Genomic DNA, 144179 nt, shown 5'->3' with positions numbered 1-144179 from the left:
AGAACACTAAAAGGGTAATAAATGTTCATTATGAAGCCACCTAGGATAATTTAAAAGCTGAAGTGAAGAGGAAGATGGTAGGGCAATATCCTAAAGGTTACTATTAGTCAATCAATCTTCAAACATTAATTAAGCACTTACTGTGTTACAAGCATTATATGTTAGGTTATAGGGGAAAAACACAAAGACAGAAGTAATAGTCCTTATCTTCTAGGAGATTTTAGTCTAACCAGTAGATACTATATATGCAAAATAAATACAGTGTTGATTTTATGGGGAACGGTATTAGCAACTGGGGGAATTAGGAATGACTTCCTGCAAGAAGCAGCATTTGACCTAAGCCTTAAAGATGGGACCCCTATCCCCAAACTCATTGGTAGGGAGACTCTTTATTAGTGGAGAGGAAGGTCCTTTCCTGTGTGAGGGGCAGGACCAAGAATCAAGAGAGTTGATTCTTCTCAAGTCCCCTTTGGAACTCTCCAAAAAGAATCTCTTTTTAAAGATTTTTTTAGGGCAAATACTCTATGGAGACTCATCAGGCTTCAAATCTAGTGCTTTGGGTGCTTTTGGTTTCCAATTTTGAGAAGAAAGATGGAAAAGACCAACCCTACTTTAGATTACTGTAGGAAAGATATAAGAAGAGTCAGTATCACATCCCTATTTCCAACTTGCTATACTAGAGACTTCAGAGAGTTTCTTCTTGAGTGAGATTTTGAACTCTCTCTTGGTTGAACAGAATTATCTCATTCCCAATGGAAGAGCTCCTTTATTCGGAATTTTCCATTATATATTCTCCTAATATATACTTTCTCCGATTTCAGTTTTGTTAAGATTTGGATAAATAACCTTTGTGTGTTCATCATGGAATCTGGAGGGAAAGGGGTTGAGATATAAAATAGATATAAAATTTAAGATCCTCCCACCAAAAATAATAAACTATTAGAAGTTAGCTTGTACCTGATCCTATCCAGTAGACCAGTGATGGCAAACCTTTTAGAGACTAAGTGCCCAAACTGCCGCCCTCACACCCTGTGTGAGCCTCCCCCTTGCCCCAGAGAGGGGAGGGCTCTCCTATTGAGCTGCTGGGCAGAGGGGAAGGGACTTGAAAAATGTCTTCAGGTGTGCATAGAGCTGCACACATGCCAACATGGCCCCAGACTACTAATATTTAATGGAGCAAATAGATATATTTCTAGCCTGGTATCTCCACCTCTAAGGAGAGCAGAGTGGCCAAGTGTCTGGCTCCAAATTTCTTCTTCCCCTCTAGAGAGGAATAAAAGTTTTCCTTGAAGAAAGGTGGGGAAGAAGAAGCTAGAGATGTCTTTTCTGCCTCCTTTCCAGTCACATGATAAGCTTGTGCCACTCCCTCACTACAAAGAAAATTAGGGATTTTGAGAAACCAAGACAAAGAGGGAGTGCATTTTCAGGCATGGGGAATAACTAAGGCAAAGACAAAAATGAAATGTTGTATATGAGAAACGGTAAGACAGGCAGACAAAAGGCTCTGATTGATTGATTGATCTGGACAAAATAATATAATCAAGTGGAGTGAAAAATTAAAAGAAAGATTGGTGACTAAAACATGGAACTTTGCTTCAACATCAGAATATACTTCCTCAAACTTGGAATAACTCCTGGAACTTTGAATAAATCTTCTAGTACATGCCATCATGGGTCTCAACCACCCACCACTGTTCTCTGGAGAACTTTGTCCTTGTCCCTAACCCCCTCATGACAGATCTCCCCCATCCCCTTCCAGGACTGGGCCTGGAGTACAACAACCCTCTACACTACAACATACCCACTTTTCCAAAGGTTTTCGTGCCAAATGAAAACATGGTATTGTTATTGTCACAATGACAGTGAGAAAAGGGTCTGAGGGTCTTTCTGTGGGAAACAAGCAAAGAATTAGTTCCTCCTGCTGATTTTACATGTTGAGCACTAGAGAGTGTAAAGAGTGAATCAAACTCTCTTTGTCTATCAATCAGTGACTTTTAAGTTAATTAATCAAAAACTAAAGTACAGTAACTTACCAGTCACTAAGTTTGAGAGTTCACAAGTCACTTGCTATAGTGGGTGACAACTCCAGAGGCTACTGCCCTGCCCCCTGTGCAGAGCTAGGCAAATTAAAAGACTGCAATTGGTTCCTGTAAAGTGGGGAAGGGATAGGAAGTGACATGGAAAAAGGACTATAAAAAGTTCTGAACTTCCTGTCCAAAGGGCTTCTCCTTTGGAGTTCTTCTTTGTAGCCTCTGCTCCTTATATCTTCTCCTTTGGACTTCTTTGGAGGATGGCTCCTTGGGGTTTTTGGACTTTGACTTCAACTTGGAGCTTTGGGCCTTTTGACTGGAGTTTTCAGCTTTAGAACTTCTTGGAGTCCGGGGCTTTATTGTTGGGTTCACTACTGCCTCAGTGAGCTTAACTCACAAGGGTTTTTCTGCATTGGGATCTTGCCTGGATGTTGACTGGCTTGCTGGTGAGTGATTAGGATTCGCACGTAAAGATCAGAACTCTGTTGGGGAGTGAGCTTCATTTCACCAGATCAGCATTTAGGGTAGGCTAGACTGTCTCCTTATCTCTTTCTCTTCCACATTTCCCACTTTCTACTAATATTCCAATTAAACAAAATTGTTAATAGCTGCTTATAGTTTTCTGGCTTAAGGGATAATAATTGGTAACCACTTTTTATAACTCTCTTATTTAGTCAAAATCCCAATTTAAGCATTATAAGAGGAATGACCAGTCATTGGATAGTAAGGGATTTCTTCTCTTTGGAGGAAAACCAATTTTCAAGTTATGTCATTTGGAAGGATTATTATGAGGAAGGTATCTAGACTGATAGAAGGTTTATTAAAAGTAAATAAAGGGGGAGCAGCTACAGGCTCAATGGATTGAGAGACAGGCTTAGAGACAGGAGGTCCAGGATTAAAACCTGATTTCAGATACTTCCTAGCTGTGTGGCCCTGGGCAAATCATTTAACCTCCAATGCCTAGCCCTTACCTCTCTTCTGCCTTGGAACCAATACACAGTATTGATTCCAAGTTGGAAGGTAAGGGTTTAAAAAAATAATAAATGAATGAATTCAAAGAACACAGTAGAAGAGGTGGGAAGAAGAAAGGCTAAAGTAGTCAAGGTTGAGACCATGAGAATTAGAGAAAAACTTCTTCCTAGGAAGACTGTGGTTCTGAATGATTGGAAACATAAGAGGAGGAGGCTGTAATTTTCTGGTAGTAAGGCACAAGGAGAACTAAGTAGACAGAAGCTTAGAGGATAAATTGGACCCAAGATTCTAATTAGCATTTTGGCAGGATAATTCCTTTGTTGACAATCAGCCACTGCATATAGCTGTCATTTACATAGCTTTAAAGTGCTTTGCATTATCTTATTTGATCCTCACAACAACCCTAAGAGGTAAGTACTACAAATATTATTCATAGAATCATTAGAGCTGGAAGGAAGCCATCTTATTCAATCTTTTCAGTTTATAAATGAGGAAACTGAGACCCAGTGAGGTTACTTGATTTGTCCAAGTTCTCCCAAGTAATTAGTGTAGTAGGCAGTTTCTGAGTCTAGGTTTTCTGACTCAAGAACCAATGTTCTTGCCACAGGCTTCCATATAGAGAAGAAAATGGATTCAGAGGGGTGATCTCCCACAGCTAGCAAGATATCAGAGGCATGATTCTACCCTACGTCTCTACTAAATGCAAGTCTTAAATGAATGAATGAATGAATGAATGAATGAATGGAGGCTAGCTCTTTTTCTATTATAGTACTCTTCTAGACTGCTTAGGTGATCATAGAGAAGAAAAACAATCTTTTTCTCTGTCTCCCCGATCTTTCTCTCTGCAATCCTCCATGGCTTCAGTGATCACACCTATGCAGAAAACTTTCAAATCTGTAGATACAGGTAGAATCTCTCCCTTTAATTTTTTCAATGGCCTCCCAAATCTGTGACTTATATGTTCCATTGATGCCTAGAAAAATATGCCAGGAAAGGAATTAATCAATTCTTTTAAAGCTGTTGCTTACCCCAACATTCTTTATTTCTGTGGGTGGCTTGATGGCACAATAGATAAAGCAGTGGATTTGGAGTCAAGAAGATCTGAGTTTGAATTTCGCCTCTGACACCTACTAGTTGTGTGACCTTAGGCCAGCCCTTAACCTTTGTCTGCCTCAGTTTCCTCATCTGGAAAATGGAGATGATAATGGCATCCATTTCCCCGGGTTGTTGTGAAGATAAATGAGATATTTTAAAAGTGTTTTGTAAACCTTAAAGTGATATGTATATGTTAACTCTTATAATTACCCCTGATAACACCCAGGCTAGAAATCTCAGAGTTTGCTTTGGCTGGATGTGGCCAGCGAGGGAGAGAAAGGAGTCCATCAATTGTGGACACCTGTTGATTTTGATTGCACACTATGTCTTGTATTTGTGTCCTTTTCAAAGCTAGCACTAGCACTACCCTCTTTCACCTCTTTACTACCTTTTACTTGAACTATTGATTTTCCTTTTAAAAAGCTTTCCCTAAATCCAGGCTCTCCCCCTCTCTGATATATTTTTCACACAAATGCCAAATATAATTTTCTAAATACAAAGTCTGACCATAACATACCCTATCTGAAGAAGCATCAGAGAATTCCTAAGATCAAAAGGATAAGAGAGTAGTTGTTTAGCAAGTAATTTAAATACCTCCAGTTTAAGTAATTGACCAGTCAAGAAGTATTTATTAAGAATCTATTGTATGCCTATTCTGTCCCAAAGACAGAGAATACCAAAAAAAGGGGGGCAAAAGGTAGTTCTCGATCTCTAGGAGCTCATCATTTAATAGGGCAGGCACATGAAGACAAAAAAAAAGAAAAAACAAAATCCTATGAACAAATAAAATATATGCACAGAGGAAAAGAGATAATTTCAGAGAAAAGGCAGTAGTATTAAAGATCAGGAAAGGCTTCCTGGAGAAAGTGGGGTTTTAACTGAGCCTTGAGGGAAGCCAGGGAAGCCAGGAGATGAAGATGGAAAGGTAAAAAAATTCCAGGCCTGAGGAAAAGCCATGGGAAATGCCCAAAGTCTGGAGATGGAGGGTTTGGGGAGGAGAACAGGAAGGAAGCCAGCGTCCCTGAATGGAAGAGTAGGTAGGGATAGGGGAATGGGTAAGGGTCGGGGCTGAGTGCCCAGGTAAAGCGAGGATTGGAGAGCTGGGTGGAGGCTGGCTTGTGAAGGGCTTAGAACACCAGAGTATTTAATAATCCTTGATCCTGGAGGCAACTGGAAGCCAACGGAGTTGACTGCAGCTATCTGCAGGTGAAAGGGAAGGGGGGTAGGAGCGGAGTGACCCTGACCTGGTTAGATTTGTGCTTTAGAATCATCAATTTGGCAGCTGAGTGGAGGATGGATTAGAGCAGGCAGAGACTTGTGACTATTTCAATAGTACACTTCCGAGTTGAGTTCTAATCACTTTTTCATCCTTATTTCATTATTCTCCCCTTCCTCCTGAGCTCTCTGTTCCAGCCTGGCAGGTTTAATAGATGCTCCCAGTTTCCTCGGGCACTCTCACGCCCCCCACCCCCATCCTTCTCATCTCTTCCCTGGAAAAATCCCCATAAAGGTCTCTTTCACAAATATTCCTCTGATCCTTCCAACAGAAAGTAATCTCTCCTTCAATTTCCGAGAGCCCTCTGCAATGGGCACCGTCTCCCTTGTCCTTGTCCTTGGCTACATTTCCCATTACTCTTGCTAGCCTGGGGAAGCACAGTACCTTAGGAGTCAGAGGACCAGGATTCCAATCTTGGATCTGCTTCCTTTTTTTTTTCCCTTTAAAATAATATTGTTTTCTATTTCTTACCTCACCTTAGTATTCCATGTAGCCGTGCCTTTCCCCCGCCCCTAACTTGGCTCCGCTTCTTAAAACCAATAAGACCGTGGGTAAACGTGTAACCTTTCTGAGTCTCAGTTTCGTTCTCTGTAAAAGGAACGGTTTGGACTAGATGACCTCGAAGGTCCGGAGATAGTAAACTCCTAGAAGGCAAGTGAGGTCTGTGAATTTCTTGTACACAGTAAACAATTATTTTCTTTATCTGTAAATTGCACCAGACTAGATGATTTCTAAAGTCTGTTATAGGATTCATTCATTATTTGTTGCGTTGCCTTGAAGAAGACCTGGTCAGGGATGGCTTCCCTGTGGGCTACTAACTCCCCCTGCTGGTAAAGTCATCCTTAGGTGGTAAAATGGAATTCTGCAAAGAGGTGCTGAATAATTAGTAAACTAATCGCACAAGGAGGAGGTGGTGGAGAAGAGTTTGGTGGAAAACAAAGCTGAGCAGTTTATATTACTACACTAGGGTTTTTTTTTTCCATCTGTCTTTGTTTTTCTCATCTTACACCAACTGTGTTTCCTCACACAAACTTTTCCTTTTTCTCTTTTCCCTTTTTCTTTTGAACCTGAAAGTTGTTTTCACTGAATTTAAGCTCAGCAGGAGAAAAATCTTTGGGGAGTTCCCTTCATTTTTTCTTTTCTGCTTCTTCTCAAATAAACAGAACCTGTGATTTTGAAGATGGGAAGAAACTGAATGAGATAAAGAATTTCCTCCTACATTTTCTCTCCAAAGGGGACTTGTTCTAACAAAAACCAGAATTAAAGAATGAAAAGTAAATTGAGTTTCTTTTCTGCAAAGAGTTCTTTCAAATGTGGAAAGGACCAAGGAATTGAAACCAAAGAAGATATCTTCTCAATGGGTAAGGGAGGGGTAGAGGGAAGGAGAGAATTTAGATTTGAAAATTTAAAAACAGCATTAGTTGAATAATCGACTAGTCCATCTTTTCTGATGGTGTGGTGTTTGGGGGGTAACTGTGCCTAATGTTTATGGAAGAAATATTTCAGTGCTGTCTATTATAGAGGCAGCTAGATGGCTCAATAGATAGAGCTCTGGACCTGGAGTCAAGAAGATTTGAGTTCAAATATGGCTTTTTGACACTTCTTAGCTGTGCGTCTGAGCAAGTTATTACCTTAATCCACTGGAGAAAGAAATGGAAAACCACTCTAGTATCTTTGTCAAGAAAACCTCATGGATGAGGTCATTAAGAACTGGACACCAACTAGACAACAACAAAGTGTTTTATTATACTATTTAATTAAATTCCTTTGAACTTAAAAAAAAGAAGGGAAAACAATTTCAATTTCATCTTAATAGTAGTTGCAAGTAACCTTTTCATTTGGCTTAAACTGTAGGCAAATGCAACCTATTTCAATAAGGAAATTACTTTTGTTTTTACTGGGGAACATTTATCAAATAATCATAACAGATATTATTTTCACTAATCAAGTAAATTTAAAAAAAAAACAACTTAAACAAGCTTAACAATTTCAGAGTTCTGGGGGTGGAGCCAATATGGTGGAGTAATCCTCAGCAGCTCTGTGCCAACATGAGACTCCTCTCCAAAAAAGATTAAAATATCACCACAAAACAAATATAGGAGTGAAAGAACCAACAAGGAGACAAAGGGAAACAACTTTCAAGAAAAGAAAAACCTAAAAGGTAGACAGAGAAATACAACACCATTCTTACTGAAAACACTAGAAAGCATAAGAATAGAAAGGTCTTTCCTAAAAATAATAAACAGTATATATCTAAAACCATCAGCAAACATCATCTGCAATGGGGATAAACTAGAAGCCTTCCCAATAAGATCAGGAGTGAAACAAGGATGCCCATTATCACCTCTATTATTTAACATTGTACTAGAAACACTAGCAGTAGCAATTAGAGAAGAAAAAGAAATTGAAGGTATTAAAATTGGCAATGAGGAGACCAAGCTATCACTCTTTGCAGATGATATGATGGTCTACTTAAAGAATGCTAGAGAATCAACCAAAAAGCTAGTAGAAATAATCAACAACTTTAGCAAAGTTGCAGGATACAAAATAAGCCCACATAAGTCATCAGCATTTCTATAAATCTCCGACCCATTTCAGCAGCAAGAATTAGAAAGAGAAATTCCATTTAAAATCACCCTAGACAATATAAAATACTTAGGAATCTATCTGCCAAGACAAACACAGGAACTATATGAACACAACTACAAAACACTCTCCACACAATTAAAACTAGATCTAAACAATTGGAAAAACATTGATTGCTCATGGGTGGGATGAGCTAACATAATAAAAATGGCAATCCTACCCATTTTAATTTACTTATTTAGTGCCATACCCATTAAACTACCAAAAAATTTTTTTACTGAATGAAAAAAAAAAACATTAAGTTCATTTGGAAGAACAAAAGATCAAGGATATACAGGGAAATCATAAAAAAAAATGTAAAGGAAGGAGGACTTGCAGTCCCAGATCTCAAACTATACTATAAAGCAGTGATCATCAAAACAATTTGGTACTGGCTAAGAGACAGAAAGGAGGATCAGTAGACTAGACTTGGGGTAAATGACCTCAGCAAGACTGTTTCTGATAAGCCCAAAGATCCCAGTTTTGGGGACCAAAATCCACTATTTGATTAAAAACTGCTGGGAAAATTGGAAGACAGTATGAGAAAGATTAGGTTTGGATCAACATCTCACACCCTACACCAAGATAATCTCAGAATGGGTGAATGACCTGAATATAAAGAAGGAGACGATAAGCAAATTAGGTGAACACTGAATAGTATACTTGTCAGATCTTTGGGAAAGGAAAGACTTTAAAACCAAGCAAAAGCTAGAAAATCACAAAATGTTTACATTTTACATAATTATGATTATATGAAATTAAACAGTTTTTGTACAAACAAAACTAATACATCCAAAATTAGAAGGGAAGCAACAAATTGGGAAACAATCTTCATTACAAAAACCTCTGGCAAAGGTCTAATTACTTAAATTTATAAAGAGCTAAACCAGTTGTACAAAAAATGAAGCCATTCTCCAATCGATAAATGGGCAAAGGACATGAATAGGCAATTCAGTTAAAGAAATCAAAACTATTAATAAGCACATGAAAAAGTCCTCTAAATCTCTTATAATCAGAGAGATGCAAATCAAAACAACTCTGAGGTATCACCTCACACCTAGCAGACTGGCTAATATGACAGCAAAGGAAAGTAATGAATGCTAGAGGGGATGTGGCAAAGTTGGACATTAATGCATTGCTGGTGGAGTTGTGAATTGATCCAACCATTCTGGAGGGCAGTTTGGAACTATGCCCAAAGGGCGATAAAAGACTTGTCTGCCTTTTGACCCAGCCATAGAACTGCTAGGTTTGTACCCCAAAGAGATAATAAGGAAAAAGGTACAAGAATATTCATAGCTGCTCTCTTTGTGGTGGCAAAAAATTGGAAAATGAGGGGCTGCCCTTCAATTGGGGAATGGCTGAACAAATTGTGGTATAAGTTGGTGATGGAATACTATTGTGCTTAAAGGAATAATAAAGTGGAGGAATTCCATGGGGACTGGAACAACCTCCAGGAAGTGATGCAGAGTGAGAGGAGCAGAACCAGGAGAACATTGTACACAGAGACTGATACACTGTGGTACAATCGAATGTAATGGACTTCTCCATTAGTGGCAATGCAGTGACCCTGAACAACTTGGAGGGATCTATAATAAAAACCACTCTCCACATTCAGAGGAAACACTGTGGGAATAGAAACACCAAAGAAAAACAACTGCTTGAATACATGGATTGAAGGGATGTGGTTGGGGATGTAGACTCTAAATGAACATCCTAGTGCAAATATCAACAACATGGAAATAGGTTCTGAGCAAGGACACAAGTAATACCCAATGAAATTGCGCGTTGGCTGGGGAAAGGGTGAGTGGAGGGGAGGGAGGGAAATAATGTGATTATTGTAACCAAGGAATAATGTTCTAAATTGACTAAATAAACTAATTCAAATGGGGAAAAAAAGATAGACAGAGAACATCTGGGGTATGAAGATTAAATTTAACTCTCCCCTGATTGTGAAAATGAAATTAATTAACTCTCTCCTGATTGTGAAGATTAAATTTTACCCCCTGCCTATTTTTAGACTTAATCACCAAAAGTGTAAACATCCTACTTAAAAGTTTGATGGGTAGATCTGCCCATTTTTAGATTTAATCACCAAAGGTGTAAACATCCCATTCACACTTGGGTGGGGGAGGTCTGTGAAGTACATGTGCAATAGTTGGTGACGAATCAGAATTAAACTAACTGCCCCTGGGCAGTCTTAAAACAAAGCTTCAACTGTGATTGGTAGATGTAAAATTAGGGGAAGGCACAGGAAGTGACACAAAAGAAAGTGTCTTTAAAAGGGAGTAACAACTACTAAGTCAGTTGTACTTGGAGTGGAGGCTGAAGAATCTGCTGACTGGGCTTGAGACTGTTCCTGGGGAGATTGTCCTTAAGTTTCTTCCTTTGGACTGACATGTGGTGAGTGAAAAGCTGACTCTTAACTGCTGGATTTTTCTGAAGAGACTAGCCTCAGGAGAGACCTATCCTCTTGAGAAAGGCTCCCGGGATCCCCAGGTCCTCAGCTTTGCCAAGGCTGGTTGAAATTAACTCTCCCTGCCTGGATTGAGTCAGGGCCTGGGAGTAAATTACTTAGTGCTTAGGCTAGATATCTTACCCTATCTTCTCTCTGATTTCCTACTTCATTCTTTCCATATTGTGTAAATAAATTGTAAATAAATCTCTTTGGAATTAATATGAATCCCTGGCAACCCTATTCTTAAATAATCCAGTCCAACCTTTTTATATAAATAACTCCTTTTCCCCTTACAGGGGCACTGGGGTGAGAGGAGAGCAGACCCAGCAAGAAGCTGTAGCAAAGAGGGAAGAGCAAGCCAAGAGGGAGCCACATACCCCCACCCCACATCTGCTATCCAAGATTTGGGAACCTATACCCCAGCCAACATTCAAATCCTGAGACCCTGCATGAGCAAATAGAGGTACAAGCCAATCCATACCCCTTGAAATGTCAAACCTGTGGAGAAGTCTGGCACCCCAGCCCAGGGAATCCTAGTCTGGGCTTGAGACAAGGACTTAATTCACACTTTGGGGTGGATGGTAATATTAAGTACTGATCTTTTTGCCCAAAACTAAGGGTGGAGCTCCAAGACTGGACAATCAAGAGTATGCTTGATTGGATCAAGTACACAGTGAAACCAAAAACTTAAGACTAAGCCTGAAGCTAAAATTTGAAGAGCCCCTGACCTTATCAAGAGTAGAGTGAGATCAAAAGCTTACACTTAAGCCTGAGGCAAGTCTTTAAGTTATCAGCATCTCAAGGGTCAATTGAATCAGCAGGGGAGGGGGCTCTCAGAGCTCTCAGCCCTCAGACCATCACATCATCTCCCCAAGTCTACCTATAATTAGATTGGAAAAATGAGCAAACACCAAAAAAAGCTCCTAACTCTAATGAACTTTTATGGGGACAAGAGCAAAGTACAAACACAAGAGGGGACAGTGAAAGCAAAGGAAACCCACCCAAAGTCCAAAAGAAAAATATGGATTGGACACAGATTCTGGAAGAACTTAAAAAGGACTTCAAAAACCAATTAAGAGAGGCAGAGGAAAAGTAGGAAAGAAACTTAATAATTTCAACTTTATTTTCATATTGTTCCAAGTATCCATTTCAGTTGGCCTAAATGTATTTAAATTATTTTAAATTTATTTTAATTTAAATTAAATTTCAAGTTTCTTGGAAAATTTTGTATTTTTCCTGATGGACATTTGTTAAATAATCATAAAAGATATTGTTTTTACTCACCAAACTTAAAGAAACTAAAATTTAAAGGAACAACATTTTAATTAATACAACTTTTAAGATAGAAACTTTTTAAATGATATGAGATATAAAAGTTTTGCTATAATGATAATCAAGTATATATCAAGATAATTAATTTTCATAATCTTTATTATTAACCAGATAATCAGTTAACCCAATTGTCCTGAACAAATTAAGGTTTCTTCATTTTCCTGTCTAGAGATTAAGATGTAGCTCACCAAGTATTATGGATGTAAGGTTCTCAATCATCTAGTTGTAATTAACTAGCCAGTTCCTATTTTGGGAGAGTAAATATATAGGTTGGTAGTTGATATTTTCTTTAGGTGCCTTTTATTTTTTATTTTTTTAACATTATTTTATCTGGTCATTTCCAAACATTATTCATTAGAAACAAAGATAATTTTCTTCCACTCCCCCCCATTTAGGTGCCTTTTAGACATATTGATAAGATCTGAAATTTTGTTTTATTCACCCCATTCAAATACCTTACAAATTGCTCCTACTGCCTTCAGAAATATATTACCTCTAACAAGAATCTCCTTTACATATACTTGGTTGGGGGTATGCTGGTCAATGTTTAGTAACCAGCTTTCTGAAAAAGCAGGACCCACTTTTAAGTTTAACTTTCATTATTAGCATTTTCTCCCATCACAACAAAACAATCAACAAAACAATATCTCAAACTCTATCCCCAAGGTGTAAATGTTCACACTGGAAATTGAAAACTTTAAAATTAAGAGTCTAAGCTAGCTGCAGACCACCTTCATCCAATCTGGAGGCTTTTACCATCTGAGACTCTTCAGTAGGATTTCTAACTCCCCCATGAGCCTATCCAGGACTATAGTATTAGATGGTGGTGATTCCATTGGGAAAAAAACCATTTGCTAGAGTAATTTTAACAGATCATTTCCAGTTAGTTGTTAGAATGGGACACGATCAGATGGGTTCATTTCCTCCAAGTCGTCTCTTTTATTATCATATAAAATGAGCTCCTTCTGAAGCTGTCCCAGATGTATCCCCCCCAGTGGTAGCCTCTCTGGCTGTTTTTTTACTGTGTCTAAAGGTCCCCCCCAAGAGGTGCTCTTCAAGTCATTCCCTCCCCAAGATGGTGCTACTTACCTGGGGCACCACTTTACATCACCGGCTCTTACAGCTCTAGTAAAATGGGCACGTGAAATTTGTCAATAATCCAAACCACCATTTCACTGATGTTTCAGCCTCCTCTCTGAGGAGTAAAAATGCCAGATTTAAGTGTCATCTCCAGGACTTTCTCCTAACTACTCTGACAGAAGGGCTAATAAAAAGCAATGTATCTAGAAACATGGCAGAACGAGGAAAGACAGGATGGCCAATAACCTCTATCATTCACCAACTGAATAATCCCTGAAAAATCCAGAGTTGGCCATAAAAGCTTTAACTAAAATAGGTGTTTAACTGCTTGTAATTTATTTGAAATAAAATTAGGTGGTATTATCACTGGAGCCTGCAATTCTTTAGCTCAAAAACCAAACAGAATTATAGCTTTTCATTTTCTAATTATCTTTCATTTTTTAAGCTTGTATCTAGTCCATATCAGGCAATGAATCTCTCTTGACAATATGTAATTTTTCACAATTGGACCTGAGAAATGCCTTACTTTGTCAAGATCTAGAAGGCTTCAATTTTTGCCTCTCATTTTTAATTCTACTGTCAAAATAATATATTGGCAATATAAATTGGAATTTTGATCTATTCCTAACACCAGAAATAAATTGGATTCCATTGTATATGGCAGGTTGAGCATGATTCCAGGGATTTTAAGGTAATAAAATAATTTATGACCAAAAAAGATCACATTTTTACTTTGGAAAAATCTGTGTGAACACAAAAATTTATAATGATAATGTTTTATGATGATTTTCTTGGTCAGCTTGTTGATTAAAATAATAGTAATTTTACTTTACCCTAAGTCTTAGTTTAACTTGGGACTTTTTTGTACATAACTATATTTCAACATAATTAGTTTTCTTTGTAATTCTTTGTATTTTGTTTTAGACACAAAAACGATTCTGAGAAGTATCCGTAGGCTTGAACCAATGGGTTCAATAGGTTCATGACACAAAAAAAGGCCAGAAGAGACTAGGAAAGGAGCTTCAGTGCCATACTTTCTAAATCATTCTCCCACGGGAAAGAGGTTTCTGATCTTATCAAGTCCTACCCAAATTAATACCTATTTGTGGGTTTAAGTTTTCCAAAGGTTTACTCCCATTGGATTAGTCACCCAAATCGCACATGTACCTAATTGCATAAGAATCACCCCTTTGCTTCTTATTCCAAACACACATGTTGTTTTGTGTACATTGGCAATCTCTCAGATTTAGGTGCAAGCAATATTGGCCCAGTTTTCTTAATTTGCCTTCTACTTCTCTGTTTTCTCTCTCGTTACTTGGCCATGGGATGAGGAATATCATCATAATCTCAAATACCATTTAACTACCTTCCTGAATAGACAATTAAATTTAAAACTCCATTTTACTCCAAAAGACCCCAAACTTCATCAATATGTGTATATGTGTGTGTTTCCCCTCACACTAGATTTCTAGATCAAGTATCCATTTGGACTTTATCCTCTTCCAAAGTGTGAGATGTTGGTTCATGTCTACTCTGTGCCATACTGTTTTCCAGTTTCCTAGCAGTTTTGTCCCATACTGAGTTCTTTCCCCAAAGCTTAAATCTTTGGGTTTATCCAACACTTAAGTCGCTATGGACGTTGACTGCCAAGTGTTGATCACCTAATCTATTCCATGGATCTATTACTTTTTTCTTAGCCAGTATCAGATTTTTTGGTGATTAACACTTTATAGTATAGTTTGAGAGCTGGCACAACCAGACCCCCTTCTTCTGCATTGTTTCCCTCATTAATTCCCTTGATATTCATGGGAATTATTTTACATTATTCTTCTCTTCATGATCCGCCTGGCACAGGTAGCAATGGGAGCCCATGGGTTCCATTGCTGGTTTCTGGTGTCATTCCATGACGCTGTGTCCCGTAAACATGAGTTAATTGTGTTTATGAGTTCTTTTAAGCACTTTTCTGCCATATGCCACATACCAAGGGACCAGGGACATGCTCCTCTCTGTGCTTCTATCTCACTTATCCTTGGGGTGAGAGTGGCTATTGTGTCAGTGGTGTTAGGGAGCTGGAAGGGAGTAGCAAAGTAAGCATCCAAGGAATTTCCTTACCATTCATTCCCTGGGCCATCATCATGGCACAGTGGAAGAAATGTGGAGTTATTTTTAGACTTATACGACGTGGGTTTGAATTCTTTTTATGCTTCTGTGTGACTTTCCACGTGACTTCAGGCAAGTTGTCCGATTTCTCTGGGCCTCAATTTTCTTATCTGTAAAATAAAGGAATTTGAAGTAGATGACTCATAAGGTCCCTTCCAACCCTGATTCCATTATCTCTTAAGTGCCCACCAGCTCCATTTTCTAAGCTCCCTCCTGTTCCTTCTTTCATCGGCTCTGGCACCTTTTATTGTAGAAGATCATTCATGTCCCTTAGAAACTTGAAAGAATCAAATTACTTCTTTGCTCAATTAAATAGGCAGGCCTGGCAATTCTCTTTGTATGAGTCAGTTCTTATTGTGCTATTGAATTCAGTTGGCTCTGCTCTAGCTGGGATGGAGAAATCGTGCTAAAGGGGTTTGGGATAGGAGCAGAATTTGGAATTTCTACATTTGGGGCTCTAATTCTGGGATTTCAGAATCAGTTCAATTCTGGTTAATGAATGTGGGACCTTTTTACTTTCCCCCCTTAAATGTAATCTTCTCAATGATACCATGATCTTTCTTGAGTTTCTATGGGAGATTATATAGCCCCAGGGATCTCCTTTTCAGGAAACACATTTGTGTAATATAAATATTTTCTGATGGTTAGAATTTCTGGATGAGTTGAGCAGGTGTAGAAGATGTAGAAGAGGAGAGATGGAGACAGTGGGAGCAGAGTGGAGAAGGGAGAGACTTTGCTAATGAGCCGGAGGATGCTTCACCAGGAAGATTACCATAGTTGGAATGGAAGACGTTACCCATGGTGCCATTTCCCTGGAAAGAACTATTACTACTACTAAGTTTATAAAACCATTGGAAATGGGACCGGAAGGGAATTTAGAACCATCTAGCTCAGTTCCCCTCATTTTTCAGAGAAGGAATCTTAAGTCCAGAAATGAGAAGGGACTTGCCCAGGCTTACAATGGCAATAAGTTGAGTAAGCCAAAATTTAAACCCAGTCTGACTCCAAAATCCAGTGTTCCTTTCACTATACTACAATTATTATTTTTATGGGATGTGTGGGAGGACAGCTCATATTAATCTGATCTGAATATCTTACAATTACGTGATTTTTGTGGAGAAAGAAGTAGGCAACTCATGGAGAAAAAGAATAACTGATAATTTAAGTGTTGCATCGGCATCTGTGAAATAACAGAAGACCTAGAGGAAGATTCTTTAAGGAGGATTTATGGAATGACAAGGGCAAGAATTAAACCCCTGGAGGGAGCAGTCACATCCGTAAGATCATGAATCCACCCAAGAAACACATTATAACAGTGTGGATTGTGACCCAATACTTGGGTATCCCAAAAGTATTAGTGCATTTTTAATTCAAGTTTTAATAGCTTGAAACTGGACCAAGACTTCTAGGGCACCAAGTACATTACAAATAATCCTCTAGCTCTTTGGTAAGAATTCCTAGGGATGAGATTATATCCAGATTTCAATGGAGAAAAATGTTTAATGTTGTTCAGTGAAAGACCAAATCATAGAAATTAGAGCTGGAAGGGACCTCAGAGGTCATCTAATTTAACCTCCTTATTTTGCCAAAGAGGAAACACATTCAGTAGAGTTAATTGACTTGGGCCATCGTTAAATAGATAGTTGAAATAATGTGCCAGATCCTTGAAAAAGAAAAGATTTAATATTCCTATTCTATTTAAGAAGCAAGAAAACTTAGAATTGGCTTGGTCAAAGCTAAGAAGAACCCATGATGGGATTGGGAGATGATAGACAGATAGTCAAGCAAATTGCTAAAGACTGCCTCAGCTTGAATCAGGAAAACAATTCTAATTGTTGAGGTGTGATCAGGTAAACTAAATATATATATAGTTAAACCCCTTACTTTCCATCTTAGAATCAATACTATGTATTGATTCCAAGGCAGAAAAGTGGTAAAGGCTAGGCAATGGTGGTTAAGTGATTTGCCCAGGGTCACACAGCTGGAAAGTGTCTGAGGCGAGATTTGAACCCAGGAACTCTCATCTCTAGGACTCTCAATCCACTGGGCTACCCAGCTGTCCCCAGGTCAACTATATTGATACTCACTAGATCTTCACCATGATGCAGTCTTCACTTTGAAAAGCAAAAACAAAAAGCATGGATCTTTTTGTAGTTCAAAATTATATACATTTGCATGGAGTTTTCTCTTTTAATTTGCCTTCCTAGCATAACCAATAGTTGCATCTCAAGGGCATGGTGAAATCAGTATAAGATCATTAAATTTTTAAAATTTTAATAATGAATTTCCACATAAGTTTTCCAAAATGATCCATATGATCATCTCCCTCCCTTCTTTTCCCACTCCTGGAGCTGACAAGCAATTTAATCTGGGTTATACATGTATTATCATGCAAAACATATTTCCATATTATTCATTTTTATAAGTGAATAATCTTAGAGAACCAAAACTCTAAAACATAAACCCACATAAACAAGTGATAAATCATGTTTTCTTCTGCATTCCTACACTGACAGTTCTTTCTCTGGAGGTGGATAGCATTCTTTGTCATAAGTCTTCAGAACTGACAAGATCATTTTTGGTGAAATAAACATGGCAATAATGATAGTTGATATTTTTTGTTGTTCTTTAAGGTTTGCAAAGCACTTTTCATATGTGATCTCATTTGATAATTTCAAATACAGGAATACAGAAATAACTAAAACCCTTTAGATAAGAACCCCTCCACATTTATTCTCCAAAGTCTATTGTTTTGATTTCTTCCTTTGTCACAGACACTTGTCAGGGCTACTTTACTTATACATTTTTGGGTTTCTTTAAATTTTTTAAAAATCTGAACTTAAGAGTGGGAAGTTGGGTGGCTCAATGGATTGAGAGTCAGGCCTAGAGACAGAGGTCCTAGGTTCAAATCTGGCCTCAGACACTTCCCAGCTGTGTGACCCTGGGCAAGTCACTTGACCCCCATTGCCTAGCCCTTACCACTCTTCTGCCTTGGAGCCAATACACAGTATTGATTCCAAGACAGAAGGTGAGGGTTTTAGGAAAAAAAAATCTGAACTTAAGAAACACCAAAAACAAAAACAAAACCCATCAGCAAAAAACCCACCTACAAAATAAAACATAAAAAAGAGTTGTATATAAAACCATGAATTTCTATTCCATAGAGCTTGCTTTTCCTTTTAGTTATATACTGAATTCAACATATTATTTTCAAAGCTATCTTTCTTGTCTGATTTCTTGTAAATTTCCTTCTTTCTGTGCATTTCATATATTTCAGTTGGTCTCATCTTTTTTCCCCCTCCTTTGGTATCATCTGTTATTAACTTTCCTCTCCCACCCTCTCCACCCCCATCCCCAAATTAAAAAGGAAAAGAAGAAAAAGAGGGTAACAAAAAAGTAGAGTTAGATAAAGCAAATCCATATAGTCGTTGTCTAAGAAAATGTATATTTCCATATCTCCTCTGTAGGTAACATACTTCATTATCAATTCTGTAGGGCTGTGATTGGTCATTGCTTTGATGAGAGTTTTAAAAGTCTTTCAAAGTGGTTTCTTCTTTATAGTGTTTTTGTCCCATTTTGTTTTTCTGGTTTTGCTTCCTTTATTCTGAATCAGTTAATACTGCTCTTCCTAGGATTTTCTGAAACTGTCTCAAGTTGGTTTTTGGTTTCTATTTTATTCATATGCCATAATTTGTTTAATTATTCTCCAATTGATAAGCATTCTCTTAGTTTCTACTTCTTTGCTACAACAATAAGTGCTGCTATAATTATTTTGTACATATTGGACATTTTTCTAGATGTATTGTTGAATCAAAGGATATGTAGAGTTTAGCAAATTGGGGGGTATAGTTTCAAACTACTTTCCAGAAAGTTTGGAGCAATTCACAACTCTAAAAATAGTGCTTTGATATGCCTGTTCTTCAGGGGTGTACTGGTACATGTTTAAAAATTGGCTTTCAAAAATATATACAGTACTCATAAAATAGATTTAAGTTTAATTTGCATCATTAACATTTTCTCCATCACTTTTTAAAAGTCTAGATAAACAATGAAAGAATAAATCAAGCCCTAATTTGTAGACTGCTGATGTCTGCGATGTAAATGTTCACAATGAAAATTTGACAATCCTCACTTGGATCAGTTGGAACTGGTTCCTGTCCACCCTAATGGCCCCCTACATCTTTCTAATAATTGTCATTTTCCTTTTTTAAAATATTTTCCCATTTGATGAGTATAAAGTAGAACCTCATAGTTATTTTAGTTTGCATTTTTTGTTAGTAATTTGGAATATTTTTTCTTATGACTATTGCTAGCTTAGATTTCAAACTTTAAAAATGGCATTTATATATTTTTACTATTTATTAAAATGACTCTTGTTTATATATGCATATATACATATATATTTAAATCAATTCCTTATACTTCTTGGATATTAGATACTTGATCTCATTCAAATTCATTTTTATGTTTGTTAATTGTGTATTTCCCTTTATCATACCTTTTTTAGCATCTTGTTCTTCCTTCCTCAGTTTTATAAAGCACAAAGTAATGAAAGATGGAATGTGATCATCACCAATGGTTTACATTTAAATCAATCTGCTTCTCTTTCACTTTTTTCTTATCCCGAGTCCCATCACTGGTCCTTACTTTTTTCTTTTTGTCCCCTCCTTTTAATACCTTCTTTGGGATTCATTTTCCAAAGTTGAAGTTTGTATTTCATAGGAGTGTTTCCTTGCTCTTCTCTTCTCCCATCTTCTCTCTTCATTCTTTTACCTTTGTTTGCCTTGATTTTGATGTGTTTCTAAATAAAAATCTTTGTGTATGTGTTCAATCCTCTTTTGTTTAGTTCAAATAAGATTATGGTGCATTGGATGGCTACTCTCTCTATCCTTTCTTTCTTATTTGTATATAATTCTTCTCTAACACTTAAAAAAAAAAGTTCTAATTCATTCTCCTTCCTATCTTCCCTAGTGTATTATTAGTGTTTCTCCTCTTTTTCTTCCCACTGTTAAAACCATCAGAACAATATGCTCCTAGATCCTTGACTTATTTTAAGTACTTAGTACTTAAGGTCTTATTTTATTACATTCCCCAGCAAAACTCTTTGAAAATATTAAAGTTCTTGAGGAACATTTGTTTATTCCCCCCACCCCCATCAGAATACCAGCACTTCATCATCAAATGATCTTTCTGTTACTCAGAAAAATTTACCTTTCAAGGTCTTGACTCTTAAATTTACATTTAGAGAGTTTACTCATTTCTGATCTTTTCATCAGGAATACTTGAAAGTTCACGAATCTATTAAAGATCCATTTATTTTTCTCATGTAGAATTGAATTTAGCTTTGCAGAACAAGTTATTCTCGGTTATAAGGCAATATTTTATAGGTTGACAGATCTTGTGCAATACCATCTATAATTCCTTAGTACTTGAATTGTCTTTATAAATGCTCATAATATATTTTTTCTTTGACCTGGATACTCTGCATTTTGGCTGTGGCATTTCTTGGACTTCCCTTTTGATTTCATGAGGTGATCTGTGGATTCTATTTTCTCTTTGCCCTCTTATTCTGATAGATCTGGGCAATCTTCATCTATAACTTCTTGAAATAGGGGTGTGTGGTGGGGAATAATGGTTTTTAGGGAGTTTGATTATTCTTAACCTCTCTCTTAGACAGTTTTTCTGTTTTTTGACAGCAAATAGCTTAATTTTCCCCTCTACTTTTCAAATTGCTTGATTTTAATATTTCTCATCTCTTTGAATCATTGATTTTTCTTTTCTAGTTTTTAGGCAGATCATTATTTGGATCAGGTTTACCACTTTCAGTTCTATTTATTTTCCCTCCAATTATTTCCTTAAAAGCCCTCCCCCCTTTTAAAAATTATCCTGCTTTGTTTCATCCAAATATGCTTAAGATTTTATGCAAAAATATATTTCCCCCCCTTTAAGTTTCTGCCTCCATTGGTTATGTTACTCTCTTTTAGTTGGATTTTTGGATCTGTAATGATACTTCATAGTGGTCAGTGCCTTCTTTTTATAAATTAGTTTTAGTTTCTGAGATGGGGTTCTGTGCTAGGGCCATGGTTAACTCCCTACCATATTTTTGGGTTGGATGTGTGGCCAAACACTCTTGGTCTTAACATGGATCACCTGGGTTCCTGTGCTGATCTGAACCTCCCGGAGGATGTCTATACTAAAAAATGATGGGTTCTAGGTCCTCTTTGATCTTAGAGGCCCAGTGATGTATCTTTCAGACATCTTAGGACATATTTAGGGCATCTTAAGGCAGAGTGCTACCCAACTTGAAGCTCATAGGCCTGAGATGTCCTGAGTCAAACACTGCCATCACTTCTGGGTGTTTCCAAGGTCTTGGGAGTCCTCCACTCTTGCCAATTTTGGAGGCAAAGCCTTATACACTACAGGTGTCTCTGGCCCATTTCTGGTCAGACAAGGAGACTTCCATCTTGATTGTCTATTCTAGTGGCTCCCTCTTTCAGCTGTCCATGGGCTGCTGTCTGACTTTTTTGTGCAATTTTGGGATAGCTGAAAGCACTTGCTATAATTTCTCTTTGGATTTCTTGATCTTCATTCAGTCTGTTGCAATTTGTAGGTTTTGGCTATAGTGGATGTGTGGCAACTGGGCTGTCAACATTTATTTGGGCAACCATCTTAGCCAGAAATCTCATTCACATTATTTTTAAGGGACTTGAAATATGCTGATGTAAGCATACTTGCTAATGTCAAAAGACAAGTAACATAATTTTTTTTGTAGGCAAACACATTAAGATTGCCTTTAATTGATCGTTAACATGAAAACTTTTCCATTTAATATTTTACTTGTATTTGAAAGCTTAATTTTACTACTTGCTGGTGTGTGTATAGATTAATATTCATGTTTATAGGCTACTTATATTGATATTATATTTATTATATATTATATTATATTTATATTATACAGTGTCTATGGAATTAGGATCAACTGATCAGTTAGAAAACACAACCTCTCTAGTTAGAAAGCAAAGGCCATATGTCAAAATTAGAATCTGAAAGTTGCCTCAGGAATTCAGGTAAAGGAACATTTAAACCTTTGGTTTAGATTGGGAGGAATAGTCCTTTCCCACAGATCCCTTCATTTTACTTGGTTAAAAGACACTTTCACTTTCTGATTCACTATGGAGAAGCTAGATGTTCAACATGTCCTATAGGCATTTGCTTCTGCCCTGGTATTATCTTTTGGACAGGTTTGAAATCCCAAATCAAGGTGTGAATTCCCTAGGCAAAGTGTTCATTCTTCTGGTCTTTGGGACTTCTTAATTCAGCAACAGCGAGCCCTTTGTTGTGGCTGGGAATCAAAGGCAGAGCTGTAGAAGGAAGGATCATGGAGTTGACTTCTCAGGAATAATAGAGTTCATTTACCTGTGCTGGTTCTTTGATTTGGTCTTTAATAGAGAGGGAGACAGATTAAGAGCCCTTGCTTAGCCATTTTCAGTTGTGTCCAACTCTTCATTATCCCTTTTGGGGTTTTCTTGGCAAAGATATGGGAATAGTTTGCTATTTCTTTCTACATTGCATTTAACAGATGGGGAATAAACTGGAACACTTAACATCCATAAAAGAATGGAGTCTGAAAAGGCTAAAAAATTCACCTCCAGGCTCTTTAAGGTTCTTTCCTTTCCAGAGGATCATCATCCACCTCAATTCCTTTGGTCACACTTCTGGGGTTCCCCATACCTGCACTGGGCATAGTATGGATGAACCCCATATTGGATGTATTGAAGAGACTGGGCAGGTCAAAATGGCAAGGGGGTTTAGGGAGGTCTCTCCCATGAATCTCAGGATTACTCAAGCTAACAGAAAGCCATCCAATCAGTATACCCAGGTACTATATAGAACCACTGTGAAATGTTCTCTGGGATAATGAGCCATTTTAGATATACAAGAAACAGCATTTTCCCAATTTGGGTTTTGCCACTCAGTATCCTGCTTGGTTGTCTATTTTTAAAGTTTAGGACTTACCTTTTTTTTACAGCAAGATCAATAGCTGAGGAATTAGGTACTAATAGCTGGCTGAGGGATAGTTTAGAGTTAGTAGAAGGTGAAGGAGATTATCAGAAAAATTGAGGGTGCTCTTCACACTTCGTGGTTGCCAAAAATGTAAGGAATTAAATTTAGGGTTTGACTAATGTGAGGATTCTAAAATAATCTTGTGGTCACTGATTTAAAATATTATAGCCCAAGTAAAAATGACTTTTAATATATTTTATTTACAAAAAAGATGGAAAGAGTGAAAGTAGAGAAATACAAAAAGCGGGAAGAGAAGATGTGTACCCTATCACACTAAATATTGCTCTGGTGCTTGGCTCAGTCTGGCAGGGCTTGTTAACCCTTGACCAGAGGACTAGATTTCCACCCACACGGCCTCCTCCAAAACTAATCTCTCTCCATACACTAGACACTACTCACTCACCCAAGAGGCAGTCTAAGTCCCAAGTTACCTCCAAGAGGCAGGTCACCAGTTAAAGATGAATATAACCTCCTGAACACTATCTACAAAAGACTGCTGGCAGAAGACTCTCTAGCTGAAGAAAATCAGGACTGTTATAGTCTTGTGGGATACACTTCTCACCTCTGAAGGTGTTAATTCTTATTATAGGCCTCTGCAGGTGTAAACCTTTTTTATCATGGGATTCACACATTTCTGACTGATTGGGTTAAAAGAGTGAAGCTCTCTTTACTTAATGGTTAGCTAGGTACTAAGTAGGGGTACTAAAAGAGTTGCCTAAGTGTTTATTCAAAGGAGTCAAAGAGAATAAAGAATTCCCTTTTATAAGTTTTAACACAATATAGACAAAGAGATGAAAGAATTCCCTTTCCATACCTCTTTCCTATTATTTCCCTCTCCTTACTATCTCTTTTTTGTACTATATCTACTTTGATTAAATTAAATTGCTAAAGTTGCTAACAGACCCATAATTTAATTTTAATTATTATAGTGTCTGATGTCAGATTTGAACCCAGAAACTCCCCTCTCTAGCCCTGACTCTATCCACCCCTTGGAGAATCCCTCTATTTTCTTTCTTTTGATTGTCAGGTCAAAATTAGAGGGGATGGAGAATCAATCCATACTCAGCCTCAGAGGCTGCTTTAAGTGCACAATCATCTGCATCAAAGAAGACACTGTACTCTGAGAGCAAAGTAGAATCTAAGTAATCACAAAGGAAACATAAATCCAGAGACATCTCTATCCCAAATATTCTAATGGACTCTTTGTGCTTGACCTGTGGTAGAACCTTCTGAGCTTGTATTGGCCTGATTAGTCACAGTGGAACACACTGTACCTTGACCCCAACATCAATGGTCCTCTTTGAAAACAAAGGATGAACAATAACATTTATTTGGTCTCATTTCAAGTTCCTCCCCTTCTTCAGCTCATCCTCCATACAGAGGCCAAAGTGATGGCTCTAAAGCACTGTCCTGAACTAGTTATTTTCCTGCTTAATAAACTCCAGGGTCTGCCAGTACCTTTTAGGATGAAGTATGTATTTAGTCCTCTGTTTGGACTTTATAGCCCTTCACATCCTCGTTCTAGTCTACCTTTTCCATCTTATTATATATTTCTGCCTTTCATGGAGCTTTTGTTTTAGCCAGCCTGGTTTTCTTGTTGCTTCTTATGGTATGATAGCCCACAACTAGTCCAGGTCATAGCATAAACTATCTCCCTCACTAAGAATTCACTTCTTTGTTACTTATCTCTTAAAAGTCCCTAGTTCTTTTCAAAGCTCAAATGCTACCTCCTACTCAGTCCTTTTTCTCATTTTCTCTAGCTGCCAGTGTATCCCCACCTCCTCCCAAATTATCTTGCTTTTATTTTGTATAGGGACAAGAACTAGACCTGTATTGTTGTTGATACAGGGAACTCCCTCTACCAAAGTAGGTTGATATGTTGCCTCTGCAATTTATAGAATTTAAAATAGTTTAGAGGGCAGGGTGAGGGTGGGGGTGAGTGAAGGTTAGAGGACTTGATCAGGGTCCTACAGTCAAAATTATTCAGAGGCCAGATTTTTAATACAGCTATCCTTCCAGTATTCCATGCTGCCTTTCATTACCTATAAACTTGTTTGGGTACATGTTGTTTCCTTGATATGGGGTAAGTCATTTGAAGACAGGAATGATTTTATTTTTGTCTTTATATCCTCAGCACCTACCACAATTCCTGGAACATAGTAGATATTTAATACATGTTGTTTAAGTGCTTTCAGAGGAATACATAGCCCTGGTCCCTTTACAAAAGGAAGAAAGTAAACATTTAAGTGCCTACTATGTTTTAAGTGCTTTACAAATAATATCTCATTTGATCCTCATAATGAATATTTATTTATTATTTTTTATTAAGCACCTAGTATGATCCATGCCCTGTGCTAAGCAACAACTCTGGGAGGTAGATGCTATTATTATCCCCATTTTTACAGTTAAGGAAACTGAGGCAGGTGAATGCTAAGGAACTTGCCTAGGATCACATTGCTAGTGCCAGAGGCTTAATTTGAACTTTAACTTTTGAGAGTTTAGGCCCAATAATTTGTTCAATGTACCACCTGCCATTTTTTTGAGAGACACAAGACAAATTCTGATGATCTCTGGGAAATTTTGGGAGAGGATAAGATGCAAAGAAAGTTTATGAGAGATTCTCTCAGAGATGACTTTAGACCTATATGAAACTTGGATTTATTTCTAGTTTGTTCATATTGCCATGATTTATAATGATATAAAAGGCTCAATTCCATAGCAAAAATATCTTTGTGCTGTGGAGTTCATTATGTTAGAATTTTTATCTTCACTTCAGTATGCAGAGAAAACAGTGAAGTAGCCAAAGAAAACAGAACATTTTAAACTTTACAAAAATTTTTATATCTTGAATGAAAACTAGCTATTCTTTGTTATATAACAACAAAAACTTCCTATTCTTTTTCAGACCAAGGACCTCTTTTTAAATGTAAAACAAAACAAAAAGCTATGAAGATGCCTATAAGATAGTTGTCCTTAGCATCTCTTGATTGAGAAAATGCATGATTTCCAAAAATGACTATAAATTGGGTTAGCACTTTTAATTGTGTGCAAAACACATTATTCTTACATATTAATTGTATATTTTATTAGAGCTATTATTATTATAGAGATATTATTGTTATAGAGATATTATCTATCAAAACTACATTGCTTATTGCACAGAGATTCACAGATCCTTTGCTCAACAGTGGAAACTATATTCCAGAGAGTAGAATGCCTTTCACACACACATTATTTTCTTTCTTTCCTTCTCTCTCCTTTGCTCTTTCTCTTCCTTCTTTCCTTCGTTCTCTCTTTCTTCATCTATATGTCTATCTCTGTCCAACAGAATACTTTATTATATATGTACATATATATATTTGTTGAATTAAATTAAACTCTAGCTCTGCCACATCAGCTGAATGCCTTTGAACAAACCACTGAGCTTACTTGTCAGACTTATTTGTTACTTCCTCCAGCATACCATGGAATTCTCCAGAAGTCAGTCTAACAAAAAGCACAACTTTAAACAGTATGTATTTTCTTACTCAAACATTCTTCAAATGTCTCTTAAGTACAAACTTCACCAGAGCCTTTGTATATTTAAAAACTTAAAGTATTTACTATAGTAAAGATACTTCCAGATTCCCTAGAGGAGTGGGGGATTCGCTTAGGGGAAACAGTGGCATCCACTATCAAGCTCTTACTTCTGCTGTAGGCAAAAGTAAGCTGGAGATACTTGGTGAGAAGGTGCGGTAGAAATACAGAACCACTTCCCAAATGATCGTGAATACCACCCAGTTAGTATTAAACAGCTCGTGGCTAGTTGCAACGTCAGGGCTAGAATAAAATACGGCACTGTTGGGGGGAACAACAACAACGTTATCAACCTAAGTGCAAGGACTCTTTCCAAACATCCGAGAATCTGCTTTCGAGTCTCAGGATTTTTCATTCACTTTGCCGCTAATTTCTTATTTATCATCATCATCGCTGTTATTATTATTACAATCATTACTACTATCACTATTATGATGATTTAGGCACAACATGAATTTCTACATTGCTGCTTTACTACGTGCTTTTTTTTGCCCAAGCACCCCTGGAGTTCCAACGAAATCCTGGTTCTCTCCTGCCTGTGTAGTGTGTATACGACCATGTGATCTCTCATTTTCCCCTAAGTGCTGCAAAATTACAAGAGTAGGATACGCGTGCATGGCAGCTGCTTGGCAGAAGAAACACCGCGGCCGCCGCGCGTCTGCAAACTGACGACTATTTTCTCCGTGTACGGGGTTGCTTTTTCCCATCTTTCCTTCTCCGCCCCTTTATTCCCTCCTTCTCCTCCACTCCCGAGTCTTCGGGGCGGGTGCGGGAGGAGGGGAGAGGCCTGAGTGGAGGGAGGAGGGGCTCCTTGGGGAGCGGCGGGGAATTCCCCCTTCCACAGAACGTTCCCGATTGTTCACCATCATCACGTCAGCAGCAGGGGGTAATCCCCGGCTCCAGCTGCTTCTGACGTCACGGTGCGGAGCCACCGCCCCCCGCGCGCCCCTGCCTCGGGGTCCGCCTTCGAAGCTCCGCCCCCACACATCGAGCCCCGCCTTCTTTTCCACTTCCTCCAGTCACCCGCTGAGGAGGGAGGAGCCTCCCGGAGGCTTCGGTGTCGACGGTTGCTTAGGCCCGAACGTTCTCTTTCGAATCGGCTTTTTCCCGCTGCCCCGCCCACTTTGTTCCCTCCTTCGGCTCCTTCCACACCCTTTCTCCCACCTCCTCTTTCCTTCCTCGCCCCGCCCCCCCCTCTTTTTCCCCCTCCGCCTTCGCCACCACACTCGTTTCCTCCCTACATCGCCACCTTCCGCGATCTCGCGAGACTTGGCGCAGAACATTGCGGATCGGGCCGGCGCCATTTTGGGACTGAGTCTGGCTGTGGGGGGAGGGAAAAGCGGCAAAAGGGGATTATTCAAAGTACCGAAAACCTCCTCCCGGGACCGAGCGCAGCGACACCCCCGGGCCAGGGGCACCTCCGGTGGGTCGGAAGGTAACGGCCTCCTCCTCGCTCCGCGCCGGGTCCCCTGGGGAGGAGGGGGGGTGCCCGTCGGGGCTGAGGTTACGTGGGGGGGGTGGTGTCGGGAGCGGAGCTGGCAGCGGCAGCGGCGGGCGGGGAGGTGCGAGGTTGTCTGGCGAGGGAGGGGGAGGAGGGGAACCCGAGGGGGCGGGGGCGGCAGCGGTGGAGGCCCCTAATGGGATCGGCTCCCGGGTCCCGTTGGGGTTCCGCCGCCGCCTCCGGGGCGCTGGGCCAGTTTTGGGCAGGAGGGGGTTGGCGGGTCCGATGTTCTCCTCATTTGGGCCCCCTCTCCTTCGGCCTCCTGGCCCTTCCTGCTCCCGGCCCCGCGACGTCTGTGGTTTGGGTTCCCCTTCTTATTCTCTTCGCCTGGCCTGTCTTGCCCCCTCCCCAGACCCGGGCCAGGACCGTCTTTCCTCGTCCCATGGCGGGGGAGACGAGCTGCCCTTCCCTGGAGGGAGGTGGGGAAGGAGGGAGACACCAACCCTAGAGGCTGAGGAGAAGGGCTTCCCTTCCCCCAGCGCAGATGGAAGTCTTCTCTTTTCTGAGCTAATCCCAAGAAAGGAGAGAACTTACACCTTAGGCTTGGGAGGGGGAATTTTCTCCTTTGGGAAAAATTTCATTTCTTCCCCCTTCCCCCTAACCCGCAACATTTAAGCCCATCTTTCGTTTTCTACACACAGGTAAAAGAAATAATCCCCCCTTTTAAAATATTCCATTGAGGCTTATTATTTTTGTCCCTCCTCTAGTGTGTCGGACTTTGTAACAACTAGAGTTAACAACCACGGCATCAACACCTGTGTCTGCCTGCCTATAGGTCTATTTCCTTAGATAGTTTGAAGGGACAACAGTATTTAAAAAATAAGAACACTTGGACTTTCCGAGACGCCTCAGTTTTGATGTGAAAGAAGAGTACGGATGTGTGATTAAATGTATAAGGGAGAGTGCCCTCTCTAAAACGCTTTTCTTCCCCCTTAGAGTTAAGAGTTTTTATTTGTAAACACAGCATCTTCTACCATCCCTTTTTGTACAATGCAGTCACTTCTTTGTGTGCTATTTGTTTTTGATCTGCAATTTTTTGGTTTCTAGTTTCTTTTCAGCCCACTAGTCGTCCTTTGCTGGCTTTTATAGAGTTGTTTTTGAAACTTTTCACAGGTGATTAAAAGCACTGAGATATGAACTTTTTTTTTTCCTTTCTAGGTTTGTTATTTGTGTTTTAAAAATCCCTGGATATTTGGAGTGGCCATTATTTGGAATTATGATGACTGGATAATTCTGACCCAGAAGTTTATTAAAACTGGCAAGAAACAACTTGGAAGTGAATTGACAACAGTGAACAATTTCACTGCTCCACCACAAGAGTACAGGCACTTCTTCAGTATTTTGGTTCAGAACAAATTGTTTTAAGGGTTAAAGTAGTTCAGCTGGCAGAATTTTGCTGATTTTTTTTTTAGTTAATGTTCTTAAGCCAGAGCTGTAAGATATGTTTGATCTGTGTACTGAATAGTTTAAACAGTTTCAAATTACTGTTTAAACATTGCTGAAGTTTCATGGCAGATATTTTTACCTTTATTATAAATTTTAGGTATTTTGAAGTCCACCCTTTTCACTTTGCCATGGATCCTCTTTTCTAAATGAAGAGATAATAGAATCCAGAGGTTTTTTTCTTCTATCTTTTATTTAAGTGTAAATATATTTTCTAAAATGTTGCCCTTAACCAGCAATATGGTGGTATTGAGATAGCTGTTGTCTCTCTGTATATGCTGATGCTTAGGAATGCTCTTCACTTCAGATGTGAAATCTGCTTTTTGTTTTTTGCTTTTTGTGTTATAAAACGGATATTTCATCTGGAGTGGATGCTTATGACAGTGACATGTACACCAGATAATAAAGAAGAAAGGTTTCAGAAGATTATACAATCTTAAATCCAAGGCTAATTCTGGAAATAGCCATATGAATAATTTAAAACAAGAGGATGGGTAGCTGACTTGAAGTAACTCTATGTCAAATAGCCACAGGTCAGGTACCTTCAAGGAACTTGGATATTATTTCAAAGGATTCAAAATAAAAAACAAACTGGAAAGAGTGAAGATTCCAGTGAGAAAACTAACACCTTCCTGTGCAGTCCTGTTGGAATTTGTAAGTATTATGTAGTGTATAAACCAACATTGCTTTGAGTAAACTGATGAAAGTAAATTTTGTCTTGTGTTAGAAGGCTTTCAGTTTCTTACATTTTTGTGTGTTTTCAATTTCTAATACTATTCTCTAAACTGATAAAACTGCTGTCAATTTCAAGATTTATCTGCCCACCCCTACATCTGACAATTCCAAAGATTGAAGGAAATTTCTGTTAGAGTAGATAAATATTTATAAAAGGGAACTTTTGAGTTGTAAATGTTTTGGAGTTAAATCTATGTAGATAATGATTATTTTTTGGTTTTGTAAATGTTTTCCACCAGTCCACATCTGAAATTGTCTTTAGTTTATTCTACAGTGTGGGAAAATGGAAATACGGCTTCCAGTTATATTTTTGTTGCATTTTGAAACATAAGTCAGTGTCTTGACCTTTAACTTAAAATTAATCACTTAAGGTTAATTTTAACAAGTTTTAGCTTAATGAATCTAATAATTTAAACATGACTGATTTTTTGTTTTAGGGAATTAATATCTGTGAAACAGTTTATTTTAGAGGGATATTTTCATATAAATTTCTCTTGTATGTTTAGCTTAAGAACAAATAACATTACCTTAGAAACTAAGGACCAAACAATTTCCTTCAAAAGCTTGTATTAACTTTTAGAAAAGATGTGAGTAAATATACACAATGCATTGTTTTCTCCCAGAGTTCATGCTGACTTAACCTTTTAAACAATATTTTCCCTTTTTTTTAAAGTTGAAGTTTAGTTGTATAAAGAATAATCCTTTTGCAGGTAGAATGGGAAAATTCACAATACTTACATTTTTTATGATTGAATAGTATGAATGCATGTGCCCTACACTAAATCAGCTTCTGCCCTATAGAGAATTAATTAAATGATACCACAGGCCTGGCCATTTCTTGAAGCTTTAAAGAACTAATGTACAATTTTTTGGTAAAAAAACAATATTCTTGCCTCCAAGTCCATTATTTAATGGGCAGATTCTCATATCACTTAATTTTAGGTTAGGCTTATTTCATTATATTTCTTTCCTTCTAAAGGTAATTAAACAGTTTTGAAAACCTAATTCCTAATTAGGGAAGGTGTCTTCAGAAACCTAAATATTTTTTCTTACTTGTGTGTGTGTGTGTATTTCCTCAACCCCCCCATACCATTTGTGTTTTAGCTATTAAGGAGTTAAAAAAGAATTATTTTTAATTTCTTATCTTCAGAATACTAACATTTTTTCCTTCAGATCTTTTTCAAGAAAGACTATCTTTTTTTCAATAATTTTTATTGATAACTTTTTGATTTTGTTATTAGTCATTTCTAGATAGAATCCATTTCCTTCATCCTACCCTTGAGCTTTCCTTTAGTAAAGAAAATCATTTAAGCAAAACCAGCCCACTGAGGGACCTGAGTCTAGTTGTAAATGCCACAACCCACACTTGTAGTTCCTTACCTTTCCAAAGAAAGAGGGAGACTCATTAGAAACATGAATTTTCTTCCTTCTGCCAACATAGACTTAGATACTGTTTTCTTTTTAGAAATAATATTCTACCTCTTCAGGGTATTTGAGCTCTAATTTTTCTTATTTGTTAACTGAAGCGTGCTCTTTCCTTATCAAGCCAACAAATAAATTTCTGAATTATGAAGTATTCAGAATTAGATTTCTAGTGAGTTGCTGCCTATTGAATACTATCATTTAGTTAGTACACATTCATTTTCTGGTCTTTATTGTTTAACTTAGTTGGCTCTGGATGTATGCTGGACCTGGAGGCAGTAAGACTTGAGTTTTCTTTTGACCTCAACATTTATTAGCTATATGATCCGGACAAGTCATTTAACATTGTTATGTCAGTTTCCTTATTTGTAAAATGAGTTGGAAAAGGAAATGGCAAACTAATATCTCTGCCAAGAAAAACCCAAATAGGAAGAATCAGACAAAACTGAACATATTTAACAACAATATTGTTAGACTTATTTCCACTTCAAATGATCCAAATGATTTTAGGTAGGAAATTGGAATACTTCTGAATTAAAGACATTACAAAAGATACTTCAAAAGTGGTTTTTTAAAAAGTGATTTTTTGGAGTAGTTATTTTTGCTATTTCCATTGTTGGAGGTCTTCAAGCAAAAGCTGATGATCACTTGTTGGAGAATAATTTAAGAAGTGTTCTTGATCTGATATAGGTTGGATTATGTGGCTTTTGAAAAAGTTTTGACTAAAAATTTTAATTCATTTTAATTTTTAAATATTTTTCCATTTTTACGTGATTTGTTTTCTTTCTCTCTCCCCTCCCAGAGCCGACAAGCAATTCCACTGGGTTGTACAAATGTTAACACTTGACACCCATTTCCATATTATTCACATACTCATATATACACATGTGATAAAAGATGTCATCTGACTGAAATTTTGTTAGCCTCTTATTCCAGGGAAGAGAACTAGGAAAGAGCAGTCATGGAAAGGAATGATCAATCACTTATAAGGTGCTGAAAGGTCCAGGAAGAATGAAGACCACTAAAAGGGCATTGGATTTAGCCATTAAGAGGGCAGTGGCATCCTTTGAATTTCTGTAGAATGGTGGAGATCAGAAGCCATATTGCTAAGAATTAGAAAGTGAAAGTAGTAGATTTTGCTTATTAGGAGTTTAGCAGTAAAAGAGAGGAGAATAAAGATGATGAGAATTTGAGATTAGAAAATGATGGTCAAGTTTTTTTTCTCCCCTTAAAAATGGATTCAGGAGAGATATGTTTGTAGGCAGTCTGGGAAGGAACTAACAAGAAGAAGCTGAAATTTAATTTGCAAATGGGCTCCCTTCCCTTCCAATACTGGAACCAAGAATCTTTAGTTAGTTGGAGGGAGAGTTGAGGAGAGCTCATTGGAAAGCTTCTACTTAGGATTTAGAAGAATGAATTTAGTAAGATGAAATTTAGAGACAGATTTTAAATGTAGAATGGACTGCCTAAGGAGATATTGAATATTCTTCTTACTGGAAGTCTTACTTTGGAAATAACTTTCCCTATAGGTATGACTTGGACAAAAGATGTCCTCTTAATTCTGTTAGGTCTTTGATTCTTTTGTATATTTAGTAGTGGATGGTTGGTTAAGATTATTTTTAAGGTCAAGGTTTCACTAACTTTTTTCCCTCCCTGGATGGAAACATTTGCTAGTGAAGATGAGCATCTGTTTTGAAATTTAAGAATCTTAGCTGTCTGGGTCTCAGAGAAGATCATTGACTATCTGAAGGTTACTGAGCCTGTTTGTGTTGGAGGAAGACTTGAACCTAGGTTTTCTGATTCCAGTGAATAGCTGACCTCCCTGGAACTTTAGTCTTTGAATATTTGAGAACTTAAGCCATATCTCTTAAATTAATTATGATTGTGGATTTTTAAAAAATCTGCCTACAATCAACACTTTTTTTGATTTAGGATTAACACCTTGTGGTTCCATAAGCATTCCAGGCAAATTGCTGGTGGTTCACAAATACCTAAACTTTCTTACACCTCTTGAATTTTTTCTCCACATTTCTTTTTCTGTTTTTTTTCCCTTTGTCTGTAAGTCTAATGGTACTCCTGATTAGTATTGCTTATTAAATGGGTTGTTGATTCCTTTATTTACTCTGTGAATCATAGGATCACTGATCTAGAACTGAAAGGTGTCTTAGAGGTCAGGATAGTCTTTTGCCTTCATTTTACATATTAAATAGAAGAGAAGTGACTTGGTCAATGTCACACAGGAAGGTAAGCAGCAGATCCAGGATTAAACTCAGATCTTGTGATTATAGATTCAGTGTATTTTCATTGCTGTTACTTCAAACACCAAAAGAAGGAAAAGGGGAAATTTTATTCTTTATTTTGCTATTGGTTTGCAGCTGTTATTTGGGGAAGGGGACTGAAAACAAAGAGAAAAGTGAGGGATTTTTACTTTTTACAGAAGGAGGATTAAGTGTATGATTATTAGATTCATATTTTCTTTTTTGCCCTGGAGAACTGAAGTAAATTTTGGAAATTTTGCATCTGTAGGGCATAACATAAAACCAGAGGTGGTTAGGCATAAGTAAAGAATAAAAGAATTGAGGTATGCAGGAGGAGGAGATGGGAATGAGAACATGCTACATAAGTGAAAAAATATAACTAAAATGTAGTGGAATTACACATTGAAGCTTATCTGGTACCTTGGTGCCCTTGACTACAACTAGTTCTGTCTCAATTCAGTTACACTAACTTTAAGGCCTGTTGTGTAGAAGGTACTGGGGATACAAAGATGAAAAAAATGAGAGTCCTGATCCTCAAAGAGGTTACTGGAGAGAGTGAAGGGCATGCACACAGATAAGCATAATAATACAAAATAGAATTTAAGGAGATAAAGGTGAGAGAAAATTGAGATAGAGAAAAGTTGGGGGAATCAGGGAACAATATAACATGGAATAGGTTGGATTTGTAATCAATAGTATCTGGGTTTAAATTGGAAGGATTTGGAATAGACTAGCTTCAAAGATCCCTTCTGGATTTTTAAAAAAATATAACCCTTACCAAGGCAAAAGAGTGATAAGGACTAGGCAATGGAGGCCAAGTGACTTAACCATGGTCATACAACTAGGAAGTGTCTGAGGCCATATTTGAACCCAGGACCTCCCATCTCTTGGCCTGGCTCTCAATCCATTGAGCAACCACCTTCTCTAAAATTTTTATATGATCTTATGGTAAATGTATCCTTTTTCTTCTTTAACTGCTTAATGCTAGGCCCTAAAGGTAGGTCATCATATTATAGTGGGAAGACCAGAGACCTGGGTTTCATGAGATCTGTTCCAGACTTTTTCACAATTTAGCATTATGATGACATTAGGTGTGTGGATTAATCTTTTTTGTTCTTAGGGTTGACCTAAATAAAGCAGCTGTTGTTACCTTGAAAAAATGTCAACCCTTTTGGTCATTCTGATAAAAGTCAGGCACACTTCCCCCCCCCCCCCCCCAAAAGCATAAGTTTACAGAGTAAACCAAAAGCATTGAAAAATGTAATTTTTTCCCATCCAAGTTTGCAGACCTCATGAAATCTATCCAGAGGCTAATTGAGGGTACCTCAGGTTAGTGAACCTCAAGCCTAGAGGATCACTTTTAACTCTTGAAGATTCTTTCCAATCCAGATCTGGGCTTTTCTAAGCTTACTATAGTAATAAATGCTTAATAACAAGACATTAAAATCCCCTATGTGCCGTATGGGAAGGGCAGGCTAGACCTACCTTTTTGTTTTAAAGCCATGCTTCTCTCTGGCAATGTAACCTTTTTTTTTTTTTGGACTCAGGAAGGTCATTCTGCCTCCCCCATTTGTATATTGCTAAGCTTTTGTTATTTGCCCTTCTAACAAAGTTTCATATGGAATAGTCACTCTAGGTTCTTGGTGCCAAATCATCTTTCTGTTCTTAATAGCTTGGTTACATTTGGTTTCCTTTTCTTAAAGTTTTTACAATTTGTTTTCTAATCAGATTTTTCTTTGTGCAGGTTTCTCTGTTCATTTAAAAAGACTTTAGAAACATAATCTTAGCAAAAGTATAACTTTTTTCCAATCCCTGTTCAAATAACACTTTACCCGAGAGTCTGCATTTCCTTTGAAAAACTCAGAGCATACCAGTCCAAGCAGGTTTTCAGCCTGTCTCCCTAAGAACTACATTGATAGTAAATGAATGAATTCTGTACTCTGCCTTCCCCTCTCTAATGTCCACAAGTTTCATACTATAGGAATGTACTATTTTAATGAATGACTACAAAATGAATGAATTAATGATCATAACCTTTTGTGAAATATTTGATATGAGAAAAGTAATACTATTAAAAATCTCCATAAAGAAATTTGTTCTTTGTTATGAATTTGGAAAGGGCTACCTTTAATTTGTTCATCAGTGAAACTATTATTTTTAACTATAACTTAACCCTCTTGATGTCATTGAATAATGGTAACTTCAATATTATGTACTATTCATAGGATTTGAACTCATTCAACAATTTCTTACCTTTATGAGCACCTCATTGAATGTGGCAACTCTATGGAGAAGGTGGTTTGACCTTTGTAGAAGAATGTAACCTGAAGGTTTATTAATACAAAACAAATTACCCGTTAGGCAGTAGATACTACTTAAAGTGATTTTTCTCTATGTCATGTTGCCAGTGTTTCTTGAGAGCTTTGTAATTAATTGAGTGCTAGTCAGACTTCAACATCGTAACTATTTAGAAATGGCTGCAGAAGAATGAGAGAAAGGAAAGGAAACTATTTATTTATCATCTACTATGTGCTAGTCATTGTGCTAAGCATTTCACAAAGATTATCTCATTTGATCCTCACAACTTTTGTGAGATAGATGCTCTTCTAATTCCTAATCTACAGTTGAGAAAACCAAAGTAGACAGAGGTTATTATTGCCCAGGCTTACATGGCTATCAAGTGTCTGAGGCTTAATTTGAAATTAGGTCTTCCTGCCTCTAGGTGTGGTTTCTTTTTTTTTTGTCCTGGTACAGAGGGTAAAAAAGAGATATCTAACTAGGATTAGAGGCTTTTCTGCTTCATGAAAAATGAAAGGGCATGGACATTTTTCTCATTTACTAGTAGAAGAGAAGAAAAGAATTGAAGGGACCAAGTAGTGTAGCTAAACTCTGGTGAATGAGTCCTCTGATCTTACCTACATAATAAACTTTTTAAAAGTTCTATGGCTATTGCAATTTTCTTATTAGAATTTTATCCACACAACTACTAATCAGAGAACACTATCTCTAGTGTAAGGCATGTAAGAGTTTTTTTATTACAATTTGTGTTATCCTGAGTTACTGATTTTAAGCTTTAACAATTGAAACATTTTGGCCCCCCCCCCTTGTTTTCTTTAAAACTTTTATTAAAAAGAGGGTGAAGTAATGTTTCCATGGTAAACTTAAGCAGGAAAATAGTACAAAACATCACCTTGAACTGAAAGTTCTTCTTGAACATGTATCATCTTTGTAATATTCATGTGAAATGGAGTATTTATATTTGCAAGATATGGCATAGAAGGATTAAATCATGTATTTACATATATAAATATATCCTCTAGACATCAGTGGTGCCAAGTCTAGGAAGACCCAGATTAAGTGATTTTTCTGATCCTGTATACTATTTTAATTCTTGAAAATGTGCCTTATAGTACAGATTAGGAAAAAATCAGTAGCCTTTAAATCTATGTTCCTTAGGATCATAGCTCAAGACCTGGAAGTTTATATATAGATTGATATCTCTTCTCAAATAGTCACTGTTTGAGGAGGGGATTGTGGGAGACACAAAGGCAGGCAGGGATGAAAAAGAAGTGACTTAGTTTTTTTTTGGTATGCTCCATTGGTTTAAAAATTTTTAATGACTGAAAGAGACAACCAGAGGTAAGTAGTTTCATTTTTTTTCTTCTGCCTTTTACTTTAAATTTCAGTAAATTATCTGTTCAGATTTGTGGTCTAGCAGAAAGTACTGGATTTGGAGCAAGAGGATCTGAGTTGGAATTTACCTGGCTGTTAGTTACTACCTGTAGTAATAGGCAAATCATTTCTTTTTTTTGTCTTGCTTCAAAAATTCCCTTATTTTATAGAGGAGGAAGCTAAGACCAAAAAGAATTGACTTGGCCAAGCTCAAAGAAATTTTGATAGGAAATTAGCACAAATATTCTCTCTTTCTGAGAAATGAGGAAAATGAGATGTAAAGAGGATAACTTTCTTAAGGTCACATAGCTAGTAAATGGCAGCACAAGGATTTGTAAGACTTCAAAATTATTTCCACTATATTAGAATGTCTCTTTTGCTTTTTAAAAAACAATTATTTATTTTAAATAATAAATTTCCATGTAAGTTTTCTGAAGTTATATGATCCATATTATCTCCTTCCTTTCTTCTCTCCTCCCTCCTGGAGCTGAAGAGCAATTCTGTCTGGGTTATGCATGTATTATCATGCAAAACATTTCCATATTATTCGTTTTTGTAAGTGAATAATCTCATAAACCCCCACCCCCCCTCCAAATATGTACAAATAAACAAGTGATGAATCATGTTTTCATCTGCATTTCAACTCCAACAGTTCTTTCTCTGGAGGTGGATAGCATTCTTTTTCATATTTTCCTTAGAATTGTCCTGGATCATTGTATTGCTGTTAGCAGCAAATTCTGTCACATTTGATTGTTTCACATTATTGCAGTTACTGTGTATGGTGTTCTCTTGATTCTGCATCAGTTCATGTAGGTTTTTTTCCAGTTCTTTATGAAATCATCCTGTCATTCCTTATAGCATGATACTATTCCCTCACCATCATATACCACAATTTGTTCAGCAGTTTCCCAATTGAAGGACATCCTTTAGTTTCTAATTCTTTGGCACTATAAAAAGAGTAGCTATAAATATTTTTGTACAAACAGATCCTTTCCCTTTTTAAAAAATCTCTTTGGTGCAAACCCAATCTCTCCCATATTATCTTCCAATTTTCCCAGCAGTTTTTATCAAATAGTGGATTTTGGTCCAAAAGCTGGGATCTTTGAGCTTATCATAGACTGTCTTGCTGAGGTCACTTACCCCAAGTCTATTCCACTGATCCTCCTTTCTGTGTCTTAGCCAGTATCATGTTGTTTTGATGACCACTGCTTTATAGTATGGTTTGAGATCTGGTACTGCAAGGCCACCTTCCTTCACTTTTTTTTTTTAATTTCCCTGAATATCTTTGGTCTTTTTGTTCGTCCAAATGAACTTTGTTATGGTTTTTTTTCTAATTCAGTAAAAAAGTTTTTTGGTAGTTCAATGGGTATGGCACTAAATTAGTTTGGGTAGGATTGTCATTTTTATTATGTTAGCTCATCATACCCATGAGCAGTTCGTGTTTTTCCAATTGTTTAGATCTAGTTTTAATTGTGTGGAGAGTGTTTTGTAGGTGTGTTCATATAGATCCTGTGTTTGTCTCGGCAGATAGATTCCCAAGTATTTTATATTGTCTAGGGTGATTTTAAATGGAATTTCTCTTTCTAATTCTTGCTGCTGAGATGTGTTGTAAATAATAGAAATGCTGATGACTTATGTGGGTTTATTTTGTATCCTGTAACTTTGCTAAAGTTGTTGATTATTTCTACTAGCTTTTTGGTTGATTCTCTAGGTTTCTTTAAGTAGACCATCATGCCATCTGCAAAGAGTGATAGCTTGGTCTCCTCATTGCCTATTTTAATGCCTTCAATTTCTTTTTCTTCTCTTAATTGCTACTGCTAGTGTTTCTAGTACAGTGTTAAATAATAGAGGTGATAATGGGCATCCTTGTTTCACTCCTGATCTTATTGGAAAGGCTTCTAGTTTATCCCCATTGCAGATAATGTTTGCTGATACACCAAGATAAACTTAGAATGGGTGAATGACTTGAATATAAAGAAGGAAACTATAAGTAAATTATGTGAACATAGAATGGTATACATGTCAGATCTTTGGGAAAGAAAAGATTTTAAGACCAAGAAAGAACTAGAAAAAAAAATCACAAAATGTAAAATAAATACTTTTGATTGCATTAAATTAAAAAGGTTTTATACAAACAAAACCAATGCAACCAAAATTAGAAGGGAAGCAACAAATTGGGGAAAAAATCTTCATAACAAAAACCTCTGACAAAGTTCTAATTATTCATTTATAATGAGCTAAATCAATTGTACAAAAAAATCAAGCCATTCTTCAATTGATAAATGGGCAGGGGACACGAATAGGCAATTTTCAGATAAAGAAATAAAAACTATTAATAAGCATATGAAAACGTGTTCAAAATCTCTTATAATCAGAGAGATGCAAATCCAAACAACTCTGAGATATCACCTTACACCTAGTAGATTGACTAACATGACAGCAAAGGAAAGTAACGAATGCTGGAGGGGATGTGGCAAAGTTGGGACATTAATGCATTGCTAGTGGAGTTATGAACTGATCCAACCATTCTGGAGGGCAATTTGGAACTATGCCCAAAGGGCGACAAAAGAATACCTACCCTTTGATCCAGCCATAGCACTGCTGAGTTTGTACCCCAAAATAAGGAAAAAGACATGTACAAGAATATTCATAGCTGCTCTCTTTGTGGTGGCAAAAAATTGGAAAATGAGGGGATGCCCTTCCATTGGGGAATGGCTGAACAAATTGTGGTATATGTTAGTGATGGAATACTATTGTGCTCAAAGGAATAATGAAGTGGAGGAATTCCATGGGGACTGGAATGACCTCCAGGAATTGATGCAGAGTGAAAGGAGCAGAACCAGGAGAGCATTGTACACAGAGACTGATAACACTGTGGTATAGTCGGATGTAATGGACTTCTCCATTAGTGGCAATGCAGTGTTCCGGAACAACCCGGAGGAATCATGAGAAAGAACACTTATCCATATTCAGAGGAAACACTGTGGGAGTAAAAACACCAAAGAAAAACAACTGCTTGATTATATGGTTTGAGGGGGATGTGATTGGGGATATAGACTCTGTTAAATGAACATCCTAGTGTAAACACCAACAACATGGAAATGGGTTCTGATCAAGGACCAATGTAATACCCAGTGGAATTGCACGTTGGCTTTGGGAGGTGTTGGGGGAGGGGAGGGAGGAATTGAAAATGATTTTTGAAATTGACCAAATAAAAAAATAATGTTAAAAAAAAAGAAATTTGTTATAAAATTTTTTCCCAGTTTGTTGTTTCTCTTCTAATCTTGGTTACATTGGTTTTGTTTGTACAAAACCTTTTAAATTTAAAATAACCAAAATTATTCATTTAGCATCTTGTAATGTTCTCTCTTTTTTCATCATAAATTCTTCCCTTATCTGTAGATCTGATGGGTAAAAACAATCCTTATTCCTCTAATTTACTTATAATAACAGTATCTTTTAGGGTCTGGATCCTTTATAGACTTTAAAAATTCTGTTTTCCTGTGTTTATTGAACAAGAGGTAAAAATTCCACCATAATGCTCTCCGGAGAGTTCTCCACCCAAACCAAACTCTTCTAGGTTCTTGTGTCATCCTTTTATTTTTATTTTTTTGCTGGGGGTGGGGTAGGGGAAGCTTACAGGTGGATTTTTCTAGGTCATTTTAACTATGATGTAGAAATCCTGTATAACATTGGTTAGCCTATCTATAAAGGTGAATGGTAGTTGCCTTTCCATACCACTAGTGTTTTAAAGAGGTTCTGCTGTAATAAGGCAACCTCAAACTATCTTTATTCCCAAGCTGTAAGTATCAAATAGAAAAAAAATGAGACTCTGCTCTGTGCCTGGGGTCTTAGTTACACTGTTGCTGCTGCTGGGTTTTTAATTTCTTCTCTCATTATGCTATCTAGAACCTTCCTACCTGGGAACACTGTCCCCTGTGCAAGATCTTCTTTAGTTTGCCCTATGTCTTTTACCTGAAATTGGGTAGTGGGCAAAGAAAGCTGCCAGTTTGCAAACTATCATTGGGCTGGGTATGCATCTAGTAGTTCCTGGGGTTTACAACCTCTTCCTGAGCACTAAAGTGCTCTGCACATGTTCTAGTCTGACCCCAGTTCTCAATGTCCACAGATTTTCCTGCCTCTCTCTCTATGCCCAGCTGGGCTAGATAAACAACTCACTGACTTTCTAGATTTCCCTATCAAGATGTGTGCTGGTGCTTATTCTTGATCTATTTAGAGGAGTTTTGTGTAGGGGAACTTGTTGCACTGCTTTAAACTACTTTATCCTCTTGGCACCACTTCCTTCAAGAACCTCATATCACTTTTCAGTCTGATGGCAGTAGTTTTCTATTGGTTATTTTTTTTTTCTATTGCTCCAGTTTTCCCCCTTTCCCAGTCTATCTTTCACTTAGCTGTCAAATTAATATTCCCCAAACCTCATTACAGTACAAAAATTTTAGTGACTCCCTTTTGTTTCTAGGTTAAAATATTAATTCCTCAGCTTGGTGTATCTAAAAGCCTTTTGAAATCTGGTTCCAGAGAACCATTTGAGAATTACTTTTGCATTATTTCCCTTCATTCAATCTTCCAACCAAACTGGCTAATTGACTGCTGAGCTGGGCATTCTATCTGCTACATGCCTTTCCATAAGATCTCCCTCATGCCTGGAATAGATTCCTTCCTCATCTTTTCCTCTTAGAATTCTTATCTTCTTTGAAGATTCAATTTATATATCTCTTCAGGGGAGCCTTTTTGATTACCCTAGTTTTTTAGAATTCTCTTTTGTCAAGTTATCTTGTATTTATATTTCTGACACATTTTATCTCCTAGTAGAATGTAAATTTTTTTGAGGTCAGGGAACTATTTTGTCACTTTTTTTCTCTTTGTATCCTTAGAGTTTAGAACCTTACCTTTAACATTGTCATTTGCAAAATCTACCAACACATTAACTCGTCAACCAGATATGTAACACTTTGTACTTGTAGACTTTGAACTTTACAGAGAGGAGGAAAGAGAGGTGTTTGGCATGTCAGAGATCTCTTTTTAGTGCTGTTTTCATTTAGGGTGTGGCCATTCTCTTGGTTCTGTTGACTTTATTCTTTATCTGATAACTTGGACTCTGAATTTGTCCTCCTCTTTCATATTATTCAAGTATTCCTTAATCTATAGGTGTCCTCTTGCTTATAGGTTTTTAACACCACAAAAAAGTTCTGCTATGTATATTTTGTGGTCTTTCTTTTTGTCTTTGACCACCTGAGCAGTAGTGAGATTTTTGTAGCAAAGGGATTGAACAATTGAGTGATACTTCTTACAGAATTTCAGATCGTTTTCCAGTAAATTTGGATCATTTCACATTCACATTCACATATATCAACAATATATCCAGGTGCCTGAAATTTCATTTTTACCTCTGTCATTTTCCTGTGTGTGAGATGAAATCCCAGAATTGTTTTAATTCTCATTTCTCTTTGTGATATATAGAACATTTCCATGTAGTGGTCGTTAGTTTGCAATTCTTCCTTTGAAAGTTATATCCTGTGACCAATTATCTATTTAAGAATTACTTTTATATTTGTCATTTCTCTACAAACCTTGCATATCCTAGTTTTTTTCCCCCTTTTCCATCTTCCCCAATATCTTTTGTTATTCTAGCTATATTGATTAACCTTGCACATGCTTTTTAATGCTATATATTTGAAATGGTGTGTTTTATCTTTTATAATTCCCTCTCTCCATCTTTGATTTGGTTGAGAATTTCCCCCCACATTTTTGAAAACTCCCCTTTTTTAGTTTCCTTAAAGAACATTTAACCAACTCTAGTATTTGCAACATGTTTTGGATGTGACAGTCAATGCATACTTCTATTGATCTTTTTCCTTTATTTTTGACATTTAATGTTTTGAAGTTGGAATTGGAGAGAATTGGGTTTGGCAAGGATTTTATACTTGGCCATCCTCCTGGAAGTTATATGGCTCTCAATTATAGTTGGCATTTTCTTCCCTCAATTAGGGCATGTCTAAACAGGATATCCTATTGGTATATTGGCTTCAGGATGGCTAGGTGGTGGAAAAACTTGTCATGTGTTAAGATTAAAATCTCCAAACTGTGGCAGGTAAAAATTAGTTTCTCTGCTAGAAGCATTATATTTTATGAGGTTTATTAAGATTAAGAATTTAAGAAAGTACAAGTAAGAAAGCACGTGTGTAGGAGGGCTGAGAGGCCCATTCAATTTCACTTACATCATGAGAGATGTGTCTGCTTGGAAGCGTAAGGGGAAGTAGGAAGAGAGCTCAGTAGGCTTTTACAGTCAGTTAAATAGAAATTTTGATCTCACCCAGGTGGAAATCTCAGTGAGATTAGAGGGCATCTCAGGAACTAGAGCAAGGACTTATGGGGATTGAAGTCCCGGATTCAAATCTCCATTTTTACATTTCGCCATATGATCCTTGTTGGGAAAAAAATTTTTTCCCCAAAAGGATCATGAAAACATAATCAACTTAAGGATTACAATAATTTGAGGATAAGAGAAAAAAACAAAACCAATAATTGCTAGATGCAGTGACAAAAAGCCAGTTAGGGGGCAGTCCCCTTTGGCATGAAAGTATACATACAAATAAATGTTCAATCAACCACACCCAAAGTTAATTTTGATCTTCTTGTGCAGCTTGTGGTCTGGAGGCATCTTCATGGTGTCTTCTCCAAGCAGTTCAGTTTCTGGATTCAGAGAGGGTAACATGTTTCTTTACCTAAAATTCTTCTCAAAAAGAATTTAAACTTTGCAATTTAAAATAATATTTTTACATTTCCCCGTTAAAAGGGTGATTGAAAAATACAGGATCACTTAGGGATACATGGCTGAGTTATGAGGTATATGAATCAATTGGCAAGAGAAAATAAAAGGACATCAGAAAAATCCAAATAAAAAAGAAAATTACTGTATGAAAATAGACTATTAAAGTCTTATGTGTAAAAATTCTAAGTAAAGGAAAAATAAATCTATAACAGGTCCTTGAATCAGGGCCCAATTAAAATGATCTAAGCAATGAAGCATTCACCCAGTCAGTAGCCAGGACTACAGAAAGTTACCACACTATGAAAGATAGAAAAAGGGACCAGATTATAGGAGCCAAATAGGAACCAAGTTTGGGGATACTCTTCTGTATTTTCAGAGTGAGTGTGGACACAAGGAAGGCCTGTGTCTTAACAAATGTTACAATATCACAACCATGAGTCTTCATACTAGGTTCAAGTCCTTTGTATTGACTTGGAAGTGCATCAATCCATCCTGGATTGGTTTATCTTTGCCCTGGTGCAATGGCTCTTTTGTGTATATCTTGTCCTGGAATCATACAGAATTACTAAGTAAAGTCCCATAAATTTTTTTTAAACAATTAGTGGCATCATTTTTATAGTCTCAAGCTTTTGGGGGCATGCATTAGCAAATGTATTTTTTTTTAAATTATATTTTATTTAATCATTTCCAAGCATTATTCATTAAAGACATAGATCATTTTTTTTCCTTCCCCCACCCCCCATAGCCGACGCGTAAATCCACTGGGCATTACATGTTTTCTTGATTTGAACCCATTGCTATGTTGATAATATTTGCATTAGAGTGTTCGTTTAGAGTCTCTCCTCTGTCATGTCCCCTCAACCTCTGTATTCAGGCAGTTGCTTTTCCTCGGTGTTTCCACTCCCATAGTTTATCCTTTGCTTATGAATAGTGTTTTTTTTTTTTCTCCTAGATCCCTGCAAATTGTTCAGGGACATTACACCGCCACTAATGGAGAAATCCATTACGTTCGATTATACCACAGTGTATTAGTCTCTGTGTACAATGTTCTCCTGGTTCTGCTCCTCTCGCTCTGCATCACTTCCTGGAGGTTGTTCCAGTCTCCATGGAATTCCTCCACTTTATTATTCCTTTTAGCACAATAGTATTCCATCACCAACAGATACCACAATTTGTTCAGCCATTCCCCAATTGATGGGCATCCCCTCGTTTTCCAGTTTTTGGCCACCACAAAGAGCGCAGCTATGAATATTTTTGTACAAGTCTTTGTGTCCATTATCTCTTTGGGGTACAGACCCAGCAGTGCTATGGCTGGATCAAAGGGTAGATATTCTTTTGTCGCCCTTTGGGCATAGTTCCAAATTGCCCTCCAGAATGGTTGGATCAGTTCACAACTCCACCAGCAATGAATTAATGTCCCTACTTTGCCACATCCCCTCCAGCATTCATTACTAGCAAATGTATTTTAAACTTATATTACTGCAAAATCAAAAAAGTTAAAGAAAATTTTAATGCTGGTGACATATGCTTCAAATATAAAAGGAGAGAAAAAATACAAAAAAACCCTGAAATAGTATATTGCGAATGCAAGAAAAATATAATAAAAGAGTTGTAAAAATTCAAAAATGTAGCTCATAATCATTGACACACTGTGTCATCTAAGAATATAGAATGCAAGGCTTTCTCACCAAAAATGAGATCCGTTTCCTCTATATATCTGGCCATGATCCACTGTGAGTATGAGCAAATGAATGTTACAAGATTTTTTTTGTTTTTGTTTTTTTTTATAAAGAACAGTATTACAGTATGTAGATATCAGTATCCCCAAAATTCTCAATAGCCCAATTAAGTACAATAGCAAACAAACACACTATCATTTTTACACGAGTTGCTGTATGGCATTTTTAAAAGTCTATGAAACTGATGGATATTTGTCACAATTTTTACAAATGTAGCAAATCTTTCAACCTTGGCAAATATATTTTTTAAACAAAGTAAAACTCATTTTGGGTTTAGAACATCATCAAGAAATCTAGATATCATTCTGGTGGAAGTAAAGTAGTGAGCTGAAGAGTTATGAATGAGAGATGCTCCTTTTTTGGAGGCTTTTTAGGGGTACATGCCCTGGGATTAACTGCCCAACTTCCATTCACATTTTTAGAAATGCAGGAGTTGGGGGTTAAATTGTATTTCACTTTAGCTGTTAAAATGGGCCTTACCTCTTGTGTTAGGGGCAGGCAAAAATGACCAGAGATTAAGAAAATTCTAAAAATCATGTCTAAAAAACCCTTAAAATCAAATGAGATATTTAGCACAGTAAATTTTCCAAAGGTTGTTATAACAGTTTTTCTGATGGAGTCCATCTATCCTCTATGTGACTATTTACAAAGTCAAAATAGAAAAGCTGTTTTTTTATATTGGCTTACTCAATGTTTGTTTGTTCAGTATGGTTATAGGGGAAAAGCAATAGAATATAACGGTAGTTAAAACTCAGTACACTAAAATGAACAGTATAACAGAATAATATTGAATGCAGTAATGTATGAATTTAAAACCCAAAGTTAAATCTTAAACAAAGCAATCGGCAAAATGCAATAGAAAACAGAGATTTTTTATAAAACATGGAGTCTGAAAATGATGCCTCAAAAATATAACCTCCAGTCTCTTTAAAGTTCCTTGGGTTTTCATCCATTTAGATGCCTATTGCCGGAAGGCAGATTGGTAATGGTTAAGCTATGGGGTTTAAGCGACCAGCCCAGGGCCACACTGCCAGCAGGTGTCTGAGGTCAAATTCCAACCCAGGACCTCCCGTTTCTAGGCCTGGCTCTCAGTCCATTGAGTCGCTGAGTTTCCTCCCCATAGTAAGAGTGGATTTTAGGAATTTCAAAGTCGGCTAAAGAGTTGCAGGAAGCAGAATTTTTTCTCTGGATCACATGTGAGGTAAATGAAAACCAATATAGATAAAAGATATCCTTTTAAATAGCCCATGCTTGTAAGTTCCTGTTTGGAAAAGTCTCTTCCTTCTTTCCCTTTCTTTCTCCCCTCCTGTGATCCCCTGCCCCCAGTCCAGGTGGAGGCTAATCATAGCCTAAGGGAAAATTACCCCCTTTTTTTTTTTACCAGCTGATAGAAATGAATCTTGGGCCCATGAGTGGTCTGCTCTGAGGCTGGAGTTTGCTGGGGTTCACCAGGTGATCGAGATTTGGGTCCGGATGCTGGGATCAGGAGCTGAGCCGGAAGGGCTCAAAAAAGCCCGAAGCAGATGGCAGGCAGGCAGGGGAGGGATGGACAGGCCAGGCTGGGCCGGGAGCCGGTGAGCTATCTAATGGATCATGAGAGAGACGTCTGCTTGGAAGCTGAAGTAGGAAGAGACTCAGTAGGCTTTTACAGCCAGTTAAATAGAAATTTTGATCTCACCCAGGTGGAAATCTCAGTGAGATTAGAGGGCATCTCAGGAACTAGAGCAAGGACTTCTGGGGATTGAAGTCCCGGATTCAAATCTCCATTTTTACACATGTCCAGATCCATCCTCTCCCCTCACCTTAGCCTTTCAGCTCCATTTCTTCTGATGAGATGAAGGATTTTAAATCATGAAGGCCTTCTGTAACTAAGGACTTCTGAGCCATTTCTTCTAGGTCTTGTGCTCAATAGCTGAACTTGCTTTTATGGGTTGTTCCTTTAATGTCCTATTTTAAAGTGGGGGCTCTCTTTTTCTATTTGTATCTCCTGATCCCAACACATATATGCCTTTAAATGCTTTTGAATAGATTTATTATTCATTCTTAGCCTTCTAAAGGAATTTGTAGAGAATTGTTTAAGCCAAATCCCTTAGTTTATTAAAAACATTTTATACACACCATTTCATTACTTTAAGATATTTCTTGTGTAAAAAATTTTTTTTTGTAAGTGGATATAGATTACTTTAAGTCCTATTTGTGGGCTCTGTAGCAGGTGGATGTATATTGATTAGTTTCCTTTAAGGGCCAGTTCTACTTCTGTAGCAAGTTTATTATAGGATAAGTTGGTGTGCTTATAGTTTTTTGTACTACTTAGGTGAAGGCAGATATTTTGAGAGTGCTCATGACAAATTAAAAAATATAGCAGAAATAGTCATATTCAAATGAACTGAAATGTTCAAATGCCTTTTGTGTGCCTGGTGCTAGGAATACAAGGATGAAGGTGAAGCAGCACCTGCTTATAAGAAGCTTGCTTTTTAAAGGAGACAAGAACAATAAACATTTATAGAATAAATATAAAATTTTATATATATATGCACACACATAGTATTTAAGTACAGTGTATTTTAGAATGGTGAACACTGATGAGAATCAGAAGTAGTTTTGACTAAAGAAAGTACTTGAGTTGCATTTTAAGGGAATAGAGTGTCAGAGCTAAAGTGGGAAGGAAGTATATCTGGCTAGTAGATTTAATAAGCTATAAAAAGTTTTTGTTTTATCAAAGAAGCAGTAGGAAGTAACTATATAGAGTGGGAGAGTCACATGGTCACACTTTCCTTTTAAGGAAAATTGCTTTGGCTGTAGCTAGTAGAATGGAGTGGTAGGATTTGTGATAGGGACACCTTTGCAGTAATTTGGGAGGGAGGTTTTGAGGGCTTTGAACTAAGGTAGTAAACATCTTGAGTGGAGAGAAGGGGTTGTTGTGAGAGAAATTGAAATGGCAACTAATTAGATAATGTGGGGTGAGGAGTTGAGGATAGTACCAGTGTTAGGAACCTGGGAGACTGGAAGGAAGGTGGAGCTTTTGACAGAAGTAACTAGTTTGGAAGAGGGGAAGTGTTTAGGGTGAAATTTAATTCTGCTTTGGATATTGAGTTAATTTTTTTTTTGGACATTCAGTGTCAGTTGGTTCAGTAAAGATGATTGGTAATACAGAATTAAAGCCCAGAGTCGTGACTGGACCTAGATGTATGTACAGATCTGGAGAGTCATCTGTGTAGAGATGAGAATTTTATCCTTGGAAACTGATGAGGTATTGAATATAGTGGGTAAAGATAAAGAGGACCTAAGATTGAACCCTGGGAGTAGGAGTAGGAATTGTCAGACAGGCACAAAGTGTCCTAGGAGAGAGTAGTGTTGCAAAAACCCATGTAGGAAATTGTATCTTGGAGGAGAAGGGTGATCAGGAGTGTTAAATGCAGTGGGATGGGATGAGGAGAATGAGGACCAAGAAAAGAACATCAGACTTGGCAAATAAAGGTTGTTAGTAACTTGGAAGAGAGTAATTTTAGTTGAGCCAGGTAGGAAACCAGCAATGTAGTGAGAGAAGCCAGACAGCACTGAAGATAGCTTTTCAAAGAGTTTGGCTGAGAAAGAAGGGCCAGTCAGTATCAACATTTATTAACTATGTGCCTAGTACTTTGCTAAGTGCTGGGAATAAAAAAAGAGTCAAAAGATTTCTGCCCTCAAGTTCACAGACTGGTGGGGAAGATAAGCAAACATACTATTCCATATGTGGGAAATTAAGAGAGAAAAGACATTAAGAGTTAAGAGGGATTAGGAATGGTTTCCTGTAGAAGATTTTATTTGAGATCTAGAGGAAGCTAGTGAAGTCATTAGGCAAGAGTGAGGAGGGAGAATTCCAGGTGTGTGAAGTGAAAGTTCAAGGGGACCTGGAAATATCAAGGAAAACCACCTTCAAAATGGAATGAGTTTTATTGAGAGAGAGGTAGAGTAATATCTCACCCCATAAACCTGAGACAATTTCTCCCACATTTAGAGACTGACACAGAGACAGAGAAGGGGTGGGGGTGAGGGTCTGGTAAGAGAGGGTGAGGGTGAGGGAGAAGGATGGATGGATAGTGTGGCCATGCCTCTAGTCATTGACCAGAGGCAGGATGACCCCCTGATTTATAGAAAAACTCTTTTAATTTACCAGAAAATACAATAGATTTATTTTACCCATTTAAGCCTTTTTTCAAATTAACATTTTAAAGAAATGGTCTAGAGTTGGAGACAAAGGTTTTAATCCAGAAATAAAGAATAGGAATTTTATACAAAGAAAGAGTTCTGGGCTGGATTACTTGGGAGGGACTGACTGGAGGATCTTTCCAGCCTTAGGACTTGACCTCCTGGGAGAATCCTCCAATTCAGTTGCAAAGACTTCTCATACAAAAAGGGTATTTAAGATTTGATCTTTAGGTACTTCTGGGCCCAAGACAATACTGTCTGGGATGCCTCCCTAAGGCAGGTTCCCTGACAAACTCCAAAAGATCCAAAAGCTGTAAAGCCTTTGTCCTACTGGGAGAAGAATGGGGTGGGGTGGTAATCTTGTCTTGAAGGGAGATGGATGGGGGTGGGGGAAATCTTGTCTTGAAGAGAGATGGATTGGGGGTGGGGTGGGGAATCATCTTTTACTAACTTCTTGGATATATTAATAATTAATAACTTGAGAATAACACACTAATTTCTCACTCCATGCACAGGTATGGGGGATAGCCAGAGAGAGAGAGAGAGAGAGAGATAAAAGCTTAAAGGAATCATAGGATCTAGTGAAGTTTTTATGGATGAAGGAAACATTGTTTGAATTTGTTAGTAATGAACCCTTTGATAGGGGGATGTTGATTAGAGGTGGGAGAAATGTTTTAGAGTGCAACCTAGTAGAGAAAAATGGAGGGGAGAAAATAAAATGAATAAGTAGAAGTGATCTTTGGAAGAAGTACCACCTCTTTTGTCACAATGGCTGAGGAAAAGAAGGAAGAGTGACATGAAAAGATTTTTAGATGGAGAGGCAGTAGCCCAAATCAAATGACCTTCATTTTCTCAGTTATGTAAAGGCAGGGTCTACAACTGAAAAAGATAGGAAAGGGGGTAGTGATGGTTGGAGGCTTGAGAGAAAAGACGGTTTGAAATTTTTTGTGGGGAGATTTAGGTAGAGAATCATCTACGTAGACAAAGGACAGAATATTAGATAATGTAAAAGTATTACACTTTTTTAGTAAGAAATATTGAGCTAGTAAATATATTTTGAGAACATACGATTTAGTTTAATGTGAGTCCAAATAGAATAAATACAGTTTTTACTATTATTTATTATTAAATAATATTTAATATTTGTATTATTTTTCATTGACTTCCTTTTATAAAATTGGAGATACATTTCCTCAGAAAGAGTAAATATTTGTCAAGTTGACAGAGAAATTAATGTGTTGCTTCCCCTGTTGTATTAGCTGGGAGAACTTAAGAGTGTGATAGATTTAAGAATTGATAAGAGAAATTTTCATCTAGTTCTGATTATCAGGGTTCTGGTACTGAAGACAAGTGAGCATAAATGTTGAAAAAAGTTTTTTTTTTCCTTTCTGCTTATTGAGACCCATAATGATGCTAAAGAATAAGGCTGGATGATCTTTATAGTCTTCCTATAAGGACCCCAACATCATCCAGAGCCATTTTGTCCACGGGTCTTTTCACAGGTCATCAATCATATCCTGTCCTGAGACCTTCCACTGGTCAGGAGTCCCTGTCAGCAAGGTCTTGATCCATCTGCCATCCATCTGGCCATTTTAGCAGGGCTTTGGTCAACAATATGCTAGGATCCAAGAACTCAGTGATGGTGGCCCCTTAGGAAGGTGGGGTTTTAAAAGCAAGGGTCACTTGGGAATGGAGCTAATGATTCAGGGGTGTGAGGACTGTGCTAAAGCACAGGAGCTCATTTTAAGCATTACATACTTAGGAGAGGGGGGTAATGTTATTAGGGCAGCACAGCCTGAGATCCTTATAACAAATGGAACTACTACAGTATTCATCTCTTTAGTAGATCAAATACAATAATAAAATCTTTTGATACCTGAAAAGTATCACCTAATCCTTAGTGGGTTCATTAATACTAATCTCTATTAGTCTTATTCCTACAGTATTAACCAAGATAACTACTTGTGAATTTTAGAACTATTCCACCCTAATCAGACCATTCTTTAGAAGATGGGATTTAGCTATTTCCTGATCAGTAACAATAGAGATACTTGTAATAACAGAATCAGGTCTTGGGAAGTCCACATTTCCCCACCCTACTCAGTTTATGGGGTGCTCAGGGAGGAGTAGTATCTGGTATGGAGGGCTTGTCGTGCCCTCCTAGGGCAACTCTCCAACCTCTGACCCCCACCTGACACCCAGCTCTCCCTTGTGGCTCCCAGTAGCTACTAGCATGCAGCAGTGGCCACACCCCAGGAATGGCTTCGACAGGCCAGCTAAACCTTGTGAGGGTAGCCATCGGGTCGTCGCCGACCCCTGGTGAACTAGGGCTTTGCTCACCCAGCATGTGAAGACTGTTTCGGCCGAACAGATGGAAGAAACCAATAAGAAGGTTCAACGGCTGAGAGGGCAACGCAGCAAAGCACTGTGGAATGCTTAGGGCGTGTTGGAGCACAAAAGACAACATGGCCATCCAATGCAGCTGAGGAAGTCACCTGGTGTAACTTATTTTTTCCTGCCACTGGACCCAGGCTTCCAATGCCAAGAGAGTGGGACTGTCTCTGTGCATTGACTTTTCCACTTAAATCTCCTTCATGCACAAGTGTCTTTGTGCACACTCATCTACATCACAGATGAAAGTGCACAAAGACAATTGTCATCCTCCGTTACCGAGAGACTAACACTACTATTACTATAACACAAAGAAATAGCATTTCTTCAAATTTGGTGATGGTAAGATTTAGGTGGGAATCAATAGGTCTGAGGACAGCTACATGTCTACAATGGATTAGGAGCACTGGGCCTGAAGTGAGAAAGAACTGAATTCAAATCTGGCCTCAGACATTTATTAACTGTGTGACTCTGGGTAAGTCACTTAACCATTCCCTTTATCCATTGGAGAAGGAAATGACATTACTTTTAATATTTTTGTCACAAAAACCCCATAGTTCATGGGGTAATGAAAAGCAAGACACTGCTGAATGCCTGACCAACAATAATAGTAGATCTGGATTCCATTCCTAGCTTTAAAGTAACTAGCACATTTGTCCTAGATTTGACCTCTGGATTTCAATTCCCTCATCTGTAAAATGATAGGGTCAAATTAGATGGAATATGGAATTATCATCACTAAAATATATTTATTATGGTCTTTGATGCTTCTTCCTTCTTCCTCTCCCTACCAAGAAAGGAATGAAGACAATATTCTGACCCTGAATCATAAAGGTTTTATACATATGTGCCATCTAAATCTTTTGTTACTGCTCTGACAATTTAGGAGTTGATTACCTGGAACTGTCTCCTTTCTATTTAAGTTCATATAGTTTGCTTTCCTGAGCTGTTTACTAGCAAGAAAAATTTCCTTAGTTTGAATCTTTATACTACATTGTACAATAAAAGGAAAGCAAACATCTTAGTTGAAAAAAAAAATAACCTAACCCTGCTTGTAAAGGATTTTCAAAGTTTAATTATGTTTTAGTTGGGCCCAATTCTTAATGACCCCATTTGGAATTTATTTATTTATTTGTTTTTTTTTTTGCCAAAGATACTGTTGTGGTTTGCTATTTTGTTCTCCAGCACATTTTACAGATGAGGATCTTAGGCAAACAAGAGTAAGTGACTTGTTCAGAGTTGTATGGAGTGGAAATTGAGGAGACCTTAAAAATTCCAAAGTTCACCCTCTTTAACCAACATTAAACAATATGACCTGGGAAATCCATCATTTAAAATATAATACTTTATTGAGAGAGAGAAAAATGTGGGAGCACTGCTTCAAGTCAAGTCATTGAACGAAGACATTGAACCAAGACAACTACCCCCGAAGATTTAATGAGAAAGAAATGACCATGTCTGCCCCATACTAACCAGTCACTGACTTATAAACAAAATCATCCCAATACAAAATGTTCCTCCAGGTTTACAGAAACCCTTCCAACTTATAGGAAGATAAAATAGAATTAACATTCTAAGAGGTTGGGAACAATATTTTGCATAGGTATACAATGATTTTCATTGGACACCTTCCAGTAAATAAACATCTTCAAGAAATTGGAGAATAGCTTTATAGTGGGTACATTCAAACAAATTCATATTTGGGTTGGACACAAAAGTTTTAATCCAGAAATAAAGGGGGTTTCTTATCTAGGAAGGGCCTATGTGGGGATCTGCCCAGCCACCTGGGCTTGACTTTCTGGAAGAAGCTTCCAAGCCAAAAGGGTACTCAAGATTGGTCATTGAGTCAGTCTGGGACACCTGCCTCAGGTAAGTTCCCAGACAGACTCAAAAGACCCTACCCAGAACACTTAGAAATGAGTAGGAGTGGGGAGGGGTGCTATCTTTTTGACAATATTAATAACTATTAATAACTTGAGGATAAAACTAATTTCTCACTCCACACAGGGTCACATAGCTAAGTTAGTTTTGGAGGCCCAGAGGCCCATCTCTCTATCCACTGTGCCACTAGTTTCCCTTATTGTAAAAAATACATATCTTTGCATTGACAATTGTTTTTTGAACAGTAATTGCTTAAAATGTTTCTTTAATATTATGTAATAGCTAGTTTTGATTGTTTTATACTTGGTAAACTATTAAATGGTTTTTAAATAATGTTATGAACTCATATATTCAGTTTTATCTTTCCCTAAGTAATTGAGCATTTTCTGTACTTAATATTCTTAAATGATTTTGATATAAAATAGAATTTGGTACACGATGAATAATAACAAAAAGACTTTATAAAATGGATTCACTTATAAAGAAATATAGTTGTGTGGTCTGGAGACTAGACTAGATAGTGTGTTGGTGTGGAAAGAGTATTGAATTCGGTTAAGACGTGGGTTTGAATCCAAGTACTACTTGTGTGATATTGAGCAAGTTAAGTTACTTTTATATTTCTGGCCTCATTTTCCTCTCCTTTAAAAAGAGAGATTTGGGCTTGGCAGCATGGAAGCTAGAAACCACAAACTTGTAGCCTAGTAAGATCTGATGAGCCCCAAATTTTAGAACTAGCTGATAAACTGGAGACTCCAAAGCTTGTACTGGTACCCTGTAACCATGAGAATCCACCCTGAAGGGAATCTCAGGCTAGCAGTTTCAGACTGAATAATGAACCTTAAGGTAAAAGACTATCCCAGGTAGGCGGGACTAAGCAAAAACTGAATGCCTCTTTTTTCCTTAGGAGCTTCTCCCATTGTATCACATCCCTCTTCGAGGATCTTCAGCCTACTGCACTATGAAGGCACTTGGGGTTCATCAGATCTTACTAGGCTACAAGTTTGGGGTTATTACATATTGACAGGCTAGGTGAATTCTAAAATACCTAGTTCAAAATCTGATTCAATTGATTTTGTTGACAGCTGCTATTGTTGGACCACCCAAATTTCAGAAATTCCATGTCCAAAAATGCATTTGGATGTGTTTGTTGTTTGGTGAAAGGGTTTGATGTCTAAATAGATTTGTGACCTTGGGTAAGTCACTTAATTCCTTTAGGCTTTTGTTTCTTCATTAGTAAAAAGAGAGTTGAATTAGATGACCTTGAAGTTCCTGAACTGAGTCCATAATTTTTAGCTCAAGGCTATCGACAAAGACATTAATCTACCCAAATCTACATAGCATGTTACAATTATGTCTGATTATATCTCCTCAGTAAATTCCAGTGATTCTCTGTTACCTCTAATGGTCAAATATGAACTTTTCTGTTTGGTATACTTTTCAGATTCTAATCCCAAACTACTCTTCAACCTTTTTATATAGATCATAACTGTTTTGACATGATTGTCCTGGGCACTGTGCTAAATAAGCACTGAGGATAAACAGAAAGGAAAAAAACCAGTTCCTACTCTAAAGTTTACTTTCTAATGGAAAAGAAAAAAGGCAAATAGTCATATACATAGTTTACAAAGAGTAGATGAAAGGTAAACTTAGAACAGAGGAAGGCACAAGCAGCTGAATAGACTTGAGAATAGTGTCCTGTAGAAGGTGGCATTTGAACTGTCTTAAAGGAAGCCAGAAATTCTTGTAGGTATGGATGAGCTTTCAGAGCCAATGTAAAGGCATAAAAATGGGAAGTGGAGCATAATTTTGGTTCCCTACACCCTTACTTCTTGTGATAACCTTGTAAAAGTAATTTCTCTTGATTGAGAATATTTTACTACATGATAGCCATTATTTTTTAGATTTCTGGTTTTCTCTGGCAAAATCTTGGAGAGGTTTCTTCCTAAGTTTAATTTTCACATCAAAGATTCTGTGGAATCTCATGTACTTGGTGATGTTGTGGGGAATTGAATTGATATATGTTTTAAAATCTTAACATATTTCTAATTTAGCTGGTTAAGAGATTTTTGGGTTGAAATTCTGTTTACCTTGCTTATAACTTGTGTTTCCATTCTTTTCTATTTTTCCTTTTGTGGATGAATAATTCTTTGCAGTTGGAATTGGTTACCTGGTAGGTTGTTCCCCTTCTCCCACCCCTTTGCTTTTACTAGTTGTTTTCTAGTTGTGCTTTAGAATTTGAAGACAGTGCATCTGATTTTGATGTTTCTCTTTTGAGAACTGAATTAGATTGTAGTTCCTTAATTTTAATAGTTCTAGGAAATTCTTTTGATTAATGTCTTGAAAAATGATGGTTAGCTTATTTCTTTGTATTTTTCAGGTAATTTGATTATTTAAAGATTATCTCTTCAACTCTGACTTCAGGGTCTGTCATCTTTGCATATAATGTTTTAAGAATTTTTCTAGTTGAGCTGTCTTTTGGTGGGTTTCCATTCTACACATTTTATTATCCACTGAATTCTTTTTATTCAATTTTTTTTACTGCTTTCCCCCAAGTTTACTCCTTCTGCTTTCTTTTTCAGTATCAGAGAGCCTATTTTCCTTTTAAACTTTTCTCTTAACTTCCTTTATTAACACTTATTCTTCTGCTTGTTTTTGGAAAATTGTATATAATTAGAGGTTGGATTGAGGAGCTGGTCTGTCTTTTGGCTGTAACTTTTTGGAGCAGAGTTTCTTAACCTGAGGTCTGTTAACTTGTTTGGACAAATATTTTGATAATTGTTTTTCAGTATAAATGATTTGCTTTCTAGTTGTATTTCTTTTTTATGTTTAGAAACATGAGACCCCAAATGATGTGACCTATATATATAAACAGGCAATTTTCTGTGGAAGGAAGCAAAACTCAACAAACATGAAAAAGAAATGCTCTAAATCACTAATAATCAGAGAAACAGAATTTAAAACAACTCTGGGTTCTAGCTTATACTCATAAGATTGACAAAATATTCACAAGAGAGGAAAATAGCATTATGGAGGGAAAGGAGGGAAAGGGAATGAATTTTTTATTCAGTGTTTACTATGTACCCAGGCACATTTGGGTCTTACACTATATCTCAGAGAAAAGAAGAAAAGTACCCAAATGTACATAGAGACTTAAAGCAACTCTTTTTGCAATGGATGGGAAAGATCTAGAAACTGACAGAAATATTTATCAGTTGGGGACTGGCTACATACAAATTATGATATATGAATGTGATGGAATCTGTATAGATAGAATGTTTTCTTGTTTTGAAGTTGCTTTTACAATAAAAATAAAGGTCCAGTTCCTTTTAATTCTGTAATTGGGAACTTCTTGTTGAACTTTTTCCACTAATGTGAAATAGGCAACTTGGCTGTAATTTATTCATCTATATCACACCACAACTATATATTCTAGAAAATCCTAAAAAACGTTAAAGTAGAACCTCTGTTTTTAGTAGGTATTACCCAACCACCTGTATCAAAAACAGTTCGATTATGAGAGACCTTCTTTAACAAAACCATATTATCTCAATAGGATGCCAAAGAAATGGCTTCTTTATAATCTTTTTTTTTAATAGCAAAGCTGAATGTAGTGTATCTGTTGTGATGAAGAGAGATTCTATTTTACTTTTCAAGGAGTGTATGTAGTCTTAGAACATTGCCAGTAAATTCTAATTCCCTAATTACCAGTTGATTCCTTCTTTCACTTATAACTTCTATGAATGCAGTTTTAATAATAATAAGTAATATGTAAAAATGCTTTATACAGGCAATTATGCCATAACATGACATACATATTCTGAGCAATAAAAAACACAAAGCATGTAGGGGAAATGGGTTTAGGGATATAATGCTCATGGAAACAGTAAAAATGACAGCACTTTATACATATTAAATGGCTAAGAAATACATAAATGTTACAATAAATAGTGGCTGAAGCCACTGTAATAGTGGTCAAAGGTCATGGTGGAAGGCGGGGTGAGATGGAGGTGAGGGTGATGAAAACTAGGCCTTCTCCATAGCTTTTATTGCACTAGAAGATATGCAATAATTATGACATTTATCCTGACAAAAGAACCTGAAATTTGCTTGTGGAAGTGTCATATAGATTTCAGCTTGTGAATTGTGTAGTAGTTCTGTTTTCTGCCTTTCTGTTTCTTTCAGAAGAAGCAAACTCAAAAAATCTCATAGTTGAGTAGGAACAAATTTGAGTTACAGCAAAACCGAATACAAATTGCTTTTTCTTGCAATGGTACTGAGAATGTAGTCTCCATTGAACAATTGAGCGTGTTGTGATTTGTCTTTGCACTCAAACAATAGGTATAAAAGTCAGTCATTACCTACCACTTTGCTCATCTTTCTACCACACAAAGTTACCACTTCATGAGGTAGGAAATAGCCTCTTTACCAACCATTTATTCTATCTTATTGATTTACTCTTTACCAGATTATTTAATAATTATGTTATCTGTCTCAGAAATTAAAAGGAAGGCACAAATTGTTGTCTAGCATGATAATGGATGATTCTTTGGAATCAAGGACAATGTTAAATTATGTATAATCCTGTATTTAAGAATAATCCTTATCTTTAAGAAGTATTGTATTCAAATTGTTTTGGGAGTTCACATTGAGCATTCACTATGTGCAGACCACAACCTTTCTTTTTATGACTCTTGATTGTTTCTTAGAAATCCTCTAGAGGGGAGCATCAAATTAATGTTAGGAGAATTCTAGGTGGTGAATAAATAATGTGGCACATAAGCTTTTCAAACATTTATTTTCTTGTGTCATCTGCCCATTGTCTCTTCCATATTTCTGATATCTTTTACCCTTCCTGTATGCACATTTTGCTTTGTATAATATTCTGCCACCTAATATTTATTACCCATCCCTCTATTTCTCCATCTGCCTTGGGTCACTGAAAATTTGGTTCTCTAGAAATTATGGAAGTTAGCTATTTGCAGTTATATGATATTGTTAGTAGAACTTTGATAATTTCTTTAAACAATGCTCTGAGCTTCTGGCACCAGCATATTGTCTAGCTTTCATCTGTTTTTAAATAGATGTGCTCTTGGACCAGCTCTATAGGCCCTCCATTCACTTGCTTATGGTAGTATGGGCTTCCTTGGCTTTCTTCTTCTCTATGTAAAGATTTAGGTGAATTAAAAAAAAATTAGATTACTGATAAACTCAATATATAACATCAGTACAACTAATTTGACATAATTTTTAATGTTTAATTTCATTTTTCACAATTACCGGTCTTATCAGGATTTGCCATTTAGTTTTTCTATTAAATGGTTATAGTTTTAATGTGCATTCTGCTGTTCTGGTTATGTTTTTGTTGTTTTGCATTCATTCATAAAGATCTTTACAGATTTTGTTATACAGGAGATGTGGGTTTGATTCCAGATCATAACAATAAAGAAACTTTTTTTTAATTTTTCTAGTGCATATAAAAATTATATTTACATTATACTGTAATTTTTAAGGGTGCAATGGCATATTATGTCTAAAAAAGACCAAAGTACCTGCCTTAATTAAAAAATACTTAATTCTGTAATTTTTAAAGGCGCAATGGCATATTATGTCTAAAAAGTCCAAAGTACCTGCCTTAATTATAAATACTTTATGCTAACCATCATCTGTGACTTCAACAAGTTGTAATATTTTTGTTGTTGAAGAGTTTTTATCTATAACAACTACTGATGTATCTACTTTGATGTTTTGATGTTCTCTTGATTCTTTTTTCAGTAGTAGTAAAGTATGCTTTTTTCTCAATTCAGTATTAAGAATCTTCCTCAATGTCATCAAAATTGTGTTATCTATCTTGCAGTATTCTGTTTTAGCTATTTTCTCAGCTCTGGTTTTAAGTGTCCCCCCCCCCCCCCATCCCCCCATTGGAAACTGGGTGGAGGATAGATTGGAGAAGGCAGAAATGTGAGGCAGGGAGACTAGGAGGCATTTTAATAGATGAGACATGATGAAAGGCTGAACTACAACTGTGGAGTGAGGGCTATGAGTGTGTTGAATGGAATGGAAATGAGAGATGTAGAAATCAAATTAATATAATGTGACCACTGATTGGATGAGAGGGGGAAGAATAAAGTGAGGAGGAAGCAATGTCTAAGTTTGGGAGCCAGAATGACTCGAAGAATGGTGGTACATGTGACAAAAATGTTCAAAAGGGGGTAGATTTGGAGGGAAACCAAATTGATTCTGTTTTAGGCATTTAATTAGATGCTTATGGAATGATATTGTTGAGATAGCCATTTAAAAAATGTACAAGGTATTTTTGGTTGAAATTTATATCTGTGTGTATATGTATGATTGAGAATCATCTCTGTATATTAGATAATTGAACTGGTGGGAGGTGAACCAGAGAGGGTAGAGAGAAAAGCAGCGAGGACTTAGGGAATTGTAGAGCCTGCTCCTGTATCAGACTAGTCTTTTGTTAATTTAGATTCAAAATTGGAATGAAATGAGACACCCTTAAGATATGTCAGAACAGGGACAGAGTAGTCATCCAGGGAAAAAAATGTTGATTCAGCCAAATACAGATTTCCTGTCTTGTATCATGCTGGTAAGGCTAGTGTCTGAGACTTTGGGGAGTGAGTTCCTCATATATGGGTTCTTTTATACCCAACTGAACAAAAAATTTGAATCAATGGCCAGAGCTGAAGTCCTCTGAATTAGTCATATCTTAAACCTCTGAAATAAAACAAACAAAAAGATTTCATTGGGGAAGGGAGTGAGGTTAAGATACAGTTCCCACTACAGCAATGTAGGCACATACCACAGAGAGTAGGACATAGATGGTGATCTATGAACTTTCTCAGCAGTCAAGTTGGGAAACCAAGGTCATTGACTAGCCAGAGAGGAGAGACTATCCAGGAATAGAGATAGTCAGTCTTAAGGCAGAGGTAGGCAAAATAAGCTTAAGAATGGTTTCAGCTTTTTTAAAAAAAGTTTTAAATGTGAAATCATTCTTATCTATAAATTATACATAAGCAGGCCAGATTTGACTCCCAGGCAAAAAAGGATGGGTGTTGAGGGAAAAAGACCTTTGGATTTGCTAATAAAGAGATCATCAAATTAGTAGCTTTTGAGAGCCACTAATTTGATGATCTCTTTATTGGTCACTATCTGGCCATATTGAGACCCTGAAATAAGACTTTGATAAGGAAGAATATAATGTATTTTGAAAAATTTCCCTCAAAAAATATGGTTAAATATTCCGGACAAAACTGGAAGAGGTCCTTGGTACAGCCTAATCTTTTTATTTTATAGTTTTATTGTCTCTTGAGGGAAATTAATTTTCCCAACAAATTGAGGTTCAGGTCTCACCCAAAAGAAGTTGATTAAATAATGTTATTTTATGTTACTATTTGTTTTTAAATTATTATTTTCTTGTTGATAATGAGAAAAGATAATTAGGAGTAGCATAGTGGATAAAGTGCTGGAAAATTCTGGAAGATTTGAATCTGAATTCCTCCTTAGATACTTGACTAGCTGTGACACAACCTCTCCTTATTTCAGTTCTCTCTTCTGAAATAAAGGGATTAAACTAGGGGGTCTCTAAACTTCCTTTAAGCTCTAAATTGATGTTCCTTTGAGACCTGCTAGCATAGGAAGTAGCCTTGTATTTGAGAGGGAGGAAGTTAAGAAGCCTTGGATATAAACCATTTCTGCCACAAACTAGCTTTATGACCATGAACAAGTAACTTAATAGCTTACATTTAAATAGCTTTCCTTACAAGTATTTCAGTGAGGTAGCAGGTAGTGTAAGTATTGGTTCAGTTTACATATGAGAAGGCTTGGGGTCAGAGTATTTATGATTTGTCTGTGTTAACTGGGAAAAAACACAGAACTATTAAGTAGCCAGAAAAACCACTCTTAAGAAAAGGACTGCACACAGAGCTGTCTTCTACCCACGCAGAGTCTCAAGACCCTGGTTGCTTTGGTCACTGACCCCTGAGAGAGCCAACTGTGCTAGATTGACAACTTCAAAGAACAAAAGAATTTGGGGGACCTATATACCATTTAGGGGATTCTGGGGCAGAAGGAAATGGCAGTGTTCAAACTATTTTGACAGGATACCTTCAAGCTTGGGGAAAGGAATCATAGCTAGAGGCTAGGGTGTAAGGGAAAGGGCTATTTACAATGGATATTAAAAGGGTCTCATACTATGGGTTAGGCTACCTAAAACAGAAAGAGTACTTGGCATTTGTTTAGTCGCACTTAACTGGGGTTATAATTTACTTTAGGGTCTATTTAGTTCAGCCTGAATCTAGCTAAATCTGAAACTTCCCTTGGGGTGACCTGTCTGGGGAACTGGGAGGAACTTGAGGTCTTCGCTTACTAGCTAACCTTAATCTTGGGGTTCATCAGATTTTATTAGACTACAAATTTGGAGGCTTCTCGATTCCAAGTTGACCTGTAGGTTATAAAACTAGTCAAGGCTGAAATCAGGAGTCTTCTATAAAATGGAGAGGTTGAATGAAATCATCTGTTTAATGTATCCCAAATCTATTATCCTTAGCCCATAAAAAAGTTGGCACAAATACCCAACAGATAAGTATGAATTTACATGAAACAAATTGTAGCATTTTATTAGAATATTAAGTTGCAGTGAATGATTAAACAATGGAAGAATGCTAGGGTCCCCAGAGTCTTTAGGTCTTTAGTTCAAACCAAAACAAGTATGCCTGGCACTAGGATTTCTCCAAGGGCAGGGGTAAACCGAGGCATCAAAATTTCATGTTAACACCATTTACATTGTTTTAGTCATTGTGTATATATATTTTTTTCCAATGACTTCCTTAGAAAGTCATTGGATTTCCTGAATCAGAAGATGTAGTCATTTTAGTTATTTCTTTCTCACAGTTTAAATGTTTTCCAGAATGTTTGGACAACTCCAAAATGTATTAGTGCATCCATTTAACCCCATCAACATTGATTATTTCTGTTTTGTAATCTTTATCAATTTGCTGTTAACATCTATTCTTAAGGCCCCTCTTTTAATTATAAATTTCCTGGATGGTATACTTTATGCCACTTTATATTGATTTTTTTAAAAATGGCCCTTTCAGTCTCCTACAATTTTGATTACTTAAGAGATTGTGGTATTCCTTGATTCAGAGCTATACAGGATCATTGAGAATATACTGATGTTGAAGAATTTTTTATGTTAGACTTTGTGTTGGAATTATGGAAAGAATTTTACATTTTCCCAAATGTCATCTAGCCTGTCCTCTTTCTCCTATTCAATTCTGAGTCCAGCTCTTCTTTGTATAATGCCTGTAAAATATATACATTGGACATAAAATGATGTCTTGGATAAACAAATTAAAATCAAGCTGATGGCTCTTCCTCACATTTTAGTGAAGGATAGAGATAAGGATAGAGACTTGATCATTGATTTCATTGTTGGATCCTTCTAAGTGTTACTGCTCCCTCTACAGTTTGGTGCCTTTTTTACATTTTAGTGTAATATAGTATATTTGCTATTGTTTTCAGCGTCTTTTGATTGTAAAGAATGCAGAACATTCTTATTCTTATTAGCAGTACTGGTTACTGAAACTTTTGTGTTGTAGTTGCTACCATTTCAATAAGTTTTTCTTTGAAATATTCAAATTCCTCAGAAGGGAGACACTTAGATATGTAATACCTGGCTGCAAATATTCTAGTCTTTCTTTTGTGGTCTTTTTCTTCTTCCAAGAGAATTCCAGAAACAAATTATGAGATTTGAAAGTCAATATTGTGTTAGTTAGGACAACTAGGTGGTACAGTGGGTAGAATGCTGGCCTTGGGGTCCAGAAGATTTCTCTTCTGAATTCAAATTCAGGCACAACCTCAGGCCTCTAACCTCAAGTCCAAAGTTGGACTACCCTCAAGCACAACTGGCTTAGAGACCATAGGAAAAAGTCACTTCACTGTTTGCCTCAGTTTTCTCATCTATAAAATAAACTGGAGAAGGAAACGGGCAAGCTATTCTATTGTCTTTGCCAAGAATATCCCAAATTGGGATCATGAAGAGTTGGACATGACTGAACAACAGTAACATAGTACTGGAATGATTAACCAAAGCTTATTTGCCTTGCTCTTTCTGTAATAATACTTGATGTTCTGGATAACACCTAGTTCATAAATTGAGTCAATGATGGTAACACTGTCAGACATCATGAAAATAATATTAACTGGACACTACCTCTGTTCCAGGGCTTTGAGCTTGAGAATTGTGTAGCATTAATAATAAATTTTCATGATGTTTTTATTACAAATGGAAAAAAAAATAATATAGCAGAATGATTTTTTTTCTCTGTGACTTATAATTGACAACCATAGGTACATGTTGTGATACTAATGAAAGATTTAGGATTGCCTTTTATTTATTTTTTTAAATGAGATTTTTATGTGACCCGTTAGCATAAGAACAGAAATTAATAAGTCATGTATTTATTAAACACCAGCTATATGCCTGACACTGTAAATTTGTCTTTACTCTCCTTGAAACTGGTGAAACTAGTTTCATGAGCCTATTTAGGGTAGGTAAAGTATAGTAAAATAACTGAGATTAATTAAACTTATCATTATAAAGTTTTTGGGGTGAGACTCTGACATTATACCCTTTCAAATAGTTACACAACATTTTCTAGCATTATTGGGAGCTGATTAATTTCATTATAAATCTTAAACACTGAGCTTTCTAGTGTCTAATATTTAACAAACAATCATGTAAAACATAACTGCCCCATTTTGGAGATGCACAATGTTCGTTCTTTATTCTGGTCATAATGAAAGAACTTAGTATACTGGTATTTTCTTTCTGTCTGTGAATATATCTGTCTTTCTATCCATTCTTCCTGGACACATACATTTTTCCTCCTTGAACTCCAGGTTAGCCCATCTGAAATTTTATCAAGGGGACAGACTTGTTTTGCTTGGCTCTAGCAGAGACTGAGTGAGGAACAATGAAGTTGAAGTTTTGGAGAAAGGCAGATTTCCAGCTTCTGAACACATTGCAAAAAATAAGGTTGATTGTATTTTAATAGGAAACGATTTGTTACTGACATGGGAGCCATTCCTTGAACCACTGACTTGTTAAAGATTAAAATTAATAAAAGTCAGGAGAAAGAATAAAAATGAAAAAGAATGGAGGTGCAATTAAAACAATACTATCTGACTTAATTAAACAAGCTATTAATGCAAAGAGTGGTTTATGTATAGAGAAAAGGACATTGAAACAATTATAATAACTTCATTCAAAAGTTTTACTATTCTGTTACTTGGTCTTACTTCGACCAAATGTATCCATTATTGACTATAAAGAACTTGAGTTTCCCTCTCAATGATCGTTTAACGATTACTATGTTAATCACTATTCTGTTTATTTTTTTCTGAATTACTTTATAATTCTTTTCATGGTTTGCAATCTCATTACTGTTTCTTTACTGTACAAAAATTATATTCATATTCATAATTTAAAAAATCTATTTTGCAATCATTGGACGTTGTTTTCAGTTCTTTGCTGACTTGGTCTTGCTAACAAATATTTTAACATAATAAACTCCCCCTCTCCAATTCTGACTTCTTGAATTGAAGTATATGCTCATTAGTGGACATATACTTCATGCATCAGTGTGCCTCCCTTAATTAGCCCCTCTAACATTGACTACTCCCATCTTTTTCCATCTTTGCCGACTTCCTAAATGTTAGGAAAAACTTCAGTTGTTTTAATTTGCATTTTTTATGTTGTTAGTGAGTTGGGCATGTTTTATAGTTTGTTATTTTTCTTTGAGAACTGACTACATCTTTGACCAGTTACCTGTGGGGAAAGAAAGAAATGCCTATTTTCTATACTTGGATGGACAAACTTTAGAACTTAGCCATCATACATACCTTGTTATAACAATTTTTCCCCAGTTTGTTGCTTTTCTTCTAATTTTGCTTGCACTGGTTTTGTTTGTACAAAACCTTTTTAATTTGATACCAAAATCATTCATTTTACATTTTGTAATATTCTCTGTCTCTTGCTTGGTCTTAGATTCCTTCTTTTTCCACAGATCTGACAGGTATATTTTATGCTCACCTAATTTTGTTATGATTTCACTTTTTATATTTATTTATCCATTTTGAATTTATCTTGTATAGGGTGTGCATCACACAGATACCCTGAGCAAATATTGTAAATAGTGAGTTGGGCAGAGGATTGAATTGAATAGTTTGCTGAATTACTTTTGGGAAATTGTATAGATCTTTTAATTGACTCCCCTAGACTTCTTCCTGAAACCAGGGCCATCTTTTTAAAAATACCATTATTCACTCTTTTTTGTACTGTCCTATGACTAGAAGTCATGGAACAGTGAACTCTTCAAAGAATTGGTAAAAGGTTGCATCCAGAGAGCATTGGAAGTGTAAATGTAAATTAAGCCACAGCTCTAAAGAAGCAAGGGATTACTTAGAAGCAGAAGAGAAAGGACAAGAATCAAAGAAATAGATAAGTGATAAACAAGTGTGGAGAGTGTATGCTATCCTGCAGTTGTCCTTGTGGCGAATTTAGGAGAACACAGACTAGATAGGCAGAGATGGCTAGTTTGTGATCTGCACTATTCGAGTAATTATCCAGGTGAGGTGGAGTTCATTCTCTATGTGAATTTTGTTTGCCTTATTGGTAAGCTTTTTGAAGGCAGGGATCGTTTATTATATTGTTTTGTGTCCCTTATGAGGCTAGCAAAGTGTTAAAGTAAATGGGGTTTCAATAAATATTTTTTAGCTGCAAAATTTGGTATGATTCAAAAGTTTCTAGTTGATCTTGATTGTTTTATTTTATTAGTGGTTCCTGGTGTTTTAAAAAAAAGTATTGATTTTCTAGAATTTAAAAATAAATTAGTGTAAATTGATGGTTATGTTTGTGATGAAATCCTTTTTAGAATTCTGTTTAAAATTTATTGTTGCCTTTTGCATCAGTTAATTCATCTTTAATTCTTACTATTTCCTGTCCTCCAGTTCTTTCCTAAAAAGAAAAACATTTAAGCAAAGCTAAGTAGTCTAGCATTGTATACCACCACATTCTACATTTTCAGGCATGCATAATTCAATATAGAATTCTGGTATTTTAAAGGAAACAAGTCAATAAACATGTATTAGGTGCTTACTGTGTGCTAGGCACTATGGCAAGTTGTGAGCATACAAAAAAGGCAGAAGATGGTCTCTTATTAAGGAATTTACAGTTTAATGTGGAGGCAACATGAAAACCATTTTGTGCAGTTAAACCATATCCAAGATATCAATAGAGGCCACTAGAATTTAGAGGGATTGGGAAAGACTTCTGTAGAAGGTAGGATTTTAGCAGGGACTTGAAGGAAGCCAGGAGGTGGTATTTGAGGAGAGAGAGCACCCCAGATATAGGGGAAGCCAGTGAAAAAGCCCAGGAATCTTGAGATATGGAGTATGTTGTTTAAGGAATAACATGGAGGCCAAGGACTCTGGATAGTCTCTGAAAATGATGAAAATGTAGGAAGCTTGGAAAGCTGTATAAGGGGCAGGTTATAAAGGGCTTTGTATGCCAAACAGGATTTTATTTTTGATCCTGGGGCAATGAAGATCCCCTAGAAATGTGATGGTGAATCTATGGCACACGTCCCAATCTTGGCATGTAGAGATCTCTCTGTGGGCATGCATGCTGTTACTCACCAGAGTTAGTTACTAGAAAGGCAGAGGAATTCTAACGGAGCTGCTCCCTTCCCCTCTTCACTGGGCTGCTCCCTTCCTTTTTTCCTTCCCTTGTCTGGGGTAAGGGGAGGGGCACAACACTGCTCTATAAAAGGTTTGCTATTACTGCCTTACAATGTATGAGTAGAGGAGTGAGGTGGTCAGCCCTATGTTTTAGGAAGATCATTTTGATGGCTGAGTGGAGGATGGATTGAAGTGGAGAGAGACTTGTGACAGGGGAAGGCTAACTTAGTAGGCCATTGCTGTAGTGAAGGCAGAAGCTGATTAGGGGCACTCTAATGTCACAGTGGTACCAGTGTCAGAGGAGAGAAGGGAATTGTGTGTGAGAGATGGTAGGAAGGTAATGGGAACCCTGGAAGGCTTGAGTTCAGGTTCTACCTTTGATGTTTACTGTGTAGTCCTGAGCATGTCACTTAACCTTTTCAGTACTCCAGGTCTGTGAAATTAAACTTATAGAGGGATATCCCCTAAAATACATATTGACTTAGAAAACTACAAATTAACATTATCTATGTTTTATTGTATTTTTGTTAAACATTTCCCAAATACATTTTAATCCATTTTTGCTATGAATTTGACACCTGTTCTAGGCAACTCTGAGACTATTGGCAAAGAAAATGCCAATCTACTTTGGTAGGAGTTTTCTTGTGAAATCATAGACCCTACTATTTAGTGTAGTGTTCTTCAAGAACTGTTTTCACATGACAGAGAAACTAAAAAAATGGATGTTTTCTTGCTTAATGATGGGTGGTAAACAAGCCTGAGGCAGAGCAAGTATTAAAGTCCAGGGTGCCTGAATGTATTCTGTTTCTAAATTATGTTTATTCTTCCTGCAAAAAAACAAAACAAAACAAAACATTTTTATAAATTCCAATAAAGCCTTTATTTTAAACATTTAACTTTATGAAAATTTAACTCATGCTCTTTGCATCATATACATTTCCTAATGTGTATTCAAAGCCCAATAAAACATGTCCTTTTAAGCACACAAAAGAAAAAAATTTGTTCCTCAAAACCAGCCATACAAAGCAATTGCACTTGAGAGCTTGGGAGGTAGCTTGAGAGTGAATAGAATGTTGAACTTGGAATGTGGAAGATCTGGGTTCATGCTTCTTTATGATTATCATCTATGGGTAAGGCAGTCAATAAACATTTTAAGTGCCTACTATGTGTCAGAGTTCTTGTCAAATGACTTAAATTTTTTCAGGAAAATGAGGCAAGGTTCTCAGCTGAGAGTGAAGGGAGGAGGCATGAGAGATACGAGTTTGTTAGGCTTGTAGATTTCACCTTTGCCACATGCCCCTTTTCTTTCCTGATAAAATTGTCACAATTCTGTTATAGACTGTCATCACCTCACTCATGTACTATTTATTGCAAGTCTGCTGTTTGGTTACCCTGCCATTTCACCTCACTCCAGTTGCCAAAATGATTTTCTTAAAGTATAAGGTTGACCATATCACTCCTCTACATAAACTCCAGTGGGTCCTTTTCATCTTCAAGATAAAATAGAAAACATTCTTTTAGTAGTTATAATCTAGAATTCTCCTACCTTTTCAGTCTTCTTACACCATAGACCAGTGTTGATGAACCTTTTAGAGAATGTGTGCCTTGTTCAGCTCCCATTGGGCTGCTGGGTGAGGTGCTGGTCATGTGCAAAATGTCCTCAGCACAGATGAAAAGAGGGGGAGGGAAGTGGTCCAAGCATTCTGCTCGCCTCTAGCTCTGTTGCCTGTGAACTGCCCACCTTACCCCTATGCACTCCCATTGGGCTGCTAGGCAGAAGGGTAGGTGAGAAAATGTCATCATGCATGGTAGAGAAGGGAGAAGGGAGCAGTTCATCCTGAGTTCCTCTGCCTTTCTAGTAGTGGACTCTGGGGGTGGGGTGGGGTGGCATGTGTGCCAACAGAGAGCAACTCTTGAGTGCCATCTTTGGCACATATGACATATGTTTGCCATCACTACCTTAAACCTTTCACTTATTCTTTGATCCAGTAACACTGGTCTCTTTGTTCTTAAAACAAACCTCTTATCTTCCATGCCTATAATGCTTTCCCTCTTCATCTCTGTCTTCTGGCTTCCCTGGTTAATTTTAGGTTCTAATTAAAATTCCATTGTCTACAGGAAGCCTTTCACAAATCCCTCTTAATTTTAGTGCTTTCCTACTATTAATTATTTCCTGTTTATCATATATATCTATATCTATATATATATCTTGTTTGTAAATATTTGTTTGCTTGTCTCTCCCATTGGATTGTGAGGTCCCTGAGGACAGGACCCTCTTTGGTTTTTCTTTGAGTCCTCAGTATTTAGTTATTAGCTCAGTGCCTGGCACTGACTGACCCAAGAGCAGCTGTGGTGAATGAGATAGTAAGTTAATTTGAGAGGTGTAAAAGGAATTGCCTTGCTGCAGTGAGGGCGCTATTGAAGTTATGTGGCATAAATTTGTGGTGGACTCAGTTGGTATGGTTTTGTGGTTTTCTTTTATTTTAGCTCAGTGGATTGAGTATAGGAGTAAAGGAAACTCATGGCTGAAGCTTGGCAGGGCAAGATTGACAGGATAAAAGGGCAAGGGACTAGAGTACAATATAGAGCTGAACTTATTTATTACCAGGAACTCTAGGGAAAGGAGAGAACCCAGGGACTGGAAATCACAATGTATACAAAAAATACCATTGGGTTGTAAGGCTGAGGGAATGTTGAAATGACAACAAATTGTGTTCAGATAAGGTGGAAGTGATAAAATTTGTGAATGATGACAAGATCAAGGGGATGGCTTTTTTATGTGTGTGTGTGTGTTCTGGGTCATGTGAAATGAGTAATTTGAGGAACCATGAACTAGGAACTATGAGTGTTTGAGAGGGAATATCAATATGTATTTTGAAGTCCCCTAATGAACTAATAGAGACAAATAATGCCCACTTTGTAGGAAGTTGTGAGGCTTAGATGCGATTAATATGTGCTTAGCAAACTTTTAAAGTATTATAGAAATGTCAGTTGAGGTAAAGAATGGAAGACAGATATTGCAGTAAATAAGGAAGACCTAGATTTGAGTCTTGTATCTTTTGTCATCAGGCCCTTTCCCCTTTCTCCTGTTAGACTGGTATGGAAGATGGTGGTAAGAAAGAGTTTGAGGGGAGTTCCCCTTCCTCTAGCCTTCCTATTTTGCTTTTTTCCTTCTCTTACCCCTCCCCCAACAAACAAAACAAGCAAATGAACAACAGAACTCAACAACTGCCTCAAATATATCTAACTGCTACCTGCTTACAATATTTGGATGGTAGAAAGTCATCTGATATGACTACAAGACCATATAATTTGCTTTGTACTTGGGCCTCCAGTTCTTACTGTATATCTAGGGTCTGATAATCTCCCTCCTCTCCCCTTGTATTAGCCTGTCTATTTGCCCTTCATCTGATGGAATTCTATTTTATATGTTCTTTGAAGGGAACGTCTTGGAGAGTAGAAATTACCTAGATTGTTTTTCTGTTTGTATCCCCAGGACATGCTTTTTCATTCATTCAGTATATTATAGATTCATTTTTTAAGTTCATAATTTTCTTTAAATAGCAAACATGAGGCATAACTAAATAGCCAATTAATATTGCTACTAATAAAATTTTCAGATCATGGACACTTATTTTACATTACTTAATACATATCCTGATATTTCTGAAACACTTTAAAGAGCTGTGTTAAGTATGACTTGGTTAAAGTAGATGTAAAAGTCTAGTTTTGACTAAAACCTATGAATCTAAAGCATAATTTTTTCCCTTTTTAAATGGCAGGGGCTTGCCATGAGGTGTTGAAACCTTGTTTCACTGAGTCGGAGAGACTGGACCTAAATGGCGCAGCATGACTTTGCTCCAGCCTGGCTTAATTTTCCTACTCCACCATCGTCAACAAAGGTATTTTTTCCTTTAACTCTTCTTTAGACTTCTAAAAATGACTCCCAAAAGTTAGTGAAAAATATCATATGCAAAGCAATATAAATTTAATTTATTAGTTTCCTTGTTACAGTGTCATCTTTTTGGCTTTCCTAAACTATTTAGTCTTTGGAATCTAATTTCTACCACCAATAACCATAAACTTTGTAGATTTGCTTGTTTTAAGAGGTAAGTTTTTTTTTACAAAAATCAAGTTATTCAGGTCTTTAGAATGTCTTTGCAAAAGTATTTGAACCAAAATTGAAATACTGAAACACCTAGATTGTATGGACTGTTTTAGTTTTGTCTTTGTTTTCCTAGTGCCTAGCACAGTGTGGTATATGGTAGACATTTAATAAATATTTGTGTGTTGACTGAATGACTTAGTGCTGATTACAAGAGGATAAGAGTAGATCCTATCATGGATGATAGAATAGTATGGGGAGATACCCTAGACAGGCAGGCTGATCAGCAGGCTATTGGAGTGAGTGTGTGTGTGTTGTATGTAGGGAGTAAGAGTTCAGCTGAGTTTAGGATGTCTGTGAAGCATCTTTGAAAGTTGCTAAGATTGTTCAATGAAATAGTATAGAGGGAGGATGTAGAGAAGTCAAAGATTGAGAAAATGTCATTAGAATTTAGCAATTAAGAAATCACTGGTCACTGGAGAGAAGTCTCAGTTTTTAAATCTTAATATCATTACTTGAGAAATTTAAAAGGTTTAAAAAATGTGCTTCCATACTACCATCACTAAAATTTGACATTGTCTGTATGGTCTAGATCAGGGGTCCCCAAACTTTTTTCACAGGGGGGGCCAGTTCACTGTCTCTCAGACCATTGGAGGGCCGGACTATAAAAAATAAAACCTGAACAAATTTTTTTACCACTGTCTGGGATAGCGGATGCTGCAGCGCTGGCTGTGATGGGCCTCTCTGTCCCACCTTGCACAGGCCCATTGCCGCCACTGTAACCATTAAAATTTAGGGGAGATGGGGAGACTGAGGCAGGTAGAAATTAGTTTCTCTCTGCCAGAAGTATTATATTTTTTAGAGGTTTATTAAAGGTTAAAGATTAAAGAATATACAAGTAAGAAACATGTGCCTAGGCCAGAGGCCTAGACAAAATAACCTCACATCATGCAAGAGACCGCCTGCTCCAAAACGGAAGTCTAAAAAAAGCCAAGAGCGCCCCTCGAAAGCCTTTGAATCAGCTTAAATACCTTCTTGATCTCGGCCCAGGTGAGATTACAAGGCATTCTGGGGAAGTGGAGCAAAGGCTCATGGGGATTGTAGCCCTGTATTCGAGTCTATTTTTTACACCACCACTATACTGGGCAGCAGTATACACAGTGTGGAATCCCCTCCCCCAGATCACCACTCACCATACTGAAGTCTTCCTTTGTGCAGCCACATAATCCTTTCCCCAGTGCCTTGTTCTCCTTCAGTTACTCTCCGAACAAGGCGCCACACAAAGGATTATGTACGGGAAGTAGTGCTGTACATGAGTGACGCCGCCCTTTGCCATATACAATGCTCCTCTCACTGAACACCAATGAAAGAGGTGCCCCTTCTAAGTGTGGTGGGGGCCGGATAAGTGGCCTCAGGGGTCTGCAGTTTGGGGACCCCTGGTCTAAATTGTGGAGTAGATTTTCTCAGGGTGATCATTTTGTAATCACAAGAACCAAGTCTAACCTAATAGGCTATCTTCTACAGCTGGTGCTCTCCTCCTTTATAGCCGTTGTCATCAGTAATGTAGTGAAAACAGTAGAGAAAAATGTATAGGTCTAAGAGTGAGAGACCACAGAATAAATTATCTGTTCCACTCCTCCCCTTTAATTTCAATTTGAGAATTTACTCTGGATTATAGAATCCAATCAATACTCACTTCAGCCCATCATCTATTCCTTTTAGTTGCCTATATGACTTGGATACTAAATTCTTACCTAAAAAAATTTGAAAGCGATGATTATTTTCCCTTTTTGACTGCTTCCCTTATACTAGTTACTTTCTATTTGTGTAGAAGCTTTCAATTTCATGTCATTATCATGTCTAGATATTTTAAAATTAACTTTATTTCTTGTTTGATTAAGAATATTACATCTCTTATTCATTATTCTAAAGGAGGAGGTTGTATGATGTACATATTTTTTGATGATGAAAGATTTTTAATATTCAGATTGAGTTTCCATTTTGACCTTATTGTGGAATGTGATGTAGGGTTTTGATCTAACCCTACTTTTTCTGGAAGACTTCTTTTCAGTTTTCCAAGATAGGGAGTAATTTGTGTTTACCAGTTTATTAATCCCTGGGTTATTGAGTTCAATCCACTTTTAAATTTATTATTTCTCCATTGGCTAGTGTGAGATTTAAAATGGTTGAGTTCTTAAACTGTAGTGATTAAAATAGTTGGAAGATATAAATTGTGATAGATATAAGAGAGGGTAAGTAAATTTGACTGCAGAAATATGTTTCACTACAGTGTCTTGGGTTTTAAAATCAAATATAAGGTGGTTGCCAGGGAAATATTCCCAATTATTCAAATACCCAAGTCAATTGGGTTTTATAGAGATTTTAATTAACAATACAATGAGTAATCAAAGAAAGAGAGATAGAATAAGAAAAGAATAAGTATGAAGGGCCTCAAGCCAACATGGCCTAGACCTGAGTCTTAAAAGAGAAATCAGTCAGTTTTTTATAACTCACCATAAGATCTGTCTAAGTAAGGATTTCTAATGACACCAGGCCAGCAGCATCTCAGCTGCTTTCACCAGCTCCCTCCTCCATCTGAATGTTTCAGAATCAGTCTCCTCAGAATGAGTCTCTCCAATCTGAATGTTTCAGAATGACTTCCCAGCTCTTCCCTGAGCTCTTATTTTTAAGGGCAAAATCTCCTCTGTCACCTCCCCTAAGTCCTTACATCTACCAATCACTGTAGATGTTTCTAAAGGACCGCCCATTTTTAGTCCACACCTAAGAAGGTGTGGATTTTTGAGTAACTCACACCAGGAAAGCTCTGAGTAAGTTTTCCAGTTCTTTGTTCCTTGTAAATTCACAAGTTGCTTGACCTTTATAGGTACTTAGCTTAAGAAAAGTATGGGTTTTAGTACTTTTCATTGTTCAGAAAAGAGTTTACAACTTTATCTTCCCCTAGGGCAGACCCAAGTAGGTAAAGTAGAATTCTCACATTCCTGCTTTAAGTAGAGTTCACTGCCCAAATGGGGAATGGTCTTAATCCAATCTTATAAAGTAGGGTCTGGGAAATTTTGAGGTTTACACTAGCCTTTGTCACCTCTGTCTACAATTTGGGAAACATGCTTTTTCTTGAATAGTATCTAGGGAAGTATGGGCAAGGTTCACTTTTAATTTGTCTTATTACAGAAATACAAAACTTTGTGTATGCATCCATAGGCATATGTAAATAAAGACATCCTAGTCCAGTGATGGCAAACCTTTTAGAGTCAGTGCCCAAACTACAACCTTCATATTGCATGTGAATCCTCTGCCGTATCCCAGACAGGGGAGGGAGGAAGCTGCTTGGCAGAGGGGTAGGTCATGTGAGTAATGTCCTCAGGAGAGGGGGAGGGGATCAGCCCTCTCTGACATACATGTCCTAAGTTTGGCAAAATGGCCCTAGGCCAAACATGGTGACAGAGATGAGTAAGGTAACAGTGAAGACTTGATGAGGTGAGTTTTGAACAGCTTTGAAAGAAAGATAATACAAAGGTTGTCAAAGTAGATTTGGAGATATGTTAAACAAGAGGAAGGAGTAGTTTTTAGATTTAACTAGCAGTAGATACACTTGGTATCTATTCAGTTCTTTTATAGATCCTCATTTAACTTAGATGGCAGGCCTTGGTTTTAGGCATCTCCTGGTGCTTGTGCTTATTATTAGCCTACCATATATCACTTTTATTATCTGTTATTTGCAGTTATTTTCATTAGGAAAATAGTGCTAAAACTGAACATTTGTAGCAGTACATGATTTAGTCAATAATCAATAAACTTAAAAATTTCTATATTCCAGGCACTGTTCTTTTTAATCATTTAAAAAATTTTTCCATTTGAAAATATTTTTCATTTACAGAAATTCAGAAACAATTTTTGGCAATTGTTTTGATATTTTAAAATTCATAATTTCTTTCCCCACTCTTTTGAATAGTCATATAGTTATAAGTGTATTTTCATGTAATACATATTTCCATAAATTGTTTTCTTATCATGGTAGAAGACACATATCATATATAGTAAAAAATCTTATGAAGGAAATATAGTGGAAGATGGCATGCTTTGATCTGCAGTCAGATTCCAGCATTCCTTCTTTGACTATGGATAACATTTTCATCATGTGTCCCTTTTGGTTATCTTAGAGACTTGCTTTGCTGATAATGGTTTAGCCTTTCTCAGTTGATCATCATATAATTCTGTTATTGTTTACATTGTTCTCCTGGTTCTGCTTATTTCACTTTGCAGCAGTTTGTATAAGTCTTTCCAGGTTTTTCTGAATGTATTCTGTTCACTGTTTTTTTTTTGGTGCAATAATATTCCATTACAACCATATGCCACAATTTATTCATCCATTCCCCCCAAATCAAAGACAACACGATAGTTCCCAATTCTTTAACACTACAAGAAGACTTGCTAAAAATATTTTGGTATAGGTAGGCCCTTTCCCCTTATCTCTGATTTCTTTGGGATGCAGACCTCGTAGTGGTATTGGTGGGTCAAAGGGTATGCCCAGTTTTTGGCCTGGCCATTTGAACCTGATTCCATATTGCTCTCCATAATGGGTGTATCATACTTCTGTCAACAGTGTATTAGTGTTCCAATTTTTCCATATCTCCAACATTTATCATTTTCCTTTTTGGTCATGTTAACTAATCTAGTAGGTGTGGATAGTTTCTCAGAATTGTTTTAACTTGCATTTTTCTAATCAATAGTGATTTAGAGCAATTTCCCCCATGACTATGGATAGTTTTAATTCCTTCCTCTGAGAACTGCCATACACTGTTTTAATTTTTGGGATTATAAGTATTAAAAAAGATTAGAGAGTCCTTTACTCTCAAGTAACTTCCAATCTTATGGGAGAAGACAGGACTCAGAAGGAAACTGAAAAGGAAGGGAGATGAGACCTCAAATGTACCCAATGTGGAGTTATGGTGGGAGAAGTAAGAAATTCCAGAGTAGTGGACTTACTAAGCTGAGATGCCTCCTTAAATAGTGGTATTGGAATTCATTGCTCCACCCTTCAATCAGATTAAGATGGTATTGATGAGGTAGAGAACCAAGATTGATGAAAAGATGATGAGGTTTTTTTTAAGTAATGAGCTTCCTGGATCATGTTGACAGAGTTAGAGAAATCCTGAAGTAGTTCTGCTATGTGAGGTATGAGGAGAATTGTTTGTTGAAAGTACTGCACAACTTTCCAAATGCAATTTTGCTAATTTTCTACTTTCTATTCAACTTCTGGACCAATTCATTGTCTCTGTAGTATCTGTCAAGTTGCAAGTCAATTTGTGGGGAGAGTAAAGTGCTCTCCAAAATAATTACAAATATTTCTTGAGAAAAGGTTCAGAGCTAGGTGCATTTAATATACTACTAGGTATATTTGTAGAATCTTTCCATTAATTGGAAATCTCTCAGTTTTGGGTATATAGAATGTGATTCGTGGAACAGATTTCTGTTTCAAAGCCAAACCTTAGAGTATCGCACCAAAGATAGAAATCATGCTTTGATGCTTTGTTTGACTCCTAAATTCTACCTATGTTACCTTTATAGAACTGACATGGCTGATCACTTTTTGAGAAATTATTAACTTATAATCCTGATCTTCTGGAGGTTTATTTTTTTTTATAATTGTTTTTATTTTTTTAGTTTTTAAACATTATTTTATTTGGTCATTTTCATACATTATTCATTGGAAACAGAGATCATTTTCTTTTCCTCCTCTTCCCCCCCTACCGCCACCCCTCCTGTAGCTGACGCACGATTCCACTGGGTATCACATGTGTCCTCGATCCGAACTCATTTCCATGTTACTGATTTTAGCATTAGGGTGTTCATTTAGCGTCTCTCAATCATATCCCCTCAACCCCTGTAGTCAAGCAGTTGCTTTTCCTTGGTGTTTTTACTCCCACAGTTTGTCCTCTGCTTGAGGATAGTGTTTTTTCTCATAGATCCCTGCAGATTGTTCAGGGACATTGCATTGCCACTAATAGAGAAGTCCATTACCTTCGATTGTACCACAGTGCTTCTGGAGGTTTAAAGCAGAACCACATCCCTTTGCTAGTCTTAAGTTAATCACATAACCACCCACATTTTTTATAACTTAGTAGTACTAGGTTAGACTCTTTCAAGGCTATTGTCTACAGGTATACTTTCCTAATGAGAATTGTGTTTTCAGTGGCCTTTATATTCCTGAGTTTTCCAGAGGTAACTGGGAGGATCCACAAGATCATTGTCTTTTTACAAATTACACGATCCTAATTCTAGTAATTTAGAAATATTTTTTCAACTTATGTAATCACAATTTTTTTTCTGAAGCACATTTTTAATGCTAAGTTGACTTTTCTCATTTAACACTTCCAGTTTGCTCTTTGACACTGCCTACTTTTTAATGCTATCCTTGGAAATAATTACAAAGGCGAGCTTATAAAAAATAATCATATTTATATAGTGCATTCCATAACCAAATGCAAATGATTTTTTTTCCCTTCTGTCTCAGAGTCAATACTGTGTATTGGTATTAAGGCAGAAGAGTGGTAGGGGATAGGCAATGGAGGTTAAGTGACTTGCCCAGGGTCACAGAGCCAGGAAGTGTCCGAGACCTTATTTGAACCTAGGACCTTTTCTCTCTTAAGCCATTAGCCCACATAGCAAAAGAGGACCTTTTTTCCCCCAAAGAAAAATAGTTACCTTTAGATTATAAACTTTATGGACTATTTGATGCTCCCTGTTAGAATATTATGAATTAAAAACCCTTCTTGAGTACAACTATGTAATGGTTTTCTTTTTAAAGTTTTTTTTTTTTTGGTCACTTGCTAGGTTTGCTTTCTGTATATTTAACCTTTTGGAGGAAAAACAGGTCTTAAGACCTCACTTATCTTTTATTCTTACTTATGGCAATCTATTGTAATTTCTTTTCTTATGGCAAGGCAATCTGTTGTAATTTTTAAAAATAAAACACTATCCTAGTATTTGTAACATCCATAATTACCTGACTATGAAATAGATTATGTGAGGTGTATATTCTTGCTTTTGCCATAGTTATTTTGTTAATGTTATAAGAATGTATGCTATGCTGAGTGATAAACTCAGAACATAAATTTTTGTAATAATTTTTTATATAATAGGTATTCTTTGTACATTTGGTAGAAATAAGCCTAGTGGTAACTTGATCCAAAATAAGCTGATAGAAATTGATTTCATTCTGGCCCATCAGCTCTCTTAGTCATCTCATAAGAGATTTAACTTGGAAGTGGGTTAAAACTGACTGTAGATGGCAGAATGATTTTGTGTCTGTGTGTCTTTGTATTGTTTGTGATTCTTTATATGCTCTCATATCTAATAGTAACAATTGTGGGATGATCCATTTTATATTCATAGCATAGATAGGATAGGAGTTGAATATTATATGTATGTTCTGTTTATTTGGGGGAAAAATTGTATTTTTTTGGTTAAATTATGGAGAATTCTCTTTATTTTGTGAATTCCAACAATGAAAAATATCTTAATAGGAAATTAAGACAACCAGTTTAAAAAATACTGATTATAAGTTGTGCCAATATACAATTAGCTCCAAAAGGTAAAAAGATGAAGGCATAATATTTGTTTCTATAACTTTATTTAATGGAATATGTAAATGAATTTGAACCAGATCATGAAGTTCATAAGAATCTAGGTCAGTGAAGGCAGCAACTTTATAAGTGATCCATATAACAAATTTTTTTTTTTTTTGAGTACTCATTGGTGTACTCATTAAGTAATTTCTCCTTTTAAATTTTCAGTGAGAATAGGGGTTTTGAGGGTAAGGATGAATTAGTTCCAAATAATAAAAAACATAATTTCTGTGCCTTTAGACGACTTACTGGTACTAAAAGTTGCATTAATTTCAATTGATGTGACTTAAGGTCTTATCAGGAAATAATTTTTGAATGCTTCATACTCACCCTTAAGCTCTTTTTATATTTGAAATTATGGAAAAGTTGAAGTAGCCTGACACAAATGACTCGATTCACATTCAGCCTCTGACACATACTGACTATGTCAATTTTAATTCCTGGGCAAGTCACATGTAATTAATTGCTTAATGTTCTGGTATTATAGGCAACTAAGACTAAGTTTTAGAGAATATACTGGCCTGCATTGATAGGACATTTCTTCACTTGGAATTTTCCCCTCTACCAGTGAAGTCACGTCTCTAAGCTCTTTCCTTATCCCTTTGGAAAGATTATTAATAGGTGCCCAAATAATGGACAGTTTTTCTTTACAAGCTAAGGATGGGCTTTTGTGCTGTGTATTGAGAATAAATAAATTTACTTAGAGTTGATTTTTGGCCTTTTGCAACTTAGAATTAGGATATTCATTGTTTTTTCTACCACTAAATAAGCTATGTCAATATTATTAGTCACTACTTCTCAAATCTTTTTCTTCAGATATAAAGTTTGTAGGATAATGCTAGCTTATACTTGTAAGATTTTTTTTGAGTATATTAGATATGTACGTAGTACACTCTCAACTGTACTACATAAAGTAATAATCTGAATAATTACATATTCATTGCACTAATACTTTTAATATTAACAAACATGTTAATAATGAAAATTGAGATTATCATTTTAATATTGTTTGATGAACTTCCTGTTATAAAGATGTTATTAAGCTTTCACAAACTTTAAAACTTACCTGATTAAAATTTTTTTAATTTAAAAAAAGTTTTTAGATGAATTTTAATAAATTGTCTTTGTTGGGGCAGCTCTGTAGCATAGTGGGATAGAGAGCTAGGTCTGAAGTTGAGAGGACCTGGGTTCAAATGTGGTTTCAGACACTTCCTAGTTGTGTGACTCTTCTGTCCTAGAGTTGTTTCTAGGACACAAAGTAAGTTTTTGTTTTTTTGGTGAAAAGATGGGGTTTGTTCCATCTTTTTTGGGGGTGGAGGGAGCACTCTGGGAAGAATCCAAAGATGAAAATCTAAAAGGAGTCCAAACTAAAAACTTTTCCTACAGTATTTTTCTTTAGGTCTTCATTGTGATTCATTTCAGGTTTTTAGATGCATTATGTTGTGGTGGAAAGTACAGTGGATTTGGTAACAGACAACCACCACAGCTTTTAGTTTTGAGTTCTTGGTTTGCTGACTATTGGTTGTGAGTTTAGATACTTCATGAAGGAGGCAGGGTATAATGAGGGGGATGATTTTTCATATTCCTTATGCATAAGAGATACTAAAGTAATGTTTAATTTAACATGCATATCTTTAATAACAGGAAATTATGTTCTCTGGTAGGTAAGGTAGATTAGTAATAGAGAGAGAGGACTAGGGGTTCACTTTGTTGTATTGCAAAGGTATGGCCATGGTTGCTAGGTAGCAATAAGTATAAGGGAGGTTGCAAGGATTAAGAAACCAGGTCTATGTTGGGGTGATTTCTTAACTGGTCTCCCTATCTATCTTAAGTCTTTCCCTACTCCAAACCTTTCTCCCTGTAGCCTCCAAATTGATATTTCAAAGTGGCAAGAAAGGATAATTGTGAAGAGAATTTTGTAAATCTATGCACAAAACAGAAGTGTTTATGATCATATATTACTTTACATCTACTAAGTTGCCTGGTTCTACATGAATGTTTCTTGTGAATCTCTCCATCAGCTCTATTTCCAGCTGCTTGCAACCTTACTCTTTATTGATTTTCCCTGTCAGAAAAATTTAATTAATTAATTTGGAATATTTTTTCATGGATACATGATTCATGTTCTTTCCCTCCTCTCCTCCACCACCACTGCCCCCTCGCCCCCAGAGCCAACGAACAGTTCCACTGAGTTTTACATGTGTCATTGATCAAGACCTATTTCCATATTAATATTTGCACTAGAGTGATCATTTAGAGTCTACATCCCCAATCATATCCCGTCGAACCATGTGATCAAGCAGTTGTTTTTCCTTCTGTGTTTCTACTTCCACAGTTCTTCCTCTGAATGTGGATAGTGCTTTTTCTCATGAGTCCCTCAGAATTGTCCTGGATCACTGCCTTGCTGCTAGTAGAGAAGTCCATTACATTCAGTTGTGCCACAGTGTATCCGTTTCTGTGTATCATATTCTCCTGGTTCTGCTTCTTTCACTCTGCATCAATTCCTGGAGGTTGTTCCAGTTCATTATTCCTTTAAGCACATTAATGTTCCATCGCCAACACATACCACAATTTGTTCAGCCATTCCCCAATTGAAGGGCATCCCCTCATTTTCCATTTTTTTGCCACCACAAAGAGCGCAGCTATAAATATTTTTATACAGGTTTTTTTTTTCCTTATTACCTCTTTGAGATATAAACCCAGCAGTGGTATATAGCTTTACACTTTGTTCTTGTTGGGGTTCCAAATGAACTCTGTTGGTTACCAGCTCCAGAATATAACTTGGTTTTCTCAATCCAGTTTGCAACCATCTTTATGCTTACATCTCATCGTTTTATATTGCAAAATCCAAGTGCATTCTGGTTTTGCATTAAGTGAATCTAATATGAAAGTTCACATTTACATAAAATAGGTTGTTCCTTATTTGTTTTACTAAAGGCTTTCCCTTTGAATGTCAAGTTCTTACTGTAAGAATTAATATTCCTATCTAGTTACTACATTTTATAAAGTTTATTCCTACCCAGTTATTACATTTTATAAAGTTTATTAGAAAGGATAGACAATCATAGTTTAAAATCTTATCTTCTTCTAAGTAACCTGACCACCTGTGACCTATTCTTCATTACGTTCTCCCTCCTTACCTGCCTGTTCCCTCCCACAATTTGTCCAAAAAACCCAGTATATCCCACCTACTTTTCTTTTTTATTCATGTTCGGACGTTCACTGAAGTAAACTCTGGCACAAACCTAGCATGCAAAGAATCCTGATAGACAGGTCAGGAACCTAGGAGGGGGAGGGAATGAACTTCCCTGGCATATTACCTCACATTTGGCTATGAAAACTTTAAATAAGTGGTTTATTATCACATCAGTTATATAAAATGAAGTACAACTGTAAAATAAAATATTTTACCTACTTTACACTTGATTTTTGTTGATATCTTTTATGTTTGTCATCTTTCTCTGTGTGTGTACATACAAGTACGCCTGGAGGCATTTTCTCCTCTACTTCATTCTCCCAAATCATGTCTTGTAACAAAGAGTATTAAAGAAAAGAAGGCATGGGGGACTGGTGACAAGTAAGCAGTTTAGCAAACTAACCAACACATCTATCACACATGACATTATTAAGGGCTCTTAATTTGGAGTGGGGTTGGACTCCTTTGGCAGTCAGGTGAAACCTAGGAATCCCTTCAAAGAACATTTTTAAATGCATAAAGTATAGTGCGTAGGAGCACAAAGGGAACAAATTCTATCGAAATACACTTCTAAAAAAAAACAAAAAACAAATTGACAGACCTCAGGCAGACCCTGGCACATGCTTATAAATATAAAATATTCTCATACTCATATTTGCCCACTCCTTTGTAAAAGCTATAACAAAGTACATTTTCTTATTTCTTTATCCTGGGCTATAGTCATAATTCTGTATCATTTGGTTTAAACCTTTTTAAAAATAAATTTTTATTGATAGTTTCTTGTTTCTTACATCATCATTGTGTCCTATGTATCCCTCCCCTTCCCAGAGAATTATCCCTTATGACAAATAGTATTTTTTTCTTTTTTGGATTGAAAAAAGGGGGCGAGGAAGTCAGCACAACTAATTGATAAAATAAAAAAATCCCAAACCATGCTTGATGTCTTAATACTTATAGACATCTCATCCCTGCAAAGGGTGGAGGAGTTCCTCTTCATTTGAGTACCACTTTATCTTTATAATTTTGTTAGTTACTTTTGATTTTTTTTTTTTTTGGTGTAAACTTCAGAATTGCCTGGGATCATTTTTTTTCACAGTTGATCATAGTACAGTATTGTATCCCCCTGGCTCTGCATATTTCAGTCTTCATCAGTTCATGTAGATTTTTCCAGCTTTTTCTGAAATCATCCTGCTCATCATTTCTTATAGCACTATGGTATTCCATCACCAACATATACCACAGTTTGTTCAGAGATTACCCAATTGATGGTCATACCCATATTTTCCAATTCTCTGATACTGCTCTGAGTATCAGAGCATACTCTGAGCTGCTATGCATATTTTTGTACAAATAGACCCCCCCCCTTTTTTTTTCTTACAATATCTCTGGTATGCAGACCCAGTATTGGTATTGCAGGATCAAAGGGTATTCACAGTTTTATAGCTCTTTATAGCTCATATTGTTCTCTGGAATGATTAGATCAGTTCACAACTCCACTAACAATGCATTGAGATCATTTCTTATCCCAGATATATTTACTTGCCTGTGTAGGAGTTTTTGGTTTCAAGTTCCCACTTCTGCTGTAAACACGGTATTATCTTCCTTGAGTTACTTTTAATCATTTTTGTTTTTCAATTACCTTCTTCCCACTGGCCCTCTTTTCCCTTCACCCATTATCTTCTCTTTTTGTTTGATATGCCTGTTCTTTCATCCCCTTTGGCTGGTTCTTTTTCCTTAGTTTTTGGATTTAATTTTTTTGTGGCCCTTTGCAAAATGGATTTCTTCCCGTTATCTTTGTTTTTTTAATTTTTACTCTAGGCCATTCTTTCTCTGATTCATGACTCCTATAACTATTTGGTTTTTCAACTTTTCAAAGCTTCCAACGTATCATCTGTTCTCTAGGGTCTCCTCTCTAGGCTTTTTCTGCCACTGCCTTGTAGAGTGCACCCTACAGATTTCCCTTTTCCATTGTACCTCATTTCCAGAGCAATGCCTATTATTACTATTATTAAACATTTATATAGTTCTAATTTATGTTAGCTACTCTTCTAAACACTGTGCTAAGTGCTTTATTAGCACTTTTATTATCTCATTTGACTTCCTAACCCTGGGAGGTAGGTGATAAGAAAACTGAGGCAAACAGGTTAAATGATTGCCCAAGAGTGTCTAAAGCCAGTTGATGCAAAGATTTCTTTCTATTTGACAGTTTTCCCACTTATTCTAGCTGTATATAGATTTTGTTTACTCAAAAGTTTTTTTAATTATACATAATATTATTGTTACTGTATACTCTTAAAACTCATGTCCGTGATCCTTGCTATATTTTGTCTTCCTATATGTGTAACTATACATATGAACCTACATATGTGTACAAAGATTCTCTTGGTTTCTTTTACAATTAAGTAGAAAATTATTATTCATTTACTTTTAATGCATCAATACTCCACTACAGTAGTAGTAGTCGTCGTCGTCGTCATCGTCGTTGTCGTCTTTTGGTGACCAAGGATGACAAACAGTAGTTTGAGCAAAGCATAAAATAATTTGGGAGATTCTTTAATTACTTGATTGATTTAATCTCTTCCTACCTAGTATTACTTTCACTACTCCCTTTAAACATGTCCAAGTTATATATATTTATATATATGTATACTTATCTATACTTAAAAAACCTTTCCTAGACCCTATCATCTATATTTTTATTTTTCTTAGCCACACTCCTTGATGTATTTTTGTATTTGCAGTTCCTACTTTTTTCTCTTGTTCAGACCTTAACCTTTGTAACCTTGCTTCTAATCTGTCATGTTTACATCTGAAATCAGTCTTTCTAGTTTCCAGTAATTTTTTTTTAATTGCCAAAGCTGAGAGTTGGCCATTCTTCTTGACCTGTATATTTCCTGCATTTTGACACTTATTTTCCATCTTTTCCCTTGGTTCACCTAATAGTAAAACTGCTGCTCAGTCAGTTTTTGATGGTCCATCATCTACTTTGCACTCTTAAGAAGTTTCAAAGCTTTCTTCAGACTCTTTTTTTCCTTCATTTATATTCCCTTTCTGTACCTTCATTAACTCTCATGCATTTAACTATCATCTTTATGCATATGACTCCTAGATCTCTCCCCTGCTCCATCAGTTGCCTATGGACATTTCAAATATATATTCCAAAGACATTTAAAAAATTAAAAGTTAAAAAAAAATTTATTTTAATAACCCTTACTTTCTGGCTGAAGTTAAGGGCTAGGCAGTGGGGGTTAAATGACTTGCCTAGGGTCACACAGTTAGGAAGTATCTGAAGCCTGATTTGAACCTAGGAACTCCCTTCTCTGGGCCCAGCTCTCAGTTCACTGAACCACTCAGCTGCCCCTTCCAAAGACCTTTTAAATTTGGTATGTCTTAAATTGAACTCATTTTTCCTTCTAAATGAAAAATTCTTGGTGTTTTTGGTGTCATGAATCTGGTACTCTTGATGAAGGTTAATGACTCCTTGTAATAGTGTTTTAAAAAAATATGTGTGTGTGTGTGTATAAATAAAGGAAATGAATAATATCAAGATGAATTTGTCCATGAAAAAAGGTCATTACTGTCCTTCCCTCTTCCCAGTGTCCCATTTTCTTTTCACCACCATTCTTCCAGGTTCATGATCTTGGTGTCATTTGTTTTTGTTTTGTTTTGAAATTTTTATTTACTTCTTTAATTTAGATTTTTTTCCATGGTTACATGATTCATGTTCTCTCTTCCCATTCCACCCCCCTCCCATAGCCTACACACAATTCCACTGAGTTTTACATGTCATTGATCAAGACATTTCCATATTATTGATATTTGCACTAGAGTGATCCTTTAGAGTCTGCATCCCCAATCATATCCCCATCGAACCATATGATCAACCAGTTGTTTTTCTATCTCCCTTGTCGAAGCCTGCAGTACTTGCTTCTTATTACCTTAGCCTTATAGAGGCCCTTCATTTAACACCTGCTTTAAGCTTTTCCTGATCTCTCCAATTACTTGTGCTCTCCTTCTCAAATTACCTTTTCCTTAACTACTTTGTATATATTTGTAATCACTTATAATTTGTATACCTGTACACTTTGATTTACTTGTCTCACTCATTAGAATATAAATTCCTTACTAGTGGTAATTGTTTCATTCTTTGTATTTTGTATTTCCAGCTTCTTAATACTTGTATTTAAGTACTGAGCACGTAGTAGTAGTAGTAGTAGTAGTAGTCGTAGTCGTCGTAGTAGTCATAGTAGTCGTAGTAGTCGTCGTCGTCCTCCGAGGATGACAATTGTCTGTGCACTTTCATCTGTGATGTAGATGAGTGTGCACAAAGACACTTGTGCATGAAGATTTAAGTGGAAAAGCCGATGCACAGAAACAGTCCCACTCTCTCGGCGTTGGAAGCCTGGGTCCAGTGGCATGAAAAAATCGTTACACTTGGAGACTTCCTCAGCTGCATTGGATGGCCATGTTGTCTTTTGTGCTCCAACACGCCCTAAGCACTTCACAGTGCTTTGCTGCGTTGCCCTCTCAGCCGTTGAACCTTCTTAGTAGGGACCCTGTAATAGTAAATGTTTGTTTATTAACTGTAGGTTCTTTTATTCTTTGTTCAGACTTAATTGGAGTATCTCTTGAAGTAAAGGACTCTGTTTTTCAGCATAGTTTTTGTGCCATCTAGTCTTATTGAACCCCCTCTTCCCCAGCTCCCCAGAACAGGATTGCATTTCAAACCAAGGACCTAATGTACGGTGGGGTGGGAGTAAGAGGGTGGGAAGGCTGGGAGCTTAGAGGTCATCATTTTAAGGATCAGAACAATTTCCTCTAGTTTTTCATTTGGTAAATAGATGGTGGATCTGGGACTAAAATTCATATGCAAAATCACGTATTCTTTTTACTGGGTGCTATATTGCCTCTTTCTGACCCGAGACCTATCTTTTCTCTTATAGTTGGGGAATTAGTGCTCCTCTTTGGGGTAGGCATAGTGCTTTCCCTTTTTTCCTAGGGGATTATCAGAATAAAAATGGCCTCAGAAAAGAAAAAAAATGCTTTTCTGCCTTTTCAGAAGAATTGAATTTGAATACCACACTGGTGTTTGAACCCCTTCAAAGATGACCATTTCTTTCATCATAATTAATTGTCCAGTGAAACTTAATACATTGCTAATGTAAGAGGGAGAAAAGACAGGTAGTAGCTTTTGCAAAGGTCTGGAACAGGAAGAGATCATTTTCTGTCGTTGGTCTGACCAAGAAGAAGGTTACCTGACTTTTCTCCCTCTAACACTAACCATTACATTTTCTCTTCCTAACTCTCCACCACCTTTTTTGGAAAACTTGCCTGTACACTATAGGGAGGGTGAAGAAAGAAAAGTCTGACTTAAAATTTTTGTTTAAAGCCACCTCCTTTAATTGCTTGTATATCCATAAAAAAGTACATCTATTTTATTCCCTTTAGTTGCAGTCAGTCACCCAACTTTAAGGCAGAGAATTTATTTATGTTTAATCATACCCTTTAGTTTTTAAAAAATTGATAACCCTTCCCCCCTATTAACCACAAATCCCATTACATCTTCCTCTACTTATAAAGGGCCCTTTCTTCTAATAAAAGAATTAAAAAAACTCACCAGCATATCAAGGAAGTTTGACATTATTTTCAGTGATATACCTATGCCAAAAAGAGGTAGAAATTCTTTCTCAGCTTTTCTTTGGGGTCAAGCTTGGTCATTGATTACATTTTCACAGCTTTTGCTTTGCTTTATGTTCTCCATTTGTCTTGCAATACTTTTGTATGTTTTCCTGGTATTATTTGTTTCATATTGTATAATTTTCTATAATCTTTCCATCTTCCTTTGAAAGTAGTAATATTCAGTGTTTTTTTTTTTAAGCACAGTAATAGTTGGTAGGCATCTACTTCGTTTCAAGATATTTGATTCTACAAAAATTGGTCCTGTAAAAGTTAATGTATGTGACGTGAGGTTTTTCTTTTTGTTACTGATCTCCTTAGGGCATATGGTAAGTAGTGGAATCTTTGGGTCAAAGGTCACTTTTTTGAAAAATGATGCTACCCCTTTACTAGCCTCTTAATTGGCTAAGAGTTGTCTATTCATTTTACCTTCTGCAGTTCAAGTCAGAAGACTGATTCCTATTTTGTCTCTTGACACTTGTTAGTTGTTTGACAGTGGGTAGATCACTTAACCTTTCTGAGCCTTGGTTTTTTCATTTGTGATATGGGAGTGATAACACTTGTACTTCACAGAGTTTTAAAGAAAAGTGTTTTGTAAGCATATTATAGATGTAAGTAGTAGTATTTTTCTTCCACAAGTCTGTCCAGTGGGAATCGTTTACCAGGGGCAGCTGGGTAGCTCAGTGGATTGAAAGCCAGGCCTAGAGATGGGAGGTCCTACATTCAAATTTGGCCTCAGACACTTCCTAGCTGTGTGACCCTGGGCAAGTCACTTAACCCCCATTGCCTAGCCCTTACAACTCTGCCTTGGAATCAATACACAGTATTGTAATGGAATGTAAGGGTTAAAAAAAAAAGAAAAAAGAAATCCTCTACCTACATCTTGGCACTTCCTTTTCAATGATTTTCCTAATTTACAATTCTGATACTTCAAATTTCTTTTCAGAAGTTGTCAATATTTTCCCATTGCCTGAATCTTTAATAGACTTACATCAAAGTATACATGAATTCAGCTGTTTGAATGGCAGAAAAAAAATGAGAAAAACAATCATTTATATTCTGTTAAATTTTGTTACTGAGCCAGTTCCACTTGGTAAATATATGCCTCAGAGATGAGAATCTGCTACTCTCTCAGTTGGTCTCAGTTCCCCCATGGTGTAGGTATCACTGTGTACTGAATGTAATTCTAGAATTACAATTCTACAATTGCACATTTTACTTCCTTAGTCCTTGGTTTTTGGTCATCTGTGAAAGCTGAGTTGGATTCGACAAGTTGTTGAAATTCCTTCTAGGTATAGAGGTAACTATACCTATGTACTATATTCACATATAGTCTCACTCATTTTGCTGAAAGTATAAAATAGCTGAAACTAATAATTAAGTGGACAGCTTTAGAAGTTAACCTTCCTGTTATCCTGATCAGTTAAAGGTTCTTGCTATGTGTCTTCTTGAAAGAGTTATATGGTGGTGTCAACACCTTCTTACATGTGTGCAAGCACTTTTCCCCTCTGGTGCTTACCAGGATTAAAATAAAATAGATTAGTTAGAGAAGGAGAATATTGCCTCTGGGGAAACCAACCCCCCCTCCCCCCCATGGGATTGGGGGTCCTTGGTGGTGTGACCGAATGAAGAAGAGATGGGAGTCACTTAGTTTTCACCTGCAGTCAGGCCTGATTTTTTTATTTATAATCTCAAATGATTACACATCTATTTGGCACACAGCCTCATTTTCAACATACATGTTTCCTTATAGGTAATAAGTCATACATTAACTTTTAATTCAACATACATGTTTCCTTATAGGTAATAAGTCATACATTAACTTTTAACAAATCTTTGACATTCTAGAATTATCCTATATACTTTGATTCCATGGATTCTAATGACAAACACAAAGCTTAGAACATTTATGTTTTCTCATGGGGTAGACTTAACTAAAGGTCAGTTTCTCATTAACCCCTGAGGTACTAGACATGCAGTTAAGCTAAGAATGATTATTCATTACACTTATCAACTACATAATCAATCAGACTTCAAAAGATAAAATTAACACAACATTGTTGCCTAGTCTTCAGGGTCAAAGGGTATAATCAACATAACCCAGTTTGAATATTATTCCAGTAATAATTTTTCATTCTCCAATGTTTTACTAAGGTACCCAAGACATATTACCTTGCCTACAGAGTTAACGAAATAATCCAGTGAGGTGGGGTGGAAGGTACCAGCCTTTCCATGAAAGGCAATTAATATACAGTATAGTTTTGTTGGGGGCTTATTCCTTAAGGGGGTCCCATCTATAATCCCTTATCTAAATGGGTACACAGGAGTCCTTAGGTCTGATTTTGTAACTAGAATCTCTTGGCAATATTCTAAGCAGAATTTCTGTATCATAACATATAAGGGTAGAGTTTTCCTGGAGCCAAGTGAGAATAATATTTGTAACAATTCCAATAATAGGAGGTGTTAGTGAGAGAGAAATCACATGGGGGGGGGGTCTGAGTGGGTGATTCCATCCTTCTGGGGGCCACTTTTTTCTATCTCCTGGATCCCACCTGTGACCATGTCGGACAGTGTGGATTTGATGGCTTCTGGCAGAATACCAGCAATTGGGAACAAGAAAAGCTTTGAACCTAAGTTAGTACTTGACCTAAATTTGGCTTGCTCTTCTCTCCTTTTCTTTTTCCTTTCCTCATTTCCTCTAGCTGTCCTAGAACTTTCCCAGTGTCTAGGAGCACCCTTCTACCCTTCTCTTCTTTCCTCCATCCCAGTGGGATCAATCCTACTACCCTTCTCTTCACTTCTTTTCACTTCCTTTTGTTCCACAACCAATCTGGGACTACTAAGGACCCTTGGTTTTTGCCACCCATTCCTTTGCTCTACCTTTAGTACTTTTGTGTCTTTCCATCTATCCTGCAGATGTACTTTCTGCTGTCAGATTTTCTTTTATGCATTACATTTTTCTATCAGTTAAAGTCTGAACTGGAGTATCTCCTTTTTTTCTATACCTAGTACTTGGCAAGTAGTAAATGCTTAATAATGTTTGTTCTATTCATTCATTGATGGAAGTGAGAGACTATGAGGTAGAGATGAGGAGGGAAAATACAGGGAAAATACAGATATGAGGGATGGGATGGCCAATGCAAAGGATGGAGTGTTAAGTGGAAGATTTTGAGGCCAGTTTGTCTGAATCTTAGATTTTTGGGGAAAGTAATATACAGCGAAAACCTTTCTTTATTCCTAGTTGAACATGATTTTTTCCCTTCTCTAATTTTCCCAGAACTTCTTAAGTTTTTGATCAGCCGTTTATATTTGTTGATTCTCCTTGCCCCTTTATCCCAGCTCTGAACCATTTTTATTGCACATAGTAGATACTCAGTATTTAAGTTCAAATGATACAGAAGAGCTAGTTGTGGACCAATGTGTACTGTGCTTTATTAGACCTCACTTTGGTGTTTTGAAATTTAGTAGGTATTTGAAATATGAAAGTTTTTATTGAATGAATGAATGAATTGAAGAGCAAATCAGGAAATGATCACTGGATTTTTAGCCCATCTTTCCTTTCCTGTCCATCCTCCCTATCTGCACTGCTCTCTCCCCCTTTTTTCCTTTTCTTAACTTTCCTTCTTTCTTCTCTTTTTGTCTCTCTCTACAGCTCAGAATTAGTTTCCCAAACTGCTTCCTTTGCAGTTTTTCATTTATCACGTCACCAAATTGTTATCTACTTTGGTGCATCTTGTTTTATTGCCTACTTTCTGCATATCTCTTTTCTCTTTTACCTAGACCCAAACAGATGTTACAGCAGAAAGATGCCATTAATGGTTTATTGATTCCCCCATTCCAACAGAATTAACATTTTTCTGCTCCTGTTTTTTATGTTTGGCATAATGTAGGGCCTAGAAATATTAAGTGAAAATTTCTATTTCCAATGAACTATCTGAAAAAAAAAAATTATAATAGAGTTTTAGCTCCATCGTGTGGTGAAATATTAAACTACGCTTTGGGAGGTAGAATGAGTTTAGAATCATCTTTTCTGTATTTTAGTTTTAGTTAGTTTTTTTTTTTAACTCTTACCTTCTGTCTTAGAACCAATGTGTATTGGTTCTAAGGCAGAAGAGTGGTAAGAGCTAGGCAATGGGGGTCAAGTGACTTGCCCAGGGTCACACAGCTAAGAAGTGTCAGGCCAAATTTGAACCTAGGACCTCCTTTCTCTAGGCCTGGCTCTCAAGCCACTGAGCTACTCAACTACTAACTTTGTTTTGTTTTAAGGAATATTGGGCTGGGATACCCTCAGCAGATGGATGAAAATCCTGTGTGAGAAAAAGCAAGTGGTCCAATATAAGAAAGTTGACAAGATTAAAAGGGGCCAGATTTTGAAGAGATTTACGAGTAAAACAGAAGACTTGATGTTTGATTTGCTAGGCAAGAGAGAATCATTGGGTTTTATTGAGGTGTGGGGGAAAATGATGAGGTCAGATCTAAGTTTTAGGAAAATCACTGGCAGCTGTTTGGGGGATGGATTGGAGTGGAGTGAGATCTGAGGCAGTAAGACTGATGAGAAGGCATGAATCAGAAAATACCTTTTCTGTCAATGGAAATAGCAACTGCCCTTCAACTTCTAAATTCAGAAAGTCTTAAAGTTTAAATGCAGTAACCAGGCAGAATAGAGACTTGAGCTAAGGTTTCCTGACTATCTTCTCTACTAAACTTGTCTAGATACTACAGGTTATTATTATTATTATCATATAAACAAGGAGGACCCAGACTTAGGGAGTTCTAAGTGTTGTTGTAAGTTGTAAGCCCATAGTCAGTACATTATCAAAATCAACAATTTAACCCAGGTCTTTTTGACTTCTAGTTTAGCACTGTTTGGCCTTGGAGTAGTCAGTGTCAAAAAACCAGAGGAATGATGAGGAATAACTTCCACCTTGGATAATTCAGAAATAATTAAGTTTTCCTTTTCCTACCTGCCTTTTTTCTACATCTTTTCCCCTTTTTTCTCCCTCTCCCCTTAATTTTTTCCTTTTTCACTCTTCAATTTCCCCTCATAAAATATTTTCCATAATGAAAAGTGGTTGATATAATAGTGATTTATATATTCTGGCAGATGGCCCAGGCATTTCTGATTAAATAAAGTTTCTCCCATGTCTACTTTGTGAAAATGAATCCAATACTTTTCCTGATTCCTGTCCATATATATGAGTCTTTCTGAGAATATTTAATTGGCATTTGTAATTCAGCCTGAAAAAGGCTTAGGAGAGTTTTGCTGTGGCTCAGTTCTTCATAATTTTCTTATACCACTCAAAAAAAATTGTATGAAACTCAACTACTTTGGTATTTCAGATCCACTGTACATAAAACTTGTTCAATCTCTTCAATTCTGTACAAAGAATTCTCAAACTTTATCTCTAGCCCCAGGACTAAGCTTGTTAGGGTTAAGAGCTAAAAGAATCTGAAAGACCATTTATCTAATTGTACATTTTACAAATGAAGAAGCTGAGACCTAGAGAAAGAAGTTGGCTGGGTCTGACTACAGGACTGATATTCACATCTTATTAAAATTCATGTTCATTCTACTACATCTTAAGGCTTCTTCCAGTTCCAGACTCATATCTCAAACTGTCAGTAGACCATCTCTATCATCTCTAAATTCAGAATGTCCCAAACCAAGTTTATCTTGTCCTTATCTCTTATCTGACTTTTTTATTGGTAGCACTATAATTCATCTAGTGACTTGTGTTTGAAGACTTGATCTTTTACAGTGCCTTGTCTTTTGCCCCTTACTAATGATCAATTATCAAGTTTTCTTGGTGGTACTGAAATTTCTCCTTTTTAGCTCCTCTCTGACCCCACAGAGAATTTCATTTTCAACTACCTTGAATATTTATAGCTTTCTAACTTCCCTATTTTCTTCATTCTTTTCCTTCAATTTTGTAGGCTACTGATAGTTTATTTTCTGAAGCACAGCTTAATCATGTCAGTTAAATATCTAAACTCTTTTAACAGCTCTGTATTTTTACTGAATAGAGTTCAAATTGCAGAGCTTTGTATTCAAGAGTCCTCTATACACCTGTATTGCCCTAACTACTCTTCCAACTGTATCTTATAATGTTTCCTCTAGCTTCTAGCCATACTGTGTTAATCACTGTTCATTCTATTTGTGTGGTATGTTAACACCTCGGAACCTTAGTTCATACAGTTCCTCTGTTCCTAGATGTCTTCCCTCATGTCTTCTGTTGAAATTTCTCCTTTTAGGGCCTCGTTCAAATTCAGCCTGTGAAAATGATGGAAGAGAGGATCCTTAAGGAAGTGGGTTAAGAGGGAATCATACTTAGAGCTCAGTGAGAGAGAGCATAGCATTTTTCAATGCCTTTTTTATACAGGAGAGGTAACTTGAGATCCATAGAGTTTGTGATCTCTCCAAAGCCACAATTTTAGGATTCCAATAAATTAAATCAATTCAAAGCTATGTACAAAAACAAAATAAAAAAATAGTGCATATTGGAGAAGAAAAGAAGTTGGAGTGGGGTTAAATGTTCTATCCTTCTTTTCATTTGCTAATTAAGATTACAAATTATTTGTTGGCCTGTGCTCAATATAGGCATTCTAACACAAGAAACTGGGCTATCTTGTGAAGTTTGTCATTAATGTCTGACATGTATATGACACAATAGATCATCACTCCTAAATGGGATTTGGTGTCAAAAGTTAATTGATCTAGTTCTTAGGATTATTTTGTTCAAATGCCTTTTTTACATTCCCTATATTATAAGGTAGAGAAGAGAAGAAAGCTCTTAGTATTATCTAGCATGATCTCTTGTTATCGTATGGGTTGCTATGCAGAGAAATTCTTACACTTAAAATGGCATAGCAGAAATCATTAGCAGAGGTATATACTGTATTTTCTGAACCAAAAATTTGAATATATCAAACAAAAGACAATCCTTTTATAGAACCTTGTTTTAAAATGCTCCCTTCTTGAATTATGAACAATCCTGAACATGATCACTGTAGGCAGAGTGTGCCTATGTATAGGTAACCTGATCATGGAGTACTTATACCATGTGATTATAACACATTGTCCATATTTTGGTTCATATCTTCCATGTACTGACACTCCTACCTTCTTTGAGATGGAAGGTACCTCAGGGGCAGGAGTCCACCTCCTTATTTTATAGATGAGGAAACTTGAGGTCCACAGAGGTTAAGTGACTTGCCCAAGGTTAGTGTCTGAGGCAAGATTTTAAGCCTTTCGTCTTCCTGACACTGTCAAGTTCTCTTTCTACTTCTTTACTTAGATTTTAGTTAGTTACATTGATGATCTGGCCTCTTAAATCATTGACTTTTTTAGTTGTTAGGGGAAGTCATAAAGTTAATGATAACTGGGTCCACTTCACATTCATGCGGTTGTCCCCTCACTTGGGGACCTTTTATAATCTCTTAAAATGAGGCCACTAGATTGTGCAGTGCATACATAGAGCACTGGGCCAGGAGTCAAAAAGACCTGATTTCAAATCTGGCTTCAGACCTTATTAGCTGTGTGATTGATCAAGTTACTGAATTCTGTCTACCTCAGTTTCCTCAACTATAAAATGAGAGTGATAATAGCACCTACCTACCCCACTGGGTTGTTGGGAGGTTCAAATGAGAGCTGTAAAGCACCTAGCACAGTTGTTGACACATAGTAGATGATTAATGCTTATTCCTTTCTCTTCCCTTCTTTCTGGTGGCTGTATGGCCATCATCTGATGAAAATATGATATAAATAACAATTTTTAAATTTAGAGAAAAGGCTGGGATGATCACTTTGATAAAGAAGTTGTTGAGGATATTTTTAAATATGTAGGGACAGGTTGGATTTAGATATTCTGAGGCTTCCTTCAACTCTAGACTGTATTCTGAAGACATTTTATTTGAATGTAAATTTTATTTTGTTTTATTTAAAATTGTTAATTATGCTATACTTATTTATTTTGAAAATTTATTTTACCATTTTCCCCCTTTTCTTCCTGCCTCCCTTCAGACCCTAATTAAAGTTTGTATTTCATTCATATGCTTGGCTCTCAAAATAGAGAACCAGTGAATATATTTGCATAGGATGACAGACTCACTCCTGACACTCCTACCTTCTTTATATCTACCTTTATATCAAGAAGATTAATTTATTAGGTGTGTGATAAATAGTTGGCAGAGGGGAAACTACTCTTAGACAATTGGGAAGTGTAGTCCAGAGGTCATAAAGGATGTAGGATAACTGGCAAGAGGAGATGGTAGAAGTAGAATTGATGGGACAATTGAGGGAGTCAGATACATTTGGGATATAGGTTTATAGATGTAGATCTAGAAGGGGCCTCAGAGGCTATCTAGTGTCAATGCCTTCATTTTGCAGATGAGAAAAATGAGACCCATAGAAATTAAATGACTTCCCTAATGTCACAAATTATTAATGGTAGATTTGAGTTTTGAATCCAGGTCCTCTGACTTAAGATGCAAGACTTTACTTTTCTCTTTGGTGATTTTTGAGATGCTTAGTAGATATTACGGTAGAGATCTATATAGCACACACTTGGAGATAAGAGAATGAAGCTCTCCAGAGATACTGAGGCTGATTATGTATTTTTAGGAATAATTTTCCCAAGTCATAGTTGAGCTTATTCACCTAGATGAGATTGCCAAGGGATAGAGTGTAGACAGTGATGAGAACCCAGGAGATTTATCCATACTTGTAAACAGAAATAAGCCATCAAAGGAAGAATTTGGTGTGTCCAGTTTAAGGTGTAGGTCAGTGTTGTCAAAAGCTGCAAAAAGGTCATTCAGAATGATTTGCAAAACCTGTAGATTGTCAAATAAGTTTTTATTGACTTTGAAGATTATAGATGCAGTAGAATTGTAAGGAAGGATCTCTTACGGATTTCATCTCAAATATGGAACTCCCTTTGTTAGGAGTTTGGCAGTAGAGTGAAAAAAAAATAAACAGGTGGTAAGGTGAAGGAAACTTTTTTAAGGTTAGGGGAAACTTCATATTTATGATTAAGGGAAATCATTGCACTTTCAGCTTCAGAATGATGCTTTATCCATACCATCCTATTTAAGACAGGAAATCCACTTCTGAAGTGTATATATTTCCCTGTTAAGGGGGGACATGACCAGGAGATGAATTTGAGAGAGAAAATTGGGCAGAATTGTGGGAAAATAAAATTTGCAACCTTTTGAACTGGTCTGGCTATGTGAACTAGTCTGCCAAGGAATAAAATACACAGAATCAGCTTAGCACGAAGCGTTCTCTCATTTAGGAATAATTCCCTACCTCTCAACCAAAGAAAAAAAGCTAGAAATCAACCTATTACAAATACTCTACTTTCCTATATTGGTTCTGGGAAAACTGTCCTGCTGATCAAAGGGATTGGCTATAAAAATGTGTATATTCTTGAGGTTTTTATTCCTCAATTACTACTTGCTTGCAGTTTGTGAGATTTTCCAGCAAAGAGATGAGTGAAGCTCTTTATTAGCCTATCTATTATTTAGTAATTGTCACTAGTTTAGCAGCTTGTAACACTCCCCACAGCTTTGCTTTTCTATTTGTATAAACATGGCTGGCAGCCAAAAGTTGCTGCTGAAGATATTTAATGTAAACACTGCTTTAATTGTGATAATTTTGCCTTAGGCTATATTCATACAATGAACAGGATATTTTAGACAGCTACTCTTTCAGATTATTAATCTTTGTTGATCTTTACTGATTTTGTTGGCTATGGTGAACTTGATTGACTCCCTGTTGGCATCCAAGAGCTTCCTATTAATTTTAAACCCTGGGTAGCATTTTACTTTATTTTTCTTCCCTGAGCATTGACTGTCAGTCACGCTACACATTCTTATATCTACCTTTTTTGTTTTTTGCGTCCACTTATGTTGGATTGTCATTTCATAGCGTTTAGCCTTTTGTGGGTGCGTGAGTGTTTAAAATTTTTTGCTGGTGGAAATTACAGCAAAAATGTTTTATCACGTAAGTCTGTAAAGTTGTATTTTTCATAGTTATCCATGGTCTCCTTTGAAAAGAATTAAAAGTATGTTTGACCTCTCCTGGTTCCTGGTCTCGATATTCTGATTACTTTTTCATTTTTGGGGGAGGGTCAGTTCTACCCAACTAATCTCCCTCCTGTCACCACACACACATCCTTTTATCTCTGTTTTGTTTTCTCATTTTATGTTTTAATAAGTTTTTTAAATAAAAAGTAGTAGAAAAAAAGATGGAAAAATAGGAGAAAGATTATATAGATTGCTTACTGCTCCATTTAGCTTGCCATGCTATGGCCATGAGGGCTACTGGCCACACTACACAGCACCAAACAAAGAATCAAAGAGCGAAATTCACTCTTGCCTCAGTTTATCAAACTTCTCTCTCCACTAACTTCTATATGGCATATCTCAGGAGCCAGCTGTGTCTCTCTATTCTTCTTGCATTGCATTGCCCAGGGTATTGCAGGCAAGATCACCCTGACTCTTGATTATACTGCCACATTTTTCTGGCTGTTGTTCTATCTCACACAGCCTCATTTCTGGGCTGAGTTTAAGCTCAGAATTATGTAGCCTACATACGGACACAGAAATGCAGGGACACAGGCAGGGCAGCATCCCATGGGTGACTCCAGGAGAGGGGTATAAATTCCCTTCACAAAGAAGAAAAAATGATACTCCATATGTACACATATGTACAAAATAATTTCTCAAGAATGAGATTAGTTTTGGGAGAGGATGAGAATCTGGAAATGTCATTATAAGAGGAGGGGGAAGGGAAAGGAATAATAAGTATTTACATAGTCCTGTTATATTCCAGGCACTGTGCCAGACTTTTTACAAATATTATCTCATTTGTTCCTCACAACAACCCTGCCAATTGGTGCTATCTGCATTTTACTATTGAGGGGACTGAGGCAGACAGGCTAGGTGACTTGGCCCAGGGTCACACAAGACCTGGTTTAAAGTTGTCCCATCGAGTTGCCTCTAGTGTAATAAAGCAGCACTTGAGTCGAGTCTGGGGAGGAAGCTACATGGGATTCTAAGAGATGGATTGGAGGAGGGAATGAATTTTGGTTATGGTATGGGAAATTTCATTAAAGAGATAAGAATTCAAATGTCAGCTTTAGGAAATGGTATTTTCATTTTGGCTGAAATGTAGTGTATGGCATTTGTCTGGGAAGGTAGGTAGGAGCTAAATTGTTGAAGGCTTTAAATATCAGACTGAGTAGTTTATATTATACTTTGAGACACTAATCCCTAAGTATGGAAGTGGCATGATCAGATGTGTATTTAGGAGTATTTTCTAGTTGTGTGGAGGTAGAGAAACCAGAAACAGGGAAATCAGGTAAAAAGAAGATGGTGTTGGTAGAACTGGGAGCTTGGATAGAGAAGAATTTTGAAAGGGGAAGCTATGGAGGAGTATGGCAGTTAGGGGGAAATATGAGATTGCAAAGCAGAGTGAGGGCCTGTGTAAGAATAGATTAAAGAGTAGTGGCTTCATTTGCAAGAATCTAGCTTTACTTAGCAGTGTGTGAATAGAACGGAAAACAAACAGTGGGATCAACCTAGAGTTAATGGTTTGGCCAAACTTTAGATAGTACAAAGGGACAAAAGATTCAAGAGTAAATCATAGTTGAATTAATTAAGAATATGTAAATTGAGGCCACCACAGGATTTGATATAGACTGGTGTTGTGGGAAACCACACCCATGTTCCTAGCAGGGTCTCACACCAAGAATGGGAGGCTCAAAATCCAGAAGTATGAAAGAATTTCATTAAAAAAAAGAGATTTTTAAGATAGCATAATAGCCTAGGCCTGTGATGGTGAACCTATGGCACATGTGCCAAAGATAACAAAAGATAACATACAGAGAACTCTGTGGGCACATGGGACTGTCCCCTACAGAGTTGCTCCCTTTCCCCTCTCCACCATACTTCCCCTCCCCTCCACTCTTACTCCCTTCCCTCAGTAGGGTGCTTAGGCCATGCCCTTCCCTTTATCCCAACCCTGTCTGGGACTAAGGGCTGTGAGGGGAAGGGGGGCCTACTCTCCCAACACTCCCTTCTTGGCAGGGCATGGCACAGTTCCTAAAAAGGTTTGCCATCACTGGCTTAGGCTGATGAAATGGCCTAGGGCAGTGATGGTGAACCTTTTAGAGATGGAGTGTTGGATCCCTTCTCCCCTCCAACCCCCCCCCCCCCCATGTGTTCCACCCTGCTCTCTGCCCCCCACCTCACCCTAGACTGGAGAGGGACAAAACATTCCCATTGGGCTGCTGAGCAGGGGGGTGGGTAAAATGAGGAGAGGGGGAAGGGAACAGTTTTGTCTTGAGTTGCCTATGGCTCTTCTATAGAAGGGCTAGTAGAATATCCTTTGAAATGATGGAAGTGGCTTTGGGGCTGCTAGAAGAGCCCTAGGGGTGATGGAATAGCCCAAGGTGTGGATTAGGGGGACTTCTGGACTTCCATTCCAGGGAAGTCTCCACCTTTTCTCAGAATAGTCCAACCTTGGATATTATAGGTGTAGTTTTGGGTCTGACCTGTCCTAAGTGGTTCTTAAGACACCAAAAAGGAGCATGTGTAGGTTTGGGGGATTCCCCTGGACTGCCAGAGCCCTGTCCCATGCCCATGTGGGTTTAGAGGATGTGGGTTTAGAGGATCCCCTACACTCCCATGCTCCATGTTTCCCCCCTATTGTTCTACCTACTATCATTTGTCAGTGTAAAGGGGAGGTCTTGCTACCCTTTTGGAATGCCATCATTAAGGTTGGCAACTTAGGGGGAGGGTATAGTGCAGTACACAACCACTATAGGTAATTAATAATGCCTAACATTCAGAACAGAACAAAGGTAAATATAGAACTGTACAAAGCTGGTGCATAGAACAGAACAGTATAGGACTATTTGGGGTTATTAATAATACAGAGTGGTTAACTGATTAATAATAAAGGTTTTACAGTTTATGCTTGAATAATGTTGAAACTACAGGTTTTGCAACTTACGCATAACTGGTGAGAGTAACCTGCCAATGGTGAAGGAGGGAGGGACCATCTTTGCAGTAAGGGACTAGGATAAAAGAAGGTTGTCTGCTCCCATACTTTGTACTTGCTTGCTGGCTGTAACACTTGTAACTCAGACTTCTTGTGAGTATGAGTACCTATGAACCATTCTTGTGAGGATGAAATAAAAGGGCTTTTGACATACTGAATAATTCGAAATTCTTTTGAGTAGATGATTGTTTTCATCATCATTAAATTTAAGGTTTTTGTGGATGGAAATAAAGTTTTGAGAAGTTTTAGAATGATTGCTGTCTTCAAAAAATCAAATTTAAAAGAAAACGGCTTCGAATTGTCCATTGTTAATGGCAGTTATTACTCATCCTCTGATGTAGTTTGACAGTCTTAAAATTGACAATAAGGAATTTTTAAAAATCTACTCCAAATTCCCTCATTAAAAAATTAACTTAACATTTTGGAGAAACATTGATAGAAAACAGTAAATATTGATGTTTAATACTGTAAAAGTTAAAATTAAATCTCAACAATGATATTATATTTAAAGAGATTTATTAATGGTCATTAGAAATCAAGGAATAAAGAAGATGCCAAATAAAGACCATGTGCATGTGCCCATGGCTGGTTAGCCATTTTTTAGTTAACTCCACTCACCACCATCAATACTTATTCTACATCAGAGAGAGGGAGCCTCCAAAGCCCACACCCTTTATCTTCTGTCTACAGGAAGTACATAATGACAGGAAGTCAGTGGGATATGTAGTTCTTTTTTAGGGTAACAGATTTTCAATCATACATTCCCCCTGAGACTACAATACTAGCCAGAATTACTAATTTTAAAAATACATGGAATACAATAAGTAATAAAATGTTCTAAAAAGTGCTTTCAAAGGCTGAAATATTAGTGGTAATCACTCTTGAAGGATGTGGAAAAATGGGGACACTAGTATGCTGTTGGTAGAGCTATGGATTGATCTAACCATTTTGGAGAACAATTTGAAATTACACCAAAAGAGTATATATACCTTTAGACCCAGCAATACCATTTCTAGGTCTGTTTGTTTTCCAAGGAGATTAAGGAAAAAGGAAAGGAACTTGTATGTTCCAAAATATTTATAACAGCTCTGTTGGCAAAGAACTGGAAATTGAGGGGATGCCCATCAATTGGAGAATTGCTAAACTAATTGTGGTACATATGATAGAGATGGAATACTAAAGTGTCAGAAGAAATGATGAGCAGGCTAATTTAAAAAAAAAAAACTTGTAAAGAACTACATGGAATAATGAACAACTAAATGAGTAGAACCAAGAGAACACTGTATGTAGTTACAGATTTAATACTTGCATAATAACTTTCGAATGTCACTTCCAGGGAATGAACTGAAAAATTAAAATATGGAAGACAAAAATCTACATATCACACATATCATCTTCCAGATAATACTTTCTATGATGTGGGGAGGACAGGGAGGGCTGAGACACTTGCAAATCAGTTTTGTTAATTAAAAAAATTACATGGGGTAAAAGTAGAGTGCTGATTGTATTTATAATCTGTGTTGTTTCAGTCATCATTGAATTTCGAAAAACATTCTGAAAACTTCCAGTGGGCAGAGAATCGTTATGATGTAAATCGTAGACGACACAATTCTTCAGATGGCTTTGATTCTGGTATTGGACGTTCTAATGGAGGTAAAGTTTGTCTAAGGACTTTGTTACAGTTTTTGAATTGCTTAAAATTTATTTTAAACATTTGTTTGAAATAGTATTTTCTTCCACATAGTTTTTTGCTTTGTCTTTGAGCAAAGTCATTCTTGCAACATTTATTTTGTTTTTGCCAATGCAGGAAACTTTGGAAGGAAAGAAAAAAATGGATGGCGTTCACATGGAAGAAATGGTACTGAAAACATAAATCATCGAGGGGGATACCATGGTGGAAGTTCCCGTTCTCGTAGCAGTGCTTTCCACTCTGGAAAAAGCCAAGGACTGCATGAAAACAATGTCCCTGACAATGAAACTGGGAAAAAAGAAGACAAGGAAGAACGCAAACAATTTGAGGCTGAGGATTTTGTAAGTTTCTTGTAATTATAATACAAAAACGAGGTTTCATTGTTTCTTCAAGTGCCATTTTATCCATTATGCAAGCTACTTCATGAGATTTCACCAGTACAGCTCATCTTATACAGGGATCACCCTTTCCATACATAGGTAAGAGGTATTAGTCATTTGACCACTTATTTATTTTTTATTTTTTTATTTTAAAAATCCTTTTTCTTTAGTGTTTTTTTAAAAAAATATGTAGACATCAACTTTTGACTATTGGTCTAACAAATGTTACTAAATTCACTTCAACATAATTGCAACTCCTAGGAAGTTGGCTAGTATTCTTTAATAAAGTCAGTGTATATACATCATTTATAAGAGAACAGAAATATATGGTGGAGGGGTTGGAGAAAGGAGGGAGGGAAATACATGTTTGCTTTTCAATCTTAACTTTAATTCAAATAGTTTCATAATTTATTTGTATCATGAGACTTATATTGGCAAGCGAATTTTGAACTTTCAAAGTATTTGAAGAACAATTTTCAGATTGATTTTAAACTTCTCTTGATTCAGAAATTTTTTGCTGCAGCAAGCATTATTCCCTATTTATTTGAAAACAACAATACCTAGCTTTGCTATAAGAATATTCATTTAAACTGACTTTAAACACAAACATTATTGTCCACCCAAATAAGAGAATGGTCTCTAGCATTTCTATAATAAAGACCAGGAGAAAATGAAAAGGAGATCTGAGCATTTATTTTTGAGTGGAGATTTATTTTAAAAGGAAAGTGAGAAAAAAAAACTTTACCACTAGAGCAGCCAACTTGCCAGCTAACAATGGCATTTACATTTTAAAATACAATGAAACTTTATTCAATAGTGTGATATTATTCTTAGCTCACTGACCATAATATGAAAGCAGGCTGCTCATACTTCTGATCTAGGACTCATTGCTAGCAAAGTTATAACAAGGTTCTCTAAGCATCTTACCATAGTGGGATCCAGGTCAGGACTATTCTGCCATCCAGGGATTTCCTTCAGTGTCTGGAGTTCATACTTGAGGTAGGTAGTGCTTTCTAGTGGTTTCAGAACCATTATGGAGCAAGGAATTTTTTGGGGGGAATAGGAAGTCCCCTAATCTTCCTAGTAGCCACTAATAGTAGTTGATTGCTTTGTATATGAGCTGTTGAATAACTGGAGTGAGTCATGCTCATCCACCTAACTGGCCTTTGATTTCACCCACTGACATGGGAAGGATTTGAACTTATAACTCCTGGTGTCCCATTTGTTTGACATACTATGCTGCAGCGGCAGTTTCTAGGGCTACAGGTTATCAATATAGTTTTCATTAATCTGAGATAGAATTTCACATAGTTGGGGATCAATTAAATACACCATTCATACTATATTTATGCCCTCATTAATTATGTTCTGACAAACTGACTTATGCATAAATGAGTTATCATTAAAATGATGATTAAGTATTTTTATGTCCATAATGCTACATTGGTAATGTAATGAGGAAATGACTGAGGAAACAAAGGTTTGATCTTTTGAGCATAACAATTTATTAGGCAGTGCATGACAGTTGTCTAGCAAATTAGACTAGACTCTTCCTTAGACTTGGGGCTCAACCCCAAATTACAAATAATGACAAACTTTTACATAAGACCAATTAATAAAAGGAAACAATACAAGATTAGGTAACTTCTACTTGGATGAAAGATTTGGTACTTGCCAAGTTGGAAGGGGGAAGTTGAACAGGTTAAAAAAAAAAGCTATAACCAATTGATCAGTGTAGGCTCAATGTTCAGATAAGACATACAGGTTGCTCAAAATGTACAATTATGAGAATACTCCTTATATCAGACTTCGCTTCAAACAATGCAATACAGTTTTCTCCCAATTCCCATAGGTCAGAAGTTGGAATAGACCCATAATTGAATAGAAAGGAAACTAAGGAAACTTCAGAATTGAGTTAAAAGATGGAGTCAGTGTGGTTCACTCAATTTCCACAATTAACCACTTGCTGTCCTAATCCCCTCAGTTCTTTCTATTTCCTCACAATAGTATGAAATGGAATAAATGGCCCCATTTTCTAGTAGTTAATAGTTTTTCCAAACTGTAAATATGAAATGGAATTGATTACAATTGCATTTATAAAAGTTATTTTGCCTTAAAAAATTTTTTTTTATTATGGAGTACACTTGGATTCCTAGTCATTTTAAGCTTTTAATAGTTTTATAGAGAGTATTTCTTATTTAGTTTGTTATGGAAGTTGACTTGTATATTTATTTAAATTTAAGTATTCCTGAAAATAATTTTTAAAATAGCCCTCACATACTTTTGAGTAACAGTTCTAACAAGTTTTCTGATTATTTTTGCCTAGTCTTACCTGGATAACATTAATTCCCAATTATTTTTAGGTTATTCATAGGAAAACCAGTTAATTTCAGACTATCTTTTCCTTACTACTTGCATGCTTTCAGGTTAGCCTTACTGGAAGTTGATGGGGAGGCCAAAAATGCATGACAAAATAAAAATCTGGCACAAAAAAATGTTATATTCAAAAGCTAAATGTCTTGATCTGTGTGTCTGTCTTGAAATTCTAGTTAATGTTTAATCAAGTTAATGTTTTAAATTGTTTTATATTACTGAATTTTTAGATTTTAACTCTGCCAAAGATGCTATAAAAATTAATATAGAAAGTATTATGTGAAGATACTAGTTATCAAGTTATTTTGGTTGTTTTAGGTTTGGTAGGCGATCTGGTCCTTAGAACCTACTTTTCCATTGTTATGTAAGATCAATAAGCCCCAAATTCCAATTGTTTTAAAAGAAAGTAGGCTTAGTTTGCTTTGCATTCATTCAGATTTGGCTGAGGATGGTTTAAATTGTTCTCCTCTTAAAGCATAGCATATGGGTATTTATCCCAGACCTTATTGTGGGATTCTATGATTCATCAAGATCTATACAGAACAAAAATCCCATTATATTAAAATATTGGGAAAATGACATAAGATAGCCCATCTCATACAACCAATGCTTCATTGGTGAGTTTATAATGATTTCTATATAATGAAAAACCGAGTACAAGAAGTGCTTTTTTCCCCCCTGACTTTTATCCACATAATAGTCATTCTCTGTGATGGAAAATCTTTGATTTTGTGCTGTTTTCATTGTAGGTTTGGAGAGCTGGCCTGTAGCTGATGTTGTTTTTTGTCCTGTCATCAAGTAGCAGTTGTGTTTCAACTCCCATCCTTGCCACCTCAAGCATCTTAATCCCTAATTAATTAAAATTGATAGAGCACATTAAAATATGTAGGAATTAGGGGGAAGACACAATTCGTAGGACAATACATTGAGACCTGGAAAAGATCTCAAAGGTTATATAGAAATTACAGCTAGAAGAAATCTTAGCCCTCTCATTTTACAAATGAGGAAATTAAGCCTGAGAGAGGTTAACTTGCGCAATGCTTCATGAGTAGAAGATGACAGAGTTTGATTTGAACACAAGTCCTTTGGCTCCAGAGCCAGCATTCTTGCTAACACAGTGTACATATTACTTCCTGTCCTTTGGGGGTTTGGGGGCAGTTATAATATTTAGACTTTTAACTTTCTAACTAGTTATCAAAAGGTCAACTTCCATATGTAGCTTCTTCAGACAATGAATATAATTTGCAACAGTGTACTCATTAAATAAAATCTATTCTGATGGTCCATGCAATTTTTAATAATAACAATTTTTGCCTTTATTCACTAATAATTTTTTATACTAGTGAGAATAGTAATTTAATACAGAATTGATGCTGCTAATGAAAATGATTAGACTACTTTTATCCACTCATTTAATAATTGTTGATTCCCTAAGAGTAAAGGCACTGTCAAAAACATTAGACTTAAGTCCTTGGTCTCAGTTTAAAATATGAAAGTGAAGGTATATATACATATGCATAAATGGCATAAGGAAGCAAATGATAACTCGTAGTACTTAAGCTGTAATTGGTATGTCAAACTTGTTTAAAAACTACTTGAATTTATATTTATATTTGAAATTCTGGTAATTTAGTGTCAGCATAATGAGGCCAAGACCTGACTTGGGATTTACAAGTTAGTCTAGTTTTTAAGTTTTAATGCTCTCCTATATCCATTCCATACTAAGGATAGGTAAATAATATTTTAAGATTGAGGTATAACAATATTCGGAGAGGTTACTTCTCTCTAAACTTCCTCTTATTCATACTTTTCCCCTGGTTAGGGAAATAAATGTCAAAAGACCTTCTATCCTCTGATCCCAATGAAAGAGCAGAGATATAACATTATCATCTAGGTAGGTGATACTTTCAGATTTCTGTTGATGAAAGAATGGTCAGTTTTGGAAATGACTTCAGAGGATATCTAGTTCTAGTCTCCATTGTTTATAGATGAGGAAACTCAAGTCAAGGGATTTGCCCAAGGCCCCAGTGGTAGTAAACCGTTTTATTTGAGGATGATTCAATTCTAAAGCCAGGGCCTTTATGCTATATTACAATTTACTATGTATAATTGACTTTTGGCAATTTGGAGTTGATTATATCATAGTAATATCAGTAATTTCAAAATTTTTAGTATTTTTCAACTGGATTTTTGCTTATTTAATCTTGAAGTTGAATACTTTTTATTAAATCTATGAAATTTTCTTTCAGCCATCTTTAAATCCTGAATATGAGAGAGAGCCAAATCAGAATAAATCTTTAGCTGCAGGTGTATGGGGTAAGTGTTTTTTGGTCCATATTTGGAATATAAAGTCATATTTATTTTAACTACTTAATAAAATACAACAAATGGGAAGGTAGTTTACAAAATGGTTTTGGAGGGGAGAATGCTAGCAATAATTGGGATCAGGAAAGACTTCATGTAGTAGTTGATTTTTGAAAGACATGAGAGATTCTGAATTTAAATAATGAGAGAATGAACTTCTATGCCTGGAAGAAACCATCAGTACAAAAGCAAGGAGATAGAAATAGAGAACCACAAAGAGAAATGGTTTGGTTCGAAGTTCAGACGTAGGAATATAAGAAGCAAAGAATGATGCTGAAGAGATACAACACCTGAGAAGCAAGAATAACTCCTGGTAAACCTGGAAAGCAGATTGTACCTTAAGCAGAAATAGAGGTTTGGAGAGGAGGAGGCATACTCTTTTTGAAAAAGGCATTATGTCTCTTATTTACTTTCCTCCTTGTTTCAACTCGTTAAAAATACTGGCCAATTCTTTATTGTATCCATTAGCTTGCCTTGTAGCCAGTAAATGTTGGCTTGGTTAAATTTTATTTTTTTTATCATACAGTTTCAGAGACTAAGAATAGAACCCCAAGGCCATAGTAAGTCATAAGTAAATATATATGAAGAAGATGGATATGTTTTATATATATGATTTCTAAAATTATTTCTACTCAACTTAAAGATTAACCAGTATAACTTTTAGGGCCAAGTGGAAGTTGAAGGCTATAGAGAATTTTTCACTCTACAAAACTCAAAAGAATTTGAAAAAATGTCAAAAGTATTCAATGTACAGACTGAAAATGAAACTGTTAAGGGACAGTTTAATGGAAAAGAGTGAAGAAAAGTGAGAGGACACTCAATTTTATCCATGTGTATGTTTGATTCACTTTAGATTAATTTTGGTGAAATTTTATTTGTCACCTGATTTACCAACCAACTTTGGTGCTATTTCCCCTCTACTAGCAGTTGATAATACTTAAGAAATGATTATTAATTTGAATATTTATTATTAAAACTGTTAGATAGCACAGTGAATAATTACCTTTGAGGGTTGTTTTAGGGATAAAATGAGAGAGTATTTTTGTAAAACTACATAAATACTAGCAATAATATTAGAGATTAATATTAGGAAGATAAAAGATAAGATGTTATTCAAAAACCAAAATAACAAATTTTTAGTTATTTGTATTACTAGAGAAACTAGGGATAGATAATCCAAATATTAGTCATAGGCTTTAGGGAGAGTACTTCAAATATAGGCATTTCTTAATTTTCTGGGAATTAATTTTAAGCAAAGTAACAGCTACATTTCAAAGACCTGACTTTTGGAAAACCTGAGGAGCAGTTTAGTTCCCTATTCACCAACTTCCTTCTTCTCAATTATGGAAATCAGTTATACTTGAAAATTGATATGAATTTTTCACTCTTAAAACACCCTTGAGTATGTTTAAAATTATGTACTAGTGTATAAGGTAAATAGAGGGAGTTTGGATTTTAAGAAAACAGTTATTAGTGGATTAGATTTCACGTGTTAATTAATGCCCAAATTGTAAATCAAATAAATATATTAGTTTTCATTTTTAATAGCTATTTATGAACTGTCTTATTTTTCCTACTAAAATGATAAGTTTCTTAAGGACACTGACCATTTTCTTATTCATCTTTGTATTCCCAGCACAATATCATGCACATAGTAGGGAATTAATAAAGGTTTGTTAACCAAATAAATGGAAAAGTACGTGAGAGATTTGTTGGAAATAATGTTGTCTACCTTAAAGTTGATTTGCCTCTGAGTAATAGGGAATTGATTGTAAGTGATTTTGGGATTTTCCATTGTTTAAGTTATGTTCTCTTCCATCTATTGCTGTAAGAAGTGCCTGTTATTAGTATCAACAACAAGGCAGTGTGAGTTATAAAGATTAAAATTTAGGGGAGACTGAGGCAGGTAGAAATTAGTTTCTCTCTGCATGGAGTATTATATTTTTTAGAGGTTTATTAAGGATTAAGGATTAAAGAAAATACAGGATAAGGAAAACGTGCCTAGGCCAGAGGCCTAGACAAGACCTCACCTACATTATGGAAAGAGCCATGTCTGCTCCAAAACGGAAGTCCAAAAAAAAGAGAGCCCGCCTATGGGGAAGACCCTTTAAATAAAATGTTGCTCTCCTCCCAGGTGAGAATTCAGTGAGATTAGAGGGCATTCTGGGAGCTAGCAAGGACTCCTCGGGAATGGAGTCCAGAGTTCAAATCTCAATTTTACAGAGTAGAGGAGGGAAAATCTGAAGATGATAATGGAAATAGAAGAAACAGGACTTTGAAATTATTTGTAAGGGAGAAGTAATAGTTGTAGGCGGCTGAGGTTTTGTGCTTTGGTGATTCAGGGTGCCATTAACCAAAAATAGGGGAGTTGGGAGGCTTGGTCTGGTGAGGTGGGGAGGGGGTAGAGTAAATAATGTTTTAAGTTCATGCTATTTTGTTATCCATATAGAAATATCTAGCAAATAGTTCAAGGTAGGAGATTGGGATAGAGAGTGCAGATTAGGTTAGAATACATATATTTTTGGGAATCATCCATGAAGAGCTCTTATTTGTGATTGTTGCAAGTGGCAGTGGTTTTTCATTGAGAACATTTGTTGGTAATATATGCTTTGTTACCCACTGGCTTAAGCAATTTATGATGTTTTTAATTTTGCTTGTCGGTTTTCACTTGTATTAATCAAAGTCATCTCAGAATAAAATAGAATTTAAAATCTAGTTCCTCCTACCTTTTTTTCATATTCAGTACTCTGAAATAATCCACTTTTTCTGTGAACTTGATTTATAGGATTTCTTTTAGAGAGAGATGCTTCCCTTCTTAATGAATCATAGTAATTATGTCTCACTGTGAGGTAATTTGATTATACATTGGTTCTTCTGAACTTTAGGAACAGTTTTTCTCCTTGATTTGAAGCTACTGGCAACTTTGTCAGCCTTTAAAAAAGCTTTCTTCAGAGCCTGAAGCAACAGTTATTGGTAACCATTGAAACCCATCATTTTTTTGTTGTTGTTAAAATTAAAGATATAATGGTTGCTGGTAGCAACTTCATGAGAGGGGTCATCAAAGGAAATGATGCAAAGGAGGAATTGATGGGAGAAAATGTTTAATTTCTTCTCAAAATAGGTCGAGGGAGAAGAATGTGAGTAATACATAATGCGAGAGTTCATTGTAGTAGTAGTTTAAAAATGAAATCATTTTTCTAGATGATGACTAAAAGATAAAGAATGAAATTAACATTTACACTTGGTTAATTTTTTTAATTAAAAATTTTTCAACTAATAAGCATTTATTTTCTCTTCTACATTAAAACTTCATCACCACCACCACCACAAAATCTCTAACATGTTCCTAGTTCTGCAAAAGAAATTCCTAGATTTATAGTGTCCAGAAATGTATCTCTGAGCAGCTAGGCAGTACAGTGAATAGAGTGCCAGGCTTGAAGTTAGGAGGAACTGGGTTCAAATTTGACCTCAGGCACGTTTAGCTTTGTAATCCTCAGCAAGTCACAACCCCAACTGCTTAATTCTTGCTGCTCTTTTGTTTTAGAATTGTTATTAAAACAGAAGGATAAAGTTAAAAAAATGTATCTCATTCTTTATATATTTAGTCAATTACTTCTATGTCAGTTATCTGAATCATGACTAATTATTGTGTTGATCAGAGTTTTTAATAAGTGTTTAAGAATTGTGTTTTATAATGTTGGCTAGTTTCTTAAACATACTAACCATTGTATAGTTAACCAAAGGTTTTTAAATTAGTTGATATGGGAATAGCTTTATTTATTCAGAACATTAGTTTTTAAAGATCCATTGAGTAATTTACTTCAAAAACAAGTTAGCTGTGATCACAGGGATAATATGTGAATATGATTGGGTTCAATTTTTTTCTTAATGATTTATTTTAAGATCAATCTATCTAAGGGAAAAAAAATTCATTTTTTTTATGCAGAATATCCTCTGAATCCTAAATCTAGAGCTCCAAGAATGCTGGTCATTAAAAAAGGCAGTACAAAAGATTTACAGATATCTGGATTCCCTGCAGTAGGAAATCTTCATTCTCAGCCAGTTAAAAATGGAACTGGTCCAAGTGTTTATAAAGGATTAGTCCCTAAACCTGCTGCTCCACCTACAAAGGTAAGGATCACCATTCTTCCACCCCCCCCCCCCCCCATGTTGTTTGATAATTGACATTTAGTAATCATATCTTAAAATGTGTATGGCCTGAAAAATTACCATCAACTCTACCAAGTTGCTCATTTCTCAATGACTAGATCTGGCCCATCCTTTGTTTTTTATTTCTATTACATTTTAAAAGGACTTCTCTCCTCTTTTGTTTTATTTATAGTCCAGAATAGATTCTCCAAATGAAACATTATATATAATGACTGGACATATGATTTCATTAGTATAGGGAACTCCCAGGTGAGGAAACTCTACCCATCAATATAAGTTTGCAAATTTTTTTTTTTTTGCAATTTATAGTCTTTAGAGAATTAACTAAAAGATTAAGTGACTTGCCATGGTTATCTAGTTGTGCTAGAGGCAGGACTTCCACTCTGGCTGACCTTCCTAGCTTAAGACTGACTCTTTGTACAAAGTAAGACAGTAGCTTTATTGAATTTTAAAATCTGCATAAGCATTGCTATCATTTATATTGCACTTTAGTTTGATTTTAGGTGAAGTACTGTGGGAGATACCACCCTTAATTAAAATTGATATCAGCTATAGGAGGCTAATGACACTTATAAAATAAGAGGTGAAAAGTTCTTTGAGAGGTAAGATGTGCCAGTTGGAAGAATCAGGGGAGGTTTAGTAGAGATGGTAGGAGGGAAAGACAGCATGCATTTTTCTGTTATTAGCACAACTGACAAAACATTTGAAAAGTTTACAAAATGTTTTTCTCTTAGAATTAGCCCGAAGGAAGATAGTACAAGTTGAATTCAGCATGAACTTACTAGACACTTGCTTTGAACAAGCAACATTGTCCCAACTTTACAGATGACAAAACTAAAACAGCTCTTGTTGTGAAGAATTCTCTAGACTCCAGATCAAGAGACTTGGACTTCTTTTAAGTTGACGTAGAAGAACGTAATGTCTTGCCCACATTGTTATAATCTAGAACTTTCTTTACTCCATTGTGCTTTTTGCCTAATGGAAAAGGAAATGTAATTTATAAGCAACTATTAAGATTTCTTGAAATTCTTCAGTATGTTGCTTGAAAGTCAGAGGAAAATAAATTGACTAAATAAATTGTCTACATCTAGGGTTTCTCTTATGCCCTTGACTTAGATGTCATATTTTTCTTTCTTTTTAAACAATGGGAAAAAATGAATGTAGCAGTAGTTAGAATGTAAAAATTCTTTATCTTATTTTCTAATTCTCTCATTTTGGGGGGAGAGTAACTCTCATTTATTTATTATTTTTTTTTTTAGCCTACACAATGGAAAAGCCAAACTAAAGAAAATAAAGTTGGAACTCCCTACCCTCATGAGTCTACATATGGCATTGGCAACTTTAATGCCTTCAAGTCAACTGCCAAGAATTTTAGTGCATCAACAAATTCAGTTAAGGAGGTATAGTAGTATTTTAATGTAATTTATCAGATATTTAAATCCTAGTAATCCAGTAAATATGGACTGAAAATAGGATTAAATGAATGATGTACATATGTTGGATATAAAGTATATTAAGGTGCTTTGACCCTCCTGAGGAGTAAAATGAACTCTGAATAGTCCTATTATTTATTTTGCTTTTTTTTTTTGTTTAGAAAGAGAATAATATTTGAGTATAGTTCTTATGAAACAAGTTTCATTGTATTTTCTGTGGAAATCCATATTGTATACTTGATATGAAAACAAAATCACCTTTTACTCTATTCTCTTGGGCAACAAATATTTTAAAAATTTTATCTTTGTTAAAAGACTGCCATTTATTTGCATAATTATCCTTTTCACATAGTGTTAGAATAGAGTAAAGTAATAAGGAAAGAAAATTAAATGAACTTGTTCCTACAGATGGAGCTTAATTCATGTTTAGAAAGCTACATATACCTGTGAATAGCTGCATTATTTTGGCCTGTGAATATTTCAGAGATGTTCATATAGCATTGTATTGTATTTGAAACTACCTAGGATCATCATTGGGATCCTCTTTACCATTGATGGTGAACCTTTTAGAGACTGAGTGTCTAAACTTCAACCCTCAGGCCACATGTGAGCACCTCTGCTTTACCCCAGAAAAGGGAGGGAAGAAGTGCTCCCATTGGGGCTGCTGGGCATAGGCAGGGTGATGAGAAATGTCCTCAGGCATGGTGGATAAGGGAAAGGGAGCTTAGGTGCCATAGGTTCACCAACATGGCTGGCTCTATACCATCAAACAAGAAAATTTGGAGAAATACAAAGGAAAAATGGTTAAATATTTTCAATTCTTATGTGAGGAAACTGATAGCTTAAGAAGTAACCTGAATAAGCTTACACAGCAAATCAGTGGAATATCTATCTGGGCATGAGAACCTGACTCAACTTCTAGTATAGGTTTTTTTTTTTTTTTTGTGATGACCCAGAGAAGGGGAACCATCGTTTATTTATCATAAAAACAGACAGGAGATACTGTGCAGTATGTATACACAGAGATAAATATAATGCTGAAGGTAGTAATATGTAAATAACTTCCCCTGTTGATTTTTGTTGAATTCTGTTTACTTTTTTGCTCTTTGTTATGAAAAGTCCTGTACTGCTCTACTTAGTCACCTTCTCTCTAGGCACTGACTTGTTGGTTTGCTTTTTTGTTTGTTTTGGTTCAGATCGATAATTTCACCTATGCAAGAAATTCACAGTGTGCTAACTTCCTCCACTGATGCAGCTTAGACACACATCTATTAAGAGTCTTAGAATTGTCTGAGGCATTGACAATTTGTGTTTTTCCTGGTGTATATACAGCCAGTAAGTTTGAGGGGCAGGACTTGAAACTGGCTATAGAATCAGATTCAGTGGGCTTCCCCTCTCTATTGTTCTATGAATGTAGAGAGATTTTTAAAAAGTCCCTGACATCAAGACTCTCACATTATAATGGGACACAGACAATATATACACAGTGATAAATACCTTAAAAATAACAGCTATTTCTAAAGGGGAGGTACTAACAATTGAGTAAATCAGAAAAGTCTTCTTGTAGGAGGTGGCACATGAGCTGAACCTTGAAGGGAGTTCGAAATATCAGAGGAAATGAGTTTTGCATTTGGTATGTGAGGGTATTCAGAGGCATGGAATCCAAAAATGGTATTTCATTCAGTGTAACAATAGCAAGTAAGGTCAGGTTGTTTGAAACATAGTGTGTGTGAAGGGAGTGAGTAGTGTTTAATCAACCTGGAAATATAGATGGTGAAAGAATTCAGATGTGAAACAAGGTTGCTTGTATTTCATTCTAGACTAGGAACTGGAGTCAAGAAATGTCTGGAGTAATTTTAGGAATATATATTTGGTACCTTTGAAGAAGGAAGAAACTGGAGACAGGGATACCGAATAGGAGGCTATTATAATAACCCAAACAGGTGTTGATGAGAGCTTCAGTTAGGTGGTTATAGTGTAAATGGCTGCAAGAAATATTCTGGAGGCTTGGGAACTAATATTAATTATGAGGGGTAAGGGGTACAGTAAGTGAAAGGGAAGATTTAAGGATGACCCCTAAATTGTAAACCTAAGTGACTAGAAGGGTAATAGTGCTTTCATCAGAAATAGGGAAATTAGGGAGAGGAATGTGCTTTCAGGGGAATGCTAATGAGTTTCAGATTCTTTGGGTAAATGAAATTCTTAAATATTGCTACAATGAGTTTAAGTGCTAACAATTCGCTGCAATCCAGCTTTCAGAAGTGTTCTCTGCTTGTTGACAACAAAAGCAAGTTTGTGCTGCAAGTAAAAAAAAATTTTTCTTCAAATTTGAATTGGATTTGTTATGGGAAATGTTAAAAATGTTCCTTATGTTAAATATAGGTAAACGCCACAGTAATTATGAAATTTAGTTTCTGGTTTATTAAAATAACTTCATTTCTAATTGTCTAGTTAATTGTTATATTCACCCCAGGAATTGTTCAATATTTGTATTTTTTCCATTAGTGTAATCGCTCAAATTCCTCTTCTCCTGTGGACAAACTTAATCAGCCTCGTCTAACCAAACTGACCCGGATGCGCACTGACAAGAAGAGTGAATTCTTAAAAGCATTGAAAAGGGACAGAGTGGAGGAGGAACACGAAGATGGAAGTCACATGGGGCCAGAGAAGGTAACTGAACTCATCAAACCTTTGATGGATATAAAGTGCAGGCTCATTCATTTATCAGTCAAACTGTTAATATAGATAGATCAAGCTTATCAGGATTAGTCTGTGTGCTCAGGTTTTTCACATGAAATTAATTATTAGAAAGAGTAATGTACTTGATTGAACAAAATATTTCTATTTGTTTATTATTATATATAAATATGTTATACATATATTACATACATACATACCACATGTAAATTATGCATATATTATACCACATAATAAGAAATGTAAAAAGACATCCAGTAATGCACAGAGGATAAAGGGGAAAAACTGCATGGAAATAGTTTTTTAAAATTATTGTTATTTTGCAATTAGCATATGATTACACTGGTGTAGGCACTTCTAATGAGCACAACTTCTCTCTTAACAGTGTAGGTAAGTATCTGTTCTCTGTTGTCATACCTGAATTGAGAGCTAGTTATGTGTCAGAGGAAGGGCTTGAACCCAGGTCTTTCTAGCTCCCAGGCCTTCTCTCTTCTCTATATGCCTTGCTACTTCTGATTATAATTGTGTGAATGCTAACATTACTCTAGTGACTGTGTAATTATACTGATTTGGGGTATTCTCAACAATAATTCAGATCTCAACAAATCCTTGCCTATCTGTGCTCTGGTAACATGTCCATGAATAACAATACAAGTAATAATTTTGGAAAATACACAATATGAGTAAACAAATAATATGTTTGATAAGTTGACTAAGTCAATAACATTTTGTCAAACTAAAGATGGAAATTTGATTTTATTTGCTTAGGTTTTTTTATTTAATGGATTTTTGTCAAGTTCATAATAAAAGCTTTTATTGATAATAGTAATAGCGAACATTCACATAGTACTTATTATGTACCAGGTGCTGTCCTAAAGTGTGCTTTATATGTATCTCATGTGATCCTCACAACTCTGAGAGCTAGGTGCTAGTATTATCCTATTTTATAGGTGAGGAAACTAGGGGAAATGGAGGTTAAGTGACTTGGCCAGAGTTACATACCTAGTAAGTGTCTGAGACTGGGTTTAAGCATGGGGTCTTATACTTCAGGTCCAGTGTTATATCTTCATCACCTCACTGCCTCAAGATACATGTGTGTATGTGAAATATGCTTTACTTTTTTTCTACTATAGTAAGCCTTCTTGATTAGCTTAAAACTCTTGCTTCTCTAAATGTGCTTCCTTTCTGCTTTGGTTGGCCTTGCCTTAATTTTCTTTCATCTTCTTACGTGAGCTTCACTGAGTATTTGTTATCACCTAATGTATTCCAGACTCTTCATTGAGAACCCAGAGATATAAAATAGCCATTGCAAACTTTACAGTCATGAACCTATCTTCCTTGTTATGAATGAGATATTAGCTCTTATGAAATCAGCTTTTACCACTAGAACTCTATCCTGCAGTTCTCGCAGGGAAACCTCATGCTTGCAGAAATCCCTGACTGGAATATTATTTTACCCTAGTACTTTTTAAGAAACAATATACCTTGGGGGGCAGCTGGGTGGCACTTGACCCCCATTGCCTAGCCCTTACCACTCTTCTACCTTGGAAACAATTCACAGTATTGGAAGGTAAGGGTTTAAAAAAAAAGAAAAAGAAAGAAAGGACGAAACAATATACCTTGACTATGCAGGTCTGTGAGCATTGCTTTCCTACAAAGTATTTTCAACTCTATAAAGAATCTAAGAAAAGGGCCAAAAAAGTAAAATAGTTTTAGCAACTACAGTACAAGGAAAATAATTATTTGAAGCAGCTGAAAATTCTAATTTGGACACATATCTTTGGGGTTAGTCTAAAGGAAGTCAAAAGGAAAATGATTTATGAAAAATAAATTCATGTACATTTTTGAGTGATATGTCCATTACCAGGTAGTATACCTCTAGTTAAAATAGCTATCAGGGAATCCATTTGATTTATGATCGTTTCCTTGGTAAACTTCACGTGTAGGTTCTTCAGTTTCCAAGTTATCCTTTAAGATATGTATCAAGAATTTTTATGAACGTCTCCAGGACTTCTGTGATGTGTAATTGTTACTTTTTGCTCTCTGAAATTATTAGGATGATGACTCATTTAATTTGCATAATAGCAACAACACTCACCATGAAAGGGACATAAACCGAAATTTTGATGAAAATGAAATTTCGCAAGAGAATGGCAATGCCTCCATGATTTCCCAACAGATCATTCGGTCTTCTACCTTTCCACAAGCTGATGTCCTTTCAAGTTCACTTGAGGCAGAGCATAGGTTAGTATAAAATTCCATTGTCTTTTGTCAAAAATTCTTATTTCCAGTGCACTATTTGCGTGTGTGCATGTGTGTGTGTGTGTTTGTGTGTGTGTAATGGTAACAATTATTTCAAAAAGTGAACCTAATGATAGATTTTTATAGCCTTAGGAAATGTTTTAAGTCGGTGAAAATTTGCTCCACTAATTTGAAATTTAATGGATTTTAAACAAGCTTTATCTTTAGATTATCTGGAGAGTTTACATAGCAAGAAGCAGCATAACAAAAGTATTGGCACAGTACTTGATGAATATAAAATAAATTACCTTCAAATACATATTTATGTACAGTCGTACATGTGTTATGGGTAACTAGTAAGACAAATCTGATCTCTTGTTAGTATCAATTTGTGTGGCTATATTCTTGAAAACAATAAAAATATTCTTATATTTCATCTACTTACTGGCTTCCCATCTCAATTTTTCTGAAGTAGCTTATAATTTTTTTTCTGCTTGTTTCTTGATTTGAAGTAATCTTGATTTCATCATCATTGAAATGTGCAGAGATCAACCACGATTTCAGAGAAGCAATGATGAAATAGATTTCCTTTTCTTAACAAAGAGATGAAGAAGTGCAGAATGAGATATCAGTAGTTTGTGAATTTGTTTGACTAGGCTTATTTATGATAAAGGAACATTTTGGTTGGTTTCTTGCCCCCTTCTTTGTGGGGACAGCGAGAAGGAAGGAAGCTTACTGATAGTGGTTCAAAACAAATAATCATGGTGAGTCTCAATGTAAAACCAACAAGATACACAAAACAGTGGAAATATTCATGTTTGCTCATAGTAAGACTGTCAAAAGACACATTAAATTTTTTTTTAATGTACGAATAGGGAAATATGATCGTAAGTTTTAAATTTTCAAATAGAACTTTTAAGATCTAAAAAGCACTTTGCATAGACAATATCATTTAATCCTCACAACATCACTGTGAAATAAGAGCTCTTCTATCTCCATTTTATAGATGGGGAAAGTAAGACTAAGAGAGGTTGAGTGAATTAATAGCTTGGGTCACATTAACTAGTTAGTCTCTATTGGGAGCATTTGAACTCGGGTCTTCCTAACTCTAAGCCCATCATTGTTATCTACTTTATCACTTAGCTGCCACAAACTCTGCAGTCTTGGTTTTTAGCTAACGGGATAAATTATATATTGATTTTTGTAGTCTTAAAATAAACTAGATGGACATTATGGATATTACTAGTAAATACCTGTTGAACTTAGGCTTCATTTTGCTTTTTTGCCCATTGTCCATTATGGCAGGAACATGAAGTTTAAAGATTTAGAGTTAAGGTTGGTAGTTAACCCTGGCCTTCAATTTTCTTGATTAAGGGCATGATTTTGCTTAGTGCGAATTCTGTGCTTTTAATTTTTATACCCTTTCTGATTGCACAGCTTTATTTGATTTTTTTTGTCCCTCTCAACATTTGTTTTTTTTTTAAACAAACATTATTTGAGAATCACAGCAACCTTGTGAGGTAGATGATACAGATGTAGTTAATTATTCTCATTTTTCAGATAAGAAAACTGAAACTAAGAGAAATTAAATGACTTGGTCACACAACTAATATCAGTGGTAAGAATTACAGCCAGGTTATCCTGAATCTAAATTTATCATCTCATTCTTTGCTCTGTAGTCCCTTTTACTGCAATTATATGTTGTCTCAACCTCTTTTTAATGATTTAAAGAGAGATGATTACTAGAGCAAAAAATGTTTTAAGAATAGGAATTAGAACTCTTTAAAGCAGGAAAGGAAATATTTCATTTATAGCTTGTGTTAGATCATTTATACTGTTGGATGCTAATAGTACTGGTAGTGTTTTTGAATTATTCTTAACTATGTCTTTTACCTATTAAATTTTAAGTTCCTTGAGGGCAAGAACTGAATATTATATTTCTCATGTATCTCACATTTTTTGGTGCATAAAAATTACTCAATATTAATACTTTAGTGATTGGCCTATTATTAGGAATATGGAATTGATTATATTTTTAACTAATGAGAGAGAAACCTCCTTAAGCCAAGTTATGTATTCACCTTTTTTAATCTTTTATGGGAGCAAGTAATTCAAGTCTGTTTTTAGCCTTTCTCACTCATCTAAAATTAAATAATTGTAATTTGTATACAGGTAAATCCCACACACAGTTGCTTTTTTGCAGCAACCTAACTGGCTTGAGATTCAAATATCCTTGGTCTTCTGACTTATGTGAGACTTAGGAGTCTTAAGTAATTGATTTAATTGTGAAAGTTACTGGCAGACTCAAGGTGGTTCAAGTGAATCACAGTACTTACCCACACTTGTCTCCCCTACTACTTTCTTCCAGTCCATTGTGAGATTGGCCCAAATTGAATAGGTTCTGCTTATTGTTGGCTTTTTTTTGAGGAGTTGAGGAGAAAAGGCAACTGGTGCCATGTGTGGAATGTTTTCCCCCCCCCTTTAAGTTATATATTGAAAGCAGTATATTGGGCTTACAGGGACTAATTATAATTAGTATTACAATTATATAGTTATTATCTTTGAAATGTTAAGACTTTTTGAATAGTATTGATTTTAGCTGCCATGAAACAGAACATTTGTAACCTAGTCTTTTATTGTAATGAGTTTTCTAATCGACTGGTTAAATAATGACACCAGATAGGATAACCTTGGAATTTTAGTGGTCCCTGCATCTTAGTCATTTTAATTCATTTTTTCTGGTCTTTGTTATGCTATATGTGCATCCACCTGCATTATAGGACAGATTTAAAGGAATGGAGTCCAGTAGAGGCAGAGCATGTTTAAAAGTAGATCACAAGCAATAGATCAGTAAGTGAACAAGCTATTAGAGCTATTGCCAGCTATACTGAAAATTGATTCTGCCATGTTGACTCCTGATGTTTTTCTGGACTCGTTCTCATATTCTTTGGTGAAGAATTTATGTACGAGCTCTTTTTTAACAATTTAATAACCCATATCCTATTGCCTTTCCTTAAATTGGACTTCTTTGACAAAGCCCATTGGTTTTGAACTGAGCATCCCTGGCATCACTTGATCTGACTCTTGACCATATGTAATTTTTATTTTATTTTATTTTATTTTTTGAGGAATGAAAGGACATGGTTTGATTTCAGGCTAATTCTTTGACTTCCATTTTTATAAATTTCCTAACCATACACAGCATTTTGTTTGATTGTACCAGCAAATTAAGCTGATTTTTCTTGGCAATATTTTGTAGCAGGTTCTAAATATGAGTTCTAGAGTGATTGCTTATAGTGGTTCAAACTTTAATACTTCTGAAGATCTAAGATTTCATTGGTATGGATTCTCTACCAGCAATGATGATCTGATTCCTTTCTCAGTTTTATAACTGGCATTTAATCTTCTAGAGATAAGCTTGTTTGAACTTGGTTAAACTAGTCTTAGCCTAAAGGAATGATAGACATACAAGTTTATTACTGCTCCCAAATTCTAGAACCTTTCCAACTTAGGTAGAAACTGAATGATCATTTCAAGAACCCCAGAGAACTATCTACTCTGCACCAGGATGCATTGGATAAGACTTGTCTGTAGCATCATCCTTTAGAAATTCTAGTTGAGAAACTTCTCTTCCTGCATGTAAACTTTTCTTACTTTTCTTTGGATGAAGAAATGTACTTTTATTCTTTTTAAGAAATAAAGCCCATGTGTTTTAGTTTTGAATTAAGATTATCAATTCCCTGACCATAGACTGTAAGTCAGAAAAAATATTTATTTTATCCTTGATTCATACCATCATAACTCCTATTTTGTATCTCTCTACACTCTCCTTCCCCATTATTTTCTCCATTTGTTTTTCTGTTGTCTTCTTGCTTACTTTTGGTATTAATGCTGATGGAGGTTCTTTTCCATTTGTCTGGAGTCTTACCTTCCTTGTGATAGCTTAAAAATTGATTCCTGGGATTTTTTTGAAATTATTTCCACCTGCATGAATTTCCTTAATATGTATTGGCTAATTTTAGCCACTTTCCCAAGCTTTTTTCTCTTGAGTACACTTTCAGTTTCCTTCTCATTGGATATAAAAATGTAAGTATCTTGATTCTACCAATAATCAGACTAGTTTACTGACTTGTATAAATTTTTAATTAACATTTCCTCCACGGTTTCAAATTTTTTTCCTTGATAGTAATATAATTTCATTCCTCCTTAAACATGATATATTTTAAATTGCTCATACCATTGTCATTTAAAAGTGTTGGTGATTAGTTTATGTAATTGGGTATGTAGAGACACCATGGCATATTGTATAACAAAGATAGTCTTGGAGCCAGGAAGACCTAGGTTCACAACCTCCACTCTGAAAATTTTGACCCTGGTGAGTCACTAAACCTATCAGTGATCCACGCAACTCAATAATAGATTACAAGTTGGAGAGCAACTGTTAGTCTGCATTGATAGAAGGAATTTCCTCATTGGTGAGCTCCCTTCAGTGAAATTCAAGGGTCCAGACTCCCTACTTGCCTTAAGCCATTCAATGTAGTTTTCAAAGACATTACATCATTTAGAAATCTTTCTGACTATTTAGTGAGCTATGTTAAATAAGGAGGTTTTGGTTATGTGTTTGTTGAGTTCCTTTTTTGTCTGAAGCATCAAGATAGGGGTTGGTACTTCATATACCTGGAGGTCATTGTCCACTTATACTGGCTTTATTTCAGGGTTTCTTAAAATCTAGTGGGTTAACTATAAGACAAATGTATGATGAGAATGCTGCTATTCCCTGTGATCTCTTACAAATTCTTTTAGCTATTGTCATTCAGAAGATTTTAGCAGTGGGTATTTTTGTTATCATATTTGAGACAAAATAGTTTAATTTTCAATTAGACCTAACTTTAGGATTCTCTTTGTCAGTGAAGCACTGATAGATGTTAATCTATATCTTCTTAAATATGTGTAAATGATGTTTTCCTACTTGGGACAAAAAATTTTATTATATTTTATTACTTTTCATATTTTTTTCTTAATTTTAGGTTATTAAAGGAGATGGGTTGGCAAGAAGACAGTGAAAATGATGAAACATGTGCTCCCTTAACAGAGGATGAGATGAGGGAATTCCAAGTTATTAGTGAACAGGTAATAACCATAATTTATCATAGGGGACAAAATTTCATTTTCTTATTCAAAATGGTATAATTAAAGATAAGTAGTTTTAATTAAAATAATGCTTTCTATTGAGAGGATTGCACCACTGTAGGATGAAGAGTTGTTACTATTTTATTTCTTTAAAAAAAAACAGTACTAATAAGCTTTTTAGCTTTATAACTAAATTAGTTATTGCTATAGCTATGTTGCTTTTTAACTGTCATAACTCAGGAAGTGAACTTTAAAGAATGAAGCAGGACATTATGAAATTCTCCCCAATGATATAACAGAGCAAAATATTTAATACTATTTTAGCTTTGCCTTATCTAGAAAGAACAAAATAAATTTTAAAAAGTGAAACAGACAGGACCTTACACAATTTCCATAAGTAAAATGTTTGGAACTATTATTCTTCAGGCATACTATCTATAAAATCATCTTGAGCTAATTTGAAGGAAATTAGAACAATGTTTGAAGTAGCTATCTCCATTGTTTTATTCCATGATAAATGGAATCAAAATAAAAAAATTCATGGTCCCCACTACATTAAACTTTATAAAGAAGGTAATTGTGAAAGTGACAAGTGAGATATCAATTTAGGAATCAGTTTTTAATCTTAAGGTAGATATTAAGAGAAATCCATTGTCCTACATTTTACACACTGAATACATGCACACACACGTTTTTCATTTTTACGAATGAAAGCAAAACCTTGAAGACCCAGAAACTTAACCTAAAAGCCTGCTTTTCACAGGGCAGGTAGTGAACTATTCATGAGAGTTGACTTTTTATTTTACCTAAAAGAAGCTATAGAAAATGGGCAATTTCTAGAGATCAGGAAGTTTAGAAAGCCCATTTTTTAATGTCTTTGACTTGTTAAACTCTAGATATGAGATCTATACCTACTGTGGTTGTGATAATAGTGTGGTGTACAGAACACACTTTTATATTTATTTACTTACAACATCTTTAGTTTTTGTTGACAAGATATGGTAACTTCTCATTCATTCATTTTCTCTGAGATATATGCTGCTTGATATATGTGGATTTAAATATGAAAAATAATTAGACCTAGTCCTACTTAAGAAGTTATATTTTTCATTAAAATAATGAAACAAAATCACTAAATTTAAAATGTAACTTAAAATCATTATAGTCCAAGTTCTTGGCCATCTTGGGAATTTGCAGTGATTGTTGGAGCATAACATCTTTTAGATCCTAGTGGTCTAGCAGAGAGGTCATGGAATTTTAGAGACTTAAGGGTGCTTAGTGACCCTTTAGTCTTTTAAGGGAAAGTCTTCATTACAGTAGGAACAAAAGTGGTCATCAGCTTTTGCCTAAAGACCTAGGCAGGTCATTGTATTTTGTATAACTAATAGGGATTTCCCCCTCACATCCAACCTAAATTTACCTTTTATGCCCATTAATGAGTCCTGGTTCAGTTCATATGACTTGAATATAGTGATCCTGCCCCTTCTGATTCTTCATTATGTTTAAATGTTCTCAGTTCTGCCAACTAATTTTCACATGGCATGAACTTGAGACTCTTCATATTTCTGGTATCTTCCTCTGAATGTTCTCCAGCTAATCCTTGCCTTTCCTTAAACTGTGGTGATCCCAGAATTTAACAGTGGACCTGGCATTTTTGGCTGTCATATGTTGTTGATTACATTGAGTTTGCATTTCACTTTAAAAACTTCAGGCCTTTTCTAGACAAATAGCTGCCTACTTGGCTTTTTCAAAATTTTTTTTTACTTGTGATGATATAGCAACTTTTTCCAAAAGTACCTGACTTATTCTTAGAAATTAATTTATTTATCCAGGAGGATCTAGCCTTGTGCTTTCCTTATTAGTTTGTTCATTGAATTTTTTTCATTAAATTCATAGACCATTAGCGCAGAAAAATACTCAAGGTCTTGTCTGTTATTACAAATTAAGAAACTGAAGTTCAGCAAGATCAAAAAAACATGATGTCCCCAGCTAGGTTAAGAATATAGATTTTCAGACTTGTTGTCTAGAGCCACTGCACCTAATTTGTCATTTTAATGGGGAGAGTTTTATGGATCTTAATATAACCGTTATATGCTTATTAATTATATACAGTGTTGATACATAATTATATTTTATTGTGATACTTCTTTCAGTTGCTAAGCCATGGACATTTTGCATTTTTACATTGCAGTTACAGAAGAATGGTCTTAGAAAAAATGGTATTTTGAAAAATGGCCTAATCTGTGACTTCAAGTTTGGACCCTGGAAAAACAGCACTTTCAAACCCACTTTTGAGAATGATGACACAGAGACAAGCAGCAGTGACACATCAGATGATGATGATGTGTGAAGGATTCTCTTAACAGCTTTAGAAGTTTTAGTGTGATACATCTCATACAGTTTGGGGTGAATTGTAAAAATGAAGAACTATAATTTATGTAGTAAAATACCCCATTAGAAGAAAATATTGGGGGGACTTCTTTATGAAGAAAACCAAGAATGTTGTGTTGGGCTGTGTTGAACATTACTATAATTTCTTTGTAAATGAATGTTGTAGAAATGAGGACTTTGGTTGATCCAACATTGACTTTCTTCATCACTGCAGCGTTTCTCTGACTAGCAATGTGACGATGTAACAAATGAGATTGTTTCTCATTTAATAAAAAAAAATGTGTAATGTTTTGCAAAGCTTCTGTCTTAAAATGTCCAGGTCTTTAAAGAAAAAGGGCAACTTAACACTGTTTCGCTTGCAGACTCTTATTTCTTTCTTACAATGGAAATCCTCAAGTCCACTTTGTACGCAAAAAAAACAAAAACAAAAATGGGGCAATGTAGCATGTTGGCTAAAACTGGAGCAGCAAAGTGCACTAAAACTTTTAATTTCCTGAACTGAGCTGTTGTAGTGTTCACTTTTTGAAACATGATTGCTCTTTAACTGTTTGTAGTGCAGTAAATGTTACAGAAAAGACTTACCACACTTCTTCCAAATTTATATAAATGATCTAAAATCTAGAGCTTTATTTGGGTGTGCTGCAAAACCCAAGATTTTCAGAGTGGACAATAAGGAAGAATCTTGTGGGATTAAAAAAATACATATTTTGATAAGTTATTTACACATGGTAAAAACCTGCTCACATTGACTGGATCTGTCCACTACATGAAAAATAAACTGGATTTTCATAATGTTGTCTTATTGCGTAGTGTCCAAGATATTGGTCTGTAAACACAAATGTGCTTTACTCGCCTTTATTAAAAACAAAAAAATGTACTATATTGATTAAAGATGATTATTGCTTTTTGAGTTTAGAAAATATTTTTGGACAGTAGTCATTTTCCATTGTTTGACAGGTATGTTATGTGGATTACTGTTAATAATAACAAACTTCATTTTTAATTGCACAGTTAAACCCAGAACAATTTGTAGTATTTTACCAACTCATAAATTTACATTTTTTACAGGTGTGTTTTGTTCCAGTTTTTTAAAACTTTTTTGTCCTTTTGGATGAAATATATTCTCATTTCGTTACATAGCATAACATCCTTTAAGTTTTGTGTGCTATGGCTGTATTCCTTCTAAAATATTTTGTCTAAGGTTTCAGAGATACTTTAACTGGTTTGCCTCTTCTTTTATGCTTCTGCCCCTTATGCTGCCTGAGGGGGAAAAATGACAGGTAGTGTCAGAAAAATAAAGTAACATCCCTAATTTTGGATTTGGATTGGAGGAGGTAGAGTAAATAATAGTATTAAAATGATTATGGTTCTAATTCTGATTTGGCTACATTTGTTAAATAGACCTTAAATATACAACATGAATTACTAGAACCAGTGCAATTATCTAAAGAAATACCTCGCCAACAGAAAATATACTGTACAGGCATGTTACGCTGACAACAAAGTCACAGGAGTTCTTGGATTCGACTTAAAATCACTATCGAGGTTCGTTAGTTTATTTTTATCCATCCATAAAAATTTAGAATGTGCTAAGTATGGAGTTAGTTGCAAGACTAAAAAGGACACTGGGCAGCCAATTGGTTTGTTTTTCTAGTCATCCTAGAAACCTTTTTGCAGTGTCTTGATTCTCAGTCAGGAAATTCTTATCTTTGTTTTAAATTCCATTTGTTAGTAGTCAAAGAATATCTCTAGTGTCTTCAACTTTTAAATATTGAGTGAAAAAATTAAGCTATAAGTCATTTGTAAGTGAATGCTTTGAAGGACTTAAGTAGCATTTCTAGTATATTTAGATAACATAAATATCACTTGGAAGAGAAGCTATTTGCAAATAATAGAGAAATTTGAATAATAATTACTTTGAAAGTTAGGGTTATATACTTTTATTGATTTTAAAAGGAGGAAGGCTATGGATTATGTTGAAATTGCTTTGGTGGGAAATTGACCAGAATTCAGAAAGAGTCAAAAGGTTTGGAGCCCTTAGACAGAGGCTATGTAATTCTGGCAACTTCAAACTATGCTGCCATTTTACCTCTGCAGTAATTTTATAATTAATAATGGAGGATAAAATTCCTCAGGTATGGACCAAATTGTCTTTTATATTTAAAAAATCATTGTCAGTATTTAACTTGCTGCTATTGTTGTTATAGAAGAATATGGTGATGTTTCATGTAATGTGAATCAAAAATTTTCATAGTCTAAAATTGTTTTGATGAGGCATGGAATTGAGTTTGTGCATTCTGTTCTTTGGGCAGAAATGTTGCCCTCAACTACTGAACTTGCCATTTTTACATTACTATCTACACATACATCAACATTTTAGTATTACTTAAAAGGAAAAAGATGAATTTTGACATGTGAGGTTAATTTTGAAAACATACATTCCTTGAACCTGTTTGAAACTAGTTGTTGGTAGAGAGAAGAAATATTTGTCATGATCACTTTTTATTTTCCTCACAACCAATGAGTAATGAACGACCCAAGATCAGTAGTGCTTATTAGAGTTATTTTAGAACTTGAGATAATAGTAACCTGAATAATCCTTGGAGGGACTTTTAAATCAGAGCAGACTTGCCAAAATCACCTTTATGTCACATCTTCTTGGGAGTACAGCCTGAACTAAGTTAAAATCTAATTGGGAAATGCTTAACATGCTAAATAAAAATATAACACAATATAGACAATTAATTTTAATTTGTGATTTTCTAAGTCAGATGTAGTCTTTAAGGATCCACTTTCTTACTTGTTTTCTATTTTGTGACATCACTGATCATAGGGAGACTAGTTGGTTGGCCACCAGGTGGATTAAGTTTCAGCAGCTCTTGTGTAAAATAATGGCCTGAAATCTGTTTGGAACAGGTTAATATAAACAGTTTTTAATCATATCACTACATTTATGATTCCATAGATACAGGGCTAAAAAAACAAACAAACTAGTTTTGGGGAAAAATGAGTAATTGGGAGATAGAAATAGCCTAAAATAGATAATGGTTTATTCCAGTGCCCCCCAAATTGATCTGACATGCTGATTTCAATATATTTGAAGTACTTAATCTTTGACCAAATGTGTCGAGTCCTTTTACAGTTACATCATATATAAAATTAAATTTTGTTTGGAATTGGCACTATTCAGTTTTTTTTTGTTTTTTTTTTTTTTTTGGCGAACTATCTTTAAATTGCTTTAGAGACTGTTACAAATGAGAATTCCTTCATTGTTCTAGGAAACCTAACTCATTTGGTAGTTTTTGTCTTTAATATTTAAAATATGAAAGTATAATTGGTGAAATCTTTGTATACCACCATTATTTTTGGGCTTTAGTTGCAATTTTCTATTGCCCTTAAATATTCTGGGTTTTCCTACATTCTAAAATCAGTTTCAGTTTATCACACTAAACATCATCAAACTTCAAAATACTAGAAGCTTTTAGTTAGGGTCTCCTTTTGTTAGAATAAGAATGTTAACGTTGCAAACCACCTACAAGTTATGCTTCCAAAATAGATGCATTTTATTGCTTATTTAATGAGCTATTATGTATAATTTTTTTTACCATATTCCTATAGGGTAATTTTTCCTCATAGTTACAGGTACCTTTTCTTTATTACCAGTGGCTGGCAATTAATGTCCATAAATTGAGCCTATACTCTAAGGAAACCTATTTTATGAGCAAGTTTTTACATTTGCAATTTACTAATGTTTTTGTACTCAGGAAGATTATCATGAGTGTTGCTCCTGAGAATGTAGAATGACAGCATAGCTATGGGACAGATAGGATAAGGAGATCAAAGTATACATTCTAACAAGCAGATTAAAACCATGTAGAAAACTTTGTGAATACATTACCCATAAATGATTTCAGTGTTCTGGTTGATTTTCCAGTTAATTCAGTATGAACTTTGCCGATTTCTAGATATTTATCTATTATTGCTGTTCCTAGTAATGGACCCAAACATGTGATGTGACTTGTGTTTTACATTACTATTGAACTGTTGATGTTAGCTTTGTATTTGCTTTCCATTCATTGACCTGCTGTACAATGTCATTCATTTCATTTAATGTAAAAGGGGTTTATGGTACATACTATGTATAGTGGATTTCAGCATAAATTTATGCTTTCATCAAGCATAAATTTGATCAGAAGAGGAAGTTGTAATGAGAGTTGAGAAATGGCCAGCCAGAGTCCATCCAGCATTGGTATCGATAAAGCAAAAGGAACCGAAGGACAACTTTTAGAGCACTGGGTTAATGAGTTCCAAGCATTTGGACAAGAATTAAAGATGAAAATGCATGAATGGGTTGTGATTTGTGCCCACAGAGGGAGTACTCAAGATTGATGAGATACCAGATTAAAGTGTAATAATACATGACCTCTTGTGGAAACAAGGCCAAGGAAGCATATCTAAGCCAGAAACCAATTCTAATAATTGTACTATTTTGTTTTTTCTATTTAAAGATGTTTTCTTACATGCTGGAGAGAAATTGAGTTTTAAGTGCCATCAAATGGGGATGAATAAGTGAGGATGGAGAGAAAGGAACTTTCTCAAGTTCTGTTACTTCCTCTTTGTATTTACTCCAAAAATGAATTAATAGATTTTTCCCATCCACTTAAATAACCATGGATAGGGGTTTTTGGATTATTTTTTGTTTGTCTTTTTCTAAGAGTCCTAGCTTCTTGTTCTTAATTGTCAATTGGGAATTTTTTTTTTATCGACTTAATTTTCTTTAAAAATTTTATTTTTGCTTCTAGTTGCTATGCTACAAAAATATAAGCCCTGGCAAAAAGGAATGAACTAGCAGTTAAATCCTGTGGAAGTTATCTCCTTATGTTGAAATACATCAGTGACAGTTTTTTAAACAATTAAAAACTTCTCCCAAACAACTGGCTTGAAACAATGCTATTATTTAAATCTGTCCTTGAGCCAGGGCAAAATTAGATATGTATTGGCAGGCAGGTGACCCAGTGTTCACTGTGGTATGAGTGAGAAGTATAATAAAAATTTCTACTTCACAAATCCTTAAACTATAAGCACTGTATAAAGTTAGGAGAGATCTTAAGTTTTTATGAGAGGCAGCTAAGTAGGCTGTGAATAAGAGGGTAAACCTGGAGTCAGGCAGACTCCTTCCTGAGTTCAAATTGGCTTTCCAATATTTGTTGCCCTGGGTAAGTCACTTAATCCTATTTGCCTCAGTTTCCTCATCTGTAAAATGAGCTGGAGAAATGACAAGCCACTCCATTATCTTTGCTAGCCCCAAATGGGATTAGAGACAGCTGCGGACAAAATAACATCTTAGTCTATTATTTGTGAAATGGAACTAATGCTTGTCTCAAATTGCTTGTCAAATTAATGAGTATCCACTATGATAGTATCAGCCAAAAGAACCTGTGAGGCCATCTCTTCACACCTTCACTTTATGCAAGAGGAAATCTAGATCTTGAGTCGACCTTCAAGGGCCACTAATCCGTATTTAAGGATCCTTACAGGCTACATATTAAGTTTTTCAAATTGTATTTTTGTTTCTTTTGTTAAGAATTTCTCAATTATATTTTAATCTGGTTCTGCTGCCTTTGGGAGTATTGTGAGCTCATGTTTGATGCTTATGTGATGAAGGTTATGGATTCCACAAGGTGAAAATTTGAAGGAAGGTTCCTTTTCTCTGGGTTTCCTTTCCTCCTTGTGAATCAGCCAGCAAGTATTCATTAAGTGCCTTACTATGTGCCATATACTGTGCTACAAAGTATACAAAAAAAAAAGGCAAATGTATAAGCTGTGGAAATAATAGAATGTTTTCCATCCTGGCATATTAGGATCAATAAGCCAATGGCTAAATATTTACAGCATAAAATTCTCAAGTATAAGAAGTTTTAGATCAAGCTAACGCAGCATAGAATACTACAAACTTGATTTCTATACTTTTTAATCTTTTTCAGGGGACCAGCCCCAATTTATTAAAGATATCCACAGCTTTACCTTCTAAAATCTTTTGTTCAACCTTTGTGACCAATACCCATTTAAAAAAAAAAAGGAATGTGTGCAGCAGGAACTTTATATCCTTGATATTGGATAATGCTGACAAATTGCTAATTTGGGAAAGATTTTTGTAGTGTGGATACATATATGTACAGATACATGTATGTATGTATGTACATACAGGTATGTATGTATTGACTAAGATAACATCTAAAGACTTTGGGCTGAATATGCAACCACTAAGCATTGAGTGGGTGGGTAGGGATGGGTTTCCTGCCCTCCAGGAGGTTAGTATAGCTGGACATGACCCTAAGAACAGCACTGTGCTATACTCTGGAAAATAAAAGTTCACGTTCCTTGAACCACCAAGCTGCAAACTCTTTAAGATTTCTTTTGTTAATTAACCATATCAAATCCCCCTCTGCTTTTTTTTAAAGGACTACTTGAAGTGGCATGTAATTTTCATTATGAGTTAGGTGAGGGAAGACAGTGAGGTTGTCCTTATCTATAAGATGTAATTTTACTGCCTTTAGGGAAATGAAAAAATTTTACAGCTAGCTGAAAATTAAATGTATGGACAGATGGCAGCCTATAATTGACCAAGCATCTACTGAGATCCAGGTCCTAGTGATAGATCAACATGAAATAGTCACTGCCTCTAAGGACCCTATGTTTCACCGGAGGAAAACTACATAGAAAATTAATGCAGAATATGTGCAAGGTAAGAGCACTTGCATCTGGGGAGGGGAAGAGGAGCAGAGATACGGATGGACTTCCTGTTGAAATTGAAACTTGAACTGGACTTTGAATGGAGTTAGGAATTCTGTGGAGAAAAGGATTCTATTCCAAGCATGGGCACCAGCAGTGTGTCAACTAGCATTTATAATGGAGCCTACTAGGTGTCTGATAATTGTGTTAAATATTTTTCAAATATCTCATTTGGTCCTCACAATAATTGAAAGGTAGACACAATTATCCCCATTTTACAGTGAAGGAGAGACTAAGGCAAATTAAGTGACTTGCCTGAAATTATACAGTAAATTTGTTTGGATTTGAACTCATCTTCCTGACTCCAGGCCCAGCACTCTAAGCATGATGCCACCCACCTGCCTATTAAATACTTTTTTATGTAGTAGGTCCTATCCTAAGTATGAAGATTCAAGGCAAGGCAAGGTAACCCCCCCCCCCCCCCCAGATCAGTCTTATGGGGGAAACACCATGCAAACAGCTATGTAATAATAGCACATATCAGACTCATTTCATCCTCAACAACCCTGGGAGGTAGGTCCTCATTTTTCAGATAAACAACCAAGAACTAACAGGATATTAGAGGGATTATTCCTAGGGAGAAGACACATTAAGGAGGTCCAAGAAAGACTTCTTGCAAAAGGTAGAATTTTAGCTGAGATTTGCTGGAAACTAGGGAAGCTAGGAGGTAGAGATGAGGAAGACAAGTGCACTTAGTGTCTGGAAATGGAAAATCTTGTGCAAGTAGGACTGTGGATCATAGTATTTTGGAGACAGGATGTAAAATTAAAAAGACAGAAAAGGGACAGTTTATGAATAACTTAAAACTAAACTTTTTTATTTGATCCTGGAGGTGTTAGGAAGTTCCTGGGATTTGTACTTTAGGAAAATCATTTGGATAACTTAAGTACAGGATGCATTTGGAATGGGAGAAATCTGGCAGGGAGACTAACTCAGGCTTTTGGGAGAATGGTGGTATCCTCAACCACAACTGGGATGCTAGGAAAAGGAGAGGATTTTGGGGGAATGATAATAGGTTTAGTTTTGGGTGTGTTGAGCAGAAGATGTCTATCAAAGTCCATTTTGATAGTTAAATGGCATGAGATAAGAGACTGGAGACCGGCAAGGGTCGAATGATTAGATCTGTGTCAACTACAAAGACAAGATAGTTGCAACCAATGGAAGGGGACAAGGTCACCCAACTGAAATTTTACAGAAGAGAATGGAGCTTAGGACAGAGACTTGGGAGATTCAATTATGCACAACCAGTCATAGAGATAGGTGAATCAGGACAGGGCAGTGTCCCAAATACCTAAAGAGAAGATTAAGAAGATTCATAGTTAAAGGTTGCAGAGAAGTCAAGAAGAATAAGAATTGAGAGGCTATTAGATTTGTCAATTAAGAGAGCATTAGTAATTTTGGAGAAAACTGTTTCAACTGAATCAAAATAGTGTGATCAAAGAATTAGGAAGAAAATATCAAGAAAGGTAATGGAGGCATCTACAGAAACTGATCTCAAATTTAGCCGTGAAAGGGAGGAGAGATATATGATTTTGTCTGTTATCGATGGATGCATCAACACTAGCTAAAATGAGTGTGTGTGTATGTGGGGGGTTTAAGGATGGGAAAGATATGAGCATGTTTATAGGTAATGGGGAAACAGCAAGTAGACAAGGAATGATTGAAGATTAGTGAGAGAACAGGGATAATGGAGGAGGCAATCCCTTTGAGATTGTGGGGTGGAATGGAATCCCTTAGGTATGCAGAGGTCACAGCCTTGGCAAGGATAAAGGTTACTTCTTTCTGTGAAAAAAAGTTGAGGAGATATTGGCAGAAAGCATTTGAGTGATATGAGATAGAGAAGAATGGAGAAATGGAAGTTCTCTGTGAATGTCCTTCATCCCCCCCTCCCCCCAATATGAATCAAGGTTCATGAATGGAGATTAGAGATGGAATGCTGTGTACAGGGAACAACAAACAATCTATTTTGGCTAAAATTTAGAGGATGTAACCTGGAAGGGTAGACTCGAGTCAGATTGAAGAGTACTTTAAATAAAATTCAAGAATTTATGGTTTATCCTAGAAGCATGAGGGATCCGGTGCTTTCTTTCTTTCTTTTTCTTTGTTTCTTTGTTTCTTCCTTTCTTTTCTCTTGCTTCATTTCCTTCTTTCCTTCTTTCCTTCTTTCCTTCTTTCCTTCTTTCTTTCTTTCCTTCTTTCCTTCTTTCTTTCTTTCTTTCTTTCTTTCTTTCTTTCTTTCTTTCTTTCTTTCTTTCTTTCTTTCTTTCTTTCTTTCTTTCTTTCTTTCTTTCTTTCTTTCTTTCTTTCTTTCTTTCTCTCTTTCTCTCTTTCTCTCTTTCTCTCTTTCTCTCTTTCTCTCTTTCTCTCTTTCTCTCTTTCTCTCTTTCTCTCTTTCTCTCTTTCTCTCTTTCTCTCTTTCTCTCTTTCTCTCTTTCTCTCTTTCTCTCTTTCTCTCTCTCTTTCTCTCTTTCTCTCTTTCTCTCTTTCTCTCTCTCTCTCTCTCTCTCTCTCTCTCTCTCTTTCTCTCTCTCTCTCTCTCTCTCTCTCTCTCTCTCTCTCTCTCTCTCTCTCTCTCTCTCTCTCTTCCTTCTATTCCTATAACATTTTCTGTTCATTCCTTTCTAATGTTTTCTTTAAGTATAGTTTCAATGCTCGCATAGATCATTCTTTTAAAAATTAATTTGTTAAATTTAAATATCCAGGTAACTCTCCCTCCCCCCAATTAGAGAGGGCATCATTTGAGAAAAAGATATATGTATATATAAAACAATTTTTTTGCTTATTTATCAATCCTTTCTTGGAGGTGAAACATTTACAAGTCATTCTTCAAACAGCATTTCTGATGCTCTAAACAATGTTCTTTTTGTTCTGATGTAGGTCTTTTCATGGTTTTCCATAATTATTTGTTCATCACTTTTTATGATCCAATAGTATTCTATCACAATCATATGCCACACCTTGTTTAGCCATACCCCAAATGATGGGCATCCCTTCAATTTCTAATTCTTTGCCACTGCAGAGATGGGTAAATATTTTTGAACCTATAGCTAGTGGAATTTCTTGAGTAGGGTAATGACAATGACATAGAAGGTTTGGGAATTCATAGCCAAGAGCAAAGACTAGAGGGAAAAAAGCCAATTAGGAGGTTAGCTTAGCTTAATAGTGCAAGTGAGAGGTGATAAGGACCAGAACTATATGAGTGGAGAGGTGGTGACTAATATGAGAAATGTGGAGGCAGAATGACAAAATTTGGCAACTGATTGGATACGGACAATGGCAGCATTATTGGAATTAGTATATAGTCTCCTAAGGTTATTATTTAAGATTCTAGGATTTAAAGCTGAAAGGCCATCTAGCCCAACCTACTCATTTTACAGATCAGAAGACTGAAGCCTAGAGAAGTTGTAACTTACCCAAGATCAGAGGTATAGAAAGGAACAGGGCTGAGATTTGAACCCAACTCCTCTCTTTAATTCCAGTACTGATTTGTTTTTGTTTTTTACTTATGTGACAAGACTACTTCCTACCAGGGATCTTCCACACCACCCCAACATGAGTTAAGCCAGTTTGTCCCCCCTAAAGGTGACAAGCTCACCCTCAAGGGTTGATTGACCCATTGGCTCAAGGCTCAAGATATGCCTTCCTAAAGTAGCTTTCCGAGAACCTCCAGGCTCAGTGATGTGACCTTCTGGTTTACTAAAGGCACATAAAGGCTGGGCAGGTAAATTGTGACCAATTTACTGTATTCTCCCCTGCGGAACAGAGACATTTCAATTTATCCAAACTGAAGGGGAACTGTATCTGTACAGAATCCTTGCTGAGTATCTTTTCTATGTTATGGCTCAATAAGAATTTTGTTACCTGTAGAAAATCTTCAAGTGGCCGCCACATTTTATTCTAGTATCAAACTTGAATCAGACATTTTGGAGGAGACAATAAATCCCTATTACTATGAGTAAATGTCATGATTTTTTTATTTGAAAAATTTTATTTAATTAATTGATTTAGAATATTTTCCATGGTCACATGATTCATGTTCCTTCCTTCCCCTCTTCCCTCCCATCCCACTCCCGTAGCCCACAAGCAGTTCCACTGGGTTTTGATGTCATGATTTAAAAAAAAAAACACCCGTTTTTTAATATTATAGTTATGGCCACATGGAAATGTAGTAGGAACCCTGGTTCCCCCTTCTTGCATTTCAGCTGGATGGGGTAGCTGCGGGCTGCTGAGGAAGAGGGGGAAGGAAGTGTCTGTTGAAATGGCCAGGTGGTGCCAGCGCTGATAACGACACGCTCTGCGGCTGCACTTCTCATCCAAAGATGCTTTTGAAGATGAAACGTGGCTGTAGCCTGTGCCCTGTTGTGATTAGGGAGGCGTCGCTGTCCTTGCAGGCAGGGCCACGAGGAGCTATGAGCAGACTCGGAAGAACACTGCTCGCAGGGAAGGAGTCTTGACATTGTTTCTCTCCTCCATTCTCCCACTGACAACCTCGAAGCTCTCCAGAGCCTTCAGCAGCTTTCAGAGCTAACAGGATTGCTGTGGTTCACTTGCTTTGTGGTGGTTGTTGTTGTTGTCGTCGTCTGACTTTGACATGAGCAATCAGTAAAAATGGCCTCTTTGAAGCTTCGGGGAGGGGGGGTGGTGGGGTGGGCCCAGCTTTCTCCCCTCCCTGCCCCTCCTCCCCAGAGAACAACAGGACTGGGCAACGACAGGGTATATCGCATGTTTTGAAGAACAGGAGACCAAAGCTGGGTTCAAAAGCAGGAAGTTTGATGAGGTTTCTCTCCAGGGGCCTTAAGACATATTATTCTTTGTACACCCTGTTTAGAACTGATGTCAGAAAATAATCCAGAAAACTTTTTATGATCAACTTTGTCTTCATCCCAAAAAACTAAAACAAAAACCCCAGAACGGCTTAGTCTAGGTTTTGGTGCCACCTACTGGCCTCGTACAATACTACACGAAGAAAGCGCGACTTTTGGAAAGCAATTCCCCAAATCCCCGGCTCCGAGTTGAACCTGGTGCTGACACTGGGTTGGGGAAGAGGAGGAGGAGAAGATTGTGGGAATTGTTCCGCAGCCCACGGAATGTTTGACACCCCGCAGGACCCTTCTTACCCCGTATCCAAGGGTTCCATGACCTTCACTACAGGGAAAACTCCATCCAAGTGCCCGCCAAGGGACTGCTTAATTCCCACAGAATGCCCAGGCTCAGGATGGGAACAAGATGGCAGGGGGTGGTACTACAGGGTTGGGTGGCGCAGTGTTTCTGCTTCTCTGCTCCCAATGCCTCCTGACAATTCTTATTTATTTTAAGCCCTTACCTTCGGCCTTAGTTCTAATGAACTCTCCCAATTCTGATACGAGTCAACTTTTTTTTTTTTTCCAGGATTGAAAACTGATTTTTAATGCTACATGACAGCTGGGACACAGGGCGGGCAATGGGACAAGAGCTAGATGGTCTGCGGGCTTGCATTGCGCTGGTGGTCGGCCTGACGGCTGGGGCTGGGGCTGGGGCTCTGTACTCCAAGCTCAGGTCTTGCCAGGAGGCTCTCAGTGTCGGGGAGGGCAGCAGGATGCCCCATTTAAACGCAGTGCTGCCGTTGCTGCTGCGGCTGCTGCTGTTTCTTAGTGGCTGCCTTGCTGGCCAGTTCCTCGGCCTTCTCAGTTGCTTCCTTAGCTTTTCCAACAAGTGTCTTAGAAGGAGCAGTTTGGCCCGGATGTACTCCAAGCCTTTGATGGTCTTGGTCACGTTCCTTTGGAATCCAGGCCGGCCAAACTCCCGTACAGCGCTGGACGCCCCAAACAAACTGGGGGAGCCCCCGGCCTCCCGTCGGATTTCAGTCCGGCCGCTGTTTTCAGGGTGCACACAGTAAACTCGTCCTCCCGCCACCACCGTCAGCCGAGCATGGGGTCATGGTGTGCCTCTGAGGGTTCGCGATAGAATCCTCGAGGATGTCTTTGTCGGAAGCCGCCTGGAGAGCAGCTTCTGTTCAGGAGTGACCTCCGGCGCACAATGTCCTCGGCCAGCACCTGTTTGGGGTGCAGCGAACACTTGGTCCCAGGAGCCCCGGAGCACGCTCTGCCCCAGGAAATACTTCACCATCGTTCCGGCGTGGAAGGGGAGAGTCTGGTCTGGGCAGGGTCAGAGGGCGCACAGCATCTAGGGGTAGGGAGGGAAGGATCGCCGGGCTCGCGCTCTCCGACACGGCCCCAAAACCGCCGCCGCCGCCTCCAGGAGCAGTCCAGCCACTCCACTAGTGAACTCTTATTTTAAACCTTTACCTTCTGTCTTAATTCGACTTCATTCTATCCATTCCTATACTTAATATCAGTAAGAGCAAGGCAATCGGAGTTATTAGACTCGTAGTGTCTGAGGTCAAATTTGAACTCAGAACACCCCAACTCCAAGCCTGGCTCTTTATCCACTGTGCAACTTAGTGGTTCCAATTCCTGTTTATTTGTAAAACGAGATGGTAAGATCTTTGAGAGCAGTGACTTTTTATTTTTGTCCTTTTTTTTTTAAGGACTTTGTTCAGTGCCTGGTCTATAGTAGGTGATTAATAAAGTCTGACTGATTGATTGTTGTACCTCCTGGTTGGTAATAAAACTGGTTGGTATAAATTGTCAATAACTATGAGGTCTGGAGGGGAAGTTTTGGGGGGAGATAACACCTACCTGGAGAAATAAAGACATGGTTGGCCCGGGTTACCTCCTTAAAAGAGAGGAGCCATCCAGTCCGAGCTAGAAGCTTTCCAGGTGTACGTTCCAAGGCTACCGTCATCCTCCAGGATCAAGCTGTTTCTAGAGGGTGAAGCCTGGAGAGAAATGACCTACACTTCTGTTTACGTTTTCACCCCCCCCCCCCATTTAAAATTGTACTCACGAAAACCTTGGAATATGGAACAGAAAATACCGCCAGTGAATAAGAGGAAATGAGGATGACCCAGAAGGACCATTTGCTTCAGAACTTCATTGGTGGATTCAGTTTATGAGATGGGCTTTGATAGTTACTGTGGTCAGTTAATTTATTACCCCACAGTCAACCTGGGGGGGGAGCAGGGAATCTCTCTGCTCTTACTGAGATTTGCTCTAAAATGTTAAAGGGGCGGCCATTGTTGAGTTCTGATCCTTGGGTAGAGGTGACCTAAGACTCCCTTAGACTACAAATTCTGGGAGATCTCACTATCCCAGAACTACTTGTCACAGTGCCGATTAGAGGGAATATTGGATAAAAGAAATTCTAAATTCGCTGGAGTCTATTGGAAGAATCTCGAGAATTCCTTCATGGTTTTGTCTCCAGTTTTCACTGTTCTCAATCAGAAATGCACAGATTTAAGGATCTCCAGGGAAAGGGATCTCACAGTCTCTCTAAGACATCTCCACAGCATCATCATGGCTCCCGGAAGCAGCGGTCAGTCTCTTCTACAGGGGGATTGTATCAGTGGCACTTTGTGCATTGTCAGAGGGACGGGGCTCATTGCCAGATGTCCCCGTACAGAATCAATCTCGACTTACCTTCTTACATTCTAAGGATCTTAAACAACAAAGATTTAGAGAAGTGTTATTGTGGTTTGCTCATTTTCTTTTTGAGTTGTTCCTGTTCTTCCTGACCCCATTTGGGATTTTCTTGGCAAAGATACTGGAGTGGTTTGTCATTTCCTTCTCCAGCTCATTTTACAGATGAGTAAACTGAGGCAAACAGGATTAAGTGAGTTGTCCAGGGTCACACAGCTGATAAGTGTCTGAGGCCAGATATGAACTCATAAAGATGAGTCTTTCTGACTCTAGGCCCAGCACGACTAAGCTGCCCATAGAGAAGTATGAATGATAAATACTGTTTTGAAAGAAATAGCTCCTTTGTGAGTTACTGTGGTAGGTAACTTTTTTGCCAAAATTGACCTCTCACAATGCAGAAATTATAGAGAAAAAATTCTAGGTTTTATTATGCTTAAGCACAGGTTTAGATTGCAAACAAACAAACAAACAAACAAACAAAAACAACTTAAATTAAGACCACTTATTGACAAAATTACAATAGATTTAGAGAGCTCTTTTATACATCGCACTATTATACATTCCTTTTAAATAAAGGTTAAAGAAAGAAAAGGCAGATTCATAATCCCATGCTTTCTCTGATGTCATGACTTAAACAATCAAACATTTTATAGGTAAACTAAGTCAGGTTACAGATTAATCTACATTTAGAGGGTTCACAAATAGCCTGAATGACATGTCAGCAGGATAACCAAGAACACTGTGTCAGGGAAATCTCTCCTTACACAAGTTAGCAAGGGGAGTTAACAAATAACTAAATCACTTTGGGGAGCTCAAACTCCCTTTACCTTTTATTGAAGGAATGTCAAACAATCTTCTCTTAACCTTATTAGTTCAAGAGTCAGGTTATGACCAGGTGAGGTTATTATTAACAGGAGAAGGGCTTTTAGCTAACCAGAAGTTGTAGGAGGAATGGACCTGAACCTCAAGTAATACAAAATTTAATAAAAGGAAGTAACAAAATTTCCATAACATCTAAGGCTTAAATATAAGCTAGATTGAGAGGAAATGCATAGTAGACGAAGAAATAAAGAAAGGTTCTATATGGAAAATGATGCTTGAGTTACATCATGAAGGAAGGGAGGGATTCTTTGAGGTGGAGGTAAGGAGGGAATGAATTCCAGGCTTGCATTAGGGACAGTCAGCCCAAAGATACAGAGGCAGGAAATGGAGTGTCCTAGATGAGGAACAGAGAGAAGGTTAACTCTGGAAGCATATGAGGGAGAATAATGGAAAGAGAGGGTGAGGCTCAATTGTGAGGGACTTTAAGAGCTAGATTTACATACAACATGAATATATTTATAAATACATTTTATTATATTTATATTATACATTATATTACATACATTTATAAATACAATTTATAAATACAGATATCCCTTCCATATTACAGGGGACAGGAGCATGAACTTCTGCCATCTAGAAAATCTGTGTAAAATTTTTGGTCTCACTTCACACCAGAGAAGAAGTCTGAATTTTTTTCTTCTTTTATGTGGTTTTTACATTGCCTTATTTTAAATTTTGGGTTAAATATGTATTTCTGAGTGCCTAAACTTTTTCTTGGTCATTTATAGACCTTTGCATGTTGTCTGCAGCTTCCACAGAACTCCCCCCAAATCCCATTTAATTAATTATGCTGACCTGCAACATATCAAAACTGCAATGGGAAAAGTTGAGTTGTGGAAGGGATGAACTACATAATATTGTTTTTGTTGCTGTTCAGTTGTCAGTAGTATCTGACTCTGTGACTCTATTTGGAGTTTTCTTGGATATTGGAGTGGTTTGTCATTTCCTCCTTTAGTTCATTTTATAATGAGGAATGGAAGCAAATAGGGTTAAGTGACTTGCTCAGGAGCACACAACTAGTAAGTATCTGAGGTAGGATTCAATCTCATGAAGAGGAGCCTTCCTGACTCCAACAGATATATTTATATTTAAATATATGTATGTATCTTTCTGTCTGTGTCCCTGCCTGCCTGCCTATCTATTTAGCTGTCAGTCTCTTTCTCTGTCTGTCTCTATCTGTCTCTTTATCTATCTATCTATCTATCTATCTATCTATCTATCTATCTATCTATCTATCTATCTATCTGTCTGTCTGTCTGTCTGTCTGTGTCTTTCTTTCTTTCTTTCTTTCTTTCTTTCTTTCTTTCTTTCTTTCTTTCTTTCTTTCTTTCTTTCTTTCTTTCTTTCTTTCTTTCTTTCTTTCTTTCTTTCTTTCTTTCTTTCTTTCTTTCTTTCTTTCTTTCTTTCTTTCTTTCTTTCTTTCTTTCTTTCTTTCTTTCTTTCTTTCTTTCTTTCTTTCTCTTTCCTCTGTCTGACTATCTGTCTATTGTGTCTATCTGTCTATCTGTCTATCTATCTATCTATCTATCTATCTATCTATCTATCTATCTATCTATCTATCTATCTATACATATATTCCTAAGAAAACACTGGAATTGATTAAGTAGTGGAGGAACATAGTCAGATCTGCCCTACTGATAAGAGATGTGGGGAGAAGATCAGCCAGGAGGCTGTTTCAGTAACCAAAGTGAGAGATGATGAGAGGCTGAACCTTAGTTAAAACTTTTCATTATATACCCTTTTCATATCCTGGAAATGTTACGGAGGCAGAAACATCAAGATGTGGCCATTGATTGGATATGCAGGGTGAAAGAGAGTGAAGGGTCAAAAATATTGCCAAGGATACAAATCTAGAAGATTAGAACAGTGTTGGTGCATGTGACAAGAAATTGGGAAGTTTGTGAAAGGGGTGGGTTTAGGGGAGAGAGAGGAAGAGAATTCTGTTTTCAATATTTTGACATTGAGATATCTCTGTGATATCCAGTTT

General features: G+C 36.4%; 1 protein-coding gene and 1 pseudogene across 3 annotated transcripts; one reads left to right on the top strand and one right to left on the bottom strand.

Annotated features, from left to right (window-relative positions):
* Positions 1-27714: 27714 nt before the first annotated feature.
* GPBP1 (GC-rich promoter binding protein 1) lies at positions 27715-127790 on the top strand. Of its 3 annotated transcripts, none has more exons than XM_056824882.1 (11): positions 27715-28088; positions 29325-30263; positions 103659-103782; positions 103937-104160; positions 108822-108888; positions 112883-113067; positions 114366-114506; positions 117045-117209; positions 119293-119480; positions 124505-124607; positions 126799-127790. In XM_056824882.1, exons 2-11 carry the CDS (start codon positions 30126-30128, stop codon positions 126955-126957), a joined length of 1494 nt encoding a protein of 497 aa, XP_056680860.1. In that variant the 5' UTR covers positions 27715-28088; positions 29325-30125; the 3' UTR covers positions 126958-127790. The 3 variants fall into 3 exon arrangements, with proteins under 3 accessions (XP_056680860.1, XP_056680859.1, XP_056680861.1); XM_056824881.1 differs by having other exon boundaries at positions 27715-28100; XM_056824883.1 differs by lacking the exon at positions 27715-28088 and adding an exon at positions 72226-72345 and having other exon boundaries at positions 30126-30263.
* Positions 127791-137760: 9970 nt separating this feature from the next.
* LOC100032126 (PRELI domain-containing protein 1, mitochondrial-like) lies at positions 137761-140573 on the bottom strand (annotated as a pseudogene).
* Positions 140574-144179: the final 3606 nt, after the last annotated feature.

Source organism: Monodelphis domestica, chromosome 3, assembly GCF_027887165.1.
Source record: "Monodelphis domestica isolate mMonDom1 chromosome 3, mMonDom1.pri, whole genome shotgun sequence".
NCBI classification, from domain to species: Eukaryota; Metazoa; Chordata; class Mammalia; order Didelphimorphia; family Didelphidae; genus Monodelphis; species Monodelphis domestica.
This window is presented reverse-complemented; position numbering and strand designations above follow the sequence as displayed.

What these genes read in the sequence shown, in the direction of transcription:
- GPBP1 (XM_056824882.1), top strand. Translation starts at nt 30,126, where the DNA reads ATGTCAAATAGCCACAGGTCAGGTACCTTCAAGGAACTTGGATATTAT. An exon ending in CTGCTGCTCCACCTACAAAG is followed by an intron (nt 113,068 to 114,365) that starts GTAAGGATCACC and finishes TTTTTTTTTTAG; the next exon opens with CCTACACAATGGAAAAGCCA. An exon ending in CAACAAATTCAGTTAAGGAG is followed by an intron (nt 114,507 to 117,044) that starts GTATAGTAGTAT and finishes TTTTTCCATTAG; the next exon opens with TGTAATCGCTCAAATTCCTC.